The sequence below is a fragment of the Lepisosteus oculatus genome, chromosome 7 (assembly GCF_040954835.1).
Source record: "Lepisosteus oculatus isolate fLepOcu1 chromosome 7, fLepOcu1.hap2, whole genome shotgun sequence".
NCBI lineage: Eukaryota > Metazoa > Chordata > Actinopteri > Semionotiformes > Lepisosteidae > Lepisosteus > Lepisosteus oculatus.
Window position 1 is genome coordinate 1377921 of NC_090702.1, and position 144179 is coordinate 1522099.

Sequence of the window (144179 nt, forward strand, 5' to 3'; positions counted from 1 at the left end):
CCCGCGGCGCCCGCAGGCCGAGAGCTACCGCTGCCTGCTGGGCCCTTCGGGGACGGAGGGCCGGCTCGTGCCGGAGCCCTGTCCCGGGGGCCTGCGCTCGGCGGCTTCCTCCTCCTCCTCCTCCTCCTCCCCCGCCCGCTCGCCCTCCGCGTGGTGGGGCGGGGGCAGGAGCTGTGTGCTGGGGGCCGGGGGGGCCCCCCAGCTGCCCCGCTACTGTGCCCAGGAGCGGGGGGAGGGCAGGGCGGGGGGCAGGGGGCAGCGAGGTGGTGGGGCGGGCGAGAGGCGGGGCGGCTGGGGAGGCACAGCTGTGGGAGGGAGAGAGGGGCGGGGCGGAGGGCGCGCTGTCCCATCATCACTGCCAGAGGAAGAGACAGAAGAATCCGGGCCGGGTGGCCCCCCTCCCCCCTCCTCCTCCTCCTCCTCCCTCCCTTCCCTCTCTCTCCTGGTTTCTGGAGGGTTGAAGGTTGGAGGTCACCCGCAGGTCAGTGACCTTGGGGCGCCCCTTCACCTGGAACCTCCCGTCCCTCTCTCTCTCACAGCCCCCCCTCAGAGCGCAGGCCCAGGAGGCTCAGGCTGGTTGTGACTGAAGGGACCATAGACTTAGATGTGCAGTATACTAGTGGGGGAGAGTGACTGACACACAGACCAGTGCCCTGACTCTATCCCTGACTGACACACAGACTGGTGCCCTGACTCTATCACTGACTGACACACAGACCAGTGCCCTGACTCTATCACTGACTGACACACAGACTGGTGCCCTGACTCTATCACTGACACACAGACTGGTGCCCTGACTCTATCACTGACTGACACACAGACCAGTGCCCTGACTCTATCACTGACTGACACACAGACTGGTGCCCTGACTCTATCACTGACTGACACACAGACTGGTGCCCTGACTCTATCCCTGACTGACACACAGTCCAGTGCCCTGACTCTATCACTGACTGACACACAGACTGGTGCCCTGACTCTATCCACTGACTGACACACAGACTGGTGCCCTGACTCTATCACTGACACACAGACCGGTGCCCTGACTCTATCACTGACTGACACACAGACTGGTGCCCTGACTCTATCACTGACTGACACACCAGACTGGTGCCCTGACTCTATCACTGACTGACACACAGACTGGTGCCCTGACTCTATCACTGACTGACACACAGACTGGTGCCCTGACTCTATCACTGACTGACACACAGACTGGTGCCCTGACTCTATCACTGACACACAGACTGGTGCCCTGACTCTATCACTGACTGACACACAGACCAGTGCCCTGACTCTATCACTGACTGACACACAGACTGGTGCCCTGACTCTGTCACTGACTGACACACAGACTGGTGCCCTGACTCTATCACTGACTGACACACAGACTGGTGCCCTGACTCTATCACTGACTGACACACAGACTGGTGCCCTGACTCTATCACTGACTGACACACAGACTGGTGCCCTGACTCTATCACTGACTGACACACAGACCGGTGCCCTGACTCTATCACTGACTGACACACAGACTGGTGCCCTGACTCTATCACTGACTGACACACAGACTGGTGCCCTGACTCTATCACTGACACACAGACTGGTGCCCTGACTCTATCACTGACACACAGACCGGTGCCCTGACTCTATCACTGACTGACACACAGACTGGTGCCCTGACTCTATCACTGACTGACACACAGACTGGTGCCCTGACTCTATCACTGACTGACACACAGACTGGTGCCCTGACTCTATCACTGACTGACACACAGACTGGTGCCCTGACTCTATCACTGACTGACACACAGACTGGTGCCCTGACTCTATCACTGACACACAGACTGGTGCCCTGACTCTATCACTGACACACAGACTGGTGCCCTGACTCTATCACTGACTGACACACAGACTGGTGCCCTGACTCTATCACTGACTGACACACAGACTGGTGCCCTGACTCTATCACTGACACACAGACTGGTGCCCTGACTCTATCACTGACTGACACACAGACCAGTGCCCTGACTCTATCACTGACTGACACACAGACCAGTGCCCTGACTCTATCACTAACTGACACACAGACTGGTGCCCTGACTCTATCCCTGACTGACACACAGACCAGTGCCCTGACTCTATCCCTGACTGACACACAGACTGGTGCCCTGACTCTATCACTGACTGACACACAGACTGGTGCCCTGACTCTATCCCTGACTGACACACAGACCGGTGCCCTGACTCTATCACTGACTGACACACAGACCGGTGCCCTGACTCTATCACTGACACACAGACTGGTGCCCTGACTCTATCACTGACTGACACACAGACTGGTGCCCTGACTCTATCACTGACTGACACACAGACTGGTGCCCTGACTCTGTCACTGACTGACACACAGACTGGTGCCCTGACTCTATCACTGACTGACACACAGACCAGTGCCCTGACTCTATCACTGACTGACACACAGACTGGTGCCCTGACTCTATCCCTGACTGACACACAGACTGGTGCCCTGACTCTATCACTGACTGACACACAGACCGGTGCCCTGACTCTATCACTGACTGACACACAGACCAGTGCCCTGACTCTATCACTGACTGACACACAGACTGGTGCCCTGACTCTATCACTGACTGACACACAGACTGGTGCCCTGACTCTATCACTGACTGACACACAGACCAGTGCCCTGACTCTATCACTGACTGACACACAGACTGGTGCCCTGACTCTATCCCTGACTGACACACAGACTGGTGCCCTGACTCTATCCCTGACTGACACACAGACCGGTGCCCTGACTCTATCACTGACTGACACACAGACCGGTGCCCTGACTCTATCACTGACACACAGACTGGTGCCCTGACTCTATCACTGACTGACACACAGACTGGTGCCCTGACTCTATCACTGACTGACACACAGACTGGTGCCCTGACTCTGTCACTGACTGACACACAGACTGGTGCCCTGACTCTATCACTGACTGACACACAGACCAGTGCCCTGACTCTATCACTGACTGACACACAGACTGGTGCCCTGACTCTATCCCTGACTGACACACAGACTGGTGCCCTGACTCTATCACTGACTGACACACAGACCGGTGCCCTGACTCTATCACTGACTGACACACAGACCAGTGCCCTGACTCTATCACTGACTGACACACAGACTGGTGCCCTGACTCTATCACTGACTGACACACAGACTGGTGCCCTGACTCTATCACTGACTGACACACAGACCAGTGCCCTGACTCTATCACTGACACACAGACTGGTGCCCTGACTCTATCACTGACTGACACACAGACCAGTGCCCTGACTCTATCACTGACTGACACACAGACTGGTGCCCTGACTCTATCACTGACTGACACACAGACTGGTGCCCTGACTCTATCACTGACACACAGACCAGTGCCCTGACTCTATCACTGACTGACACACAGACTGGTGCCCTGACTCTATCACTGACTGACACACAGACTGGTGCCCTGACTCTATCACTGACTGACACACAGACTGGTGCCCTGACTCTATCACTGACACACAGACTGGTGCCCTGACTCTATCACTGACTGACACACAGACCAGTGCCCTGACTCTATCACTGACTGACACACAGACTGGTGCCCTGACTCTATCACTGACACACAGACTGGTGCCCTGACTCTATCACTGACTGACACACAGACCAGTGCCCTGACTCTATCACTGACTGACACACAGACTGGTGCCCTGACTCTATCACTGACTGACACACAGACTGGTGCCCTGACTCTATCACTGACACACAGACTGGTGCCCTGACTCTATCACTGACTGACACACAGACTGGTGCCCTGACTCTATCACTGACTGACACACAGACCAGTGCCCTGACTCTATCACTGACTGACACACAGACTGGTGCCCTGACTCTATCACTGACTGACACACAGACCGGTGCCCTGACTCTGTCACTGACACACAGACTGGTGCCCTGACTCTGTCACTGACTGACACACAGACCGGTGCCCTGACTCTATCACTGACTGACACACAGACTGGTGCCCTGACTCTATCACTGACTGACACACAGACTGGTGCCCTGACTCTATCACTGACACACAGACTGGTGCCCTGACTCTATCACTGACTGACACACAGACTGGTGCCCTGACTCTATCACTGACTGACACACAGACTGGTGCCCTGACTCTATCACTGACTGACACACAGACTGGTGCCCTGACTCTATCCCTGACTGACACACAGACCGGTGCCCTGACTCTATCACTGACTGACACACAGACTGGTGCCCTGACTCTGTCACTGACTGACACACAGACCGGTGCCCTGACTCTATCACTGACTGACACACAGACCAGTGCCCTGACTCTATCACTGACTGACACACAGACTGGTGCCCTGACTCTGTCACTGACTGACACACAGACCGGTGCCCTGACTCTATCACTGACTGACACACAGACCAGTGCCCTGACTCTATCCCTGACTGACACACAGACTGGTGCCCTGACTCTATCACTGACTGACACACAGACCAGTGCCCTGACTCTATCACTGACTGACACACAGTCCAGTGCCCTGACTCTATCACTGACTGACACACAGACTGGTGCCCTGACTCTGTCACTGACTGACACACAGACCGGTGCCCTGACTCTATCACTGACTGACACACAGTCCAGTGCCCTGACTCTATCACTGACTGACACACAGTCCAGTGCCCTGACTCTATCACTGACTGACACACAGTCCAGTGCCCTGACTCTATCACTGACTGACACACAGACTGGTGCCCTGACTCTGTCACTGACTGACACACAGACCGGTGCCCTGACTCTATCACTGACACACAGACTGGTGCCCTGACTCTATCACTGACTGACACACAGACCGGTGCCCTGACTCTATCACTGACTGACACACAGACCAGTGCCCTGACTCTATCACTGACTGACACACAGACTGGTGCCCTGACTCTATCACTGACTGACACACAGACTGGTGCCCTGACTCTATCACTGACTGACACACAGACTGGTGCCCTGACTCTATCCCTGACTGACACACAGACTGGTGCCCTGACTCTATCACTGACTGACACACAGACCAGTGCCCTGACTCTATCACTGACACACAGACCAGTGCCCTGACTCTATCACTGACTGACACACAGACCAGTGCCCTGACTCTATCACTGACACACAGACTGGTGCCCTGACTCTATCACTGACTGACACACAGACTGGTGCCCTGACTCTGTCACTGACTGACACACAGACCGGTGCCCTGACTCTATCACTGACTGACACACAGACCAGTGCCCTGACTCTATCCCTGACTGACACACAGACTGGTGCCCTGACTCTATCACTGACTGACACACAGACCAGTGCCCTGACTCTATCACTGACTGACACACAGACTGGTGCCCTGACTCTATCACTGACTGACACACAGACTGGTGCCCTGACTCTATCACTGACTGACACACAGACCAGTGCCCTGACTCTATCACTGACACACAGACTGGTGCCCTGACTCTATCACTGACTGACACACAGACCAGTGCCCTGACTCTATCACTGACTGACACACAGACTGGTGCCCTGACTCTATCACTGACTGACACACAGACTGGTGCCCTGACTCTATCACTGACTGACACACAGACTGGTGCCCTGACTCTATCACTGACACACAGACCAGTGCCCTGACTCTATCACTGACTGACACACAGACTGGTGCCCTGACTCTATCACTGACTGACACACAGACCAGTGCCCTGACTCTATCACTGACTGACACACAGACCAGTGCCCTGACTCTATCACTGACTGACATACAGACCAGTGCCCTGACTCTATCACTGACTGACACACAGACTGGTGCCCTGACTCTATCACTGACTGACACACAGACCGGTGCCCTGACTCTGTCACTGACACACAGACTGGTGCCCTGACTCTGTCACTGACTGACACACAGACCAGTGCCCTGACTCTATCACTGACTGACACACAGACTGGTGCCCTGACTCTATCACTGACTGACACACAGACTGGTGCCCTGACTCTATCACTGACTGACACACAGACTGGTGCCCTGACTCTATCACTGACTGACACACAGACTGGTGCCCTGACTCTATCCCTGACTGACACACAGACCAGTGCCCTGACTCTATCACTGACTGACACACAGACTGGTGCCCTGACTCTATCACTGACTGACACACAGACCGGTGCCCTGACTCTATGACACACAGACCGGTGCCCTGACTCTGTCACTGACACACAGACCAGTGCCCTGACTCTATCACTGACTGACACACAGACTGGTGCCCTGACTCTATCACTGACTGACACACAGACTGGTGCCCTGACTCTATCACTGACTGACACACAGACTGGTGCCCTGACTCTATCACTGACTGACACACAGACTGGTGCCCTGACTCTATCACTGACTGACACACAGACCGGTGCCCTGACTCTATCACTGACTGACACACAGACCGGTGCCCTGACTCTATCACTGACACACAGACCAGTGCCCTGACTCTATCACTGACTGACACACAGACTGGTGCCCTGACTCTATCACTGACACACAGACTGGTGCCCTGACTCTATCACTGACACACAGACTGGTGCCCTGACTCTATCACTGACTGACACACAGACTGGTGCCCTGACTCTATCACTGACTGACACACAGACCAGTGCCCTGACTCTATCACTGACACACAGACTGGTGCCCTGACTCTATCACTGACTGACACACAGACCAGTGCCCTGACTCTATCACTGACTGACACACAGACTGGTGCCCTGACTCTATCACTGACTGACACACAGACTGGTGCCCTGACTCTATCACTGACTGACACACAGACCGGTGCCCTGACTCTATCACTGACACACAGACCAGTGCCCTGACTCTATCACTGACTGACACACAGACTGGTGCCCTGACTCTATCACTGACACACAGACTGGTGCCCTGACTCTATCACTGACTGACACACAGACCAGTGCCCTGACTCTATCACTGACTGACACACAGACCAGTGCCCTGACTCTATCACTGACACACAGACTGGTGCCCTGACTCTATCACTGACTGACACACAGACTGGTGCCCTGACTCTATCACTGACTGACACACAGGCTCACTGACTGACAGATCTTTTGCTATCGAGCAGAAAGCAGTCGTGACGATACCGTTAATCGGTGCTCGTCACTCAGTGCTCTGTTCTCTCCCAGTAGGCTGGCAGAGCTGTTCGTCGGCGGTTCTGCTTTGTTACGTTCTTGCACTTTGTTCATTGTTCTTTTAGAAATGTCGAATATTTATACACATACATGCAGTTCGTGTCCTAACAGTAGACTTCCATTCATGTGGCAGTGCGTGTGCGTGGGTTTAGAGACAGTTAGAGGCAGGCTCCACCCTCCTCGGCGACTGGTTTTCGCAGAGTGTGGGGTCTCTGGCAGCCGAGCGGACCTTCGTGAAAGCGCAGTGGAGTTCGGGTTTTTTGCGTCGCTGGTCCTGCCCTGGCCGAGAGCACGTCCATTTCCCGGCGAGGCCCTGCCTCTCTTCTCCTCTCTCCTCTCTCCTCTCTCCTCTCCATCCCATTTTCTCCTCTCCTCTGTCCTGTCTCCTCTCTTCTCCTCTCTCCTCTCCATCCCATTTTCTCCTCTCCTCTGTCCTGTCTCCCCTCTTCTCCTCTCTCCTCTCTCCTCTCCATCCCATTTTCTCCTCTCCTCTGTCCTCTCTCCTCTCTCCTCTGTCCTGTCTCCTCTCTCCTCTCTCCTCTCCATCCCATTTTCTCCTCTCCTCTCTCCTCTCTCCTCTCCATCCCATTTTCTCCTCTCATCTGTCCTGTCTCCTCTCTTCTCAGGACGGGAGAGAGACGGGACAGAGACAGAGGGAGATGGGGGAGAGAGAGAGAGAGGGGGGGGACGAGAGAGTGAGGGGATGGGAGGGAGAGAGAGAGAGAGAGGGAGACGGGAGGGAGAGAGAGACAGCAGCTCTGACAGTGATTGTATCTCTCTCCCCTCCCCACCCCTCTGTCGAGACCGAGCCAGATCGAGCAGGTCTCCGGGCGACGAAGGACTCGCGCTGTTTTAATGTTCGTTCTGTTTCGTTTTTGGTTCTTTGTTTTTTTAAAAACAAACGGTGCTCAATGAAAATCTGTACATATTTATGTTGTGAACGAAAAGATGTATTTATTCAACAGGGATAAACTACCAAGATACGCTGTGCTTGTACTGATAAAAACAAAACCTCTTTACTGTAATTTTCTTAAATGCTAAATTCTTTTTTTAAACATACCCACTCCAGATTCCCTTATAACAGCCTGTGGACAGTGTGTAAACCCACAGACACTCCAGATGTGTCTTTAACACTGTCCACAGGCTGTTATAAGGGACTCTGGAGTGTCTGGGTGTTTACACACTGTCCACAGGCTGTTATAAGGGAATCTGGCGTGTCTGTGTGTTTACACACTGTCCACAGGCTGTTATGAGGGAATCTGGAGTGTCTGTGTGTTTACACACTGTCCACAGGCTGTTACAAGGGAATCTGGAGAGTGTGTCTTTAAACGCTGTTCACAGGCTTAAGATAATATGGAGTATCTCCTCTTGAATCAGCACTCACAAGCTTTTATAAAAGAATCTGGGGCAGATATCTCTTTACACATTTTTCACCAGGTTTTATAGAGAAATATGTTGACTGTTTTTAAGTAGAAGTTAGTGTATCTCTGTTTTTATGTAAACTGAAAAATAAAATGAAATTTGCAACAGTGACACAAGTCCGGTTCCCCTTCTTGGCTGCCAGACCTCTGTGGTGGCGACTGCATGCCAGTGCCTCTCAGTCTCGTGCCTCCTTCCTGCTGTCTCTCCCATCCGACTCCCTCCTTCCTCCCTGCTGGGATCTCCCCGTCCCTCTCCGTCTGTCTCCTGACATCCAGCCCTGTCCTCTCTCCTCTCCCTCTTCGTCCCATTCTCGCCTCCTCTCCTCTCTCTCCTTCGCCCCCTCTCCCTCTCGATCCTGTTTCCCCTCCTCTCCTTCACCTCCTCTCTCCTCTCTTTCCTGACCCCGTTTCTCCTCTCCTCTGTCTTTCTCCTCTCTCCTTCCCCATCTCCTTTCCTCCCCTCCTCTCTCCTCTCCTTCCCCATCGCCCATTTTCTCCTCTCCTCTGTCCTGTCTCCTCTCTTCTCCTCTCTCCTCTCTCCTCTCCATCCCATTTTCTCCTCTCCTCTGTCCTGTCTCCTCTCTCCTCTCCATCCCATTTTCTCCTCTCCTCTGTCCTGTCTCCTCTCTCCTCTCCATCCCATTTTCTCCTCTCCTCTGTCCTGTCTCCTCTCTCCTCTCCATCCCATTTTCTCCTCTCCTCTGTCCTGTCTCCTCTCTTTTCCTCTCTCTCCTCTCCATCCCATTTTCTCCTCTCCATCCCATTTTCTCCTCTCCTCTGTCCTGTCTCCTCTCTTCTCCTCTCTCCTCTCTCCTCTCCCTCCCATTTTCTCCTCTCCTCTGTCCTGTCTCCTCTCTCCTCTCCATCCCATTTTCTCCTCTCCTCTGTCCTGTCTCCTCTCTTCTCCTCTCTCCTCTCTCCTCTCCATCCCATTTTCTCCTCTCCTCTGTCCTGTCTCCTCTCTTCTCCTCTCTCCTCTCTCCTCTCCATCCCATTTTCTCCTCTCTCCTCTCTCCTCTCTCTTCCCCTCCCTGAATCCTATCCTCTTTCCCCTCTCCCGTCTCAGTCTCCCTTTCCCCCCTGGTGCTCCCACACCCTTCTCCGCCCTGACCTCCCTCCCCCTCTCCTCGCACATGACCCAGTTTCCCCAGTCCTCCTCCGGCAGGCGAGGGGTTAAGTCCGAGAAGCCAAGTGGAGCAGCTCCATTCATAATGAGGACACGGGCTGTGCTCTGAGAGACAGAGAGAGAGAGAGAGAAAACTTGGGAGTCTGCAAAAATAAAAATTCTGGAGCGATCGTCTTAATCCCTGAGCAATCTGGAGACGGAGGGGGAGAGAGATTCTCACCGCGGAGCGAAAATAAGATCGAGCAGCCGGGGGGGCTGAGAGAGGGGATACAACACCCCCCCCTCCCCCCCACTGCGAACGGTCAGGAACAAGGTGTCCCTTTCGCGTCGAGTATGTCCCAGAATCCCCGGCCCCAGCTGGGGTTCGCTCCCGGCCCCCGGACCCTGGCCGGCCAGTGGCACTCGTCCGGTTCCTGGACTCTTCAGGAACACGGGGTCTGCCACTCGTCCTGGGGGGCAGCTCTGCGTGGCCCCTGTCCCCCCTCGCCAGCGCCTGCCTGCGTTTGTGCGACCCGCCCGCAGGACCGCAGGTAGCCACAGGGGCGGCGCTGTTGCAAGGCCAGCGGGGGAAGTACTGGCAGACTCTTACTGGCAGTGTCTCCAGTAAGAGTCTGTACAGGTGTGTGTCTGTACAGTGTCTCCAGTAAGAGTCTGTACAGGTGTGTGTGTCTATACAGTGTCTCCAATAAGAGTCTGTACAGGTGTGTGTCTGTACAGTGTCTCCAGTAAGAGTCTGTACAGGTGTGTGTGTCTATACAGTGTCTCCAATAAGAGTCTGTACAGGTGTGTGTCTGTACAGTGTCTCCAGTAAGAGTCTGTACAGGTGTGTGTCTGTACAGTGTCTCCAGTAAGAGTCTGTACAGGTGTGTGTGTCTGTACAGTGTCTCCAGTAAGAGTCTGTACAGGTGTGTGTGTCTATACAGTGTCTCCAGTAAGAGTCTGTACAGGTGTGTGTGTCTATACAGTGTCTCCAGTAAGAGTCTGTACAGGTGTGTGTCTGTACAGTGTCTCCAGTAAGAGTCTGTACAGGTGTGTGTGTCTATACAGTGTCTCCAGTAAGAGTCTGTACAGGTGTGTGTGTCTATACAGTGTCTCCAGTAAGAGTCTGTACAGGTGTGTGTGTCTATACAGTGTCTCCAGTAAGAGTCTGTACAGGTGTGTGTCTGTACAGTGTCTCCAGTAAGAGTCTGTACAGGTGTGTGTCTATACAGTGTCTCCAGTAAGAGTCTGTACAGGTGTGTGTCTGTACAGTGTCTCCAGTAAGAGTCTGTACAGGTGTGTGTCTGTACAGTGTCTCCAGTAAGAGTCTGTACAGGTGTGTGTCTGTACAGTGTCTCCAGTAAGAGTCTGTACAGGTGTGTGTCTGTACAGTGTCTCCAGTAAGAGTCTGTACAGGTGTGTGTGTCTGTACAGTGTCTCCAGTAAGAGTCTGTACAGGTGTGTGTCTGTACAGTGTCTCCAGTAAGAGTCTGTACAGGTGTGTGTCTGTACAGTGTCTCCAGTAAGAGTCTGTACAGGTGTGTGTGTCTGTACAGTGTCTCCAGTAAGAGTCTGTACAGGTGTGTGTGTCTGTACAGTGTCTCCAGTAAGAGTCTGTACAGGTGTGTGTGTCTGTACAGTGTCTCCAGTAAGAGTCTGTACAGGTGTGTGTCTGTACAGTGTCTCCAGTAAGAGTCTGTACAGGTGTGTGTGTCTGTACAGTGTCTCCAGTAAGAGTCTGTACAGGTGTGTGTGTCTGTACAGTGTCTCCAGTAAGAGTCTGTACAGGTGTGTGTGTCTGTACAGTGTCTCCAGTAAGAGTCTGTACAGGTGTGTGTGTCTGTACAGTGTCTCCAGTAAGAGTCTGTACAGGTGTGTGTGTCTGTACAGTGTCTCCAGTAAGAGTCTGTACAGGTGTGTGTCTGTACAGTGTCTCCAGTAAGAGTCTGTACAGGTGTGTGTGTCTGTATAGTGTCTCCAGTAAGAGTCTGTACAGGTGTGTGTCTGTACAGTGTCTCCAGTAAGAGTCTGTACAGGTGTGTGTCTGTACAGTGTCTCCAGTAAGAGTCTGTACAGGTGTGCGTCTATACAGTGTCTCCAGTAAGAGTCTGTACAGGTGTGCGTCTGTACAGTGTCTCCAGTAAGAGTCTGTACAGGTGTGTGTGTCTGTACAGTGTCTCCAGTAAGAGTCTGTACAGGTGTGTGTGTGTCTGTACAGTGTCTCCAGTAAGAGTCTGTACAGGTGTGTGTGTCTGTACAGTGTCTCCAGTAAGAGTCTGTACAGGTGTGTGTGTCTATACAGTGTCTCCAGTAAGGGTCTGTACAGGTGTGTGTCTGTACAGTGTCTCCAGTAAGAGTCTGTACAGGTGTGTGTGTCTGTACAGTGTCTCCAGTAAGGGTCTGTACAGGTGTGTGTCTGTACAGTGTCTCCAGTAAGAGTCTGTACAGGTGTGTGTCTGTACAGTGTCTCCAGTAAGAGTCTGTACAGGTGTGTGTGTCTATACAGTGTCTCCAGTAAGAGTCTGTACAGGTGTGTGTGTCTGTACAGTGTCTCCAGTAAGAGTCTGTACAGGTGTGTGTGTCTATACAGTGTCTCCAGTAAGGGTCTGTACAGGTGTGTGTCTGTACAGTGTCTCCAGTAAGAGTCTGTACAGGTGTGTGTCTGTACAGTGTCTCCAGTAAGAGTCTGTACAGGTGTGTGTCTGTACAGTGTCTCCAGTAAGAGTCTGTACAGGTGTGTGTGTCTATACAGTGTCTCCAGTAAGAGTCTGTACAGGTGTGTGTCTGTTCAGTGTCTCCAGTAAGAGTCTGTACAGGTGTGTGTCTATACAGTGTCTCCAATAAGAGTCTGTACAGGTGTGTGTCTGTACAGCCTCTGTAACAAATTTGTGCTGCCCTCGAGTCTTCTTCAGCCTATCTGTCAAAATCCGTCTCGCACTTCGCAGCCATAAAAGGAAAGTCTTTCACAGCACAGCCTCCCCGCGTCCCTGCCCGACATCAAAGGGAGCGGGAGTGCGAGCAGGAGGGGGGGGTCTGGCTTGTATCTGGGTTAGAAGGGCTCAGAGAGGAGAGAGGGGGGCGGGGCGAGCGGGTGACGCGACGCGGAGGGGGAGGAGCGGGGGGCGGGGCCGGCGGGAGGAAGGGAGTGAGCCAGGCAGCTAGGGATCCAGAGAGAGAGAGCCAGCGATCGGGGAGCTCCGGACGTGCCGAGCGGAGAGGAGCTGACAGCCTGCCCGAGAGAGAGAGAGCGAGGAAGAGCCGGAGCACAGCCCTGCCCTGCCGCGGAGACACGGACAGGTGGGATTCTGCTACGCGGACGAGACGGGCACGGAGCGGGAGAGAGCCGGGATATTCTGCCTCTTCTCCGCTGCCCCGGTTGTCTTTTTTTCCCCCGGAGTGATTTTTTTTCCTCATTCCCCCCCCCACTGCTGGGGGTCTGCTGGTGGCTGAGCTCCTGCTGTGCTCTAAAGACCCCCCGCCGGCGGCCCGTCGCCTGTCTCAGCACTGGGGAAACGCTGGAGCAGATCATTCTACTACACAGTAAGACAGCATCCCTCTATCACAGAGCCCGAGAGAGAGAGAGAGAGGGGGTCGGGGTCGAGGAGAGACGGGGCTTCTGTACCTACTGAGCACAGAGAGAGAGATGTGTTTCTGTATCTACTGAGCACAGAGAGAGAGGAGTGTTTCTGTATCTATTGAGCACAGAGAGAGAGGAGTGTTTCTGTACCTACTGAGCACATAGAGAAGAGTGTTTCTGTACCTACTGAGCACAGAGAGAGGAGTGTTTCTGTACCTACTGAGCACAGAGAGAGAGGAGTGTTTCTGTATCTACTGAGCACAGAGAGAGAGGAGTGTTTCTGTATCTACTGAGCACATAGAGAGGAGTGTTTCTGTACCTACTGAGCACATAGAGAAGAGTGTTTCTGTACCTACTGAGCACAGAGAGAGGAGTGTTTCTGTACCTACTGAGCACAGAGAGAGAGGAGTGTTTCTGTATCTACTGAGCACAGAGAGAGAGGAGTGTTTCTGTATCTACTGAGCACATAGAGAGGAGTGTTTCTGTATCTACTGAGCACAGAGAGAGGAGTGTTTCTGTACCTACTGAGCACAGAGAGAGGAGTGTTTCTGTACCTACTGAGCACAGAGAGAGAGGAGTGTTTCTGTACCTACTGAGCACAGAGAGAGAGGAGTGTTTCTGTATCTACTGAGCACAGAGAGAGAGGAGTGTTTCTGTATCTACTGAGCACAGAGAGAGAGGAGTGTTTCTGTATCTACTGAGCACATAGAGAGGAGTGTTTCTGTACCTACTGAGCACATAGAGAGTAGTGTTTCTGTACCTACTGAGCACATAGAGAAGAGTGTTTCTGTACCTACTGAGCACAGAGAGAGAGGAGTGTTTCTGTACCTACTGAGCACAGAGAGAGAGGAGTGTTTCTGTACCTACTAAGCACAGAGAGAGAGGAGTGTTTCTGTATCTACTGAGCACAGAGAGAGAGGAGTGTTTCTGTATCTACTGAGCACAGAGAGAGAGGAGTGTTTCTGTATCTAGTGAGCACAGAGAGAGGAGTGTTTCTGTACCTACTGAGCACAGAGAGAGAGGAGTGTTTCTGTATCTACTGAGCACAGAGAGAGAGGAGTGTTTCTGTATCTACTGAGCACAGAGAGAGAGGAGTGTTTCTGTATCTACTGAGCACAGAGAGAGAGGAGTGTTTCTGTATCTACTGAGCACAGAGAGAGAGGAGTGTTTCTGTATCTACTGAGCACAGAGAGAGAGGAGTGTTTCTGTATCTACTGAGCACAGAGAGAGAGGAGTGTTTCTGTATCTACTGAGCACTGAGACAGAGGAGTGTTTCTGTATCTACTGAGCACAGAGAGAGAGGAGTGTTTCTGTACCTACTGAGCACAGAGAGAGAGGAGTGTTTCTGTATCTACTGAGCACAGAGAGAGAGGAGTGTTTCTGTATCTACTGAGCACAGAGAGAGAGGAGTGTTTCTGTATCTACATTAAAGACTGATCACAGATGGAGGGATGAGAGAGTTGGAGGAGAGAGAGATGGAGAGAGAGAGGAGTGTTTCTGTATCTACAGTGAAGACTGATCACAGAGAGAGGGATGGAGGGATGAGAGAGAGGGGTGTTTCTGTATCTACAGTGAAGACTGATCACAGAGAGGGATGGAGGGATGAGAGAGAGGAGTGTTTCTGTATCTACAGTGAAGACTGATCACAGAGAGAGGGATGGAGGGATGAGAGAGATGGAGAGAGAGGAGTGTTTCTGTATCTACAGTGAAGACTGAGCACAGAGAGAGGGATGAGAGAGGAGTGTTTCTGTATCTACAGTGAAGACTGATCACAGAGAGAGGGATGGAGGGATGAGAGAGAGGAGTGTTTCTGTATCTACTGATCACAGAGAGAGGGATGGAGAGAGAGAGGTGTGTTTCTGTATCTACAGTGAAGACTGATCACAGAGAGAGGGATGAAGGGATGAGAGAGAGGAGTGTTTCTGTATCTACTGATCACAGAGAGAGGGATGGAGGGATGAGAGAGGAGTGTTTCTGTACCTACTGATCACAGAGAGAGGGATGGAGGGATGAGAGATGGAGAGAGAGAGGAGTGTTTCTGTATCTACAGTGAAGACTGATCACAGAGAGAGGGATGGAGGGATGAGAGAGAGGAGTGTTTCTGTACCTACTGATCACAGAGAGAGGGATGGAGGGATGAGAGAGGAGTGTTTCTGTACCTACTGATCACAGAGAGAGGGATGGAGGGATGAGAGATGGAGAGAGAGAGGAGTGTTTCTGTATCTACAGTGAAGACTGAGCACAGAGAGAGGGATGGAGGGATGAGAGGAGTGTTTCTGTACCTACTGATCACAGAGAGAGGGATGGAGGGATGAGAGAGGAGTGTTTCTGTATCTACAGTGAAGACTGATCACAGAGAGAGGGATGGAGGGATGAGAGAGGAGTGTTTCTGTACCTACTGATCACAGAGAGAGGGATGGAGGGATGAGAGATGGAGAGAGAGAGAGGAGTGTTTCTGTATCTACAGTGAAGACTGAGCACAGAGAGAGGGATGGAGGGATGAGAGAGATGGAGAGAGAGAGAGGAGTGTTTCTGTATCTACAGTAAAGACTGATCACAGAGAGAGGGATGGAGGGATGAGAGGGATGGAGGGATGAGAGAGAGGAGTGTTTCTGTATCTACAGTAAAGACTGATCACAGAGAGAGGGATGGAGGGATGAGAGGGATGGAGGGATGAGAGAGAGGAGTGTTTCTGTATCTACAGTGAAGACTGAGCACAGAGAGAGGGATGGAGGGATGAGAGAGGAGTGTTTCTGTATCTACAGTGAAGACTGATCACAGAGAGAGGGATGGAGGGATGAGAGAGGAGTGTTTCTGTATCTACAGTGAAGACTGAGCACAGAGAGAGGGATGGAGGGATGAGAGAGGAGTGTTTCTGTATCTACTGATCACAGAGAGAGGGATGGAGGGATGAGAGAGGAGTGTTTCTGTACCTACTGATCACAGAGAGAGGGATGGAGGGATGAGAGAGGAGTGTTTCTGTACCTACTGATCACAGAGAGAGGGATGGAGGGATGAGAGATGGAGAGAGAGAGGAGTGTTTCTGTATCTACAGTGAAGACTGATCACAGAGAGAGGGATGGAGGGATGAGAGAGAGGAGTGTTTCTGTACCTACTGATCACAGAGAGAGGGATGGAGGGATGAGAGAGGAGTGTTTCTGTACCTACTGATCACAGAGAGAGGGATGGAGGGATGAGAGATGGAGAGAGAGAGGAGTGTTTCTGTATCTACAGTGAAGACTGAGCACAGAGAGAGGGATGGAGGGATGAGAGGAGTGTTTCTGTACCTACTGATCACAGAGAGAGGGATGGAGGGATGAGAGAGGAGTGTTTCTGTATCTACAGTGAAGACTGATCACAGAGAGAGGGATGGAGGGATGAGAGAGAGGAGTGTTTCTGTATCTACTGATCACAGAGAGAGGGATGGAGAGAGAGAGGTGTGTTTCTGTATCTACAGTGAAGACTGATCACAGAGAGAGGGATGAAGGGATGAGAGAGAGGAGTGTTTCTGTATCTACTGATCACAGAGAGAGGGATGGAGGGATGAGAGAGGAGTGTTTCTGTACCTACTGATCACAGAGAGAGGGATGGAGGGATGAGAGATGGAGAGAGAGAGGAGTGTTTCTGTATCTACAGTGAAGACTGATCACAGAGAGAGGGATGGAGGGATGAGAGAGAGGAGTGTTTCTGTACCTACTGATCACAGAGAGAGGGATGGAGGGATGAGAGAGGAGTGTTTCTGTACCTACTGATCACAGAGAGAGGGATGGAGGGATGAGAGATGGAGAGAGAGAGGAGTGTTTCTGTATCTACAGTGAAGACTGAGCACAGAGAGAGGGATGGAGGGATGAGAGGAGTGTTTCTGTACCTACTGATCACAGAGAGAGGGATGGAGGGATGAGAGAGGAGTGTTTCTGTATCTACAGTGAAGACTGATCACAGAGAGAGGGATGGAGGGATGAGAGAGGAGTGTTTCTGTACCTACTGATCACAGAGAGAGGGATGGAGGGATGAGAGATGGAGAGAGAGAGAGGAGTGTTTCTGTATCTACAGTGAAGACTGAGCACAGAGAGAGGGATGGAGGGATGAGAGAGATGGAGAGAGAGAGAGGAGTGTTTCTGTATCTACAGTAAAGACTGATCACAGAGAGAGGGATGGAGGGATGAGAGGGATGGAGGGATGAGAGAGAGGAGTGTTTCTGTATCTACAGTAAAGACTGATCACAGAGAGAGGGATGGAGGGATGAGAGGGATGGAGGGATGAGAGAGAGGAGTGTTTCTGTATCTACAGTGAAGACTGAGCACAGAGAGAGGGATGGAGGGATGAGAGAGGAGTGTTTCTGTATCTACAGTGAAGACTGATCACAGAGAGAGGGATGGAGGGATGAGAGAGGAGTGTTTCTGTATCTACAGTGAAGACTGAGCACAGAGAGAGGGATGGAGGGATGAGAGAGGAGTGTTTCTGTATCTACTGATCACAGAGAGAGGGATGGAGGGATGAGAGAGGAGTGTTTCTGTACCTACTGATCACAGAGAGAGGGATGGAGGGATGAGAGAGGAGTGTTTCTGTACCTACTGATCACAGAGAGAGGGATGGAGGGATGAGAGATGGAGAGAGAGAGGAGTGTTTCTGTATCTACAGTGAAGACTGATCACAGAGAGAGGGATGGAGGGATGAGAGAGAGGAGTGTTTCTGTACCTACTGATCACAGAGAGAGGGATGGAGGGATGAGAGAGGAGTGTTTCTGTACCTACTGATCACAGAGAGAGGGATGGAGGGATGAGAGATGGAGAGAGAGAGGAGTGTTTCTGTATCTACAGTGAAGACTGAGCACAGAGAGAGGGATGGAGGGATGAGAGGAGTGTTTCTGTACCTACTGATCACAGAGAGAGGGATGGAGGGATGAGAGAGGAGTGTTTCTGTATCTACAGTGAAGACTGATCACAGAGAGAGGGATGGAGGGATGAGAGAGGAGTGTTTCTGTACCTACTGATCACAGAGAGAGGGATGGAGGGATGAGAGATGGAGAGAGAGAGAGGAGTGTTTCTGTATCTACAGTGAAGACTGAGCACAGAGAGAGGGATGGAGGGATGAGAGAGATGGAGAGAGAGAGAGGAGTGTTTCTGTATCTACAGTAAAGACTGATCACAGAGAGAGGGATGGAGGGATGAGAGGGATGGAGGGATGAGAGAGAGGAGTGTTTCTGTATCTACAGTAAAGACTGATCACAGAGAGAGGGATGGAGGGATGAGAGGGATGGAGGGATGAGAGAGAGGAGTGTTTCTGTATCTACAGTGAAGACTGAGCACAGAGAGAGGGATGGAGGGATGAGAGAGGAGTGTTTCTGTATCTACAGTGAAGACTGATCACAGAGAGAGGGATGGAGGGATGAGAGAGGAGTGTTTCTGTATCTACAGTGAAGACTGAGCACAGAGAGAGGGATGGAGGGATGAGAGAGGAGTGTTTCTGTATCTACAGTGAAGACTGAGCACAGAGAGAGGGATGGAGGGATGAGAGAGAGGAGTGTTTCTGTATCTACAGTGAAGACTGAGCACAGAGAGAGGGATGGAGGGATGAGAGAGAGAGGAGTGTTTCTGTATCTACAGTGAAGACTGATCACAGAGAGGGATGGAGGGATGAGAGAGAGAGGAGTGTTTCTGTATCTACAGTGAAGACTGATCACAGAGAGAGGGATGGAGGGATGAGAGAGAGGAGTGTTTCTGTATCTACAGTGAAGACTGATCACAGAGAGAGGGATGGAGGGATGAGAGAGAGAGGAGTGTTTCTGTATCTACAGTGAAGACTGATCACAGAGAGAGGGATGGAGGGATGAGAGAGAGGAGTGTTTCTGTATCTACAGTGAAGACTGATCACAGAGAGAGGGATGGAGGGATGAGAGAGAGGAGTGTTTCTGTATCTACTGATCACAGAGAGAGGGATGGAGAGAGAGAGGTGTGTTTCTGTATCTACAGTGAAGACTGATCACAGAGAGAGGGATGAAGGGATGAGAGAGAGGAGTGTTTCTGTATCTACTGATCACAGAGAGAGGGATGGAGGGATGAGAGAGGAGTGTTTCTGTACCTACTGATCACAGAGAGAGGGATGGAGGGATGAGAGAGGGGTGGAGGGAGGGGTCTGTTTGAAAGTTACTGCACTCCAGTGTCTGAGACTACCTTCCTTTTAACACTGAGTGTGTGTGGGTGGAGGGCTGGGGATGAGCGTTAAACTCACAGTAGTGCTCTGTCAGTTCCTGAGGGTGCTGAGAGACTGGGAGAGAGAGAGGACTGCATGGGAGAGTCACCTTTGTGAGTTCTGTCAGAGAAGACTGTAGTACAGAGTGAGGAGAGAGGGGTTAGGGAGACACAGTGGGGTGTGTGTGGGGTCTGTAGAGGGGTCTCTTGTACAGAGTGAGGAGAGAGAGGGAGACACAGTGGTGTGTGTGGGGTCTGTAGAGGGGTCTCTTGTACAGAGTGAGGAGAGAGAGGGAGACACAGTGGGGTGTGTGGGGTCTGTAGAGGGGTCTCTTGTACAGAGTGAGGAGAGAGAGAGAGGGAGACACAGTGGGGTGTGTGGGGTCTGTAGAGGGGTCTCTTGTACAGAGTGAGGAGAGAGAGAGGGAGACACAGTGGGGTGTGTGTGGGGTCTGTAGAGGGGTCTCTTGTCCAGATTGAGGAGAGAGAGAGGGAGACACAGTGGGGTGTGTGGGGTCTGTAGAGGGGTCTCTTGTACAGAGTGAGGAGAGAGAGGGAGACACAGTGGTGTGTGTGGGGTCTGTAGAGGGTCTCTTGTACAGAGTGAGGAGAGAGAGAGGGAGACACAGTGGTGTGTGTGGGGTCTGTAGAGGGTCTCTTGTACAGAGTGAGGAGAGAGAGAGGGAGACACAGTGGTGTGTGTGGGGTCTGTAGAGGGTCTCTTGTACGGAGTGAGGAGAGAGAGAGGGAGACACAGTGGTGTGTGTGGGGTCTGTAGAGGGGTCTCTTGTACAGAGTGAGGAGAGAGAGGGAGACACAGTGGGGTGTGTGGGGTCTGTAGAGGGGTCTCTTGTACAGAGTGAGGAGAGAGAGAGGGAGACAGTGGTGTGTGTGGGGTCTGTAGAGGGGTCTCTTGTACAGAGTGAGGAGAGAGAGAGGGAGACACAGTGGTGTGTGTGGGGTCTGTAGAGGGGTCTCTTGTACAGAGTGAGGAGAGAGGGAGACACAGTGGTGTGTGTGGGGTCTGTAGAGGGGTCTCTTGTACAGAGTGAGGAGAGAGAGAGGGAGACACAGTGGGTGTGTGTGGGGTCTGTAGAGGGGTCTCTTGTACAGAGTGAGGAGAGAGAGAGGGAGACACAGTGGTGTGTGTGGGGTCTGTAGAGGGTCTCTTGTACAGAGTGAGGAGAGAGAGGGAGACACAGTGGTGTGTGTGGGGTCTGTAGAGGGGTCTCTTGTACAGAGTGAGGAGAGAGAGAGGGAGACACAGTGGGGTGTGTGGGGTCTGTAGAGGGGTCTCTTGTACAGAGTGAGGAGAGAGAGAGGGAGACACAGTGGGGTGTGTGGGGTCTGTAGAGGGGTCTCTTGTCCAGAGTGAGGAGAGAGAGAGGGAGACACAGTGGGGTGTGTGGGGTCTGTAGAGGGGTCTCTTGTACAGAGTGAGGAGAGAGAGGGAGACACAGTGGGGTGTGTGGGGTCTGTAGAGGGGTCTCTTGTACAGAGTGAGGAGAGAGAGAGGGAGACACAGTGGGGTGTGTGTGGGGTCTGTAGAGGGGTCTCTTGTACAGAGTGAGGAGAGAGAGAGGGAGACACAGTGGTGTGTGTGGGGTCTGTAGAGGGGTCTCTTGTACAGAGTGAGGAGAGAGAGAGGGAGACACAGTGGTGTGTGTGGGGTCTGTAGAGGGGTCTCTTGTACAGAGTGAGGAGAGAGAGAGGGAGACACAGTGGGGTGTGTGTGGGGTCTGTAGAGGGGTCTCTTGTACAGAGTGAGGAGAGAGAGAGGGAGACACAGTGGTGTGTGTGGGGTCTGTAGAGGGGTCTCTTGTACAGAGTGAGGAGAGAGAGAGGGAGACACAGTGGTGTGTGTGGGGTCTGTAGAGGGGTCTCTTGTACAGAGTGAGGAGAGAGAGAGGGAGACACAGTGGGGTGTGTGTGTGGGGTCTGTAGAGGGGTCTCTTGTACAGAGTGAGGAGAGAGAGAGGGAGACACAGTGGTGTGTGTGGGGTCTGTAGAGGAGTCTCTTGTACAGAGTGAGGAGAGAGAGGGAGACACAGTGGGGTGTGTGTGTGGGGTCTGTAGAGGGGTCTCTTGTACAGAGTGAGGAGAGAGAGAGGGAGACACAGTGGTGTGTGTGGGGTCTGTAGAGGGGTCTCTTGTACAGAGTGTGGAGAGAGAGAGGGAGACACAGTGGGGTGTGTGGGGTCTGTAGAGGGGTCTCTTGTACAGAGTGAGGAGAGAGAGAGGGAGACACAGTGGTGTGTGTGGGGTCTGTAGAGGGGTCTCTTGTACAGAGTGAGGAGAGAGAGGGAGACACAGTGGTGTGTGTGGGGTCTCTAGAGGGGTCTCTTGTCCAGAGTGAGGAGAGAGAGAGAGGGAGACACAGTGGGGTGTGTGTGTGGGGTCTGTAGAGGGGTCTCTTGTACAGAGTGAGGAGAGAGAGGGAGACACAGTGGTGTGTGTGGGGTCTGTAGAGGGGTCTCTTGTACAGAGTGAGGAGAGAGAGGGAGACACAGTGGTGTGTGTGGGGTCTCTAGAGGGGTCTCTTGTCCAGAGTGAGGAGAGAGAGAGAGGGAGACACAGTGGGGTGTGTGTGTGGGGTCTGTAGAGGGGTCTCTTGTACAGAGTGAGGAGAGAGAGAGGGAGACACAGTGGGTGTGTGTGGGGTCTGTAGAGGGGTCTCTTGTACAGAGTGAGGAGAGAGAGAGGGAGACACAGTGGGGTGTGTGTGGGGTCTGTAGAGGGGTCTCTTGTACAGAGTGAGGAGAGAGAGGGAGACACAGTGGTGTGTGTGGGGTCTGTAGAGGGGTCTCTTGTACAGAGTGAGGAGAGAGAGGGAGACACAGTGGTGTGTGTGGGGTCTGTAGAGGGGTCTCTTGTACAGAGTGAGGAGAGAGAGGGGTTAGGGAGACACAGTGGGGTGTGTGTGGGGTCTGTAGAGGGGTCTCTTGTACAGAGTGAGGAGAGAGAGAGGGAGACACAGTGGGTGTGTGTGGGGTCTGTAGAGGGGTCTCTTGTACAGAGTGAGGAGAGAGAGAGGGAGACACAGTGGTGTGTGTGGGGTCTGTAGAGGGGTCTCTTGTACAGAGTGAGGAGAGAGAGGGAGACACAGTGGGGTGTGTGTGGGGTCTGTAGAGGGGTCTCTTGTACAGAGTGAGGAGAGAGAGAGGGAGACACAGTGGTGTGTGTGGGGTCTGTAGAGGGGTCTCTTGTACAGAGTGAGGAGAGAGAGAGGGAGACACAGTGGGGTGTGTGGGGTCTGTAGAGGGGTCTCTTGTCCAGAGTGAGGAGAGAGAGAGGGAGACACAGTGGGGTGTGTGGGGTCTGTAGAGGGGTCTCTTGTACAGAGTGAGGAGAGAGAGAGGGAGACACAGTGGGGTGTGTGGGGTCTGTAGAGGGGTCTCTTGTACAGAGTGAGGAGAGAGAGGGAGACACAGTGGTGTGTGTGGGGTCTGTAGAGGAGTCTCTTGTCCAGAGTGAGGAAGGAGCAGCCAGAGAGAGGTAAGAAAGAAGAGAGAGAGATTTGAGGTGTAGGGACAGAAGTACTGTGTTAGTGTGTTACTGTCACAGTGCTGGAGAATCTTCTGTAGTATGAGGGAGAGGGCGATAGTAGAGACAGGAGTTGCCATCTACAGTATCTACATAATCTGTCTGTAGTTTCCACAGCTGTCATCTGCGGTCTCCACAGTATCTACAGTTTGAATCTACAGCGACTACAGTTTGTCTGTTGTGTCTACGTTATGTATGTACAATGTCTAAACACAATATCTTCAGTATACAGCATCTCTCTGCAGTCTCTGCTGTGTGAATCTGTAGTATCTAACTACATTATCTACAGTTTCTAAAGTATCTATTTGCAGTGTCAGCAGTTTCTACAGAATCTACTGTGTGTACCTGCAGTGTCTATCCATGTTCTCTAAAACGTCTGTTTACAGTTTCTACAGTGTCTATCTGCAGTTTTTAACAATTGTATCTATAGTTTCTTTACAGTATTTATCTGCGGTGTCTATATTTATATTATATTATAATGATAAATTACCTACAGTGTCCGTCTACAGTAATTCACTTCAATGTCTATGGTGTTTATCTTCAGGGTCTAAACTGTTTACAGTATATGACACGACAGTCTCTATAGCAGCAACAGTGTGACAGACAGACAGGTGTGTAATCTACAGTGAACAGGTGTGAGTGTGACAGACAGGCAGGTGTGTAATCTACAGTGAACAGTGTTGAGTGTGACAGACAGACAGGTGTGTAATCTACAGTGAACAGTGTTGAGTGTGACGGACAGACAGGTGTGTAATCTACAGTGAACAGCAGTGAGTGTGACAGACAGACAGGTGTGTAATCTACAGTGAACAGCAGTGAGTGTGACAGACAGACAGGTGTGTAATTTACAGCGAACAGCAGTGAGTGTGACAGACAGGTGTGTAATCTACAGTGAACAGCAGTGAGTGTGACAGACAGGCAGGTGTGTAATCTACAGTGAACAGGTGTGAGTGTGACAGACAGACAGGTGTGTAATCTACAGTGAACAGTGTTGAGTGTGACAGACAGACAGGTGTGTAATCTACAGTGAACAGGTGTGAGTGTGACAGACAGACAGGTGTGTAATCTACAGCGAACAGCAGTGAGTGTGACAGACAGACAGGTGTGTAATCTACAGTGAACAGCAGTGAGTGTGACAGACGAGTGTCTACAGTATCTACACTGAAGGACAGAGAGTCAGGGATCTGGCAGGGACCTGTAGCTCCTCTCCGTGGGGCTGACCTGGAATTGTCCCATGTGCCTTGTCCTATCAGCGGGACACGTGCCTGAGTCTGTTCGGAGCGCGTGGATACTGTAAATGGGATGGGTTTCATGACCTCATTGTGAGATGGATCTGATCTCACCAGAATCCCAGGGTCCTTCGTCTTCGTTTTGGAGAAGTCTTGCTACAGGTACTGAGACTCCTGCAGAACACTGACCAGTACAGTCAAGAGGACTACTCTCAGTCCCACCATGAGGACGGAGACACGGCTGGAATCCCCGGGTCTGAAAACGGGCGGCTTCCCCTTACACAGAGAGTGGTGGGGGTCTGGAACAACTCCCCTCCCCGCCCCTTAACCCAGGCCACGGGGCTGACACTTCCAGCATCGCGGCTGGCCTCACGAGGAAGTTGAATTCCCAGTGGGAATGTCAGACCGGGAGGTTTCTGGCCCCAAGGGGCAGGCTGGCCCAGAAGTGCCTCTTCCTGCAGTATCTCGGGTGTCTGTGTGGTGGGGGTGCCCCTCTCCCTGCTCGTGTGTACAGAGAGTGGGCAGGTCCAGCGATGGGGGGGGCTGCCATCATGCCTTCAAGTGGCTTGCGGAGAGTCAGAGAGGGACAGGCGGAGAGCATGAGAGAGGGATGGAGGGAGAGGGAAAGAGGGATAGAGGTCTGCATGTGAGAGCCTGCAGGAGAGAGGGATGGAGGGAGAGAGGAGGATGTGAAAGAGGTTCCAGTGTACAAGCCTGCAGGAGAGGAGACTGGGGCCGGTGAGAGAGAGAGAGAGGAGGTGATGGAGGGGCCAATTAGAGAGCCAGAGGAGAAGATGTGTATTGATGGAGAAATGAAGAGGAGCTATAATTAGCAACAGAGGAGAGAAGGAGGAAGAAATATCATCAAGAAAGAAGACAGGAATGTGTGTGAGAAAAGTATAATAATAATAATAATACTGTATAGACACACACCTGTACAGACTCTTACTGGAGACACTGTACAGACACACACACCTGTACAGACTCTTACTGGAGACACTGTATAGACACACACACCTGTACAGACTCTTACTGGAGACACTGTATAGACACACACACACCTGTACAGACTCTTACTGGAGACACTGTATAGACACACACACCTGTACAGACTCTTACAGGAGACACTGTACAGACACACACACACCTGTACAGACTCTTACTGGAGACACTATATAGACACACACCTGTACAGACTCTTACTGGAGACACTGTACAGACACACACACCTGTACAGACTCTTACTGGAGACACTGTACAGACACACACACCTGTACAGACTCTTACTGGAGACACTGTATAGACACACACACCTGTACAGACTCTTACTGGAGACACTGTATAGACACACACACCTGTACAGACTCTTACTGGAGACACTGTACAGACACACACACACCTGTACAGACTCTTACTGGAGACACTGTACAGACACACACACACCTGTACAGACTCTTACTGGAGACACTGTATAGACACACACCTGTACAGACTCTTACTGGAGACACTGTACAGACACACACACCTGTACAGACTCTTACTGGAGACACTGTACAGACACACACACCTGTACAGACTCTTACTGGAGACACTGTATAGACACACACCTGTACAGACTCTTACTGGAGACACTGTATAGACACACACACCTGTACAGACTCTTACTGGAGACACTGTACAGACACACACACCTGTACAGACTCTTACTGGAGACACTGTATAGACACACACCTGTACAGACTCTTACTGGAGACACTGTATAGACACACACACCTGTACAGACTCTTACTGGAGACACTGTACAGACACACACACCTGTACAGACTCTTACTGGAGACACTGTATAGACACACACACACCTGTACAGACTCTTACTGGAGACACTGTATAGACACACACACCTGTACAGACTCTTACTGGAGACACTGTACAGACACACACCTGTACAGACTCTTACTGGAGACACTGTACAGACACACTGACTGAGACACACAGACCCACAGACTGGTCTGTCAGACAAACTGACTGACTGACCAGACCCCTGTCTCTCAGACCTCTCAGACCAGACCTCTGTCTTTTTTTGTGTGTCTCTCAAACACACACAAAAAAAAGTTGTGTTTTTCCAGTGTTTATTGCACTGGCCATCATGCCTCCTTTGGGACACTTTAACACTCCATATTTAGCCTCCCCTCCCCCCCCCCCCCCACCAGCTCGCCTCACCTCTTCCTCTCTCCATTCGCTCATTCTGCCCTTTCTCAGAGCGAGGGATCACAGGAAACGACTGATCTGGGACAGCGCATCCCTGGCGCTGTGGCCTAATTCAGCATCCCTCCCCTCCCCTCTCGCTCCTCCTCCTGTCGGTCTCTCTCCCAGCGCAGGAGCTGCTGGGCTCCTCCGTCTCTGACCACAGCTGACGGGCTGCAATGTCCAGTCCGGTGCGGGGTGTAACAAACGCGTTCCCTGTCTGTTTTAACTGTAGCAACGGGGCTGTTGCAGCAAGAGGGTGAAAGTAGTAAATACAGCCGCAGGAGCTGGAGCTGCAGTAAAGTCAGATACAGCAGCAGGTGTAGAAGTAGGTGCTGCAGTAAAGTCAGATGCAGCAGCAGGTGTAGAAGTAGGTGCTGCAGTAAAGTCAGATGCAGCAGCAGGTGTAGAAGTAGGTGCTGCAGTAAAGTCAGATGCAGCAGCAGGTGTAGAAGTAGGTGCTGCAGTAAAGTCAGATGCAGCAGCAGGTGTAGAAGTAGGTGCTGCAGTAAAGTCAGATACAGCAGCAGGTGTAGAAGTAGGTGCTGCAGTAAAGTCAGATACAGCAGCAGGTGTAGAAGTAGGTGCTGCAGTAAAGTCAGATACAGCAGCAGGTGTAGAAGTAGGTGCTGCAGTAAAGTCAGATACAGCAGCAGGTGTAGAAGTAGGTGCTGCAGTAAAGTCAGATACAGCAGCAGGTGTAGAAGTAGAAGTAGGTGCTGCAGTAAAGTCAGATACAGCAGCAGGTGTAGAAGTAGGTGCTGCAGTAAAGTCAGATGCAGCAGCAGGTGTAGAAGTAGGTGTGGCAGTAAAGTCAGATACAGCAGCAGGTGTAGAAGTAGGTGCTGCAGTAAAGTCAGATACAGCAGCAGGTGTAGAAGTAGGTGCTGCAGTAAAGTCAGATGCAGCAGCAGGTGTAGAAGTAGGTGCTGCAGTAAAGTCAGATGCAGCAGCAGGTGTAGAAGTAGGTGCTGCAGTAAAGTCAGATGCAGCAGCAGGTGTAGAAGTAGGTGCTGCAGTAAAGTCAGATACAGCAGCAGGTGTAGAAGTAGGTGCTGCAGTAAAGTCAGATACAGCAGCAGGTGTAGAAGTAGGTGCTGCAGTAAAGTCAGATGCAGCAGCAGGTGTAGAAGTAGGTGCTGCAGTAAAGTCAGATACAGCAGCAGGTGTAGAAGTAGGTGCTGCAGTAAAGTCAGATGCAGCAGCAGGTGTAGAAGTAGGTGTGGCAGTAAAGTCAGATACAGCAGCAGGTGTAGAAGTAGGTGCTGCAGTAAAGTCAGATGCAGCAGCAGGTGTAGAAGTAGGTGCTGCAGTAAAGTCAGATGCAGCAGCAGGTGTAGAAGTAGGTGCTGCAGTAAAGTCAGATGCAGCAGCAGGTGTAGAAGTAGGTGCTGCAGTAAAGTCAGATGCAGCAGCAGGTGTAGAAGTAGGTGCTGCAGTAAAGTCAGATGCAGCAGCAGGTGTAGAAGTAGGTGCTGCAGTAAAGTCAGATGCAGCAGCAGGTGTAGAAGTAGGTGCTGCAGTAAAGTCAGATGCAGCAGCAGGTGTAGAAGTAGGTGCTGCAGTAAAGTCAGATGCAGCAGCAGGTGTAGAAGTAGGTGCTGCAGTAAAGTCAGATACAGCAGCAGGTGTAGAAGTAGGTGCTGCAGTAAAGTCAGATACAGCAGCAGGTGTAGAAGTAGGTGCTGCAGTAAAGTCAGATACAGCAGCAGGTGTAGAAGTAGGTGCTGCAGTAAAGTCAGATACAGCAGCAGGTGTAGAAGTAGGTGTGGCAGTAAAGTCAGATGCAGCAACAGGTGTAGAAGTAGGTGCTGCAGTAAAGTCAGATACAGCAGCAGGTGTAGAAGTAGGTGCTGCAGTAAAGTCAGATACAGCAGCAGGTGTAGAAGTAGGTGCTGCAGTAAAGTCAGATACAGCAGCAGGTGTAGAAGTAGGTGCTGCAGTAAAGTCAGATACAGCAGCAGGTGTAGAAGTAGGTGCTGCAGTAAAGTCAGATGCAGCAGCAGGTGTAGAAGTAGGTGCTGCAGTAAAGTCAGATGCAGCAGCAGGTGTAGAAGTAGGTGCTGCAGTAAAGTCAGATGCAGCAGCAGGTGTAGAAGTAGGTGCTGCAGTAAAGTCAGATACAGCAGCAGGTGTAGAAGTAGGTGCTGCAGTAAAGTCAGATGCAGCAGCAGGTGTAGAAGTAGGTGCTGCAGTAAAGTCAGATACAGCAGCAGGTGTAGAAGTAGGTGTGGCAGTAAAGTCAGATACAGCAGCAGGTGTAGAAGTAGGTGCTGCAGTAAAGTCAGATACAGCAGCAGGTGTAGAAGTAGGTGCTGCAGTAAAGTCAGATACAGCAGCAGGTGTAGAAGTAGGTGCTGCAGTAAAGTCAGATACAGCAGCAGGTGTAGAAGTAGGTGCTGCAGTAAAGTCAGATACAGCAGCAGGTGTAGAAGTAGGTGTGGCAGTAAAGTCAGATACAGCAGCAGGTGTAGAAGTAGGTGCTGCAGTAAAGTCAGATGCAGCAGCAGGTGTAGAAGTAGGTGCTGCAGTAAAGTCAGATACAGCAGCAGGTGTAGAAGTAGGTGCTGCAGTAAAGTCAGATGCAGCAGCAGGTGTAGAAGTAGGTGCTGCAGTAAAGTCAGATACAGCAGCAGGTGTAGAAGTAGGTGCTGCAGTAAAGTCAGATACAGCAGCAGGTGTAGAAGTAGGTGCTGCAGTAAAGTCAGATACAGCAGCAGGTGTAGAAGTAGGTGCTGCAGTAAAGTCAGATACAGCAGCAGGTGTAGAAGTAGGTGCTGCAGTAAAGTCAGATACAGCAGCAGGTGTAGAAGTAGGTGCTGCAGTAAAGTCAGATGCAGCAGCAGGTGTAGAAGTAGGTGCTGCAGTAAAGTCAGATACAGCAGCAGGTGTAGAAGTAGGTGCTGCAGTAAAGTCAGATACAGCAGCAGGTGTAGAAGTAGGTGCTGCAGTAAAGTCAGATACAGCAGCAGGTGTAGAAGTAGGTGCTGCAGTAAAGTCAGATACAGCAGCAGGTGTAGAAGTAGGTGTGTCAGTAAAGTCAGATACAGCAGCAGGTGTAGAAGTAGGTGCTGCAGTAAAGTCAGATACAGCAGCAGGTGTAGAAGTAAGTGCTGCAGTAAAGTCAGATACAGCAGCAGGTGTAGAAGTAGGTGTGTCAGTAAAGTCAGATACAGCAGCAGGTGTAGAAGTAGGTGTGTCAGTAAAGTCAGATACAGCAGCAGGTGTAGAAGTAGGTGCTGCAGTAAAGTCAGATACAGCAGCAGGTGTAGAAGTAGGTGTGGCAGTAAAGTCAGATACAGCAGCAGGTGTAGAAGTAGGTGCTGCAGTAAAGTCAGATACAGCAGCAGGTGTAGAAGTAGGTGTGGCAGTAAAGTCAGATACAGCAGCAGGTGTAGAAGTAGGTGCTGCAGTAAAGTCAGATACAGCAGCAGGTGTAGAAGTATGTGTGGCAGTAAAGTCAGATACAGCAGCAGGTGTAGAAGTAGGTGTGGCAGTAAAGTCAGATACAGCAGCAGGTGTAGAAGTAGGTGCTGCAGTAAAGTCAGATACAGCAGCAGGTGTAGAAGTAGGTGCTGCAGTAAAGTCAGATACAGCAGCAGGTGTAGAAGTAGGTGCTGCAGTAAAGTCAGATACAGCAGCAGGTGTAGAAGTAGGTGTGGCAGTAAAGTCAGATGCAGCAGCAGGTGTAGAAGTAGGTGTGGCAGTAAAGTCAGATACAGCAGCAGGTGTAGAAGTAGGTGTGGCAGTAAAGTCAGATACAGCAGCAGGTTTAGAAGTAGGTGCTGCAGTAAAGTCAGATACAGCAGCAGGTGTAGAAGTAGGTGTGGCAGTAAAGTCAGATGCAGCAGCAGGTTTAGAAGTAGGTGCTGCAGTAAAGTCAGATGCAGCAGCAGGTGTAGAAGTAGGTGCTGCAGTAAAGTCAGATACAGCAGCAGGTGTAGAAGTAGGTGCTGCAGTAAAGTCAGATACAGCAGCAGGTGTAGAAGTAGGTGCGGCAGTAAAGTCAGATACAGCAGCAGGTGTAGAAGTAGGTGCTGCAGTAAAGTCAGATGCAGCAGCAGGTGTAGAAGTAGGTGCTGCAGTAAAGTCAGATACAGCAGCAGGTGTAGAAGTAGGTGTGGCAGTAAAGTCAGATACAGCAGCAGGTGTAGAAGTAGGTCCTGCAGTAAAGTCAGATACAGCAGTAGGTGTAGAAGTAGGTGCTGCAGTAAAGTCAGATACAGCAGCAGGTGTAGAAGTAGGTCCTGCAGTAAAGTCAGATACAGCAGCAGGTGTAGAAGTAGGTGCTACAGTAAAGTCAGATACAGCAGCAGGTGTAGAAGTAGGTGTGGCAGTAAAGTCAGATACAGCAGCAGGTGTAGAAGTAGGTGCTGCAGTAAAGTCAGATACAGCAGCAGGTGTAGAAGTAGGTGCTGCAGTAAAGTCAGATACAGCAGCAGGTGTAGAAGTAGGTGTGGCAGTAAAGTCAGATACAGCAGCAGGTGTAGAAGTAGGTGCTGCAGTAAAGTCAGATACAGCAGCAGGTGTAGAAGTAGGTGCTGCAGTAAAGTCAGATACAGCAGCAGGTGTAGAAGTAGGTGCTGCAGTAAAGTCAGATACAGCAGCAGGTGTAGAAGTAGGTGCTGCAGTAAAGTCAGATGCAGCAGCAGGTGTAGAAGTAGGTGCTGCAGTAAAGTCAGATACAGCAGCAGGTGTAGAAGTAGGTGCTGCAGTAAAGTCAGATACAGCAGCAGGTGTAGAAGTAGGTGCTGCAGTAAAGTCAGATGCAGCAGCAGGTGTAGAAGTAGGTGCTGCAGTAAAGTCAGATGCAGCAGCAGGTGTAGAAGTAGGTGCTGCAGTAAAGTCAGATACAGCAGCAGGTGTAGAAGTAGGTGCTGCAGTAAAGTCAGATGCAGCAGTAGGTGTAGAAGTAGGTGCTGCAGTAAGGTCAGATACAGCAGCAGGTGTAGAAGTAGGTGCTGCAGTAAAGTCAGATGCAGCAGCAGGTGTAGAAGTAGGTGCTGCAGTAAAGTCAGATGCAGCAGCAGGTGTAGAAGTAGGTGCTGCAGTAAAGTCAGATACAGCAGCAGGTGTAGAAGTAGGTGCTGCAGTAAAGTCAGATACAGCAGCAGGTGTAGAAGTAGGTGCTGCAGTAAAGTCAGATACAGCAGCAGGTGTAGAAGTAGGTGCTGCAGTAAAGTCAGATGCAGCAGCAGGTGTAGAAGTAGGTGCTGCAGTAAAGTCAGATACAGCAGCAGGTGTAGAAGTAGGTGCTGCAGTAAAGTCAGATGCAGCAGCAGGTGTAGAAGTAGGTGCTGCAGTAAAGTCAGATACAGCAGTAGGTGTAGAAGTAGGTGCTGCAGTAAAGTCAGATGCAGCAGCAGGTTTAGAAGTAGGTGCTGCAGTAAAGTCAGATACAGCAGCAGGTGTAGAAGTAGGAGCTGCAGTAAAGTCAGATACAGCAGCAGGTGTAGAAGTAGGTGCTGCAGTAAAGTCAGATGCAGCAGCAGGTGTAGAAGTAGGTGCTGCAGTAAAGTCAGATGCAGCAGCAGGTGTAGAAGTAGGTGCTGCAGTAAAGTCAGATACAGCAGCAGGTGTAGAAGTAGGTGCTGCAGTAAAGTCAGATGCAGCAGCAGGTGTAGAAGTAGGTGTGGCAGTAAAGTCAGATGCAGCAGCAGGTGTAGAAGTAGGTGCTGCAGTAAAGTCAGATACAGCAGCAGGTGTAGAAGTAGGTGCTGCAGTAAAGTCAGATACAGCAGCAGGTGTAGAAGTAGGTGCTGCAGTAAAGTCAGATACAGCAGCAGGTGTAGAAGTAGGTGCTGCAGTAAAGTCAGATACAGCAGCAGGTGTAGAAGTAGGTGCTGCAGTAAAGTCAGATGCAGCAGCAGGTGTAGAAGTAGGTGCTGCAGTAAAGTCAGATGCAGCAGCAGGTGTAGAAGTAGGTGCTGCAGTAAAGTCAGATGCAGCAGCAGGTGTAGAAGTAGGTGCTGCAGTAAAGTCAGATGCAGCAGCAGGTGTAGAAGTAGGTGCTGCAGTAAAGTCAGATACAGCAGCAGGTGTAGAAGTAGGTGCTGCAGTAAAGTCAGATACAGCAGCAGGTGTAGAAGTAGGTGCTGCAGTAAAGTCAGATACAGCAGCAGGTGTAGAAGTAGGTGCTGCAGTAAAGTCAGATACAGCAGCAGGTGTAGACGTAGGTGCTGCAGTAAAGTCAGATACAGCAGCAGGTGTAGAAGTAGGTGCTGCAGTAAAGTCAGATACAGCAGTAGGTGTAGAAGTAGGTGCTGCAGTAAAGTCAGATACAGCAGCAGGTGTAGAAGTAGGTGCTGCAGTAAAGTTAGAGACTTAAGTAGATACGCTGGCTTCTCTCCAGACACAGCTGGGTGAGCTCCTCCAGTCAGGACAGGAGGGGCGTCTTTACACAGAGGGTGGTGGGGGTGGGGAACAAGCTGTTCAGCCATGTTGTTAAAGCCGATACTCTGGCTTCTCTCCAGACACAGCTGGGTGAGCTCCTCCAGTCAGGACAGGGGGCTCTTCTGTACACAGAGGGTGGTGGGAGTGGGGAACAAGCTGCCCAGCCCTGTTGTTGAAGCCACTAAGACACTCTTATCAATTATCTTCCAATTACTAAATGAGCCAGAAGGACCGTGTGGCCTCCTCTCGTCTGAAACTGTTCCTGGGCTCTGATGTGGATCGCGAGGACATTCCCACCTCTTGGGATGTTGGGATCATCCCGAGGTGAGACCCCCCCACGGATTTAATACAGCCTGCCTCCTCCACACACTCCAGCCCCCCGCACCCACAGCAGTACTGAGGCACCAGAGGGAGGACTGAGTCGCTGCTGCCCTGCAGGTGCCCTAGGCTGCCACAGGGGGGCAGCACTGTGCCTGGAGTCACGAGCCCTCAGTCCAACACTGCAGGTGCCCTGGGCTGCCACAGGGGGGCAGCACTGTGCTTGGAGTCACGAGCCCTCAGTCCAACACTGCAGGTGCCCTGGGCTGCCACAGGGGGGCAGCACTGTGCTTGGAGTCACGAGCCCTCAGTCCAACACTGCAGGTGCCCTGGGCTGCCACAGGGGGGCAGCACTGTGCTTGGAGTCACGAGTCCTCAGGAGGACTGACCCACTGCAGCACAGAGCCTGTCCGATCGACTCCCCTCCCTCCTGTGGAATCTCCTGGATTCCCATTAATCCGGGAATCCAGGGAGCGGCCAGCCAACGCACAGAGCCTGTCCCTACATCCCCTCTCCCTCCTGTGGATCCTCGGTCCCCCTGGATGTCCAGTACTCCTTCAGACCAGGTGTGCCTGGTCTCAGGCTGGCTCGTGTCCTGGACGGGGGGGCTTCCCGTGGACAGACGTCCGATGTGGAGCGATAGTGCTGACCGACCTGCATCGCTCATACACCCCCCACCCCCCGAAATTCACCCTCCTGCCCCACACAGATGGGACAGCCCGACAGGGAGAGAGGCGTGATGGAACGCGCCAGCAGAGCGAGGCAGAGGTATTCTCAGAGAGGGATGGAAGGGTTACGCAGGAGAGAGAGAAGGGCGGGGAGGGAGGGAGGGAGAAAATTGGACGCTCCAGTTTCCCAGGAAAGTGGGGCGCAGTGTTCTCTGGATCTATCCCAGCTGAATTTCCAGGGGACTGAAGACTGAAAATATCTTCTCTACACACTGTCCTACATAGAGAGTGAGAGAGAGAGAGGCTAAACCAGAATCACTGCCTGATCAACTGGACACTCCAGTACATGAACACTGCACTGAGAGAGAGAGAGGGGTTAATACAGACACACTGACTGGACACTCCAGTACATTAACACTGCACTGAGAGAGAGAGGGGTTCATACAGACACACTGACTGGACACTCCAGTACATTAACACTGCACTGAGAGAGAGAGGGGTTCATACAGACACACTGACTGGACACTCCAGTACATTAACACTGCACTGAGAGAGAGGGGTTAATACAGACACACTGACTGGACACTCCAGTACATTAACACTGCACTGAGAGAGAGAGGGGTTCATACAGACACACTGACTGGACACTCCAGTACATTAACACTGCACTGAGAGAGAGGGGTTCATACAGACACACTGACAGGACACTCCAGTACATTAACACTGCACTGAGAGAGAGAGAGGGGTTAATACAGACACACTGACTGGACACTCCAGTACATGAACACTGCACTGAGAGAGAGAGAGGGGTTAATACAGACACACTGACTGGACACTCCAGTACATTAACACTGCACTGAGAGAGAGAGGGGTTAATACAGACACACTGACTGGACACTCCAGTACAGTAACACTGCACTGAGAGAGAGAGGGGTTCATACAGACACACTGACTGGACACTCCAGTACATTAACACTGCACTGAGAGAGAGAGGGGTTCATACAGACACACTGACTGGACACTCCAGTACATTAACACTGCACTGAGAGAGAGAGGGGTTCATACAGACACACTGACTGGACACTCCAGTACATTAACACTGCACTGAGAGAGAGAGGGGTTAATACAGACACACTGACTGGACACTCCAGGACTTTAACACTGCACTGAGAGAGAGAGGGGTTCATACAGACACACTGACTGGACACTCCAGTACATTAACACTGCACTGAGAGAGAGAGGGGTTCATACAGACACACTGACTGGACACTCCAGTACATGAACACTGCACTGAGAGAGAGAGGGGTTCATACAGACACACTGACTGGACACTCCAGTACATTAACACTGCACTGAGAGAGAGAGGGGTTCATACAGACACACTGACTGGACACTCCAGTACATTAACACTGCACTGAGAGAGAGAGGGGTTCATACAGACACACTGACTGGACACTCCAGTACATTAACACTGCACTGAGAGAGAGAGGGGTTCATACAGACACACTGACTGGACACTCCAGTACATTAACACTGCACTGAGAGAGAGAGGGGTTCATACAGACACACTGACTGGACACTCCAGTACAATAACACTGCACTGAGAGAGAGGGGTTCATACAGACACACTGACTGGACACTCCAGTACATTAACACTGCACTGAGAGAGAGAGAGAGAGAGAGAGGGGTTCATACAGACACACTGACTGGACACTCCAGTACATTAACACTGAGAGAGAGAGGGGTTCATACAGACACACTGACTGGACACTCCAGTACATTAACACTGCACTGAGAGAGAGGGGGTTCATACAGACACACTGACTGGACACTCCAGTACATTAACACTGCACTGAGAGAGAGGGGGTTCATACAGACACACTGGGTGTTTCGACAGTACATTAATGAGAGAGAGAGGGGAAACTACAATCTTAGAGGTCAAGAAAGTCAAAAAGTGAATAATTGGTTTGGAAGAATGTAAATGAGAAAGAAGTCTCCTTTTTGCATACTGCTGAGTAATCAAGACAGACAACGAGAGGGACGATTTGGAGAACAAAGAGAGTTATCAGACAATCAACTAATACTACAAACACAGTAGAGAAGGACAGACTGAGAGAGATACAGCAGGGAATCCCTGAGTAATAAACACACACAACAGGACAGGAGACACAGTGAGAGAGAGAGAGGAGATCACAGAGAATCCCTCAGTAATAAACACACACAACAGGACAGGAGACACAGTGAGAGAGAGAGAGAGAGAGAGAGAGAGGAGATCACAGAGAATCCCTCAGTAATAAACACACACAAGAGGACAGGAGACACAGTGAGAGAGAGGAGATCACAGAGAATCAGTGTCAGTGTGTGTATTAAACCCCTCTCTCTCTCAGTGTGGTGTAAATATAGTGAATGAAAGACACTGACAGTAAATGTCATGACTACCTGACGTGCCGATGGAACGACACATCAGTGCAGTCAGAACTTCACTGCCTCTCCTCCCCTCCTCACCCCCGCCTCTCCCCTGTCCCTCCCTCTCCCAGCCCCTGACTCTCTCTCTTCTTCCCCGGATGAAGATGAGCAGGGGATTAAATCGAATTGGCAATGGAGAGAGGCCTGATGGGAGATTTGCAGTCAGGAGGGGGAGGCAGAAGCTGGAGTCTCACTGGGGCTTTCGTGAGGCTGGGGGAGGGGGTCTCAGGACGGACAGGGCAAGGAGGACAGTCTTGGGTTAGTTTTCATTTTGTCTTCGTGGGCAGACTGACCCCCTAGAGTGACTGAGCTGAAATGATTCAGGAGCAGACACCTGAGCTCCCAGAGCCCGGACGACGTCTCTCCCACAGCACCCGTGGGAAACCACAGAGTTTTAGTGAGCAGTTTCGGCTGCGCTGGGGTGTCCTTTTCTCCGGGCGTGGCGGTTCTCCTCACTGAGACGCGATCGGAAGTGATCGGCGAGTTGTTGGTGATTTGATTTTCAACACGCCCGAATACGGAGACGCGGTACGTCAGCTCTGGCTTGCCCGAGAGCTCAGCAGGAGTAAAACGGGATTTCTGTTGATGCCCTTTGCCCAGTCCTCTGCTGCCTCGGTTTCTCTCTTCGTGTCTCCTCGTGCGCCACTCTGTGCTGATTCTGATCGCCAAATCCAGAAATACGAAGCCCAGGGCATCTGTAGACAGGGCAGTGGAGCAGAGCTCTACAGCAGATGAGTGCACAACAGAATCTGATCATCAGCCTGTATGACACCATCATCACCCATAACACCATCAGTGTCAGTAACACCATCATCACCAGTAATACCATCATCACCAATAACACCCTCATTGTCAGTAACACCATCTTCACCAATAACACCATCAGTGTCAGTAACACCATCATCACCAGTAACACCATCATCAATAACACCCTCACTGTCTGTAACACCATCATCATCAATAACACCCTCACTGTCTGTAACACCCTCACTGTCAGTAACACCATCATCACTAATAACACCCTCATTGTCAGTAACACCATCATCACCACTAACACCCTCACTGTCTGTAACACCATCATCACCAATAACACCATCATCACCAATAACACCCTCACTGTCAATAACACCCTCACTGTCTGTAACACCATCATCACCAATAACACCATCATCACCAATAACACACTCACTGTCAATAACACCCTCATCACCACTAACACCCTCACTGTCTGTAACACCATCATCACCAATAACACCCTCACTGTCAATAACACCCTCACTGTCAGTAACACCATCATCACTAACACCCTCACTGTCAATAACACCATCACCACCACTAACACCCTCACTGTCAGTAACCCATGACTGTCCATTAACCTCCCAGTATATGTTGGGAGGAAACGAGAGCACCCGGAGCGCACCCATGTGAACACGGGAGGAACGTGCAGACTCCGCACAGACGCCCCCCCCCCAGGGACCGGCGCGCTGGGCCCCAGCGCCGAGAGGCACTGTGCTCATCACTGCCACACCCTCAGCGGGCAGAGAGTGGGGCCGGCTCCTCGCTTCCTGTTTTCGAGCAGCGGTGAGGAAGATGGCACCGAGAGTGAGGGCCGGCAGGGGGCGGCCATGTTCCCTTCCCGCTGGACAGCACGACGGCGTTAATGTGCAGCAGAATTCACCGCTGAACCAGGAAGTGGGATAAGAGATGCCTGACCATCAGTGTTAACCCCCATCTACCTACCCCCTGGTGAACCCTCTCACTCTCTTACCCTCTCTGTTACAGCAAGTGGGTCCTCCTTCTGGCTCCTAACAGTCAGCACAGTGCTGCCCCCCTGTGGCAGCCCAGGGCACCTGCAGTGTTGGACTGAGGGCTCGTGACTCCAAGCACAGTGCTGCCCCCCTGTGGCAGCCCAGGGCACCTGCAGTGTTGGACTGAGGGCTCGTGACTCCAGGCACAGTGCTGCCCCCCTGTGGCAGCCCAGGGCACCTGCAGTGTTGGACTGAGGGCTCGTGACTCCAAGCACAGTGCTGCCCCCCTGTGGCAGCCCAGGGCACCTGCAGGGCAGCAGCGACTCAGTCCTCCCTCTGGTGCCTCAGTGCTGCTGTGGGTGCGGGGGGCTGGAGTGTGTGGGGGAGGCAGGCTGTATTAAATCCGTGTGGAGGGTCTCACCTCGGGATGACCCCAACATCCCAAGAGGTGGGAACGTCCTCGCGATCCACATCAGAGCCCAGGAACAGTTTCAGATGAGAGGAGGCCACACGGTCCTTCTGGCTCATTTAGTAATTGGAAGATAATTGATAAGAGTGTCTTAGTGGCTTCAACCACAGGGCTGGGCAGCTTGTTCCCCACCCCCACCACCCTCTGTGTACAGAACAGCCCCCTGTCCTGACTGGAGGAGCTCACCCAGCTGTGTCTGGAGAGAAGCCAGGGTATCGGCTTCAACCACAGGGCTGGGCAGCCTGTTCCCCACCCCCACCACCCTCTGTGTACAGAAGAGCCTCCTGTCCTGACTGGAGGAGCTCACCCAGCTGTGTCTGGAGAGAAGCCAGGGTATCGGCTTCAACCACAGGGCTGGGCAGCTTGTTCCCCACCCCCACCACCCTCTGTGTACAGAAGTGTCCCTGGTTCTGGGTGCAAAATGCCATGTGATTGGCATGTAGCTGTGCCTTGCTTACTGTACCTTTGACCATTTCTGTCACTCCTGTCTCTCCATCCTCCTCTGCTGTTCTGAGGTTCTTCCTCTTTCTCTCTCTTCTCAGTTCTCTGTTTCCCCTTATGACAGCTGAGGGCTCAGCTAGTCAGTCAAACAGCCAGCCTTTTAATCTCCAAGTCACTCGTCTGGCACACATCTCACCTCTCAGTGCAGTGTTCATGTACTGGAGTGTCCAGTCAGTGTGTCTGTATTAACCCCTCTCTCTCTCAGTGCAGTGTTCATGTACTGGAGTGTCCAGTCAGTGTGTCTGTATGAACCCCTCTCTCTCTCAGTGCAGTGTTAATGTACTGGAGTGTCCAGTCAGTGTGTGTGTATTAACCCCTCTCTCTCTCAGTGCAGTGTTAATGTACTGGAGTGTCCAGTCAGTGTGTGTGTATTAACCCCTCTCTCTCTCAGTGCAGTGTTAATGTACTGGAGTGTCCAGTCAGTGTGTCTGTTTGAACCCCTCTCTCTCTCTCTCAGTGCGGTGTTAATGTACTGGAGTGTCCAGTCAGTGTGTCTGTATGAACCCCCTCTCTCTCAGTGCAGTGTTAATGTACTGGAGTGTCCAGTCAGTGTGTCTGTATGAACCCCTCTCTCTCTCAGTGCAGTGTTCATGTACTGGAGTGTCCAGTCAGTGTGTGTGTATTAACCCCTCTCTCTCTCAGTGCAGTGTTATTGTACTGGAGTGTCCAGTCAGTGTGTCTGTATGAACCCCTCTCTCTCTCAGTGCAGTGTTAATGTACTGGAGTGTCCAGTCAGTGTGTCTGTATGAACCCCTCTCTCTCTCAGTGCAGTGTTCATGTACTGGAGTGTCCAGTCAGTGTGTCTGTATGAACCCCTCTCTCTCTCAGTGCAGTGTTATTGTACTGGAGTGTCCAGTCAGTGTGTGTGTATTAACCCCTCTCTCTCAGTGCAGTGTTAATGTACTGGAGTGTCCAGTCAGTGTGTGTGTATTAACCCCTCTCTCTCTCAGTGCAGTGTTAACGTACTGGAGTGTCCAGTCAGTGTGTCTGTATGAACCCCTCTCTCTCTCAGTGCAGTGTTCATGTACTGGAGTGTCCAGTCAGTGTGTGTGTATTAACCCCTCTCTCTCTCAGTGCAGTGTTAATGTACTGGAGTGTCCAGTCAGTGTGTCTGTATGAACCCCTCTCTCTCTCAGTCAGTGTCTATATTAACTCTGAGTTTTTCTCTCTTTATTTCAGTGTCTCTCTCTCTCCTGGTATGAGGTCAAGGGGGTTGCTGCTGTCGCCGTGCCTGCGGTCGCCATGACGATGCCGCTGAGCCCCCTCTCCAGCGATGAGGAGCAGCAGAGGATGCTGGGAAGTTACCAGGACGACGAAGACGACGACGACGACGACGACGACGGAGAAGGAGAGGAAGGGGAGGAGCTAGAGGAAGGGGTGGGGATCGAGGGCGAAGAGGAGGAAGAGGGGCCGGCGATTGGAGAGGGCGGGGCAGGAGAAGCAGAAGGGGAGGAGTCTGACAGCGAGGAGGAGGGGGAGGAGGAGGAGGGGCCAGCGCCTGGCCAATCGCAAGCCGGGAAGGAGGGGCCGCCGCGCCAATCGGCGAATATGATTGGACGAGCCGGGCCGGGGGCCGGCCGACCCAACAACCCGGGACATTACAACCCCTACTCGAACCCGGGGCCGGGACAGGGCAGCGGCTCCAACCCGTCCACGGGGGCCCGGAGGCTGAGGGACCGCAGCCTGAGCACGGCGCCCCCCCTGGAGGACGCCCACGTCAGCATGATGGTGTTCAGAATCGGGATACCGGACATCAAGCAGACGGTGAGCTGGGGGCCCGATGCGTTTGACCGGTCCGGCTCGTTAGCCAGGTGGGGGGGGGCGCAGGTAGTTAATTACCGGGGTGCGCTGGAGCTTCCGATCTCTCGTCCCGCGCAGAGGCGATTCTCTCGGGCCCTCTGTGTCTAACCAGCTCCGTCCTCCCTCTCCGTGTCCCCGACGTCGTCGATCTGTGGTGGCGTTTGCACCGGAGTGTCCTGCTTCCCTGCCACGGCTTTATCCTAACGAGCTGCGTCCCTGTCCCTGTCCTCTCTCTCTGTATCTATCCTTCTCTCTCCCTCTGTCCCTGTCCTCTCTCTCTATATCTGTCCTTCTCTCTCCCTCTGTCCCTGTCCTCTCTCTCTGTATCTATCCTTCTCTCTCCCTCTGTCCCTGTCCTCTCTCTCCCTCTGTCCCTGTCCTCTCTCTCTGTATCTATCCTTCTCTCTCCCTCTGTCCCTGTCCTCTCTCTCTGTATCTGTCCTGCTCTCTCCCTCTGTCCCTGTCCCTCTCTCTCCCTCTGTCCCTGTCCTCTCTCTCCCTCTTTATCTATCCTTCTCTCTCCCTCTGACCCTGTCCTCTCTCTCTGTATCTATCCTTCTCTCTCCCTCTGTCCCTGTCCTCTCTCTCTGTATCTATCCTTCTCTCTCCCTCTGTCCCTGTCCTCTTTCTCCCTCTGTATCTATCCTTCTCTCTCCCTCTGTCCCTGTCCTCTCTCTCTCTGTATCTATCCTTCTCTCTCCCTCTGACCCTGTCCTCTCTCTCTGTATCTATCCTTCTCTCTCCCTCTGACCCTGTCCTCTCTCTCTGTATCTATCCTTCTCTCTCCCTCTGTCCCTGTCCTCTCTCTCTGTATCTATCCTTCTCTCTCCCTCTGTCCCTGTCCTCTCTCTCCCTCTGTATCTATCCTTCTCTCTCCCTCTGTCCCTGTCCTCTCTCTCTCTGTATCTATCCTTCTCTCTCCCTCTGACCCTGTCCTCTCTCTCTGTATCTATCCTTCTCTCTCCCTCTGTCCCTGTCCTCTCTCTCTGTATCTATCCTTTGGGTTATTCTCTCTTAGTCCTTCACTCTTCCTGTATCCCTCTTTTCTCTCCCTCCCTCTCTCTCAGTATCTAATCCCTGCACATTAAGACTGTTCTACATGTCATCTAATTCGCCCTCAATAAGCACTAATTGCTGTTTAATTGTGTCTTAATGAGATCAGGGAGAATCATGCGACAGACACACAAACCAAGAGAATCAGTGGGAAAAGACCGGAAATTTTCCCTGGCAGAGAGCCTCACCATCTCCCACACTCAATGATTCACACCGACAGACTCACACGGCGCAGACTCACAGCTCACACACACAGTACAGGACAGACACACACAGCTCACACACACAGTACAGGACAGACACTCACAGTACAGACACACAGTTCACACACACACACAGTACAGTACAGACTCACAGCTCACACACACACAGTACAGTACAGACACACAGCTCACACACACACAGTACAGGACAGACACACAGCTCACACACACACAGTACAGGACAGACACACAGCTCACACACACAGTACAGCACAGACTCACAGCTCACACACACTGTACAGGACAGACACTCACAGCACAGACACACTGTACAGGACAGACACTCACAGCACAGACACACAGTTCACACACACACACAGTACAGTACAGACACACAGCTCACACACACACAGTACAGTACAGACACACAGCTAACACACACACAGTACAGTACAGACACACAGCTCACACACACACAGTACAGGACAGACACACACAGCTCACACACACAGTACAGCACAGACTCACAGCTCACACACACTGTACAGTACAGACACACACAGCTCACACACACTGTACAGTACAGACACACACAGCTCACACACACAGTACAGGACAGACACACACAGCTCACACACACAGTACAGTACAGTGAGACAGAGACAGGTACTGAGAGAGGAGAGAGACAGGAGAAAGAGAGACAAGGACAGAGACAGGGGAGGGAGAGTGAGAGAGACAAGGACAGAGGCAGGGACAGAGAGGAGAGAGAAACAGGGGAGAGAGAGACAGGGACAGAGAGAGGCGAGAGAGAGACAGGGACAGAGAGAGGCAAGGGACAGAGAGAGATGGGAGAGAGAGACAGGGACAGAGAGAGGAGAGAGAGACAAGGGACAGAGAGAGACAAGGGACAGAGAGAGATGGGAGAGAGAGACAGGGACAGAGAGAGACAGGGACAGAGAGAGATGGGAGAGAGAGACAGGGACAGAGAGGCGAGAGAGAGAAGCAAGGAGAAAGTCAAGGATTGAGAGAGGCTGGGAGAGAGAAAACAAGTGAGACAAGGGAAGGAAAGACAGAGATCTGGGGGGAGGGGGACTTCTCCCTAAAGACCTCATTAAATACTGCTTAACCCCCCTACTGGTGCCTCAGCATTTACCCTGCAGATCATTTCTGGAGGACAGAGAGGAGAGAGAGAGGGAGAGTAGGAGGGCAGTAACAGAGAGGGATGGATCATTAGCAACACTCTTCAATATTGCATAAATATTTACAGCACGGTATTGGTCTCCCTGGCAAAACTAAAACAGGACTCAACCTGTTTTCCGATGTCAGGAAGCTCGGCACAGTCCGGAGGCGCCTGCGTTTGGGAAACATTGGAGTCTGGGACAGCTCCAACTGGGACACCCCCACTCCACCCCTCCACACCCCCCCCTCCCCAGAGCAGCCCGGAGTGCAGACACCTGCCAAACTGCCCCACAGCCACACAGAACCCCCTCTCCTGCCCCACGGCCATCAGAGCTGAATAATTCAGGCGCTCAGGAGCTCAGGGAGAGACCAGCAGGCTCAGCAACACTCAATAATCAGCACCCATGATGGGTATAGGCTCCCCAGCAGAGAAAGATGAAGAGAGACCCACCATCAATAACCAGCACACACCAGACACACCCACTATCAATAACCAGCACACACCAGACACGCCCACTATCAATAACCAGCACACACCAGACACGCCCACTATCAATAACCAGCACACACCAGACACGCCCGCCATCAATAACCAGCACACACCAGACACGCCCACCATCAATAACCAGCACACACCAGACACGCCCACCATCAATAACCAGCACACACCAGACACGCCCACTATCAATAACCAGCACACACCAGACACGCCCACTATCAATAACCAGCACACACCAGACACGCCCGCCATCAATAACCAGCACACACCAGACACGCCCGCCATCAATAACCAGCACACACCAGACACGCCCACCATCAATAACCAGCACACACCAGACACCCCCACCATCAATAACCAGCACACACCAGACACACCCACTATCAATAACCAGCACACACCAGACACGCCCACCATCAATAACAGCTCACACCAGACACGCCCACCATCAATAACCAGCTCACACCAGACACGCCCGCCATCACTAACCAGCTCACACCAGACACGCCCACCATCAATAACCAGCACACACCAGACACGCCCACCATCAATAACCAGCTCACACCAGACACGCCCACCATCAATAACCAGCTCACACCAGACACGCCCACCATCAATAACCAGCACACACCAGACACGCCCGCCATCAATAACCAGCACACACCAGACACGCCCACCATCAATAACCAGCTCACACCAGACACGCCCACCATCAATAACCAGCTCACACCAGACACGCCCACCATCAATAACCAGCTCACACCAGACACGCCCACCATCAATAACCAGCTCACACCAGACACGCCCGCCATCAATAACCAGCACACACCAGACACGCCCGCCATCAATAACCAGCTCACACCAGACACGCCCACCATTAATAACCAGTACACACCAGACACGCCCACCATCAATAACCAGCACACACCAGACACGCCCACCATCAATAACCAGCACACACCAGACACACCCACTATCAATAACCAGCACACACCAGACACGCCCACCATCAATAACAGCTCACACCAGACACGCCCACCATCAATAACCAGCTCACACCAGACACGCCCGCCATCACTAACCAGCTCACACCAGACACGCCCACCATCAATAACCAGCACACACCAGACACGCCCACCATCAATAACCAGCTCACACCAGACACGCCCACCATCAATAACCAGCTCACACCAGACACGCCCACCATCAATAACCAGCTCACACCAGACACGCCCACCATCAATAACCAGCACACACCAGACACGCCCACCATCAATAACCAGCTCACACCAGACACGCCCGCCATCAATAACCAGCTCACACCAGACACGCCCACCATCAATAACCAGCTCACACCAGACACGCCCACCATCAATAACCAGCTCACACCAGACACGCCCGCCATCAATAACCAGCACACACCAGACACGCCCGCCATCAATAACCAGCTCACACCAGACACGCCCACCATTAATAACCAGTACACACCAGACACGCCCACCATCAATAACCAGCACACACCAGACACACCCACCATCAATAACCAGCACACACCAGACACACCCACTATCAATAACCAGCACACACCAGACACGCCCACCATCAATAACAGCTCACACCAGACACGCCCACCATCAATAACCAGCTCACACCAGACACGCCCGCCATCACTAACCAGCTCACACCAGACACGCCCACCATCAATAACCAGCACACACCAGACACGCCCACCATCAATAACCAGCTCACACCAGACACGCCCACCATCAATAACCAGCTCACACCAGACACGCCCACCATCAATAACCAGCTCACACCAGACACGCCCACCATCAATAACCAGCACACACCAGACACGCCCACCATCAATAACCAGCTCACACCAGACACGCCCGCCATCAATAACCAGCTCACACCAGACACGCCCGCCATCAATAACCAGCTCACACCAGACACGCCCACCATCAATAACCAGCTCACACCAGACACGCCCACCATCAATAACCAGCTCACACCAGACACGCCCGCCATCAATAACCAGCACACACCAGACACGCCCGCCATCAATAACCAGCTCACACCAGACACGCCCACCATTAATAACCAGTACACACCAGACACGCCCACCATCAATAACCAGCTCACACCAGACACACCCACCATCAATAACCAGCACACACCAGACACACCCACTATCAATAACCAGCACACACCAGACACGCCCACCATCAATAACAGCTCACACCAGACACGCCCACCATCAATAACAGCTCACACCAGACACGCCCACCATCAATAACCAGCTCACACCAGACACGCCCACCATCAATAACCAGTACATAAGCACAAGGCAGTGGTACAGTGGTACAGCTTATAGATCGGTGTTGTTTTGTCTGTTGTATTTGATGTATTATCACTATTATCGATCGGTGATATGGATCAGGCCCGTTGTCTGTTGGACAGGCAGTGGTAGTACTATAAATCCAGATTGTTCTGAGTTATTGCTTGGTTCTGTAGTGGAATCTCCTGGGATATGATATATAATTTTAGATATTGTAAGATTACAGTAATTACTCTGCAATCATTTCCCCATAATTATTGTTATTAAAAGACAGATTTCCTCCTCTCATGCTGCTCTCTTCTCCCTGTCTCTCTCTTCACCAGCGATTTTCACACACGTGTGCCATCCCATAATACTTGCTGGTTCTGCCTCCCAGGGCCCTTGCCAGGTGTAACCAAGGCAACCAGCAGCTTGCTTCACTAATGAATGAGTTGCCATGGCAATGAATTGGCTAGACGCACATGCTGAGAGAGAGGGGGGTTAATACACTGACTGCCTACTCCCAATGCAGAAAAAGCACTGTTACTGCTGTGACAGATACTACAGTACTACTGCTGCTCCTACTGTCAGTGCTGTAGTTACTACCACTCTCACTACAGCTAGTAATACTGTTACTGCTGCTGCAATACTACTGCTGCTCCTACTGTCACTGCTGTAGTTACTACCACTCTCACTACAGCTAGTAATACTGTTACTGCTGTTACAATACTACTGCTGCTCCTACTGTCACTGCTGCTGTTACTACCACTCTTACTACAGCTAGTAATACTGTTACTGCTGTTGCAATACTACTGCTGCTCCTACTGTCACTGCTGTAGTTACTACCACTCTTACTACAGCTAGTAATACTGTTACTGCTGCTACAATACTACTGCTGCTCCTACTGTCACTGCTGTAGTTACTACCACTCTTACTACAGCTAGTAATACTGTTACTGCTGCTACAGTACTACTGCTGCTCCTACTGTCACTGCTGCTGTTACTACCACTCTTACTACAGCTAGTAATACTGTTACTGCTGTTACAATACTACTGCTGCTCCTACTGTCACTGCTGCTGTTACTACCACTCTCACTACAGCTAGTAATACTGTTACTGCTGCTACAATACTACTGCTGCTCCTACTGTCACTGCTGCTGTTACTACCACTCTTACTACAGCTAGTAATACTGTTACTGCTGCTGCAATACTACTGCTGCTCCTACTGTCACTGCTGTAGTTACTACCACTCTCACTACAGCTAGTAATACTGTTACTGCTGCTACAATACTACTGCTGCTCCTACTGTCACTGCTGCTGTTACTACCACTCTTACTACAGCTAGTAATACTGTTACTTCTGTTACAATACTACTGCTGCTCCTACTGTCACTGCTGCTGTTAATACCACTCTTACTACAGCTAGTAATACTGTTACTGCTGCTGTTGTAGTTCCTTCACATGAGAAGCTACCTGAATATGATTCAAGATTAATATATCATGAAAAAATAGACTTCAGTATTTCTCATTTAGAATATAAAACAATAATTATAAGTAATGTCTGATCTTGAACTTTGGAGTAGAAAAAAAAGAACTTGTGAAGGTTCCTGTCAAGCAACTCACTTGATCAATTAAGGATTCAGTTAGCTAACGAGCTCAGCTGTGCTGAAAGCACGCATATGAAATATTTCCTGCGCAAGTCCAAGCTAGGACACACCTTGCTGAAGGCTCATGCCATGTCATCCTTCTGAACAGCTGAGAACTGTAGTTTCCAGCCAGTCAGTGTGTCTGTATTAACCCCTCTCTCTCTCAGTGCAGTGTTAATGTACTAAAGTGTCCAGTCAGTGAGTCTGTATGAACCCCTCTCTCTCTCAGTGCAGTGTTAATGTACTGGAGTGTCCAGTCAGTGTGTCTGTATGAACCCCTCTCTCTCTCAGTGCAGTGTTAATGTACTGGAGTGTCCAGTCAGTGTGTCTGTATGAACCCCTCTCTCTCTCAGTGCAGTGTTAATGTCCTGGAGTGTCCAGTCAGTGTGTCTGTATGAACCCCTCTCTCTCTCAGTGCAGTGTTAATGTACTGGAGTGTCCAGTCAGTGTGTGTGTATGAACCCCTCTCTCTCTCAGTGCAGTGTTAATGTACTGGAGTGTCCAGTCAGTGTGTCTGTATTAACCCCTCTCTCTCAGTGCAGTGTTAATGTACTGGAGTGTCCAGTCAGTGTGTGTGTATTAACCCCTCTCTCTCTCAGTGCAGTGTTAATGTACTGGAGTGTCCAGTCAGTGTGTCTGTATTAACCCCTCTCTCTCTCAGTGCAGTGTTAATGTACTGGCGTGTCCAGTCAGTGTGTCTGTATGAACCCCTCTCTCTCTCAGTGCAGTGTTAATGTACTGGAGTGTCCAGTCAGTGTGTCTGTATGAACCCCTCTCTCTCTCAGTGCAGTGTTAATGTACTGGCGTGTCCAGTCAGTGTGTCTGTATGAACCCCTCTCTCTCAGTGCAGTGTTAATGTACTGGAGTGTCCAGTCAGTGTGTCTCTATTAACCCCTCTCTCTCAGTGTAGTGTTCATGTACTGGAGTGTCCAGTCAGTGTGTCTGTATGAACCCCTCTCTCTCTCAGTGCAGTGTTAATGTACTGGAGTGTCCAGTCAGTGTGTCTGTATGAACCCCTCTCTCTCTCAGTGCAGTGTTCATGTACTGGAGTGTCCAGTCAGTGTGTCTGTATGAACCCCTCTCTCTCAGTGCAGTGTTCATGTTCTGGAGTGTCCAGTCAGTGTGTGTATTGACCCCTCTCTCTCTGGGCCTCTGTGTGCAGAAGTGTCTGAGGTTCAATCCTGATGCCACAGTGTGGACAGCGAAGCAGCAGGTGCTCTGCTCGCTGACGGAGAGTCTGAAGGATGTGCTGAACTACGGGCTGTTCCAGCCAGCCACCAACGGCCACGACGCCAAGTTCCTGGAGGAGGAGAGGCTGCTCCGCGACTACCCACAATCCTTTGAGAAAGGCGTGCCGTACTTGGAGGTGAAACATCACGAGAGTGAAACCAGTGTGTGAGAGTGTGTCAGTGTGTCAGAGAGAGTGTGTCTGTCAGTGTGTCAGAGAGAGTGTGTCTGTCAGAGTGTCAGTGTGTCAGTGAGACTGTCTGTCAGTGTGTCAGTGAGACTGTGTCTGTCAGTGTGTCAGTGTGTCAGAGAGAGTGTGTCTGTCAGTGTGTCATTGAGACTGTCTGTCAGTGTGTCAGTGTGTCAGAGAGAGTGTGTCTGTCAGTGTGTCAGAGAGAGTGTGTCTGTCAGAGTGTCAGTGTGTCAGTGAGACTGTGTCTGTCAGTGTGTCAGTGAGACTGTGTCTGTCAGTGTGTCAGAGAGAGTGTTTCTGTCAGTGTGTCAGAGAGAGTGTTTCTGTCAGTGTGTCAGAGAGAGTGTGTCTGTCAGTGTGTCAGAGAGAGTGTGTCTGTCAGTGTGTCAGAGAGAGTGTGTCTGTCAGAGTGTCAGTGTGTCAGACAGAGTGTGTCTGTCAGAGTGTCAGTGTGTCAGACAGAGTGTGTCTGTCAGTGTGTCAGTGAGACTGTGTCTGTCAGAGTGTCAGTGTGTCAGAGAGAGTGTGTCTGTCAGAGTGTCAGTGTGTCAGAGAGAGTGTGTCTGTCAGAGTGTCAGTGTGTCAGAGAGAGTGTGTCTGTCAGTGTGTCAGAGAGAGTGTGTCTGTCAGTGTGTTATTGTGTCAGAGAGAGTGTGTCCGTCAGTGTGTCAGAGAGAGTGTGTCCGTCAGTGTGTCAGAGAGAGTGTGTCTGTCAGAGTGTCAGTGTGTCAGTGAAACTGTGTCTGTCAGTGTCAGTGTGTCAGTGAAACTGTGTCTGTCAGAGTGTTAGTGTGTCATTGAGACTGTGTCTGTCAGAGTGTCAGTGTGTCATTGAGACTGTGTCTGTCAGAGTGTCAGTGTGTCAGAGAGAGTGTGTCTGTCAGTGTGTCAGAGAGAGTGTGTCTGTCAGTGTGTCAGAGAGAGTGTTTCTGTCAGTGTGTCAGAGAGAGTGTGTCTGTCAGTGTGTCAGAGAGAGTGTGTCCGTCAGAGTGTCAGTTAGACTGTCAGTGTCAGTGAGAGTGGAACAGTAAGAGTTAATCTGTGTCAGTGTGTCAGTGTGCGAGTGTGTGTCTGACAGTGTGTGAGTGTGTGTCTGACAGTGTGTCTGTGTTCCATTGTGCGAGTGTGTGTCTGACAGTGTGTCTGTGTTCCAGTGTGCGAGTGTGTGTCTGACAGTGTGTCTGTGTTCCATTGTGCGAGTGTGTGTCTGACAGTGTGTCTGTGTTCCAGTGTGCGAGTGTGTGTCTGACAGTGTGTCTGTGTTCCAGTGTGCGAGTGTGTGTCTGACAGTGTGTCTGTGTTCCATTGTGCGAGTGTGTGTCTGACAGTGTGTCTGTGTTCCAGTGAGCGAGTGTGTGTCTGACAGTGTGTCTGTGTTCCAGTGTGCGAGTGTGTGTCTGACAGTGTGTCTGTGTTCCAGTGTGTGAGTGTGTGTCTGACAGTGTGTCTGTGTTCCAGTGTGTGAGTGTGTCTGACAGTGTGTGAGTGTTCCAGTGTGCGAGTGTGTGTCTGACAGTGTGTGAGTGTTCCAGTGTGCGAGTGTGTGTCTGACAGTGTGTGAGTGTTCCAGTGTGTGAGTGTATGTCTGAGTGTGTCTGTGTTCCAGTGTGCGAGTGTGTGTCTGACAGTGTGTCTGTGTTCCAGTGTGTTAGTGTGTGTCTGACAGTGTGTCTGTGTTCCAGTGTGTGAGTGTGTGTCTGACAGTGTGTGAGTGTGTGTCTGAGTGTGTCTGTGTTCCAGTGTGTGAGTGTGTGTCTGACAGTGTGTCTGTGTTCCAGTGTGTGAGTGTGTGTCTGACAGTGTGTCTGTGTTCCAGTGTGTGAGTGTGTGTCTGACAGTGTGTCTGTGTTCCAGTGTGTGAGTGTGTCTGACAGTGTGTCTGTGTTCCAGTGTGTGAGTGTGTCTGACAGTGTGTCTGTGTTCCAGTGTGTGAGTGTGTGGGTGTTTATATTCTTGAAGTTTTATTCATCTGTTTTTCACACAGTTCCGGTACAAGACCCGGGTCTATAAACAGACCAACCTGGATGAGAAACAACTGGCTAAACTTCATACTAAGGTACTGTACAAACACACTGTCTCCCACACACTCTGTCTGTCTCCCCCAGACCAGCCTGACCCCCTGTCTGTCTCCCCCAGGCCAGCCTGACCCCCTGTCTGTCTCCCCCAGGCCAGCCTGACCCCCTGTCTGTCTCCCCCAGGCCAGCCTGAAGAAGTTCATCGACTACGTCCAGAGCAGCACGACAGAGAAGATGGCCAAGTTCCTGGACAAGGGGCTCGACCCCAACTACCACGACAACGACAGTGGAGGTAGGGGACCCCTCCCCCCGCAGCTGCAGCGGCGCCGTCAGCGCAGCGGTCTAGGGGAGCAGGGGGGGGCCGTGAGTCTGCGTTAACCGCCCCCTCCCTCCCTCCCTCCCTCCCTCTCTCCCTCTGCCCCGCAGAGACGCCCCTCTCTCTGGCGGTGCAGTCCGACCTGGGGGTGGATGGCATCCGGGTGCTGTGTTTGGGAGGGGCCCACATTGACTTCCGGTCCCGGGACGGCCTGACGCCCCTCCACAAGGCCGCCCGGGCCCACAACCACGCCGCCCTGCTGGTAACGACGGCGCTACTGCGGGGGCATGATTCGCGTCTCAGTCTCCCCTTACTGACCCCTCTCTCAGTTCAGGGTGCTTCATTGGCCCAATGAGTAACATCAGTGTTGCCAAAGCAAAACAAATACGATTAACATAGAACAGAAATCTACAGACATTTACAATAAAGACTCAATCCTGATGCATTTACATATAAACATATGGAGCATTACTGAGAGACAGGGTCACTGTCTGTTCCTCAGGCTGGGACAGGAGATCACACACTGTATTATTATTATTGAGAGACAGGCTCACTGTCTGTTCCTCAGGCTGGGACAGGAGATCACACACTGTATTATTATTACTGAGAGACAGGCTCACTGTCTGTTCCTCAGGCTGGGACAGGAGATCACACACTGTATTATTATTACTGAGAGACAGGCTCACTGTCTGTTCCTCAGGCTGGGACAGGAGATCACACACTGTATTATTATTACTGAGAGACAGGCTCACTGTCTGTTCCTCAGGCTGGGACAGGAGATCACACACTGTATTATTATTATTGAGAGACAGGCTCACTGTCTGTTCCTCAGGCTGGGAGAGGAGATCACACACTGTATTATTATTATTGAGAGACAGGCTCACTGTCTGTTCCTCAGGCTGGGACAGGAGATCACACACTGTATTATTATTATTGAGAGACAGGCTCACTGTCTGTTCCTCAGGCTGGGACAGGAGATCACACACTATTATTATTATTGAGAGACAGGCTCACTGTCTGTTCCTCAGGCTGTGACAGGAGATCACACACTGTATTATTATTACTGAGAGACAGGCTCACTGTCTGTTCCTCAGGCTGGGACAGGAGATCACACACTGTATTATTATTATTGAGAGACAGGCTCACTGTCTGTTCCTCAGGCTGGGACAGGAGATCACACACTGTATTATTATTATTGAGAGACGGGCTCACTGTCTGTTCCTCGGGCTGGGACAGGAGATCACACACTGTATTATTATTACTGAGAGACAGGCTCACTGTCTGTTCCTCAGGCTGGGACAGGAGATCACACAGTATTATTATTACTGAGAGACAGGCTCACTGTCTGTTCCTCAGGCTGGGACAGGAGATCACACACTGTATTATTATTGAGAGACAGGCTCACTGTCTGTTCCTCGGGCTGGGACAGGAGATCACACACTGTATTATTATTATTATTATTATTATTATTATTATTATTGAGAGACAGGCTCACTGTCTGTTCCTCAGTCTGGGACAGGAGATCACACACTGTATTATTATTATTGAGAGACAGGCTCACTGTCTGTTCCTCAGGCTGGGACAGGAGATCACACACTGTATTATTATTATTGAGAGACAGGCTCACTGTCTGTTCCTCGGGCTGGGACAGGAGATCACACACTGTATTATTATTATTATTATTATTATTATTATTGAGAGACAGACTCACTGTCTGTTCCTCAGCCTGGGACAGGAGATCACACACTGTATTATTATTATTGAGAGACAGGCTCACTGTCTGTTCCTCAGGCTGGGACAGGAGATCACACACTGTATTATTATTATTGAGAGACAGGCTCACTGTCTGTTCCTCAGGCTGGGACAGGAGATCACACACTGTATTATTATTACTGAGAGACAGGCTCACTGTCTGTTCCTCAGGCTGAGACAGGAGATCACACACTGTATTATTATTATTGAGAGACAGGCTCACTGTCTGTTCCTCGGGCTGGGACAGGAGATCACACACTGTATTATTATTATTGAGAGACAGGCTCACTGTCTGTTCCTCAGGCTGGGACAGGAGATCACACACTGTATTATTATTATTGAGAGACAGACTCACTGTCTGTTCCTCAGGCTGGGACAGGAGATCACACATTGTATTATTATTATTGAGAGACAGGCTCACTGTCTGTTCCTCAGGCTGGGACAGGAGATCACACACTGTATTATTATTATTGAGTGACAGGCTCACTGTCTGTTCCTCAGGTTGGGACAGGAGATCACACACTGTATTATTATTATTGAGAGACAGGCTCACTGTCTGTTCCTCGGGCTGGGACAGGAGATCACACACTGTATTATTATTATTGAGAGACAGGCTCACTGTCTGTTCCTCAGGCTGGGACAGGAGGTCACACACTGTATTATTATTATTGAGAGACAGGCTCACTGTCTGTTCCTCAGGTTGGGACAGGAGATCACACACTGTATTATTATTATTGAGAGACAGGCTCACTGTCTGTTCCTCAGGTTGGGACAGGAGATCACACACTGTATTATTATTATTGAGAGACAGGCTCACTGTCTGTTCCTCAGGCTAGGACAGGAGATCACACACCTCTCTCCTCACCCGTCTCCCCTCTCTCCCCTCTCCTCTCAGGCCCTGCTGGACCTGGGTGCCTCTCCGAACTACAAGGACCGCAGGGGTCTGACTCCTCTGTACCACTCCGCCATGCTGGGTGGGGACACGTCCTGCTGCGAGTCTCTGCTGTTCCATCGGGCCGCCATCGGGATCATGGACGAGAACGGCTGGGAGGAGGTTCACCAGGTACCGTCTCCCCTTCCCACAATTCCTTTCGCCAGGTTCTGCTGTCCAGCACATGTTTGGCACCCAAGATCAGCTACTCTTTTCCCCAGTGTCTGTGCTCTGCCTCCCTTTGTGTGTCTGTGCTCTTCTTTCTGTGTCTGGGCTCTCTCTCTCTCTGTGTGTCTGTGCTCTCTCTCTCTGTGTGTCTGTGCTCTCTCTCTCTGTGTGTGTCTGTACTCTGTCTCTCTGTGTGTCTGTACTCTGTGTCTGTACTCTGTCTCTCTGTGTGTCTGTACTCTCTCTCTCTGTGTGTCTGTACTCTGTGTCTGTACTCTCTCTCTCTGTGTGTCTGTACTCTGTGTCTGGGCTCTCTCTCTGTGTCTGTGCTCTGTCTCTCTGTGTGTCTGTACTCTGTGTCTGGGCTCTCTCTCTCTGTGTGTCTGTACTCTGTGTCTGGGCTCTCTCTCTGTGTCTGTACTTTGTCTCTCTGTGTGTCTGTGCTCTCTCTCTCTGTGTATCTGTACTTTGTGTCTGTGCTCTGTCTGTACTGTGTGTCTGTACACTGTCTCTCTCTCTCTGTGTTTGTGCTCTGTGTCTGTACACTATCTCTCTCTGTGTCTGTGCTCTGTCTCTGTGTCTGTACTGTGTTTTTGTACACTGTCTCTGTGCTCTGTGTCTGTATGTCTGTGCTCTATGTATCTGTACACTATCTCTCTGTGTGCTCTGTGCTCTGTGCTCTGTGCCCTGTGCTCTGTGTCTGTATGTCTGTGCTCTATATATCTGTACACTATCTCTCTCTGTGCTCTGTGCTCTGTGTCTGTATGTCTGTGCTCTATGTATCTGTACACTATCTCTCTCTGTGCTCTGTGCTCTGCGCTCTGTGCTCTGCGCTCTGTGCTCTGCGCTCTGTGCTCTGTGCTCTGTGTATCTGTACACTATCTCGCTCTGTGCTCTGTGCTCTGTGCTCTGTGCTCTGTGCTCTGTGCTCTGTGCTCTGCGTGTCTGCGTGTCTGCGCTCTCTTTTCCCTCTGCCCTGCTGCCAATGTGTTTGAGACTGTCTTTCAGTTCTCTCACTCCTCAGTCCTCCATCTCTCTATCACACTCTCACTCTCGTCCCTGCCTGTCTCTTCACTGCTGTCTCCTCACCCTCCTCTCTCTCAGTGGATCGGGTGTGAAGAAGAGTCCGGGATGCAGTAGACACACCAGGTACTCATCCTGCCATCTGTCCACCCTTCCATCTCTCCATTCTCCCCATCTCTCCATCACAGCATCGCACTGTCACGCCCCACCTCTTTCAGGTAAAAGACCGAGCACAGAGTACATTGTCTGAGACACAGGATAGCCTGTCTGTCTGATGTTCTTATTGAATTACTGGAGTGTCCAGTAAGTGTGTCTGTATGAACCCCTCTCTCTCTCAGTGCAGTGTTCATGTACTGGAGTGTCCAGTCAGTGTGTCTGTATGAACCCCTCTCTCTCTCAGTGCAGTGTTAATGTACTGGAGTGTCCAGTAAGTGTGTCTGTATGAACCCCTCTCTCTCTCAGTGCAGTGTTCATGTACTGGAGTGTCCAGTCAGTGTGTCTGTATTAACCCCTCTCTCTCTCAGTGCAGTGTTAATGTACTGGAGTGTCCAGTCAGTGTGTCTGTATGAACCCCTCTCTCTCTCAGTGCATTGTTAATGTACTGGAGTGTCCAGTCAGTGTGTCTGTATTAACCCCTCTCTCTCTCAGTGCAGTGTTAATGTACTGGAGTGTCCAGTCAGTGTCTGTATGAACCCCTCTCTCTCTCAGTGCAGTGTTCATGTACTGGAGTGTCCAGTCAGTGTGTCTGTATGAACCCCTCTCTCTCTCAGTGCAGTGTTCATGTACTGGAGTGTCCAGTCAGTGTGTCTGTATGAACCCCTCTCTCTCTCAGTGCAGTGTTAATGTACTGGAGTGTCCAGTCAGTGTGTCTGTATGAACCCCTCTCTCTCTCAGTGCAGTGTTAATGTACTGGAGTGTCCAGTCAGTGTGTGTGTATTAACCCCTCTCTCTCTCAGTGCAGTGTTAATGTACTGGAGTGTCCAGTCAGTGTGTCTGTATGAACCCCTCTCTCTCTTTCAGTGCAGTGTTAATGTACTGGAGTGTCCAGTCAGTGTGTGTATTAACCCCTCTCTCTCTCTCAGGCCTGTCAGAATGGACATGCTCAGCATCTGGAACACCTGCTCTTCTACGGCGCCGACTCCAGCTCCCAGAATGCCTCGGGTAACACAGCGCTACACATCTGCGCCCTTTACAACAAGGTCAGTGCTGCTACTGCCCTGGTTGCCTGCTGTCTCGGGGGACGCCCCAGTGACCCCCGGGCCCAGGTGCCAGACGTCTCGGCGCTCGGCCGGGGGGAGAGTTCAGTCTCGCATTGGTGTGAGCGGTGGGATCTGGTAACGGGACAGGGTCGGCGGCCTCAGTAGGGGCCCCCACCCTGCAGTCCATGTGGGTCCTCATGCCCCAGTATAGTGACGGGGACACTAGACTGTAAACAGGCGCCGTCCTACAGATGAGACGTCAAACCGAGGTCCTGACTCTCTGTGGTCATGAACAATCCCAGGGCGTCTCTCGACAAGAGTAGGGGTGTTACCCCAGTGTCCTGGCCAAATTCCCCCCCTGGCCTTTACCCCTCATGGCCTCCTAATAACCCCCCTCTCTGAACTGGCTCCATCCCTCTGCTCTCCTCCCACTGAGAGCTGGTGTGTGTGAGAGGACTGGAGCATCATCCAGGTGGGGCTGCACACTGGTGGGGGTGGAGGGGATCCCCCTGACCTGGGAAGAGCTCTGGGTGGAGGGTCCAGACAGGGGCTGTAGAAGTGTGAGGGATTATTATTAATTATTAGTCTTCCTGCTCTACTTCTTCTACACAGTTGAAGGTGTTTAACCCAACACCACAGCGGCCTCTAGTGGTGGCTTGGTGGTTACTGCACGTTTTTCGTATTGCCGTCTCCCCCAGTCCAGCACTACCTTCTCCTGCTTCGAGGCCGCTCTTCATACTGCGAGCAGTTCCAGTCTTGGCCAGTAGAGGTCGCCAAAGCCATGTCGTTTTTTTTTAAAGGCACGGCGTGCTACTTTCTGCCTTTCGGCAGGCCACCTGATCCCTGGCGACCTCGTTACAGCGAGACATAAAGCCAGTGCAGAAGGACCATTTGCAACACAGCAGGAGCACTCATTAAAAAAATGAATACGAGGCAGGTACATGCCATCAGCGCAGTGTTGATGGAGGAATTGAACCAGTCGTCCGGATGGGGCTGTGGGAATGAAGAGGGCTTTCAGGATCCTGGGACCCGACTGGAACCTGACTGGAACCCGACCCGAGGACGATCTGGGCAGTGAAGCTGCCCCTGAGGTGCCTGGACTGGCTTGTGCTCAGGGGGGGTCAGTCCTCTGGAGGGGGCAGCTGGACTCTAACCTGTGAATGAATACTGTGACTCCTGTCCTCCTGACAGGAGACCTGCGCCCGGATCCTGCTGTACCGGGGAGCCAATAAGGACCTGAAGAACAATCACGGGCAGACTCCTTTCCAGGTGTGTGAGCGAGTGTGTGAGCGAGTGTGTGAGCGAGTGTGTGAGCGAGTGTGTGAGCGAGTGTGTGAGCGAGTGTGTGAGAGTGCGTGTGAGAGTGCGTGTGAGAGTGCGTGTGAGAGTGCGTGTGAGAGTGCGTGTGAGCGAGTGTAAGTGTGAGTGTAAGCGAGTGTGCATGCGAGTGTGCATGCGAGTGTGCATGCGAGTGTGCATGCGAGTGTGCATGCGAGTGTGCATGCGAGAGTGCGTGAGTGAGCGAGTGTAAGCGAGGGTGCGTGTGAGTGCGAGAGTGAGTGCAAGAGTGTGCGTGTGAGTGTTCGTGAGCGAGTGCGAGTGTGTCTGTGTGAGTAAGTGTGAGTAAGTGTGAGTAAGTGTGAGTAAGTGTGAGTGTGCGAGGGTGCGTGTGAGTGCGAGAGTGCGTGAGTGAGTGTGTGTAAGTGTGAGTGAGCGAGTGTGCGAGGGTGCGTGTGAGTGCAAGAGTATGTGTGAGCGAGTGTGCGAGAGTGAGTGTGAGCGAGTGTGTGTGTCTGTGTGAGTGTAAGCGAGTGTGCATGCGAGAGTGCGTGAGTAAGTGTGCGAGAGTGCGAGAGTGCGAGAGTGCGAGAGTGCGAGAGTGCGTGTGCGAGAGTGCGAGAGTGCGAGTGTGCGAGAGTGTGAGAGTGCGAGAGTGAGCGAGGGTGTGTGTGAGTGAGCGAGTGTGCGAGGGTGTGTGTGAGTGAGTGTGAGCGAGTGTGAGTGTGTCTGTGTGAGTAAGTGTGAGTGAGCGAGTGTAAGCGAGGGTGCGTGTGAGCGAGAGAGTGCGTGTGAGAGAGTGTGAGTGAGCGTGTGAGTGAATGCGAGTGTGCGAGAGTGTGTAAGTGTGTATATGTATGACTGTGATTGTGTATTTTCACTGCAGAGTGCTGGTGGGTTTTTACTGGTATGAATACAGAGTCTTCTTATGATGGTATGCAAGTGTGTGCTTTATCCTGTGCTCAATGTGCAATAGCGCCCCCTACAGGTGCAGTGTTTTCAGAGTGAACAATTTGAGTCCTCAGTCAGATTGTCAGAGGGATCAACTGTGTTAACTGCTGATTGCCAAGTATGGGAGTAAGGGAGTAAATAAATACTTGGAATAAATACAGGGAAAGGTTGCTGTCTGAAGGAGCTCTGTTCCATCCACCCTGATTTAGCTGAGTGTGTGTCTTATGGCATGTTAGTGAAATCTGCTTCTTAGTGTGTTACAGTGAGGGTCAGTCAGAATGTGTGTGTGTTACAGTCTCTGGAGTGTGAGGTCAGTGTATGTTAGTGTGGGTGTGTTACAGAGGGTGTGTATTTCAGGTCGCTGTGATATCTGGACACTTTGAGCTGGGAGAGATCATTAAGAACCACCATGATTCAGATGTAGGTAAGTCCTGCTTCCACAACAGTCTGTGTGCTTGAACTGTATAAACTGTAATAAATTATAGTGTCCCGTCAGTGTGTCTGTATTAACCCCTCTCTCTCTCAGTGCAGTGTTCATGTACTGGAGTGTCCAGTCAGTGTGTCTGTATTAACCCCTCTCTCTCAGTGCAGTGTTAATGTACTGGAGTGTCCAGTCAGTGTGTGTGTATTAACCCCTCTCTCTCTCAGTGCAGTGTTAATGTACTGGAGTGTCCAGTCAGTGTGTCTGTATTAACCCCTCTGTCTCTCAGTGCAGTGTTAATGTACTGGAGTGTCCAGTCAGTGTGTCTGTATGAACCCCTCTCTCTCTCAGTGCAGTGTTCATGTACTGGAGTGTCCAGTAAGTGTGTCTGTATTAACCCCTCTCTCTCTCAGTGCAGTGTTAATGTAATAGAGTGTCCAGTCAGTGTGTCTGTATTAACCCCTCTCTCTCTCAGTGCAGTGTTAATGTACTGGAGTGTCCAGTCAGTGTGTCTGTATGAACCCCTCTCTCTCTCAGTGCAGTGTTAATGTACTGGAGTGTCCAGTCAGTGTGTCTGTATGAACCCCTCTCTCTCTCAGTGCAGTGTTAATGTACTGGAGTGTCCAGTCAGTGTGTGTGTATTAACCCCTCTCTCTCTCAGTGCAGTGTTCATGTACTGGAGTGTCCCGTCAGTGTGTCTGTATTAACCCCTCTCTCTCTCAGTGCAGTGTTCATGTACTGGAGTGTCCAGTCAGTGTGTCTGTATTAACCCCTCTCTCTCAGTGCAGTGTTAATGTACTGGAGTGTCCAGTCAGTGTGTCTGTATTAACCCCTCTGTCTCTCAGTGCAGTGTTAATGTACTGGAGTGTCCAGTCAGTGTGTCTGTATGAACCCCTCTCTCTCTCAGTGCAGTGTTCATGTACTGGAGTGTCCAGTAAGTGTGTCTGTATTAACCCCTCTCTCTCTCAGTGCAGTGTTAATGTAATAGAGTGTCCAGTCAGTGTGTCTGTATGAACCCCTCTCTCTCTCAGTGCAGTGTTCATGTACTGGAGTGTCCAGTAAGTGTGTCTGTATTAACCCCTCTCTCTCTCAGTGCAGTGTTAATGTAATAGAGTGTCCAGTCAGTGTGTCTGTATTAACCCCTCTCTCTCTCAGTGCAGTGTTAATGTACTGGAGTGTCCAGTCAGTGTGTCTGTATGAACCCCTCTCTCTCTCAGTGCAGTGTTAATGTACTGGAGTGTCCAGTCAGTGTGTCTGTATGAACCCCTCTCTCTCTCAGTGCAGTGTTAATGTACTGGAGTGTCCAGTCAGTGTGTCTGTATTAACCCCTCTCTCTCTCAGTGCAGTGTTCATGTACTGGAGTGTCCAGTCAGTGTGTCTGTATTAACCCCTCTCTCTCAGTGCAGTGTTAATGTACTGGAGTGTCCAGTCAGTGTGTCTGTATTAACCCCTCTGTCTCTCAGTGCAGTGTTAATGTACTGGAGTGTCCAGTCAGTGTGTCTGTATTAACCCCTCTGTCTCTCAGTGCAGTGTTAATGTACTGGAGTGTCCAGTCAGTGTGTCTGTATGAACCCCTCTCTCTCTCAGTGCAGTGTTCATGTACTGGAGTGTCCAGTAAGTGTGTCTGTATTAACCCCTCTCTCTCTCAGTGCAGTGTTAATGTAATAGAGTGTCCAGTCAGTGTGTCTGTATGAACCCCTCTCTCTCTCAGTGCAGTGTTCATGTACTGGAGTGTCCAGTAAGTGTGTCTGTATTAACCCCTCTCTCTCTCAGTGCAGTGTTAATGTAATAGAGTGTCCAGTCAGTGTGTCTGTATTAACCCCTCTCTCTCTCAGTGCAGTGTTAATGTACTGGAGTGTCCAGTCAGTGTGTCTGTATGAACCCCTCTCTCTCTCAGTGCAGTGTTAATGTACTGGAGTGTCCAGTCAGTGTGTCTGTATGAACCCCTCTCTCTCTCAGTGCAGTGTTAATGTACTGGAGTGTCCAGTCAGTGTGTCTGTATTAACCCCTCTCTCTTTGTGTTCAGTGCCCTTTCTGGAGTCCCCCAAGTATGTCCCCCAGAGACGAGAGAGCGCCCGGACTCTCACTCTCCCCCACCCTCTTCTGCGGGCCAACAGTGACAACAGCATGATGGTGCCTGATTGGATGATCATGCCTGGGCCCCCATCTGGGTCCAACATAGTGTCTGTGCAGGTAATTCAATTTTCCTCTTTCTACTGACCTGAAAATGTCTGCTTCTACACTTAGATATCTGTGTCCTGCCTGTACACTCTCAGTGTACTGTCACTGACTCTATATTAAGAATACACGGTCACTGATGCTATACTGGCTCTGTACTAAGTGTACACTGTCCCTGTCTCAATACTGACTCTATACTCTCAGAGTACTGTCCCTGTCTCTATACTGACTTTACACTCTCAGTGTACTGTCACTGTCTCTATACTGACTATTCTCTCAGAGTACTGTTACTGTCTCTGCACTGACTCTATACTCTCAGTGTACTGTCACTGTCCTTATACTGACTCTATTCTCTCAGTGTACTGTCACTGTCTCTATACTGACTATTCTCTCAGTGTACTGTCACTGTCTCTATACTGACTATTCTCTCAGAGTACTGTTACTGTCTCTGTACTGACTCTACACTCTTTAGTGTACTGTTACTGTCTCTACACTGACTCTGTACTCTCAGTGTACTGTCACTGTCTCTGTACTGACTCTATACTCTCAGTGTACTGTCACTGTCTCTATACTGACTATTCTCTCAGTGTACTGTCACTGTCTCTATACTGACTATTCTCTTAGAGTACTGTTACTGTCTCTGTACTGACTCTACACTCTTTAGTGTACTGTTACTGTCTCTACACTGACTCTATACTCTTAGTGTACTGTTACTGTCTCTACACTGACTCTATACTCTTAGTGTACTGTTACTGTCTCTACACTGACTCTATACTCTTAGTGTACTGTTACTGTCTCTGCACTGACTCTATACTCTGTGTACTGTTACTGTCTCTACACTGACTCTATACTCTTAGTGTACTGTTACTGTCTCTGCACTGACTCTATACTCTGTGTACTGTTACTGTCTCTGCACTCTTTCGGCTGGTGCTCTTGTGTGGAGTTGCCCTTTGACCCAGGAAGTGAAGAGCGTCTGCCCCTCTCGTCCTTTTCAGGGGTACAAGCCCCCAGGGACGCTGCGCAGCTCCAGCAGTCCCAGGGGGGCGCGGAACCGCTCTCCGTCCCGAGGAAGAGGGGTCCCAGAGGAGGCCCGGAAACAGCCACGGGGCCGGCAGGGGTGAGTGGGTCATGGGCCCCATCTGATTCAGACACCCCGCAGACACTGCTTCCTGCTGGCGTTCCAGTAGGACGGGCTGCAGTACAGTGCTTTAAACACTAGGGGGCAGCAGAGTGATATTGTACATGTGATATCGCAGACTACACTGTACTGTAATAATACTGTGCTATATTACATTCTAGTTCGCCTTTCTGTCTACCATATACTGCATTGTGGACAGCTTATACAGGACACTGCACTGTAGTACCTGCTGTAATATCCTAGTATACTACATCGACTTCACTGTTCTGTGCTCTGTACTCTACAAAGTGCTGTAAGAGAGTCAGGCCCTCCGAGAGGTCAGGTGAGGCCCTCCGAGAGGTCAGGTGAGGCCCCCCTCACTGTCTGGGGAGAGGGGTAGGAAAAGAGTGTCCTGTAAAGAACGGCATGATGGGAAGGCGGAGGCGGGCGTTTTCGGGAAAAGCTCCTGAGGAAGGGTGCAGGAGATTCGGCACGGAAGAGGGGGAGTTCGCAGTCTGACTCCAGGGGGAGAACCGCAGGCGGAGGGTTCCGGTGGAGGGCCACGCCCCCCTGTCGGAGCGCCGGAATGTGGCGCAGCGACGCTGTGGGACAGCGCCGCGCTCCGTGGGGGCTCGCAGGGGGGGGGGCGGTCCGCCTGAACCCAGTGCCTCAGCGGGGTAGGCCGGCGGGGCAGATCGAGGGCGGCGCTGGTGACGTAGACCCGGCCGGACGGACAGCGGGCCGTGCTCACGGGGGGCAGGACACTGCACAGCAAGGCCTCGGAGGACAGAGAGAGACCGAGGAGCTGACAGGGAGACAGTGGGGACAGACGAGGTTGTAGAGAGACAGGCGGGGAGACAGCGGAGACAGACAGAGGGACAGAGAGACAGTGGGGACAGACGAGGTTGTAGAGAGACAGGCGGGGAGACAGTGGAGGCAGACAGGGAGAAAGTAAAGACAGACAGAGGGACAGAGAGACAGTGGAGAGAGACGATGTTGTAGAGAGACAGACAGGGGGACAGAGAGACAGTGGAGACAGACAAAGTTGTAGAGAGACAGACAGAGGGACAGAGAGACAGTGGAGACAGACAAAGTTGTAGAGAGACGGACAGAGAGACAGGGAGACAGACAGAGAGACAGTGGAGAGAGACAATGTTGTAGAGAGACAGACAGGGAGACACTGGAGACAGACAGAGAGACAGTGGAGACAGACAAAGTTGTAGAGAGACAGACAGAGGGACAGAGAGACAGTGGAGAGAGACGATGTTGTAGAGAGACAGACAGGGAGACACTGGAGACAGACAGGGAGACAGTGGAGACAGACAAAGTTGTAGAGAGACAGACAGAGGGACAGAGAGACAGTGGAGAGAGACGATGTTGTAGAGAGACAGACAGGGAGACACTGGAGACAGACAGAGGGACAGAGAGACAGTGGAGACAGACAAAGTTGTAGAGAGACGGGCGAGAGAGACAGGGAGACGGACGATGTTGTAGAGAGACAGACAGAGAGACAGGGAGACGGAGGGCTTGTGGACACTCCCTGCGTCAGGAGACGGAGGGGGGAGCGAGGGGCGGAGGGATGAGCCGGGCCGACTTCCCGATTGAAACTTCCTTAATTAAAAGGCCGCGGCCACTCATCCCTGGAACTGCCAGATGTCCGTTTCCGTGGCGACCCTCATCGCGCGCCGCTCTCCCCCGCCGACGGTTGCCATGGCGAAGACCCACCCACCCCAGGATCTCACAGCAACCGCCTCTCCCCTAACGACGCCCCCCCCCCCCCCCCCTTTCCTGCCCCATGGGCCCTCCCACGGCGCCGTCGGCACGGATACCGTTGTCATGGAAACAGCTGAACTCCGAACTCCACCCCCGGCTCCAAATGCCAGCACAGCATTTACTGGGATCGGGTCTCTTCTTCAGTTCAGATCCTGCTGGGATCCAATCCAGTGCGAAAGAAGGGACCTTCAGTAATCAGATCTCGTCCGACAGTGGATTCTTCTAGGACCCTGTGTAATCCCTCTTCAGGATCTGCAGTGAACAGGCCAGAGAGATTCAGAGCAGGATCCACAGCAAAAACACCCACTGCTAGCAAAGATTGTGCTGTGAAAAAAACCTGATCCCAGAGCAGGATCGGCTGAGACCCAGTGTCTCTCCGGTATGGGATCTACTGGGATCGAGCCCAGTAGAATAGAGCTCAGGGAACAGAGGAGTCCGATCACTTTACCTGCACAGGGGCTCCACGGGCTTCTTCTGACCCCTTCCCAGGGTTCACAGGGAGACCAGCTCACGCTCACCGGGATCGACCGAAGGATCACATCTGATTCCGGGGGCCGGATCTACCGGGATCAAGCCTGATCCCCGCTCGGGATTGTCGGGGGGTGCAAGACCCAGTCCGGGCGAGAGATCCGCGAGGGCTCACGCTGCGGCCGGCGCTGGACCTAGAGCGTTCGGCTCGGATCCAGTTACCGGATCTACGGCGAAGGGATCCCTTTTGCCCAGCGGGCTGTCCCAGTGCGGAATCTAATGTCCAGTCTCGCCCCAGTACAGGATCTACAGCCCGGGATCCGCAGGAAGTAACAGCTGTCCCGGGGGGGACCGGTCACCGAGCGCCCAGCCCTGCGGGTGCGTCCAGGGGGACTGGACAGGGGACCCCCTGACCCCCCTGACCCTGCCCCTCGGAGTGATCCGGCGCTGGGGCTTCCTCCCGACGGAGACGGCTTGTCCCGGGACAGGGGGGGGGGGGGCGGTCCCGGTCCCCACCGGCCCTTCCCCGGACACCGGGATCGGGGGGGTCCCACCGCTGTGGGGTTGCGGCCCGCCGGGCGAGAAGGGGGCTGGCTGCCCCAGAACGGGGAACCCCGGGGAAGGGCCGGGAGAGGGGCTGCCTGTTCTGGGGCTCGGGATCGGAGGGGGGGACCCCCCGAGCTCCAGCCGCGGGACGCGGGGGAACAGTTTTCCGCCGAGCTGGAGGGGATCCCTTTTCCAGCGGGATTCAGCCGGCCCGGGACCCTGGCACCCCCGATACCGCCTCCTTGGCCGGGGGGGAGGGCGGCACGCGCGCGCAGGGAAGCCCCCTGAAACAGAGGTGCCCCCGGAGACCGGAGACGGGGGGGGCAGATCTCCAGCCTCACGGGCTCCCCTCGGCCGGGGACCCAGAGTGACAGCGGCGCCCCAGCAGCAGCTCCTGGCGGGGATAGGAAGTCCCAGTCCAGTCCCAGCATGATCCCAGCGTGATCCCAGTCGCTCCCCGAATAGACACCGTGACCGCGCGCTGCTCCTCCAGGCCTGCAGGAGACTCCATCGTTGACAGCCTTGATACGATGAGAAACAGCGCCCCCCTCGCATTGCGCAGGACCAGCGGTAGAACTGCAGATACAGGAGGACAGATGTACAGCAGCATCACAACAAACACCACTGCTGCTACTACTACTAATAATACAGCATTACAAAGCACACAGATCACCGGACGCGCAGTTTCACAATTAAAGCATAACAGTAAAAATACAATACAGTTTGTCCTGCTTGTGGGGAATTAGTACAGCCAGTCAGTGTGTCTGTATGAACCCCTCTCTCTCTCAGTGCAGTGTTCATGTACTGGAGTGTCCAGTCAGTGTGTCTGTATGAACCCCTCTCTCTCTCAGTGCAGTGTTAATGTACTGGAGTGTCCAGTCAGTGTGTCTGTATTAACCCCTCTCTCTCTCTCAGTGCAGTGTTAATGTACTGGAGTGTCCAGTCAGTGTGTCTGTATGAACCCCTCTCTCTCTCAGTGCAGTGTTAATGTACTGGAGTGTCCAGTCAGTGTGTCTGTATTAACCCCTCTCTCTCTCTCAGTGCAGTGTTAATGTACTGGAGTGTCCAGTCAGTGTGTCTGTATGAACCCCCCTCTCTCTCTCAGTGCAGTGTTAATGTACTGGAGTGTCCAGTCAGTGTGTCTGTATTAACCCCTCTCTCTCTCTTTTAGTGCAGTGTTAATGTACTGGAGTGTCCAGTCAGTGTGTCTGTATTAACCCCTCTCTCTCTCAGTGCAGTGTTCATGTACTGGAGTGTCCAGTCAGTGTGTCTGTATTAACCCCTCTCTCTCTCAGTGCAGTGTTAATGTACTGGAGTGTCCAGTCAGTGTGTGTGTATTAACCCCTCTCTCTCTCAGTGCAGTGTTAATGTACTGGAGTGTCCAGTCAGTGTGTCTGTATTAACCCCCCTCTCTCTCTCAGTGCAGTGTTAATGTACTGGAGTGTCCAGTCAGTGTGTCTGTATTAACCCCTCTCTCTCTCTTACAGGGCAGTATCAGGAGGAGGGGGACGCCGGCGTCTTTACAGCGCTGTTCCTGGCCGAGTCTTCATGGCAGTTCGGTCTCACCAGGCCCAGGGGGACAGAGAAATCAGCCTGAGTAAAGGAGACAAGGTCAAAGGTCAGAGAGAAATGAGGAGGCTGTGAAGGGGACTGTGGAGGGTGTCTGTATTAACCCCTCTCTCTCTCACTGCAGTGTTAATGTACTGTAGTATCCAGTTTGTGTGTCTGTATTAACCCCTCTCACTCTCGGTGCAGTGTTAATGTACTGGAGTGTCCAGTCAGTGTGTCTGTATTAACCCCTCTCTCTCTCTCAGTGCAGTGTTCATGTACTGGAGTGTCCAGTCAGTGTGTCTGTATGAACCCCTCTCTCTCTCAGTGCAGTGTTAATGTACTGGAGTGTCCAGTCAGTGTGTCTGTATGAACCCCTCTCTCTCTCAGTGCAGTGTTAATGTACTGGAGTGTCCAGTCAGTGTGTGTGTATTAACTCCCCTCTCTCTCAGTGCAGTGTTAATGTACTGGAGTGTCCAGTCAGTGTGTCTGTATGAACCCCTCTCTCTCTCAGTGCAGTGTTAATGTACTGGAGTGTCCAGTCAGTGTGTCTGTATGAACCCCTCTCTCTCTCAGTGCAGTGTTAATGTACTGGAGTGTCCAGTCAGTGTGTCTGTATGAACCCCTCTCTCTCTCTCAGTGCAGTGTTAATGTACTGGAGTGTCCAGTCAGTGTGTGTGTATTAACCCCTCTCTCTTCCTCTCTCTGCCTCTCTAGTGCTCAGTGTGGGGGAGGGAGGTTTCTGGGAGGGCACAGTGAAGGGGCGGACTGGCTGGTTCCCCTCGGACTGTGTGGAGGAGGTGGCTGTCAGGAGCCATGACACTCGGACAGGTAAGGAATGGACAGACACACCGAGGGACAGAGGGGTGGGGTAACGGGCCCAGTGACTGGCTGGTTGACGCAACGCTGGGTGACACAGTCTGGAATGGGGGCGCTTGGGGAGAGACCCGGGGAGAGACAGACAGGAACACGTGGCGTTTGTGCGCAGATACAGGTCATGTAGACAGGCTATGAGTTCAGTCACTGCACGTCGCTCCCCTCTTGTGGTTCGTTGGTGAAACTGCATCCTTGCGATACTCGGAGCCTTCTGTCTGGATTCCTTCTCATTTGAGTTTTTGAACCTCTGATGAACATTTGAGTGGAATTTCCCTCTCGGGCTCCTGCTGCCCCCCCAGAACTCCCACTTAACCCCCCCCTCCTGATCACAAGCCCCAGCCACAGGCGGTGTCTCTGTCCCCTTGACCCTGGCCCCAGGGGTCTGGAGGTGTCCTGGGTCAGGAAGCCAGTGTCTGTAGTCCTGCTTCTGGAACAGTGGGGAAACTCCTGCCTCGAACGAAGCGTTCTGGATCCCCCGAGGAGAGGCTCCGGGTCTCTGGAACCCTGACAGGACATCTCGGAAAATATGGAAAAAATAGACCCTGGGACCAAAACTGGGACACAAGGCTCCGGAATTCTGAAAGGCAAATCCTGGAACTACAACATAAGACTCTGGGACTCTGTTGTGATAATACAGGAACTATAACATGAGACTCTGGAGCTCTGCTGGGCAAATCCTGAAACTAGGACATGAGACTCTGGAGCTCTGAATGGCAAAATCTTGATCCACGACACAAGACTCTGGAGCTCTGTAGTGATAATTCAGGAACTACGACACAAGACTCTGGAGCTCCGTTGTGATAATTCAGGAACTACTGTACGACACGAGACTCTGGAGCTCTGTAGTGATAATTCAGGAACTACGACACGAGACTCTGGAGCTCTGTAGTGATAATTCGGGAACTACGACACCAGACTCTGGAGCTCTGTTGTGATAATTCAGTAACTACGACACGAGACTCTGGAGCTCTGCTGGGGAAAATTCAGGAACTACGACACGAGACTCTGGAGCTCTGCTGGGGAAAATTCAGGAACTTCGACATGAGACTCTGGAGCTCTGTAGTGATAATTCGGGAACTACGACACGAGACTCTGGAGCTCTGTAGTGATAATTCGGGAACTACGACACCAGACTCTGGAGCTCTGCTGGGGAAAATTCAGGAACTACGACACGAGACTCTGGAGCTCTGCTGGGGAAAATTCAGGAACTACGACACGAGACTCTGGAGCTCTGTTGTGATAATTCAGTAACTACGACACGAGACTCTGGAGGTCTGTAGTGATAATTCGGGAACTACGACACGAGACTCTGGAGCTCTGTTGTGATAATTCAGTAACTACGACACGAGACTCTGGAGGTCTGTAGTGATAATTCGGGAACTACGACACGAGACTCTGGAGCTCTGCTGGGGAAAATTCAGGAACTACGACACGAGACTCTGGAGCTCTGCTGGGGAAAATTCAGGAACTACGACACGAGACTCTGGAGCTCTGTTGTGATAATTCAGTAACTACGACACGAGACTCTGGAGCTCTGTAGTGATAATTCGGGAACTACGACACCAGACTCTGGAGCTCTGCTGGGGAAAATTCAGGAACTACGACACGAGACTCTGGAGCTCTGTTGTGATAATTCAGGAACTACGACACGAGACTCTGGAGCTCTGTTGTGATAATTCAGTAACTACGACACGAGACTCTGGAGCTCTGTAGTGATAATTCGGGAACTACGACACCAGACTCTGGAGCTCTGTTGTGATAATTCAGTAACTACGACACGAGACTCTGGAGCTCTGCTGGGGAAAATTCAGGAACTACGACACGAGACTCTGGAGCTCTGCTGGGGAAAATTCAGGAACTTCGACATGAGACTCTGGAGCTCTGTAGTGATAATTCGGGAACTACGACACGAGACTCTGGAGCTCTGTAGTGATAATTCGGGAACTACGACACCAGACTCTGGAGCTCTGCTGGGGAAAATTCAGGAACTACGACACGAGACTCTGGAGCTCTGCTGGGGAAAATTCAGGAACTACGACACGAGACTCTGGAGCTCTGTTGTGATAATTCAGGATCTACGACACAAGACTCTGGAGCTCTGCTGGGGAAAATTCAGGAACTTCGACACAAGCCCTTGCAGCCCTAGTAGTGGTTTTGGAACCGAAGACCCTGCAGCTCCAGCCTGACGAAGGGGGTCTCCGGATTCCTGGCGGGACCCTCTGGAACCTCGGGAGATCCGGGGATCCTCATCCATCCTTGGAATAAAAAGTCTGGTCCGGTTGAACCTGGGAGGGAAGGCTCTGGGCGTCGTGCGGACAGCGGATTGGCCGCGGGTCCCTCCGGCCCCGGGCTGTGGCGCGGGTGAGACGCGGGCCGGACCGGGCCCTGACGCCCTGTGCCCTGTGTGTTTCAGAGAGCCGTAGTGAGAAGGCCAAGCGCCTGTTCCGCCACTACACTGTGGGCTCCTACGACAGCTTCGACGCACCCAGGTAGGTCCTCCCGCCGGCCCGTCGATCGTATTGATCGCCCGTGTCAGCCAGTCGATCGGTTCCTATTGATCGCCGTGTCCGTGTCAGCCACTCGATCGGCTCCTATTGATCGCCCGTATCCGTGTCAGCCAGTCGATCGGCTCCTATTGATCGCCTGTATCCGTGTCAGCCAGTCGATCGGCTCCTATTGATCGCCTGTATCCGTGTCAGCCAGTCGATCGGCTCCTACTGATCGCCCGTGTCAGCCAGTCGATCGGCTCGTATTGATCGCCCGTGTCCGTGTCAGCCAGTCGATCGGCTTGTATTGATCGCCCGTGTCCGTGTCAGCCAGTCGATCGGCTCCTATTGATCGCCCGTTTCTGTTTCAGCCAGTCGATCGATTCCTATTGATTGCCCGTATCCGTGTCAGCCAGTCGATCGGCTCGTACAATAGCGGATCGATTGATCATCGTTCTCCTCTCCCCCCTTGTGTTTTTCTGTTGCTTTGCCTTCTTGTGTTTGAACCTGTGATGATGATGGAGTGCCGTCAGGAAGAGAGGGGTTAGCTGAAGTTAATTTAAATCACAGAAATCTATCGATCTGATAACGATGAAGAGTGCGTGGGAAGTTATTAGTGATCTGGACTGAGACTCTTCACAGAAATCTATCGATCTGATAACGATGAAGAGTGCGTGGGAAGTTATTAGTGATCTGGACTGAGACTCTTCACAGAAATCTATCGATCTGATAACGATGGAGTTGTTATGTGCAGTTGTGAGTGATCTGGACTGATTTTCTTACCAGAGTCTATAGATCTGATAATGATGGAGAATTTGTGTGAAACTATGAGGGATCTGGGCTGAGATTGTTTTACAGAAATCTATAGATCCGATAATGATGAAGAGTTTGTGTGCAGTTGTGAGTGATCTGGACTGAGTTTCTTACCAGAGTCTATAGATCTGATAACGATGTTTTTTTTTATGTGCAACTATGAGTGATCTGGACTGAGCTTCTTACCAGAGTCTGTAGATCTGATAACGATGGAGAGTTCTTCTGAGGTTAAGGGCGATCTGGGCTGAACAGCCTCACAGTGTGTTCCACACATCTGATGATGATGATGATGATGATGACGGCTGTGGGAACTCACCTCCCTGTCCTCCCCCTCCTCTCCCGTGCTCTCCTCCCTCCCCCCACGGATAATCCATCTGCATGCGCTGCGCCAGGGGGCGGACAGTGAAGGTCACTCGTGCGGAGATGAATGGACAGGGAGAGAGACCGCCTGGCCCAGTCTGGGTGCTGACCCTCCTCGGGTGGGACAGCACAGAGCTGCTTCTCTCAGCTCCTGGGTCCCGGGTTCGATTCTGGCCCGGCGGACCTTCTGTGTGGAGCCTGCACGTTCCTGCCCGCCAGTGTGTGTGTGTGTGTGTGTGTGTGTGTGTGTGTGGTGGTGGTTTACTCCAAGGGCCTCTACCTGGAGCCCCGGTTCGGGTTTAAGAGCTAGAGGGCAGGTCAGCACCGGTCAGCACCGGTCAGCACCGGTCAGCACCGGTCAGCACCGGTCAGCTGCGTGGCCCCCTCGGCCACCCAGACCACAGCTCGGGGACGGACTCCTCCTGCACTGGAGACCGATACGACAGACAGACAGACTGGCTGACCCGCAGGAGCACAGTGGGCCGGCTGGCTTTGGTGTTAGCCTGAGTTACTGTTCGTCTTTCTCCGGCTTTCATCTGTCCCTCTGTCCCTCTGTCCCTCTCTCTATCTCTCTATCTCTCTGTCCCTCTGTCCCTCTGTCCCTCTATCTCTCTATCTCTCTATCTCTCTGTCCCTCTGTCCCTCTGTCCCTCTCTCTGTCCCTCTCTCTGTCCCTCTCTCTGTCCCTCTCTCTATCCCTCTGTCCCTCTGTCCCTCTGTCCCTCTGTCCCTCTGTCCCTCTGTCCCTCTGTCCCGCTGTCCGGTTTTCCCTGGACTGCACCTCTTCCTGGTCCCCTGTCAATCCTCTCTCTCCCTGCCTCCCTCTCCCTCTCTCACTCTCTCACACACACACACACACACACACACACACTAAACGACACGGCAGTGTTACATGGCATGCTGAGCACAAGGAAGAGGAGAGCGAGTGAGGAGAGAGGGAGGGAGAGAGGGAGAGAGAGGGACTGTGGGAGCGGAGAGACGACACTGGGGATCCGGAGACGCCAGTAACGCCAGAGAGAGAGAGAGAAGCCAGCAGACACCAGCACACTGACACAGTGAAAGCCGCGCTCTCTGACGGAAATGATGTGAGTGCTTAACTATCGCTCTCTCTCTCTCTCTTCCTCTCCCCCTCCCTGGTCTGTCTCCATATCTCCCAGTGCCTCTCCCTCTCTCTCTCTCTGGCTCCGAGTGTGCGTGTGTGCGCGTGTGAGCATTGCTGCCTTCATTCATTACTGAGCTCTGTTTACAGACACTGAGAGGAGGGCTGTGATTGTGTGTGTGTGTGAGGAGGAGGGCTGTGTGTGTGTGTGTGAGGAGGAGGGCTGTGTGTGTGTGAGGAGGAGGGCTGTGTGTGTGTGAGGAGGAGGGCTGTGTGTGTGTGAGGAGGAGGGCTGTGTGTGTGTGAGGAGGAGGAGGAGGAGGAGGGTTGTGTGTGTGAGGAGGAGGAGGGTTGTGTGTGAGAGGAGGAGGAGGAGGAGGAGGAGGGCTGTGTGTGTGTGAGGAGGAGGGCTGTGTGTGTGTGAGGAGGAGGGCTGTGTGTGTGTGAGGAGGAGGAGGGCTGTGTGTGTGTGAGGAGGAGGAGGGCTGTGTGTGTGTGTGAGAGGAGGAGGGCTGTGTGTGTGTGTGAGAGGAGGAGGGCTGTGTGTGTGTGTGAGAGGAGGAGGGCTGTGTGTGTGTGTGAGAGGAGGAGGGCTGTGTGTGTCTGAGGAGGAGGAGGGCTGTGTGTGTGTGTGTGAGGAGGAGGGCTGTGTGTGTGTGAGGAGGAGGGCTGTGTGTGTGTGAGATGGGGGTATGTTTGTGTGAGGTGGGGGTGGGTGTGAGGAGGAGGGGATGGATATGTGTGAGGAGGGGTGTGTGTGTGAGGAGGAGGAGGGTGTGTGTGTGTGTGAGGAGGAGGAGGGTTGTGTGTGAGGAGGAGGAGGAGGGCTGTGTGTGTGTGAGGAGGAGGGCTGTGTGTGTGAGAGAGGGGGGTATGTTTGTGTGAGGTGGGGGTGGGTGTGAGGAGGAGGGGATGGATATGTGTGAGGAGGGGTGTGTGTGAGGAGGAGGAGGGTGTGTGTGTGAGGAGGAGGAGGGGGTGTGCGTCAGGAGGGGTGTGTGTGAGGAGGGGGGTGTGTGTGTGTGAGGTGGGGGTGGGTGTGAGGAGGAGGGGATGGATATGTGTGAGGAGGGGTGTGTGTGTGAGGAGGAGGAGGGTGTGTGTGTGAGGAGGAGGAGGGGGTGTGCGTGAGGAGGGGTGTGTGTGAGGAGGAGGAGGGGGTGTGTGTGAGGAGGAGGAGGAGGGTGTGTGTGTGAGGAGGGGTGTGTGTGTGAGGAGAAGGGGGTTTGGTATGAGGAGGGGTGTGTGTGAGGAGGGGTGTGTGTGGGTGTGTGTGAGGAGGGGTGTGTGTGTGAGGAGTAGGGGGGTGTGTATGAGGAGGGGTGTGTGTGGGTGTGTGTGAGGAGGGGTGTGTGTGTGGGGGGGTGTGAGGAAGGGTATTTGTGTGTGTGTGAGGAGAGAGAAGATCTTTCTTCCTGGTTTGGACTGCTTTTCCTCTAGACAAAACTGCCACTATTTCCTAAGTTACTAACATGTCTTGATGAAGAAGAGGCTTGAGCACTCTTGACTCCCTACAGCTGCTCTCAATCCACCTGGTGCAGACGATTCTCTCTCCTCCCCCTGATCTGTGTGCAGTGAGGCTGCTGGTGCAGAATGATCACTGCGCGTCTCCCAGGTGGGGCTGCTGGTGCAGAATGATCACTGCGCGTCTCCCAGGTGGGGCTGCTGGTGCAGAATGATCACTGTGTGTCTCCCAGGTGGGGTTACTGGTGCAGAATGATCGCTGTGCGTCTCCCAGTGGGGCGACCGGTGCAGAATGATCGCTGTGCGTCTCCCATGTGGGGCTGCTGGTGCAGAATGATCACTGTGTGTCTCCCAGGTGGGGTTACAGGTGCAGAATGATCACTGTGTGTCTCCAGGTGGAGTTACTGGTGCAGAATGATCACTGTGCGTCTCCCAGGTGGGGTTACTGGTGTAGAATGATCACTGTGCGTCTCCCAGGTGGGGCTGCTGGTGCAGAATGATCACTGTGTGTCTCCCAGGTGGGGTTACTGGTGTAGAATGATCACTGTGTGTCTCCCAGGTGGGGTTACTGGTGCAGAATAATCACTGTGTGTCTCCCAGGTGGGGTTACTGGTGCAGAATGATCACTGTGTGTCTCCCAGGTGGGGCTGCTGGTGCAGAATTATGGCTGTGTGTCTCCCAGGTGGGGCTGCTCTTCAGTGGGTGACGAAATTAGCCCCCTCCTGTATGTTAAGTAAGGGTGTGTGTGAGTGAGGATGTCACATACTGGGGGCCAGTATCTGTGTGTTTGTATTGAACTGGACTAGAACATCTCAGACCGCCCAGCATGGCCGTAGTGACTCAGATGCCTTCATGAAAATAAGAATACATGTGTGAAAACCACATAGTGCTCCGGTATGAATTCTCAGTTAGTAAAAACTGAGATTCCTCAGTCCCATCATTATCCTCGGCCAGATATAAATATGAGTGTAGATGTTGCGTGTGCTGGGACCTCTGGTGGCTGGGAATGAGGCGCTCTGGGCTGGACAGAATGGCAGAGCACGTGTTGAGCACGTGTTGAGCACGTGTTGAGCACGTGTTGAGCACGTGTTGAGCACGTCTTGTGATGGGGTCTTGACTGCAGTTCCCAACCGAGCTGCTCTGTGCTCCACTGGTCTGTTGATGATGGGAAAACCGCATTTAAACGTACAAATCAATCGGTTTGAGATTCTGTGAGGTGTTCTAGAGGTCATGTGGCGGAGGAGTGCTGACCTGAATTTATCTAGAACTTTTTACAGCAGTCTAGACCCTGCTTGTTTCAGTGTTCTAGACCCTGCTGGATGGTGTAGTTATATAGTAATGACCTGGAGTGAACCTGCTACCGTGTTCTAGACCCTGCTGAATGGGGTGGTTATATAGTAATGACCTGGAGTGAACTTGCTGCAGTGTTCTAGACCCTGCTGAATGGGGTAGTTATATTGTACTGACCTGGAGTGAACTTGCTGCAGTGTTCTAGACCCTGCTGAATGGGGTAGTTACATTGTACTGACCTGGAGTGATCTTGCTGCAGTGTTCTAGACCCTGCTGAATGGGGTAGTTATATTGTACTGACCTGGAGTGAACTTGCTGCAGTGTTCTAGACCCCCTGTTGAATGGGGTTGAATGGCCTGGAGTGAACTTGCTGCTGAATGGGGTAGTTATATAGTAATGGCCAGGAGTGAACTTGCTACCATGTTCTAGACCCTGCTGAATGGGGTGGTTATATTGTACTGACCTGGAGTGAACTTGCTGCCGTGTTCTAGACCCTGCTGAATGGGGTAGTTATATAGTAATGACCTGGAGTGAACTTGCTACCATGTTCTAGACCCTGCTGAATGGGGTAGTTATATAGTAATGGCCAGGAGTGAACTTGCTACCATGTTCTAGACCCTGCTGAATGGGGTGGTTATATTGTACTGACCTGGAGTGAACTTGCTGCCGTGTTCTAGACCCTGCTGAATGGGGTAGTTATATAGTAATGGCCTGGAGTGAACTTGCTACCGTGTTCTAGACCCTGCTGAATGGGGTAGTTATATAGTAATGGCCAGGAGTGAACTTGCTGCAGTGTTCTAGACCCTGCTGAATGGGGTAGTTATATAGTAATGGCCTGGAGTGAACTTGCTGCAGTGTTCTAGACCCCCCTGTTGAATGGGGTAGTTATATTGTACTGACCTGGAGTGAACTTGCTACCATGTTCTAGACCCTGCTGAATGGGGTGGTTATATTGTACTGACCTGGAGTGAACTTGCTGCAGTGTTCTAGACCCTGGTGAATGGTGTAGTTATATAGTACTGACCTGGAGTGAACTTGCTGCAGTGTTCTAGACCCTGCTGAATGGTGTAGTTATATAGTACTGACCTGGAGTGAACTTGCTGCAGTGTTCTAGACCCCTGCTGAATGGGGTAGTTATAAAGTAATGACCTGGAGTGAACTTGCTGCAGTGTTCTAGACCCCTGCTGAATGGGGTTGTTATAAAGTAATGATCTGGAGTGAACTTGCTACCATGTTCTAGACCCTGCTGAATGGGATGGTTATATTGTACTGACCTGGAGTGAACTTGCTGCAGTGTTCTAGACCCTGCTGAATGGGGTAGTTATATAGTAATGACCTGGAGTGAACTTGCTGCAGTGTTCTAGACCCTGCTGAATGGGGGTAGTTATATTGTACTGACCTGGAGTGAACTTGCTGCAGTGTTCTAGACCCTGCTGAATGGGGTAGTTATATTGTACTGACCTGGAGTGAACTTGCTGCAGTGTTCTAGACCCTGCTGAATGGGGTAGTTATATTGTACTGACCTGGAGTGAACTTGCTGCAGTGTTCTAGACCCTGCTGAATGGGGTAGTTATATAGTAATGGCCAGGAGTGAACTTGCTACCATGTTCTAGACCCTGCTGAATGGGGTGGTTATATTGTACTGACCTGGAGTGAACTTGCTGCCGTGTTCTAGACCTGCTGAATGGGGTAGTTATATTGTACTGACCTGGAGTGAACTTGCTGCAGTGTTCTAGACCCTGCTGAATGGGGTAGTTATATTGTACTGACCTGGAGTGAACTTGCTGCAGTGTTCTAGACCCTGCTGAATGGGGTAGTTATATTGTACTGACCTGGAGTGAACTTGCTGCAGTGTTCTAGACCCTGCTGAATGGTGTAGTTATATAGTACTGACCTGGAGTGAACTTGCTGCAGTGTTCTAGACCCCTGCTGAATGGGGTAGTTATATAGTAATGACCTGGAGTGAACTTGCTGCAGTGTTCTAGACCCTGCTGAATGGGAGTAGTTACAGTATTTCAGAATGATGTGCAGGGAACGTTTTACAGTAGTCTAGTCTCTGCTGAGTACAGAAGTTGTTGATGACCTGGAGAGAACATTTGACAATAGTCTGGATGCAGATGGGTACAGATGACATTCATTTTGAAGTCAGTTGGAGATAATGTTCACAGGGAGATGTGGATGGAAGAGACTGAATTTCTCTACGTTTATGCTACCGGATGTGTAGTCACTCTGTAGGTGATCCCTGCCGGGGTGTCTTGAGAGAGCAGGGGGCACTGGATGGGCACTGGGTTTCTTTACAGATCTCTCCCCTTCTCCTCTCTCCCCCTCTCTCTCTACCCCCTCTCTCTCTACCCCTCTCTCTCTACCCTCTCTCTTCTACCCTCTCTCTCTTCTACCCCTCTCTCTCCTACCCCTCTCTCTCCTACCCCTCTCCTCTCTCCCCTCTCCTCTCCCCTCTCTCTCCCCTCTCTCCCCTTTCTCTCTCCCCTCTCTCTCCCCTCTCTGTCTCTTTCCCCTCTCTGTCTCTCTCCTCTCTCCCTCTCTCTCCTCTCTCTGTCTCTCCCCTTTCTCTCCCCTCTCTCTCCCCTTTCTCTCTCCCCTCTCTCTCCCCTCTCTCTCCCCTTTCTCTCCCCTCTCTCTCCCCTTTCTCTCCCCTCTCTCTCCCCTCTCTCTCCCCTCTCTCTCTCTCCCCTCTCCTCTCCCTCTCTCTCTCTCTCCCTCTCTCTCTCTCCCCTTTCTCTCTCTCCCCTCTCTCTCCCTCTCTCTCTCTCCCCTCTCTCTCCCCTCTCTCTCTCTCTCCTCTCTCTCTCCTCTCTCTCTCCTCTCTCTCTCCCCCCTCTCTCCTCCTCTCTCTCCTCTCTCCCCTCTCTCTCCCGTCTCTCTCCCGTCTCTCTCCCCTCTCTCTCTCCCCTCTCTGTCTCTCTCCTCTCTCTCTCTCCTCTCTCCCCTCTCTCTCTCCCCTCTCTGTCTCTCTCCCCTCTCTCTCTCTCCTCTCTCTCTGTCTCTCTCCCCTCCCCCTCCCTCCTCCTCCTCCGTCTCCCTCTCTCTCCTCTCTGCTCCTCCGCCTGCCTGTCGCAGTCCCAGCGCCTCTCTCTCTCTCTCTCTCTCGCTCGCTCGCTCGCTCGTGCGGCTCTTTTCCTCCCGAGTAGGATGGGGGTCCACTCCGCAGGCCCCCCGTCTCGCTCTGCCTCCTGCCTGCCGGCGCCTCGTCTCTCTCCTGCCTCGGCTCTCTCTGCTGCTCTCGGGTGCCCCGCGTTCGCTCGGCCGCCGCTGTCGCCGCCGCCGCCGCCGTCGCCGGGGTGGGGGTCCACCCTGGGGGGTGGGGGGGGCCGCCCATGGCGGGGGTTGCCGCGGCGATGGGAGGAGGAGGAGGAGGAGGAGAGGGGGGGGGCGAGCTGGCTCTCTCCTCCAGCTGGCCTTCACTAGGCCCCCGGAACCGGAGCATCTGGTTCATCTACAGGTACCTCCGGCAGGGGGAGGAGAGGTGTGTGTGTGTGTGTGTGAGGGGGGGAGGGGCTCTGGATCTGTGTGTCTCTGGATCTCTGTGTCTCTGGATCTGTGTTTGTGTGTTGTGTGTGTCTCTGGATCTGTGTGTCTCTGGATCTGTGTTTGTGTATTGTGTGTGTCTCTGGATCTGTGTTTGTGTGTTGTGTGTGTCTCTGGATCTCTGTGTCTCTGGATCTGTGTTTGTGTGTTGTGTGTGTCTCTGGATCTCTGTGTTTGTGTGTTGTGTCTCTGGATCTGTGTGTCTCTGGATCTCTGTGTTTGTGTGTTGTGTGTGTCTCTGGATCTGTGTGTCTCTGGATCTCTGTGTTTGTGTGTTGTGTGTGTCTCTGGATCTGTGTGTCTCTGGATCTCTGTGTTTGTGTGTGTCTCTGGATCTCTGTGTTTGTGTGTTGTGTGTGTCTCTGGGTCTGTGCGTGTGTGGGGCTCTGGGTCTGTGCGTGTGTGTGTCTCTGGATGAGACAGTGTGTAAGTGAAGTGAGTGTTTTGTCGTTTTGTCTCAGCACTTATTGGTAGTGAGTCCAGATCTCCTATCCAGCCCAGGTAGAAGTCCCGGAGTCTGTGTGTGTCCGTGGGTGCGTGTGTGTTTGTCGCAGCAGATACAGGTAGCAGCAGACTTGTAGCTATGAGATAGTGTTTGTTTGTCTGCGTAGGTAGAGGCCTGCTTGTGTGTTCAGGCAGACGAGCAGCAGGGACTGTGACGGGCCTGGTCTCTGCACAGTCACTGGGCTTCACGCTACGTGTGTGTCTGGCACTGGAGCACAATGTGGATTTCACAAATGAGAACAATGTGGCGTGTGTGTGTGTATACAGTTTGTGTGTGTACTGCGTGTTGGTGTGTGTGAATATACTGCCTGTGTGTGGGTGTGTGTGTATATATACTGCCTGTTGGTGGGTGTGTGTGTATACTGCCTGTTGGTGTGTGTGTGTATACTGCCTGTTGGAGTGTGTGTATATATTGCCTGTTGGTGTGTGTGTGTGTATATATTGCCTGTTGGTGTGTGTGTGTATATATACTGCCTGTTGATGGGTGTGTGTATATACATTACTACCTGTTGGTGTGTGTGTGTATATACTGCCTGTTGATGGGTGTGTGTATATACAGTACTACCTGTTGGTGTGTGTGTGTATATACTGCCTGTTGATTGGTGTGTGTGTATATATTGCCTGTTGGTGTGTGTGTATACTGCCTGTGGGTGTGTGTGTATACTGCCTGTGGGTGTGTGTTTATACTGCCTGTTGGTGTGTGTGTATACTGCCTGTTGATGGATGTGTGTGTGTATATATTGCCTGTTGATGGATGTGTGTGTAAACTGCCTGTTGGTGTGTGTGTTTATACTGCCTGTTGGTGTGTGTGTGTTTATACTGCCTGTTGGTGTGTGTGTTTATACTGCCTGTTGGTGTGTGTGTGTATACTGCCTGTTGGTGTGTGTGTGTATACTACCTGTTGATGGATGTGTGTGTGTGTGTACTGCCTGTTGATGGGTGTGTGTATATATACTGCCTGTTGATGGGTGTGTGTATATACTGCCTGTTGGTGTGTGCGTGTGTGTATATATACTACCTGTTGGTGTGTGTGTGTGTGTGTGTGTGTGTACTGCCTGTTGGTGTGTGTGTACAGTATACTGCCTGTTGATTGGTGTGTGTGTATACTAACTGTTGATGGGTGTGTATATACTACCTGTTGGTGTGTGCGTGTGTGTATATATACTGCCTGTTGATTGGTGTGTGTGTATACTACCTGTTGGTGTGTGTGTATATACTACCTGTTGGTGTGTATGTGTATACTGCCTTTTGATGGGTGTGTGTATATACTGCCTGTGTGTGTCTATATGTGTGTATATATACTGCCTGTGTGTGTCTGTAAGTGCGTACATACTGCCTTTATGTGTTTATATGTGTGTATACACTGCCTGTGTGTGTCTTTATGTGTGTATACACTGCCTGTGTGTGTCTAGATGTGTGACAGGAGGGGGACGAGGCTCTGCTTTGAGGGCGAGCACTGGTGTGTGAGGCTCTGGCCTGCTGGCTCCCTGCTCAGCTGTGTCCAGCTGCTGCCGGGCAGGTGAGGGCACAGGTGTGGAGAAGAAACGCCTGCGTGCGGAAACTGTAGAGCTGGTCCCATCTCGAGATCGCTGGGGCAGTCATACCCACACCTGTAGGCCACGGTTTCCCTCCATGGGAGCAGGGGTAGAAGGAGCTTGGTGTGTGTGTGTTCCTCTGATCATCTCTCATCTGTGTGTGTGTGTGTGTGTGTGTGTGTGTTGTGGTAGGAGGCTGTGCAGGAGAAGATGCTCAGAAGAATATGTTTCGGAGGCTGTGTCCGGGGGCTGAGGCGCGCGCTTGGTGAAAAGCAGGGAAAGACAGATGGAGGCCTGTGTGTAGCGCACGAGTGTGTATCTCAGGTTGTGCACCAGGGAATTCCTGCGTGTTCTCTCCGTGGGTCTGGATCGGTACGATTCGCAGTGTGTGTGTGTGTGTGTGTGTGTGTGTTGGAACTGAGCTTTTCCTGGCTGCGCTGTTCGTACGCTGGTGCAGTTACCTCGTCTCTTGCCTTTTCCGTGTTCCAGTCCGGAGCGGAGACACAGACAGACTCCTGATCAGCCGACACAGTCCCAGTGACTGGAGCGCTGTGGGACTCAGGGAGTGCTTTCGAATGGCACATCGATTTCAGCCGACCGTCTGACACACTCATTAACTAACACACTGACAGTCTGACATGCTGACTGACACAGTGACAGTCAGACACGCTGACCAGCTGACACGCTGACTAACACACTGACCCTGACGGTCTGACACGCTGACTACCACACTGACTGTCTGACACACTGACTAGCTGACACGCTGACTAACACACTGACCCCGACGGTCTGACATGCTGACTACCACACTGACACACTGACTGTCTGACACACTGACTAGCTGACACGCTGACTAACACACTGACCCTGACGGTCTGACATGCTGACCAACACACTGACCCTGACGGTCTGACATGCTGACCAACACACTGACACACTGACACACTGACTGTCTGACACACTGACTAGCTGACACGCTGACTAACACACTGACCCCGACGGTCTGACATGCTGACTACCACACTGACACACTGACTGTCTGACACACTGACTAGCTGACACGCTGACTAACACACTGACCCTGACGGTCTGACATGCTGACCAACACACTGACCCTGACGGTCTGACATGCTGACCAACACACTGACACACTGACACACTGACTGTCTGACACACTGACTAGCTGACACGCTGACTAACACACTGACCCCGACGGTCTGACATGCTGACTACCACACTGACACACTGACTGTCTGACACACTGACTAGCTGACACGCTGACTAACACACTGACCCTGACGGTCTGACATGCTGACCAACACACTGACCCTGACGGTCTGACATGCTGACCAACACACTGACACACTGACACACTGACTGTCTGACACACTGACTAGCTGACACGCTGACTAACACACTGACCCCGACGGTCTGACATGCTGACTACCACACTGACACACTGACTGTCTGACACACTGACTAGCTGACACGCTGACTAACACACTGACCCTGACGGTCTGACATGCTGACTACCACACTGACACACTGACTGTCTGACACACTGACTAGCTGACACGCTGACTCTCTGAAACACTGATTGACTGACGCTCTGAATTTCTGTCATGCTGTCTGTCAGATACACGCTCACTTTCTGACATACCAGCAGTCTGACGCACTGTTTGTCTGTCCCTGACTGTAACACAACGACTGGCTCAGGCACCTGTTGACACACTTACTGACTGTCTGACACACTGCAGCACAAAACCGAACTGACATATTGACTGATATACCAGCTGGCTCATTAAGGCCCGGGCTGAGTGACGCTGTGTGTCTCGGAATTTGAAAGGCAAATTGACAGGAACACAAAAAAAAAAGACAGTCGGGCGGCAACAGGGACAGCCTTTACTTAGGGTCCTAACAGCCTGTGTGTTCTTTTGTGTCCCTTAGTGATTACATCATCAAAGAGAAGACGGTGCTGCTACAGAAGAAAGACAACGAGGGGTTCGGCTTCGTCTTGAGAGGGGCCAAAGGTCAGAGGTCGCCTCGAATACCCCCCCCCAGATACACTCCTTTGTTTTGATCGCTTTGGAAGACGACGTTTAGAGTAGACAGGTGCAGGTGTCGCAAGATGCAGGACAGGGATGTAAAGTTGGAAGCAGTGGGCTGTTTATACTGTCTCATCATCGGGAAGCACTACCGAGCGAACGTCAGAATAACACCTTCGAAAGTGCAGGATTGAAATCACAGCGCTTTCAAGTTGTATACAACGCACTAGAAGGACCTAGTTTAGTGTACTGGGTGCAGTCAAGGTCACCTTCTCATTGACACACTTTGTGCTGCTCTGGAATCAGTCCGGAGAAAAGCACCCAGTTAGGAGAATCTAGGAAGGGCAGCTGTATGAACCCCTCTCTCTCTCTCTCAGTGCAGTGTTCATGTACTGGAGTGTCCAGTCAGTGTGTCTGTATGAACCCCTCTCTCTCTCAGTGCAGTGTTAATGTACTGGAGTGTCCAGTCAGTGTGTCTGTATGAACCCCTCTCTCTCTCAGTGCAGTGTTAATGTACTGGAGTGTCCAGTCAGTGTGTCTGTATTAACCCCTTTCTCTCAGTGCAGTGTTAATGTACTGGAGTGTCCAGTCAGTGTGTGTATGAACCCCTCTCTCTCAGTGCAGTGTTCATGTACTGGAGTGTCCAGTCAGTGTGTCTGTATGAACCCCTCTCTCTCTCAGTGCAGTGTTAATGTACTGGAGTGTCCAGTCAGTGTGTCTGTATGAACCCCTCTCTCTCTCTCAGTGCAGTGTTAATGTACTGGAGTGTCCAGTCAGTGTGTCTGTATTAACCCCTTTCTCTCAGTGCAGTGTTAATGTACTGGAGTGTCCAGTCAGTGTGTGTATGAACCCCTCTCTCTCTCAGTGCAGTGTTCATGTACTGGAGTGTCCAGTCAGTGTGTCTGTATGAACCCCTCTCTCTCTCTCTCTCTCTCTCTCTCTCTCTCTCTCTCTCTCTCTCTCTCTCTCAGTGCAGTGTTAATGTACTGGAGTGTCCAGTCAGTGTGTCTGTATGAACCCCTCTCTCTCTCAGTGCAGTGTTAATGTACTGGAGTGTCCAGTCAGTGTGTCTGTATGAACCCCTCTCTCTCTCAGTGCAGTGTTAATGTACTGGAGTGTCCAGTCAGTGTGTCTGTATTGACCCCTCTCTCTCTCTGTAGCTCAGACCCCTATAGAAGAATTCACTCCCACTCCAGCCTTTCCTGCTCTACAGTACCTGGAGTCTGTGGATGAGGGGGGTGTGGCCTGGAGAGCCGGCCTGCGGATGGGAGACTTTCTGATTGAGGTCAGCCGGAGCTCAGCTAGACCGGCCTCAGCGCTCACTGTTTTTACTCAGTGGTGGTCTTGCTGTGTCAGTGGAACTGCAGTCTTGATGAGCTGTGCCTGGAAGTCCTCTGTGCTGTTCCCTGACCTGCTCTCTCGGTCTGTCTGCGCTAACGCCCCCCGTCTGTGTCTGCCAGGTCAACGGTCAGAATGTGGTCAAGGTGGGCCACAGGCAGGTGGTCAACATGATCCGTCAGGGGGGCAACAGCCTCATGGTGAAAGTCGTCATGGTGACCCGCAACCCAGAGATGGAGGAGGCATCCAGGAAGAAAGGTCAGTAGATCAGGAGACAAACAAGGACAAACACAAGAAGGAATGGTGTTAAGGAGAGCTGTCCTGTACAGTCTGGTGCTGAAACACTAGAGAGAGCTGTCCTGTACAGAGCAGTGCTGAAACACTAGAGAGAGCTGTCCTGTACAGACTGGTGCTGAAACACTAGAGAGAGCTGTCCTGTACAGTCTGGTGCTGAAACACCAGAGAGAGCTGTCCTGTACAGTCTGGTGCTGAAACACTAGAGAGAGCTGTCCTGTACAGACTGGTGCTGAAACACTAGAGGGAGCTGTCCTGTACAGTCTGGTGCTGAAACACTAGAGAGAGCTGTCCTGTACAGAGCAGTGCTGAAACACTAGAGAGAGCTGTCCTGTACAGACTGGTGCTGAAACACTAGAGGGAGCTGTCCTGTACAGTCTGGTGCTGAAACACTAGAGAGAGCTGTCCTGTACAGTCTGGTGCTGAAACACTAGAGAGAGCTGTCCTGTACAGACTGGTGCTGAAACACTAGAGGGAGCTGTCCTGTACAGACTGGTGCTGAAACACTAGAGAGAGCTGTCCTGTACAGAGCAGTGCTGAAACACTAGAGAGAGCTGTCCTGTACAGTCTGGTGCTGAAACACTAGAGGGAGCTGTCCTGTACAGACTGGTGCTGAAACACTAGAGGGAGCTGTCCTGTACAGACTGGTGCTGAAACACTAGAGAGAGCTGTCCTGTACAGTCTGGTGCTGAAACACTAGAGAGAGCTGTCCTGTACAGTCTGGTGCTGAAACACTAGAGAGAGCTGTCCTGTACAGACTGGTGCTGAAACACTAGAGGGAGCTGTCCTGTACAGACTGGTGCTGAAACACTAGAGAGAGCTGTCCTGTACAGAGCAGTGCTGAAACACTAGAGAGAGCTGTCCTGTACAGTCTGGTGCTGAAACACTAGAGGGAGCTGTCCTGTACAGTCTGGTGCTGAAACACTAGAGGGAGCTGTCCTGTACAGAGCAGTGCTGAAACACTAGAGAGAGCTGTCCTGTACAGAGCAGTGCTGAAACACTAGAGGGAGCTGTCCTGTACAGTCTGGTGCTGAAACACTAGAGAGAGCTGTCCTGTACAGAGCAGTGCTGAAACACTAGAGGGAGATGTCCTGTACTGAGTGGGAGATGTGTCATCATTAGAGATGCTGGTCATGTGTTTCTGTTTCTGAGGTCTTTCTCATCTTCTGTCTGCTGTCCTGCCAGTCCCCCAGCAGAGTAAGAGGCTGACCCCCCCAGCCATCGCCCTGCGCTCCAAGTCCATGACCTCAGAGCTGGAGGAGATGGGTAAGAGAGGGGGTGTGAACCACAGGAAGGTCTGCTGGGGGGGGCAGGGGAAGAGGAGGAGGGAGAGGGCGTGAGGGGAACAGAGGGAGGGGGGGCGGGTCTGTGGGTCACACTGGTGCCCTGGAACGGAGAGGGGAGGAGAGTGAGACGCAGGAGAACAGAGGGGAATGGAAGAGTGAGACGCAGGAGGTGGGAGTGAGCAGCAGAGTGAGACACAGGAGACAGGGTGTGAGCAGGAGAGTGAGAGAGAGAGTGAGGCGCAAGAAACGGGGAGTGAGCAGGAGAATGAGAGAGAGTGGGGTGCAGGAAACAGGGAGTGAGCAGGAGAGTGAGAGGGAGTGAGGCGCGGGAGAGTGAGAGGGAGTGAGACACAGGAGACAGGGCGTGAGCAGGAGAGTGAGAGGGAGTGAGACGCAGGAGACAAGGTGTGAGCAGGAGAGTGAGGGAGAGTGAGACGCAGGAGAGTGAGGGGGAGTGAGACACAGGAGACAAGATGTGTGCAGGAGAGTGAGAGGGAGTGAGCCGCAGGAGAGTGAGGGGGAGTGAGACACGGGAGACAAGATGTGTGCAGGAGAGTGAGAGGGAGTGAGCCGCAGGAGAGTGAGGGGGAGTGAGACACGGGAGACAAGATGTGTGCAGGAGAGTGAGAGGGAGTGAGGCGCAGGAGAGTGAGAGGGAGTGAGACACAGGAGAGTGAGAGGGAGTGAGCCGCAGGAGAGTGAGGGGGAGTGAGACACGGGAGACAAGATGCGTGCAGGAGAGTGAGAGGGAGTGAGCCGCAGGAGAGTGAGGGGGAGTGAGACACGGGAGACAAGATGTGTGCAGGAGAGTGAGAGGGAGTGAGGCGCAGGAGAGTGAGAGGGAGTGAGACACAGGAGACAGGACGTGAGCAGGAGAGTGAGGGGGAGTGAGACGCAAGAGAGTGAGAGGGAGTGAGACACAGGAGACAGGACGTGAGCAGGAGAGTGAGGGGGAGTGAGACGCAGGAGAGTGAGAGGGAGTGAGGCGCAGGAGAGTGAGAGGGATTTAGGCGCGGGAGACAGGGTGTGAGCAGGAGAGTGAGGGGGAGTGAGCCGCAGGAGAGTGAGGGGGGGTGAGACACGGGAGACAAGATGTGTGCAGGAGAGTGAGAGGGAGTGAGGCACAGGAGAGTGAGAGGGACTTAGGCGCGGGAGACAGGGTGTGAGCAGGAGAGTGAGGGGGAGTGAGACACGGGAGACAAGATGTGTGCAGGAGAGTGAGAGGGGGTGAGGCGCAGGAGAGTGAGAGGGAGTGAGACACAGGAGAGTGAGGGGGAGTGAGACACAGGAGACAGGACGTGAGCAGGAGAGTGAGGGGGAGTGAGACGCAGGAGAGTGAGAGGGAGTGAGACACAGGAGAGTGAGGGGGAGTGAGACACAGGAGACAGGACGTGAGCAGGAGAGTGAGGGGGAGTGAGACGCAGGAGAGTGAGAGGGAGTGAGGCGCAGGAGAGTGAGAGGGATTTAGGCGCGGGAGACAGGGTGTGAGCAGGAGAGTGGGGGGGAGTGAGCCGCAGGAGAGTGAGAGGGAGTGAGGCGCAGGAGAGTGAGTGGGATTTAGGCGCGGGAGACAGGGTGTGAGCAGGAGAGTGAGGGGGAGTGAGACACGGGAGACAAGATGTGTGCAGGAGAGTGAGAGGGAGTGAGGCGCAGGAGAGTGAGAGGGAGTGAGACACAGGAGAGTGAGGGGGAGTGAGACACAGGAGACAGGACGTGAGCAGGAGAGTGAGGGGGAGTGAGACGCAGGAGAGTGAGAGGGAGTGAGGCGCAGGAGAGTGAGTGGGATTTAGGCGCGGGAGACAGGGTGTGAGCAGGAGAGTGAGGGGGAGTGAGGCGCAGGAGAGGGCGAGAGACTGTAGGCCAGTGTTGACCGCTTCCTTTGACACGGCTGATGTCTGGTTTCTCTCTGCCACACGGTGTCTTCAGAGCCGACACTACACTGCCACCTCCAGCACCCCCATGCCAGGTAACCCCGAAATACAGCGCCCCCCTCTCTAACCCTCCTCCCTCTCCCTCCCCCCCCCAGCTCCTGCGTTTACCTCCCCCCGGCCGACACACGGCATGACACACACCTCCTCGACCTGCCCTCCCGGACACACCCACACACCCCCCAGGCTCCCCTGCGCCCCTTCACTGCCCCCTGTGGACCCCAGCAGCCACAACACCCCTCACGCCCCCCTTAGCCTCTGACACTCTGCAGTAGACTCCTGAAGGCGCGCCTGAACCTCTGTCACCCCACTGTACCCCCCGAGCCTCCTGTGGACCCTGAAACAGGGGCTGTCTGTTTCTAGACAGCCGGGGCGACTCCCTCCCCCTGTAGACTCGGGATCGACTGCGGACACTGCCCCGCCCCCCTGTTTCACCCAGTCTGCGCCTCTCCCCTGGACACCGCCGGCCTGCACGGGTCTGTACACTCAAACACTGTACCGCCAGTCTAGCGCTGCGTTGTCAGTCTCTGTGTAGATCAACACTGTGCACCCCCGCCAGCTCCTGCAGAGCCAGAGCACATGGTACTGTGTACTGCACTGGAATACTGGAATACTGTACGATCCTCCTAAAATACTCCTATAATACACTAGTGAGAACCTGAGAACTCCTATAATACACTATTGATGCCCTGAGAACTCCTATAATACTCCTATAATACACTATTGATGCCCTGAGAACTCCTATAATACTCTATTGAGAACCTGAGAACTCCTATAATACTCCTATAATACACTATTGATGCCCTGAGAACTCCTATAATACTCCTATAATACACTATTGATGCCCTGAGAACTCCTATAATACTCTATTGAGAACCTGAGAACTCCTATAATACTCCTATAATACACTATTGAGAACCTGAGAACTCCTATTATACTCCTATAATACACTATTGATGCCCTGAGAACTCCTATAATACTCCTATAATACACTATTGATGCCCTGAGAACTCCTATAATACTCCTATAATACACTATTGATGACCTGAGAACACCTATAATACTCCTGTAATACACTATTGAGAACCTGAGAACTCCTATAATACTCCTATAATACACTATTGAGAACCTGAGAACTCCTATAATACACTATTGAGAACCTGAGAACTCCTATAATACACTATTGAGGACCTGAGAACTCCTATAATACTCCTATAATACACTGTTGATGCCCTGAGAACTCCTATAATACTCCTATAATACACTATTGATGACCTGAGAACTCCTATAATACTCCTATAATACACTATTGATGCCCTGAGAACTCATATTATACTCCTATAATACACTATTGATGCCCTGAGAACTCCTATAATACTCCTATAATACACTATTGATGACCTGAGAACACCTATAATACTCCTGTAATACACTATTGAGAACCTGAGAACTCCTATAATACTCCTATAATACACTATTGAGAACCTGAGAACTCCTATAATACACTATTGAGAACCTGAGAACTCCTATAATACACTATTGAGGACCTGAGAACTCCTATAATACTCCTATAATACACTGTTGATGCCCTGAGAACTCCTATAATACTCCTATAATACACTATTGATGACCTGAGAACTCCTATAATACTCCTATAATACACTATTGATGCCCTGAGAACTCATATTATACTCCTATAATACACTATTGATGCCCTGAGAACTCCTATGATACTCCTATAATACACTATTGATGCCCTGAGAACTCCTATAATACACTATTGATGACCTGAGAACTCCTATAATACACTATTGATGCCCTGAGAACTCCTATAATACTCTATTGAGAACCTGAGAACTCCTATAATACTCCTATAATACACTATTGATGACCTGAGAACTCCTATAATACACTATTGATGACCTGAGTACTCCTATAATACTCCTATAATACACTATTGATGCCCTGAGAACTCCTATAATACTCTATTGAGAACCTGAGAACTCCTATAATACTCCTATAATACACTATTGATGACCTGAGAACTCCTATAATACTCCTATAATACACTATTGATGACCTGAGAACTCCTATAATACACTATTGATGACCTGAAAACTCCTATAATACTCCTATAATACACTATTGAGAACCTGAGAACTCCTATAATACACTATTGAGAACCTGAGAACTCCTATAATACACTATTGATGCCCTGAGAAGTCCTATAATACTCCTATAATACAGTATTGAGAACCTGAGAACTTCTATAATACTCCTATAATACACTATTGATGACCTGAGAACTCCTATAATACACTATTGATGACCTGAGAACTCCTATAATACTCCTATAATACACTATTGAGAACCTGAGAACTTCTATAATACTCCTATAATACACTATTGATGACCTGAGAACTCCTATAATACTCCTATAATACACTATTGATGACCTGAGAACTCCTACAATACTCCTATAATACACTATTGATGCCCTGAGAACTCCTATAATACTCTATTGAGAACCTGAGAACTCCTATAATACTCCTACTGTATAATACACTATTGAGAACCTGAGAACTCCTATAATACATTATTGATGACCTGAGAACTCCTATAATACTCCTATAATACACTATTGATGACCTGAGAACTCCTATAACACTCCTATAATACACTATTGATGCCCTGAGAGCTCCTATACCCCCCTGTACAGCACAGTGTGTCCTAGACCCTTCTCTTCCAGAGTTTTACAGGGCTCACTCACTGCGTGCCCACAGACTCCTGTAGGGCTGCCCTGCTGTAACGTCTGCACACCTGTCTGTAGAGCGTGCTGGGCTGTTACGCCCTGAGGCCTCAGGGCACACGCTCCAGGGCGTCACGCACGGGGGGGGGCTAAAGACCGGGGCTGTGAGCAGCTGGGGGTCCCTCTGCAGCCCCCGAGCGGGGGACCGGCTCCCCTTTCCCAGAATTCCCGCTGTCCCGTGCCGTAGAGACCCGACCAGCGGTTCTCGTCCGCAGACGTCCGCCAATCACAGCCGCGGTTTTACACACAGGCTCGTTTCATGGAGGTGTGTGTAGGAGAACACACACACCCAACATGCACACAGACACACACAACATGCACACAGACACTTACAGATGCACACACAACATACACACAGATACACACAACGTGCACACAGATACACACACAACGTGCACACAGATACACACAACATGCACACAAACACACATAGATACACACAACATGCACGCAGACACACACAATATGCACACAGACACACACAGATACACACACAACATGCACACAGACACTTACAGATACACACACAACATGCACACAGACACACACAGATACACACACAACATGCACACACAGATACACACACAACATGCATGCAGACACACATGGATACACACAACATGCACACAGACACACACAGATACAAACACAACATGCACGCAGACACACACAACATGCACAGAGACACACACAACATGCACACAGACACACACAGATACACATACAACATGCACACAGACACAACATGCACACAGACACACAGATACACACACATGCTCACAGACACACAAAGATACACAAATGACATGCATGCAGACACACACAATTACACACACAACATGTATACAGACACACAGATACACAAACAACATGCACACAGACACACAAACATGTACACAGACACACACTGCACACCCGCACACATACACACAAACGCAGACACACACATGCACACAGTGGAGATGGGCCAGTGATGTGTGTGTGTGCGGGGGTAAAATGGAGAAACTGCCCCAGACAGGCTCGTGTCTGTCCATGCGAGGTGTGGTCCCTGCAGGGTACCCTCTATAAGATCACACACCCCGACACAGGACAAGACCGACTGGAGAGGTCAGAGATACACACACTCTCTCCAGCACAAGGTACTAACCCCCTAACACAACTCCTCTGTCCCACCCTCTCTTACTGCTGACTGGACTGGGAACAGTGGAGAAAGGTAAGATTGATTCAGTGCATTTCACTCTCTCTCTCGCTGTCTGACACTCATCTGTCTCTGTCTCTCAATCTGTCTCTCTGTCTCACTATCTGTATGTCTCAATCTGACTGTCTCTTTGTTTCTTCAAACTACCTGTCTTTGTGTCTGTTCATCAGTATGTACATGTACAGTGTGTGTGTATTACTGTACATAAACCTACAGTACATGTACAGTGTGTGTGTATTACTGTATATTCACCTACAGTACATGTACAGTGTGTATTACTGTATATTCACCTACAGTACATGTACAGATGTATTACTGTATATTCACCTACAGTACATGTACAGTGTGTGTGTATTACTGTATATTCACCTACAGTACATGTACAGTGTGTATTACTGTATATTCACCTACAGTACATGTACAGATGTATTACTGTATATTCACCTACAGTACATGTACAGTGTGTGTGTGTATTACTGTATATTCACCTACAGTACAGTACATGTACAGATGTATTCACACCCCTGGTGGAACAGGAACAGGAAGTCCTGCAGGCTGGACAGGAACAGGAGAGCGATGATGAAACAGAGGCTCCTCTGGGGGGCGGGGGGGGGCTGGTGACCTGGTCCTGCGCGGTGGACTGAGGCTGTCCTCCCCAGTGTCCGCTGGGACGGAGGGGTCTGGATCGCGGCGGTGCCGGAATGGCCACCTTCCCCCAGGACCGGGCAGAGGACGCCGGCGATCCCGGCACACGCTGGGGTTCGTGCTGTTCCAGCTCCCTCTTCGCCAGTCGCCTCCCGGCTTTCCCTCCTCCGTGTGCCCTGGGCCCTGTGCCTGCAGGAAATCCGTCCCGGAGGAAGATTCCCGTATCCCCGGGATCCCGCTGCCCCCGGAGAGCTCTCTGACCCCGGACCGTGGAGATGAGCCACAAGGCAGTGGGTGTGCCACCCGTGTGTCACCTCCTTTTGCACCCCCGGGGAAACAAGAGTTCCTTCCTTTAGTTCCTCTTACACGTCGTGAGAGGAGGATGTGATTGCCGATTTGTGTCTTTGGGTTCGTGGTGAAAGGAATACTTCGAATACTTCGAGGTTTATACTGTACTTATAGAGTATATTAGGCCACTAACTCTTCTCATTGACTTTATTGAAAACGCTCTGTTTTCTTTCTTTTCAGCTGCTTCTCCTTGGAAGAAAAAAACAGGTAATTCATTCATTCTTTAGCTTCACAGTCCAGGTGTGTGTCTGTACAGTGTCTCCAGTAAGAGTCTGTACAGGTGTGTGTGTCTGTACAGTGTCTCCAGTAAGAGTCTGTACAGGTGTGTGTCTGTACAGTGTCTCCAGTAAGAGTCTGTACAGGTGTGTGTCTGTACAGTGTCTCTAGTAAGAGTCTGTACAGGTGTGTGTGTCTATACAGTGTCTCCAGTAAGAGTCTGTACAGGTGTGTGTCTATACAGTGTCTCCAGTAAGAGTCTGTAGAGGTGTGTGTCTGTACAGTGTCTCCAGTAAGAGTCTGTACAGGTGTGTGTGTCTGTACAGTGTCTCCAGTAAGAGTCTGTACAGGTGTGTGTGTCTATACAGTGTCTCCAGTAAGAGTCTGTACAGGTGTGTGTGTCTATACAGTGTCTCCAGTAAGAGTCTGTACAGGTGTGCGTCTGTACAGTGTCTCCAGTAAGAGTCTGTACAGGTGTGTGCCTATACAGTGTCTCCAGTAAGAGTCTGTACAGGGGTGTGTGTCTATACAGTGTCTCCAGTAAGAGTCTGTACAGGGGTGTGTGTCTATACAGTGTCTCCAGTAAGAGTCTGTACAGGTGTGTGTGTCTATACAGTGTCTCCAGTAAGAGTCTGTACAGGTGTGTGTCTGTACAGTGTCTCCAGTAAGAGTCTGTACAGGTGTGTGTGTCTGTACAGTGTCTCCAGTAAGAGTCTGTACAGGTGTGTGTCTGTACAGTGTCTCCAGTAAGAGCCTGTACAGGGGTGTGTGTCTATACAGTGTCTCCAGTAAGAGTCTGTACAGGTGTGTGTGTCTATACAGTGTCTCCAGTAAGAGTCTGTACAGGTGTGTGTGTCTGTACAGTGTCTCCAGTAAGAGCCTGTACAGGGGTGTGTGTCTATACAGTGTCTCCAGTAAGAGTCTGTACAGGTGTGTGTCTATACAGTGTCTCCAGTAAGAGTCTGTACAGGGGTGTGTGTCTATACAGTGTCTCCAATAGGAGTCTGTACAGTTATTTATACTACCATTGTTGACTGCAGAGTAAATAAAGTATTTATTATTTTACAGAGTATGACTCTACTCAGGTGACAGAGAAGAAGAGGACAGTCTATCAGATGGCCTTGAGTAAGACCTAATATTTATATCACTCTGTCTCTCTCAATGCAGTGTTAATGTACTGGAGTGTCCAGTCAGTGTGTCTGTATGAACCCCTCTCTCTCTCAGTGCAGTGTTCATGTACTGGAGTGTCCAGTCAGTGTGTCTGTATTAACCCCCCCTCTCTCTCTCAGTGCAGTGTTAATGTACTGGAGTGTCCAGTCAGTGTGTCTGTATGAACCCCTCTCTCTCTCAGTGCAGTGTTAATGTACTGGAGTGTCCAGTCAGTGTGTGTGTATTAACCCCTCTCTCTCTCAGTGCAGTGTTAATGTACTGGAGTGTCCAGTCAGTGTGTCTGTATGAACCCCTCTCTCTCTCAGTGCAGTGTTAATGTACTGGAGTGTCCAGTCAGTGTGTCTGTATGAACCCCTCTCTCTCTCAGTGCAGTGTTAATGTACTGGAGTGTCCAGTCAGTGTGTCTGTATGAACTCCTCTCTCTCTCAGTGCAGTGTTAATGTACTGGAGTGTATTAATACCTTTTTCTTTCTCTCTCAGACAAACTGGACGAGATCTTAGCTGCTGCGCAGCAAACAATCAGCACTAACGAGGGCCCGGGGTCACGGGGTCACGGAGGAGGGGGCAAACGAGATCGGACTCCGGGCCGGGGCTTTTACGCTAACGAGGTAACGAGGTACCGCTGACCTCCCTGCTGCGTTTCACACCATGGGCCGAATTTCAAACTGAACGAGGTGAAACCGACGATCAGGCCTTTCAATTACTCGCCAATTTCACAGCGCCCTTCAGTGAACGTACAGGGACCTGCGAGGGTCCGACAGGTCCAGTCAGAAGAATTAACCGTGGCGCTGTTGATTCAATAATTGGACCGGGTCTGTGAGTCAGACCTCAGGTGTAACGCACCTGATACTGGAGACACCAGGCCGAGCAGGAGCTGACACTCCCCCGGACAAGGCACAGCTGGGTGAGCTGCTCCAGTCAGGACAGGAGGGGCTTCTGTACACAGAGGGTGGTGGGGGTGGGGAACAGGCTGCCCAGCCCTGTGGTTGAAGCCGATACCCTGGCTTCTCTCCAGACACAGCTGGGTGAGCTGCTCCAGTCAGGACAGGAGGGGATTCTGTACACCGAGGGTGGTGGGGGTGGGGAACAAGCTGCCCAGCCCTGTGGTTGAAGCTGATACCCCTGGCTTCTCCCCAGACACAGCTGGGTGAGCTGCTCCAGTCAGGACAGGAGGGGATTCAGAGCAGGAGAGAAACAGAGTGGTCTGGGGAGAGTCCGAGCTGGACGACGCAGCTCTGGACAGAGACCCCCGAAGGTGGGCACTGCTCACTGGCTCGGCAGCGGGGGGGGCAATGGACCAGGGGCTCATTAACCCCCCCCCAGTGTTTAATTAAGTGAAGGGGAGCTGCTGGGAGGAGGTGTGTGTGTGGGGAGGGGGGGTGCGCTCGTGCTCGTGCACGTTTTTCTCATGGTGCGTCTCTTTTCCCCCGGTCCCTTGCAGCCCAGCTACGACCAGCCGGGGCTGGGGATGATGTCATCGGGGTCAGGGGTCAGCTACGAGCGCCCTTCCTTCCTGTCCGGCCACGCCCCTCAGCACGGTATGATGCTGCGCCAGAAGTCCATCGGTGAGGCTGTCTGTCTCTCTGTCTGCCTGTCTGTCTGTCTGCTTGTACGGCGTCTGTCTGCGCTGTGTGACGCCGAGTCTGTCCAGCTGCTCGGCGCCGTCTGTCCAGGCTCGGTCTGTCCAGCTGCTCGGCGCCGTCTGTCCCAGCTCGGTCTGTCCAGCTGCAGTCCGTCAGCTCATTAAAGACCTGTCTATTTGTCTGTCCGTCCATCAGTGTAACTGTCACTGTTAGTCAAACTGTGTCCAAGACAGACAGACCGGACAGTGTCTGGAGACAGACAGCACTAGAGAGAGCTTCAGCAGACAGACAGGTAGACAGACAGACAGGACAGTGTCTGGAGACAGACAGCTTTAGAGAGAGCTTCAGCAGACAGACAGGTATACAGACAGGACAGTTTAACCCTCTCTCTCTCTCAGTGCAGTGTTAATTTACTGGAGTGTCCAGTCAGTGTGTGTGTATGAACCCCTCTCTCTCTCAGTGCAGTGTTAATGTACTGGAGTGTCCAGTCAGTGTGTCTGTATTAACCCCTCTCTCTCTCAGTGCAGTGTTACTGTACTGGAGTGTCCAGTCAGTGTGTGTGTATGAACCCCTCTCTCTCTCAGTGCAGTGTTAATGTACTGGAGTGTCCAGTCAGTGTGTCTGTATGAACCCCTCTCTCTCTCAGTGCAGTGTTAATGTACTGGAGTGTCCAGTCAGTGTGTGTGTATTAACCCCTCTCTCTCAGTGCAGTGTTCATGTACTGGAGTGTCCAGTCAGTGTGTCTGTATGAACCCCTCTCTCTCTCAGTGCAGTGTTAATGTACTGGAGTGTCCAGTCAGTGTGTCTGTATGAACCCCTCTCTCTCTCAGTGCAGTGTTAATGTACTGGAGTGTCCAGTCAGTGTGTCTGTATGAACCCCTCTCTCTCTCAGTGCAGTGTTAATGTACTGGAGTGTCCAGTCAGTGTGTCTGTATGAACCCCTCTCTCTCTCTCTCTCTCTCTCTCTCTCTCTCTCTCTCTCTCTCTCTCAGGTGTCCCAGAGGAAGAGAAACAGTACCTCCACCCTCCAGCCATGAAGTTCTCCCGCAGTCTGTCCGTCCCGGGACCCGAGGAAATACCCCCTCCGCCGACGACCGCCCCTCCGGAGCCCCCCTTCTCCTCCGGGCCCCCGACCGGCTGGGGCGGCGGCGGCGCGAAGGTCCAGCAGCAGCCCCCACTGTCCACCTCCTCGTCCTCCGCCCACTACCAGATCTACCCCCCCCAGGGGTTCCACTACCCCGCGGGCCGGGCCGGCGAGCACCCGCCCTCCTCCGCCTCCGCCGGCGCCGCCCCCCCCTCCTCCTCCTCCTCCTCGCACGGCCACGCCCACGGCCACGCCCACGCCCCGCCCGCGGGCCGCCTGCCCCAGTCGGCCTCCTCCTCCTCCTCCTCCCGGGCGGGGGGGAAGGCGGGGGGCGGGGACTCGGCCGCCGGGGGCGGGGCCAAGCAGGCCGGCCTGAGGCGGGGCCACAGCCACGCGGGCGCCGCCCTCCTGGGGACGGGGGCCGGCGGGTCGGGCTCGGGCCCTCAGCAGCAGCAGCAGCAGCAGCAGCCTGTGTCCAGGCTGGACAGGACCGGCCCGGGTGGGCCCAAGCCGGGGGGCCTGGCCGGCCGCAGGACCAAGGGGCCGCTGGTCAAGCAGTCCAAGGTGGAGGAGCCCGGGAGGCAGGGCCCGGGGAAGGCCCCGCTGGAGAAGAGCTCCATCCCCATCCCCACCATCATCGTCAAGGCGCCCTCCACCAGCAGCAGCGGGCGCAGCAGTCAGGGCAGCAGCGTGGAGGCCGAGCCGCCGCCCGTCGCCGCCGCCAAGGGCGGGGCCTCCGCCCCTCGCCCCGCCCCCTCCGTCGCGGCCCCGCCCCCGCCCCCGCCGGCCCCGCCCCCCTCCCCCCTGCCGCCCCTGCGGCCCCAGGAGAGCCTGGACTTCACCAGCCAGTTCGGCGCCGCGATCGTGGGCGCGGCCCGCCGGGACCGGGAGCGCTTCCAGGAGGCCCGGCGCAAGTCCGCCTCCTTCTTCCTGTCGGCCGAGGAGGAGGGGGGCGGGGCCCGGCCGGCGGCGGCGGGCCCCGCCCCCGCCCAGGCCCCGCCCCCGGCGGCCCAGGCCCCGCCCCCCCGGCTGCGCCCCTCCAAGTCCATCGACGAGGGCATGTTCTCGGGCGACACCTTCATCCACCACGCGCGCAGCATGCCGCCCGCCTTCGGGCTGCCCGAGTACTCCGCCCGGCGGGAGGCCGCCGCCGCCGCCGACTCCCAGCCGCGCTCGGTGCCCGCCGACTTCTACGGCTCCACCTTCATCCACCCGCTGACCGGCAAGGTGCTGGACCCTTCCTCGCCCCTGGGCCTGGCGCTGGCCGCCCGCGAGAGGGCCCTGAAGGACGACGGGCGCCTGCGCCGGGCCGGCGCCGAGCACCACCACTTCGGGCGCCAGTTCTCCGCCGCCGCCGCCTCCGCCCCGCCGCCCCCCGGGCCCGCCTCCCTCCTGCCCCTCCCCTCCCTGCCCTCCTCCTCCTCCTCTGCCTCCTCCTCCTCCTCCTCCTCCTCCTACCTGGTGACCTCGCCCGCGCTGGCCGCCGCCACCACCCCCACGCCCGGCCGGCCGCCGTCGCCGAGGGTGTCCCGCGGCTGGGAGGACAGCGGGGAGCGGGAGGGGGGAGGAGGAGGAGGAGGAGGAGGAGGAGGAGGGAGGGAAGGGCGCGAGCTGAGGGTGCGCTTCTCGGAGGACAAGACCGTGCACGGGCCCCACTACCAGAGCCAGGCCTACGCCCACCCGCTGCGGGACCGCGAGCCGGACCGGGAGAGGGAGAGGGAGAGGGAGCGCTACGCCCGGAAGCAGGAAGCCGGGGCGCCCCTCCACGCCCCGCCGCACCCCTCTTCCTCGCAGCCCCGGCGGCCCTCGTTCCTGCGCATGGAGAGCGCCGCGGACGCCCCGCCCCCGCCCCGGCCCGGCCCCGCCCCAGGCCACGCCCCCGGCCCCGCCCCCGCCGGGGGGCTGGCCCTGATGGTGCTGCCCCCGCCGGCGCCCTCGGTGGACGCGGAGGACGAGTTCGTCTTCGCCGACCCCCTGCCGCCGCCGCTGGAGTTCGCCAACAGCTTCGACCGCGGCCCCGGCCCCCCGCCGCCGCCGCCGCCCCCCCCGCCCCTGCCCCCCCCGCCCCTGCCCTCCCCGCAGGCGGGCGACTCCACCACCTCCAGCCTGACGTCCTACGACAGCGAGGTGGCCACCCTGACGCAGGCCGCCCTCTCGCCCTCCTCCTCCTCCTCCTCCGCGCCCCACCCGCCGCCCCCGCCCCCCTCGCCCTCCGCGGCCTCGCTGCAGCCCTCCTCCTCGGCCCCCGCCCGCCCCCCGGTGTCGCCCCCGCCGCCCGCCGCCCTCTACCAGCACCACCAGCACCACCAGCAGCGCCCCTTCCCCTTCCCACACCACCTCTACAACGACGCCCACGCCCTGCCTCCCCAGCATGCCCCTCTGCCCCCCTCCTCGCCCGCTGCCCCCGCCGCGCCCCTCCCCCAGCTGCCCCTCTCCCCCGCCGCCCCCCAGCCCGGGTTCCGGGGCCCGCCCGGCGCCGGCAACGCCACCCCGGGGGCCGCCGCCGCATCCGCCGCCGCCGCCGCGGCAACCACCCCGAACCTGGGCGCCGCGGCCATCACCACCACCACCACCACCACCGTCGTCACCCACACGGCCACGACGACGGCCGCCGCCGCCTCCTCCTCCTCCTCGGGGGTAGGGCCGGAGAGGAAGAAGCCGGGGGGCGGGGAGTCGCAGGAGACGGTGGTGGACTCGGGCATCGAGGAGCTGGACAGCCGGAGCGGCAGTGACCACCACCTGGACAGCATCCTGGGCCCGAGCCGGGGCGGGGAGCTGCTGGACTCCTACATGGCCTACCTGGACGGCCAGTCCTTCGAGATGCCCAACGCCGCCGCCGCCGCCGCCGCCGGGCCCCCCGCCCCGTACCCCAAAACCCTGCAGCAGCAGCAGCAGCAGCAGCAGCAGCCGAGGTACGGCAGGGAGGGGCGCCCCGCCCCTGGGGTCCACCGGCAGGCCGGCGCCGCCCTGCCCTCGCACCCCCAGTCGGTGGCGGGGGGCGCCCCCTCCTCCCCTTACCTGCCCCGCCGCCTGCCTCCCAGAGCCCGGGACGAGGAGGAGGAGGAGGAGGAGGAGGAGGAAGACGACGAGGAGGACGACGACGACGACGAGGAGGAGGAGGAGGAAGGGGAGGGCGGAGAAGTGAACGGCCGGGACTATCTGGGGGAGCGGGAGAGGGGGGGCCACGCCCCGGCGGGGTCCCTGGGGCGCCCCGCTTCTCTGTTCTATGCGGACCGGACCCGCACCCCGAGCCTGCAGAAGACGGGCTGGGGAGACGAAGGGATCGGCGCCGAAGAGGACGGAGGAGGAGGAGGAGGAGGGGCCTTCCTGAACGGCCGCAAGCAGTCGCCCTCGCCGCTGGCCAGCATGAAGGCCAGCATCATCAACGAGCTGAGCTCCAAACTCCAGCAGATGAGTGGAAAGGGCGTGGAGGGCTGGGGTGGACAGCGATCTCTGACCCGCCACAGGTACTGACCGCAGAGTGTGTGTGTGTGTGTGTGTGTGTGTGTGACTGATCTCTGACCGCAGAGTGTGTGTGTGTGTGACTCTGATCTCTGACCCGCCACAGGTGCTGACCGCGGAGCGAGTGTGTGTGTGTGACTCTGATAATACTCTGTAATACTGTGTGTGTAACACTGGTACTGACTACAGTGAGTGTAATACTGTGTGTAACACTGGTACTGACTACAGTGAGTGTAATACTGTGTGTGAGACACTGGTACTGACTACAGTGAGTGTAATACTGGGTGTGACACTGGTACTGACTACAGTGAGTGTAATACTGGGTGTGACACTGGTACTGACTACAGTGAGTGTAATACTGGGTGTGACACTGGTACTGACTACAGTGAGTGTAAAACTGGGTGTGAGACACTGATACTGACTACAGTGAGTGTAATACTGTGTGTAACACTGGTACTGACTACAGTGAGTGTAATACTGTGTGTAACACTGGTACTGACTACAGTGAGTGTAATACTGTGTGTGTAACACTGGTACTGACTACAGTGAGTGTAATACTGTGTGTGTAACACTGGTACTGACTACAGTGAGTGTAATACTGTGTGTGTAACACTGGTACTGACTACAGTGAGTGTAATACTGGGTGTGTAACACTGGTACTGACTACAGTGAGTGTAATACTGGGTGTGAGACACTGGTACTGACTACAGTGAGTGTAATACTGTGTGTAACACTGGTACTGACTACAGTGAGTGTAATACTGTGTGTAACACTGGTACTGACTACAGTGAGTGTAATACTGTGTGTGAGACACTGGTACTGACTACAGCTGTGTAATACTGTGTGTGAGACACTGGTACTGACTACAGTGAGTGTAATACTGTGTGTGTAACACTGGTACTGACTACAGTGAGTGTAATACTGTGTGTAACACTGGTACTGACTACAGTGAGTGTAATACTGGGTGTGAGACACTGGTACTGACTACAGCTGTGTAATACTGTGTGTGAGACACTGGTACTGACTACAGTGAGTGTAATACTGTGTGTGTAACACTGGTACTGACTACAGTGAGTGTAATACTGTGTGTGAGACACTGGTACTGACTACAGCTGTGTAATACTGTGTGTAACACTGGTACTGACTACAGTGAGTGTAATACTGTGTGTGAGACACTGGTACTGACTACAGTGAGTGTAATACTGGGTGTGAGACACTGGTACTGACTACAGCTGTGTAATACTGTGTGTAACACTGGTACTGACTACAGTGAGTGTAATACTGTGTGTGAGACACTGGTACTGACTACAGTGAGTGTAATACTGGGTGTGAGACACTGGTACTGACTACAGCTGTGTAATACTGTGTGTAACACTGGTACTGACTACAGTGAGTGTAATACTGTGTGTAACACTGGTACTGACTACAGTGAGTGTAATACTGGGTGTGACACTGGTACTGACTACAGTGGGTGTTATACCGCGTGTGAGACACTGGTACTGACTACAGTGAGTGTAATACTGTGTGTGTAACACTGGTACTGACTACAGTGAGTGTAATACTGTGTGTGTAACACTGGTACTGACTACAGTGAGTGTAATACTGTGTGTAACACTGGTACTGACTACAGTGAGTGTAATACTGGGTGTGACACTGGTACTGACTACAGCTGTGTAATACTGTGTGTGTAACACTGGTACTGACTACAGTGAGTGTAATACTGTGTGTGTAACACTGGTACTGACTACAGTGAGTGTAATACTGTGTGTGAGACACTGGTACTGACTACAGTGAGTGTTATACCGTGTGTGAGACACTGGTACTGACTACAGTGAGTGTAATACTGTGTGTAACACTGGTACTGACTACAGTGAGTGTAATACTGGGTGTGAGACACTGGTACTGACTACAGCTGTGTAATACTGTGTGTAACACTGGTACTGACTACAGTGAGTGTAATACTGTGTGTGAGACACTGGTACTGACTACAGTGAGTGTAATACTGGGTGTGAGACACTGGTACTGACTACAGCTGTGTAATACTGTGTGTAACACTGGTACTGACTACAGTGAGTGTAATACTGTGTGTGTAACACTGGTACTGACTACAGTGAGTGTAATACTGGGTGTGACACTGGTACTGACTACAGTGAGTGTAATACTGTGTGTAACACTGGTACTGACTACAGTGAGTGTAATACTGTGTGTAACACTGGTACTGACTACAGTGAGTGTAATACTGGGTGTGACACTGGTACTGACTACAGCTGTGTAATACTGTGTGTGTAACACTGGTACTGACTACAGTGAGTGTAATACTGTGTGTGAGACACTGGTACTGACTACAGTGAGTGTAATACTGTGTGTGTAACACTGGTACTGACTACAGTGAGTGTAATACTGTGTGTGTAACACTGGTACTGACTACAGTGAGTGTAATACTGTGTGTAACACTGGTACTGACTACAGTGAGTGTAATACTGTGTGTAACACTGGTACTGACTACAGTGAGTGTAATACTGTGTGTGTAACACTGGTACTGACTACAGTGAGTGTAATACTGTGTGTGTAACACTGATACTGACTACAGTGAGTGTAATACTGTGTGTGAGACACTGGTACTGACTACAGTGAGTGTAATACTGTGTGTGTAACACTGGTACTGACTACAGTGAGTGTAATACTGTGTGTGTAACACTGGTACTGACTACAGTGAGTGTAATACTGGGTGTGTAACACTGGTACTGACTACAGTGAGTGTAATACTGTGTGTGTAACACTGGTACTGACTACAGTGAGTGTAATACTGTGTGTGAGACACTGGTACTGACTACAGTGAGTGTAATACTGTGTGTAACACTGGTACTGACTACAGTGGGTGTAATACTGTGTGTGTAACACTGGTACTGACTACAGTGAGTGTAATACTGTGTGTGTAACACTGGTACTGACTACAGTGAGTGTAATACTGTGTGTGAGACACTGGTACTGACTACAGTGAGTGTAATACTGTGTGTGAGACACTGGTACTGACTACAGTGAGTGTAATACTGTGTGTAACACTGGTACTGACTACAGTGAGTGTAATACTGTGTGTGTAACACTGGTACTGACTACAGTGAGTGTAATACTGTGTGTGTAACACTGGTACTGACTACAGTGAGTGTAATACTGGGTGTGTAACACTGGTACTGACTACAGTGAGTGTAATACTGTGTGTGTAACACTGGTACTGACTACAGTGAGTGTAATACTGTGTGTGAGACACTGGTACTGACTACAGTGAGTGTAATACTGTGTGTAACACTGGTACTGACTACAGTGAGTGTAATACTGTGTGTGAGACACTGGTACTGACTACAGTGAGTGTAATACTGTGTGTGTAACACTGGTACTGACTACAGTGAGTGTAATACTGTGTGTGTAACACTGGTACTGACTACAGTGAGTGTAATACTGTGTGTGAGACACTGGTACTGACTACAGTGAGTGTAATACTGTGTGTAACACTGGTACTGACTACAGTGAGTGTAATACTGTGTGTGTAACACTGGTACTGACTACAGTGAGTAATACTGTTTGTGTAACACTGGTACTGACTACAGTGGGTGTAATACTGTGTGTAACACTGGTACTGACTACAGTGAGTGTAATACTGTGTGTGTAACACTGATACTGACTACAGTGAGTGTAATACTGTGTGTAACACTGGTACTGACTACAGTGAGTGTAATACTGTGTGTGTAACACTGGTTCTGACTACAGTGAGTGTAATACTGTGTGTAACACTGGTACTGACTACAGTGAGTGTAATACTGTGTGTAACACTGGTACTGACTACAGTGAGTGTAATACTGGGTGTGACACTGGTACTGACTACAGTGAGTGTAATACTGTGTGTGTGACACTGGTACTGACTACAGTGAGTGTAATACTGTGTGTGAGACACTGGTACTGACTACAGTGAGTGTAATACTGTGTGTGAGACACTGGTACTGACTACAGTGAGTGTAATACTGTGTGTGTAACACTGGTACTGACTACAGTGAGTGTAATACTGTGTGTGAGACACTGGTACTGACTACAGTGAGTGTAATACTGTGTGTGTAACACTGGTACTGACTACAGTGAGTGTAATACTGTGTGTAACACTGGTACTGACTACAGTGAGTGTAATACTGTGTGTGTGACACTGGTACTGACTACAGTGAGTGTAATACTGTGTGTGAGACACTGGTACTGACTACAGTGAGTGTAATACTGTGTGTAACACTGGTACTGACTACAGTGAGTGTAATACTGTGTGTGAGACACTGGTACTGACTACAGTGAGTGTAATACTGTGTGTAACACTGGTACTGACTACAGTGAGTGTAATACTGTGTGTAACACTGGTACTGACTACAGTGAGTGTAATACTGTGTGTGTAACACTGGTACTGACTACAGTGAGTGTAATACTGTGTGTGTAACACTGGTACTGACTACAGTGATTGTAATACTGTGTGTAACACTGGTACTGACTACAGTGAGTGTAATACTGTGTGTGAAACACTGGTTCTGACTACAGTGAGTGTAATACTGTGTGTGTAACACTGGTACTGACTACAGTGAGTGTAATACTGTGTGTAACACTGGTACTGACTACAGTGAGTGTAATACTGTGTGTGTAACACTGGTACTGACTACAGTGAGTGTAATACTGTGTGTGTAACACTGGTACTGACTACAGTGAGTGTAATACTGTGTGTGTAACACTGGTACTGACTACAGTGATTGTAATACTGTGTGTAACACTGGTACTGACTACAGTGATTGTAATACTGTGTGTAACACTGGTACTGACTACAGTGAGTGTAATACTGTGTGTGTAACACTGGTACTGACTACAGTGAGTGTAATACTGTGTGTGTAACACTGGTACTGACTACAGTGAGTGTAATACTGTGTGTGTAACACTGGTACTGACTACAGTGAGTGTAATACTGTGTGTGAGACACTGGTACTGACTACAGTGAGTGTAATACTGTGTGTGAGACACTGGTACTGACTACAGTGAGTGTAATACTGTGTGTAACACTGGTACTGACTACAGTGAGTGTAATACTGTGTGTGTAACACTGGTACTGACTACAGTGAGTAATACTGTTTGTGTAACACTGGTACTGACTACAGTGGGTGTAATACTGTGTGTAACACTGGTACTGACTACAGTGAGTGTAATACTGTGTGTGTAACACTGATACTGACTACAGTGAGTGTAATACTGTGTGTGTAACACTGATACTGACTACAGTGAGTGTAATACTGTGTGTAACACTGGTACTGACTACAGTGAGTGTAATACTGTGTGTGTAACACTGGTTCTGACTACAGTGAGTGTAATACTGTGTGTAACACTGGTACTGACTACAGTGAGTGTAATACTGTGTGTAACACTGGTACTGACTACAGTGAGTGTAATACTGGGTGTGACACTGGTACTGACTACAGTGAGTGTAATACTGTGTGTGTGACACTGGTACTGACTACAGTGAGTGTAATACTGTGTGTGAGACACTGGTACTGACTACAGTGAGTGTAATACTGTGTGTGAGACACTGGTACTGACTACAGTGAGTGTAATACTGTGTGTGTAACACTGGTACTGACTACAGTGAGTGTAATACTGTGTGTGAGACACTGGTACTGACTACAGTGAGTGTAATACTGTGTGTGTAACACTGGTACTGACTACAGTGAGTGTAATACTGTGTGTAACACTGGTACTGACTACAGTGAGTGTAATACTGTGTGTGTGACACTGGTACTGACTACAGTGAGTGTAATACTGTGTGTGAGACACTGGTACTGACTACAGTGAGTGTAATACTGTGTGTAACACTGGTACTGACTACAGTGAGTGTAATACTGTGTGTGAGACACTGGTACTGACTACAGTGAGTGTAATACTGTGTGTAACACTGGTACTGACTACAGTGAGTGTAATACTGTGTGTAACACTGGTACTGACTACAGTGAGTGTAATACTGTGTGTGTAACACTGGTACTGACTACAGTGAGTGTAATACTGTGTGTGTAACACTGGTACTGACTACAGTGATTGTAATACTGTGTGTAACACTGGTACTGACTACAGTGAGTGTAATACTGTGTGTGAAACACTGGTTCTGACTACAGTGAGTGTAATACTGTGTGTGTAACACTGGTACTGACTACAGTGAGTGTAATACTGTGTGTAACACTGGTACTGACTACAGTGAGTGTAATACTGTGTGTGTAACACTGGTACTGACTACAGTGAGTGTAATACTGTGTGTGTAACACTGGTACTGACTACAGTGAGTGTAATACTGTGTGTGTAACACTGGTACTGACTACAGTGATTGTAATACTGTGTGTAACACTGGTACTGACTACAGTGATTGTAATACTGTGTGTAACACTGGTACTGACTACAGTGAGTGTAATACTGTGTGTGTAACACTGGTACTGACTACAGTGAGTGTAATACTGTGTGTGTAACACTGGTACTGACTACAGTGATTGTAATACTGTGTGTAACACTGGTACTGACTACAGTGATTGTAATACTGTGTGTAACACTGGTACTGACTACAGTGAGTGTAATACTGTGTGTAACACTGGTACTGACTACAGTGAGTGTAATACTGTGTGTAACACTGGTACTGACTACAGTGAGTGTAATACTGTGTGTGAGACACTGGTACTGACTACAGTGAGTGTAATACTGTGTGTGAAACACTGGTTCTGACTACAGTGAGTGTAATACTGTGTGTAACACTGGTACTGACTACAGTGAGTGTAATACTGGGTGTGACACTGGTACTGACTACAGTGGGTGTTATACCGTGTGTGAGACACTGGTACTGACTACAGTGAGTGTAATACTGTGTGTGTAACACTGGTACTGACTACAGTGAGTGTAATACTGTGTGTGAGACACTGGTACTGACTACAGCTGTGTAATACTGTGTGTGTAACACTGGTACTGACTACAGTGAGTGTAATACTGTGTGTGTAACACTGGTAGACTACAGTGAGTGTAATACTGTGTGTAACACTGGTACTGACTACAGTGAGTAATACTGTGTGTGTAACACTGGTACTGACTACAGTGAGTGTAATACTGTGTGTGTAACACTGGTACTGACTACAGTGAGTGTAATACTGTGTGTAACACTGGTAGACTACAGTGAGTGTAATACTGTGTGTAACACTGGTACTGACTACAGTGAGTGTAATACTGTGTGTGTAACACTGGTACTGACTACAGTGAGTGTAATACTGTGTGTAACACTGGTACTGACTACAGTGAGTGTAATACTGTGTGTGTAACACTGGTACTGACTACAGTGATTGTAATACTGTGTGTAACACTGGTACTGACTACAGTGAGTGTAATACTGTGTGTGTAACACTGATACTGACTACAGTGAGTGTAATACTGTGTGTGTAACACTGGTACTGACTACAGTGATTGTAATACTGTGTGTAACACTGGTACTGACTACAGTGAGTAATACTGTGTGTGTAACACTAGTAGACTACAGTCAGTGTAATACTGTGTGTAACACTGGTACTGACTACAGTGAGTGTAATACTGTGTGTGAGACACTGATACTGACTACAGTGAATGTAAAACTGTGTGTGTGACACTGTGTGTGCAATAGTGTGTGTGGCACTGTTTGTCTGTGTGACTCTATGTCTTACAGACATTGTCACTTAGGTACTCACTGTATAATATTGTGGGTGTGATAGTGTGTGTGTGATACAGTGTGTATGTGTGTGTGTGTTTGTGTGTGTGACACTGTGTGTCTTAGAGACTCTCTCCCTCAGGTACTCTGTGTGCATGCTACTGTGTGTATGTGTAATAGTGAGGGTGATACTGTGTGCGTGACTCTGTGTGTCTCACACAGACTCTCTCTCTCTCAGGTACTCTGTGTGACACTATTGTGTGTGTGACTCCGTGTGTCTCACACAGACTCTCTCTCTCTCAGGTACTCTGTGTGACACTATTGTGTGTGTGTGTGACTCTGTGTGTCTCACACAGACTCTCTCTCCCTCAGGTACTCTGTGTGACAATATTGTGTGTGTGTGACTGTGTGTGTCTCACACAGACTCTCTCTCTCTCAGGTACTCTGTGTGACAATATTGTGTGTGTGTGACTCTGTGTGTCTCACACAGACTCTCTCTCTCAGGTACTCTGTGTGACACTATTGTGTGTGTGTGACTCTGTGTGTCTCACACAGACTCTCTCTCCCTCAGGTACTCTGTGTGACAATATTGTGTGTGTGTGACTGTGTGTGTCTCACACAGACTCTCTCTCTCTCAGGTACTCTGTGTGACAATATTGTGTGTGTGTGACTCTGTGTGTCTCACACAGACTCTCTCTCAGGTACTCTGTGTGACACTATTGTGTGTGTGTGACTCTGTGTGTCTCACACAGACTCTCTCTCTCTCAGGTACTCTGTGTGACACTATTGTGTGTGTGTGACTCTGTGTGTCTCACACAGACTCTCTCTCAGGTACTCTGTGTGACACTATTGTGTGTGTGTGTGACTGTGTGTCTCACACAGACTCTCTCTCTCTCAGGTACTCTGTGTGACACTATTGTTTGTGTGACTCTGTGTGTCTCACGCAGACTCTCTCTCCCTCAGGTACTCTGTGTGACAATATTGTGTGTGTGTGACTCTGTGTGTCTCACACAGACTCTCTCTCTCTCAGGTACTCTGTGTGACAATATTGTGTGTGTGTGACTCTGTGTGTCTCACACAGACTCTCTCTCAGGTACTCTGTGTGACACTATTGTGTGTGTGTGACTGTGTGTCTCACACAGACTCTCTCTCTCTCAGGTACTCTGTGTGACACTATTGTGTGTGTGTGACTCTGTGTGTCTCACACAGACTCTCTCTCTCTCTCAGGTACTCTGTGTGACACTATTGTGTGTGTGACTCTGTGTGTCTCACACAGACTCTCTCTCTCTCAGGTACTCTGTGTGACACTATTGTGTGTGTGTGACTCTGTGTGTCTCACACAGACTCTCTCTCCCTCAGGTACTCTGTGTGACAATATTGTGTGTGTGTGACTCTGTGTGTCTCACACAGACTCTCTCTCAGGTACTCTGTGTGACACTATTGTGTGTGTGTGACTCTGTGTGTCTCACATAGACTCTCTCTCTCTCAGGTACTCTGTGTGACACTATTGTGTGTGTGTGTGACTCTGTGTGTCTCACACAGACTCTCTCTCTCTCAGGTACTCTGTGTGACACTATTGTGTGTGTGTGACTCTGTGTGTCTCACACAGACTCCCTCTCTCTCAGGTACTCTGTGTGACACTATTGTGTGTGTGTGTGACTCTGTGTGTCTCACACAGACTCCCTCTCTCTCAGGTACTCTGTGTGACACTATTGTTTGTGTGACTCTGTGTGTCTCACGCAGACTCTCTCTCCCTCAGGTACTCTGTGTGACAATATTGTGTGTGTGTGACTGTGTGTCTCACACAGACTCTCTCTCTCTCAGGTACTCTGTGTGACACTATTGTTTGTGTGACTCTGTGTGTCTCACGCAGACTCTCTCTCCCTCAGGTACTCTGTGTGACAATATTGTGTGTGTGTGACTCTGTGTGTCTCACACAGACTCTCTCTCAGGTACTCTGTGTGACACTATTGTGTGTGTGTGACTCTGTGTCTCACACAGACTCTCTCTCTCTCAGGTACTCTGTGTGACACTATTGTGTGTGTGTGACTCTGTGTGTCTCACACAGACTCTCTCTCTCTCAGGTACTCTGTGTGACACTATTGTGTGTGTGTGACTCTGTGTGTCTCACACAGACTCTCTCTCTCAGGTACTCTGTGTGACACTATTGTGTGTGTGTGACTCTGTGTGTCTCACACAGACTCTCTCTCTCTCAGGTACTCTGTGTGACACTATTGTGTGTGTGACTCTGTGTGTCTCACACAGACTCTCTCTCTCTCAGGTACTCTGTGTGACACTATTGTGTGTGTGTGACTCTGTGTGTCTCACACAGACTCTCTCTCTCTCAGGTACTCTGTGTGACACTATTGTGTGTGTGTGTGACTCTGTGTGTCTCACACAGACTCTCTCTCTCTCAGGTACTCTGTGTGACACTATTGTGTGTGACTCTGTGTGTCTCACACAGACTCTCTCTCTCTCAGGTACTCTGTGTGACACTATTGTGTGTGTGTGACTCTGTGTGTCTCACAGACTCTCTCTCTCAGGTACTCTGTGTGACAATATTGTGTGTGTGTGACTCTGTGTGTCTCACACAGACTCTCTCTCTCTCAGGTACTCTGTGTGACAATATTGTGTGTGTGTGTGACTCTGTGTGTCTCACACAGACTCTCTCTCTCTCAGGTACTCTGTGTGACACTATTGTGTGTGTGTGACTCTGTGTGTCTCACACAGACTCTCTCTCTCTCAGGTACTCTGTGTGACACTATTGTGTGTGTGTGACTGTGTGTCTCACACAGACTCTCTCTCTCTCAGGTACTCTGTGTGACACTATTGTGTGTGTGTGTGACTCTGTGTGTCTCACACAGACTCTCTCTCTCTCAGGTACTCTGTGTGACACTATTGTGTGTGTGTGACTCTGTGTGTCTCACACAGACTCTCTCTCTCAGGTACTCTGTGTGACACTATTGTGTGTGTGTGACTCTGTGTGTCTCACACAGACTCTCTCTCAGGTACTCTGTGTGACACTATTGTGTGTGTGTGTGACTCTGTGTGTCTCACACAGACTCTCTCTCTCTCAGGTACTCTGTGTGACACTATTGTGTGTGTGTGTGACTCTGTGTGTCTCACACAGACTCTCTCTCTCTCAGGTACTCTGTGTGACACTATTGTGTGTGTGTGACTCTGTGTGTCTCACACAGACTCTCTCTCTCTCAGGTACTCTGTGTGACACTATTGTGTGTGTGTGACTCTGTGTGTCTCACACAGACTCTCTCTCTCTCAGGTACTCTGTGTGACACTATTGTGTGTGTGTGTGACTCTGTGTGTCTCACACAGACTCTCTCTCTCTCAGGTACTCTGAAGACTCCACCTCTGCCCTCAGCCCCCCCCACAACCGCTCCCCCTCCCCCCAGCCCCCCCCTCACCTCTACCCCAGCTGGGGGCGGTCGCCGTCTCCCCAGCTGCCCCAGTTGCCCCAGCTGCCCCAGCAGCCCTCGCCCCTGCCCCAGGGGCAGCAGCTGCACCAGCCCCAGCCGCCCCCCGGGCAGCACCAGCCCCCCGCGCCCCAGCAGCCCTCGCCCCTGCCCCTCTCGCCCCTCTCCCCCTCCTACCCCTCCTACCCCGCCCCCGCCTCCTCCCCGAAACACAGGCACCACCCCCACTACCCCGCGCGCAGCAAGGCGCTGGAGTTCCCCTTCCTGCAGCGGGAGCGGGGGGGCTCGTCCGCGGAGCGGCCCCCGGGCCCCCACCGCCGCCGGGCCCCCAGCCCCCTCATCTCCCCCTCCGAGCGCCCCAAGCTCAGCCCCCCCACGCGCCCCTCCTCCCTGCCCCTGCTGCCCTCCTCCGCCCCCCTGTACGGCAGCCTGTACGAGCTGCGGGGCTCCGTGACGCCCCCCTCGCCGGCCAACCCCCTGGGGGACCCCTACTTCTCCCCCTCGCCCCCCCTCTTCGCCCCCTCCGGTGCCCCGCCGCCGCCCTCCGGCGCGCTGGTGGTGTCCCGCTCGCTCTCCCCCACCCACTTCCTGTCGGGGTCCTCCTCCCCGCCTCTGCAGGCCCCGCCCCCCGCCTGCCTCAGCTACCCCCACCTGCCCCCCGCGCCCCCCCCCGGCAAGCCCTTCGCCTCCAAGCCCCTGCCCTACTGGACCAAGTTCGACGTGGCCGACTGGCTGGCCTACCTGAACCTGGGCGAGCACCGCGAGCGCTTCCTGGACAACGAGATCGACGGCACCCACCTGCCCTCCCTCACCAAGGAGGACTACCTGGACCTGGGCGTCACCCGGGTCGGGCACCGCATGAACATCGAGCGCGCGCTGAAGCGCGTCATGGAGAGGTGAGCGCGGCGGGGGGGCGGGGCCGGTCTCAGACAGGGGCGGGGCTGGCTTCAGGCGGGGGAGGAGCAAGTGTCAGTCGGGGGCGGGGCTGGCGTCAGATGGGGGGCGGGACTGGTGTCAGTCGTGGGCGGGGCTGGCGTCAGATGGGGGAGGAGCAAGTATCAGTGGGGGGCGGGACTGGTGTCAGTCGGGGGCGGGGCTGGCGTCAGATGGGGGAGGGGCCAGTGTCCGTCGGGGGCGGGGCCAGTGTCAGCTGGAGACAGAACACTCTTTAAGCAGGCGATGAGGGGGGTGGGTCCGGTCAGTTGGGGGGCGTGGTCATGTTAGCCGGGGGTGGGGCGGGTCAGTTGGGGGCGTGGTCATGTTAGCCGGGGGGCGGGGGCCCGGGTTGTGGCAGGAAACGCTGCCTCTTTCTCACCCCGAAGAATAAAAACAAGCTTTGAAGATGAAAACATGTCGGGGAGGGCCGGGCAGATGCAGGACAGCAGGGGATGAGTTCCCCCTCTCTCTCTCTCTCCCCCCCCCCCCAGGCTCTCCGGCCCCTTCCCGGTCTCCGCCCTGTCCCCGCGGGAGGGCCGGGCCGAACGGCGGAGAGACGAAGGCACCCGCACCTGAGGAGGAGGAAGAGGAGGGAGCAGGAGGAGGAGGAGGAGGAGGAGGAGGGAGTCTCCCCAGACTCCGCATCCGAGGTTGTCCCGAGGAGAGACGGCTACGCTGCACCACCCGGCGGGAGAGGAGAGGGGACACCGACCGGGGAGGCACTGCGGACAGAGACACAGACACCCCGACAATCAGGCACACGAGCACCCCGAGAGGCAGACAGGCAGGCAGACAGACAGGCAGGCGGCTCCCTGCTGCGCCAGGGTGGTGGAGGCGGGGCGTCAGCCTGTGTGCCAGAATTCCTGACTTTCCGTGCCAAAGCAAAGGGCTACAAGACACACACACACGCGCACGCACACGCACACGCACACGCGAGGCGGACGGGAGCAGGGGATCGTGACGGCGTCTCGGGATGCGTTCGGACGCGCAGGGTCCGCTGGACCGGGTTCTGAAGCGGGTGTTGGAGCCCAGAATCTGTACGGCGGGAATCCCGGTGAGCAGGGATCTGTACCCCAGATAAAATCACCCCGAGATCCTGCAGAACTGGGGCTCTGAGGGACTGGACTGAGCCCGTTACTGTCCTCATGAGCCCAGAGTCACCGTGACCTCTAACTAACCCCTGAGTGAGCCCCCTGAGGGACTGGACTGAGCCCGTTACTGTCCTCATGAGCCCAGAGTCGCCGTGACCTCTAACCCCTGAGTGAAGACCCCCAGAGCCCCCTGAGGGACTGGACTGAGCCCGTTACTGTCCTCATGAGCCCAGAGTCACCGTGACCTCTAACCCCTGAGTGAGCCCCCTGAGGGACTGGACTGAGCCCCTTACTGTCCTCATGAGCCCAGAGTCGCCGTGACCTCTAACTAACCCCTGAGTGAGCCCCCTGAGGGACTGGACTGAGCCCGTTACTGTCCTCATGAGCCCAGAGTCGCCGTGACCTCTAACCCCTGAGTGAGCCCCCTGAGGGACTGGACTGAGCCCCTTACTGTCCTCATGAGCCCAGAGTCGCCGTGACCTCTAACCCCTGAGTGAAGACCCCCAGAGCCCCCTGAGGGACTGGACTGAGCCCGTTACTGTCCTCATGAGCCCAGAGTCACCGTGACCTCTAACCCCTGAGTGAGCCCCCTGAGGGACTGGACTGAGCCCCTTACTGTCCTCATGAGCCCAGAGTCGCCGTGACCTCTAACCCCTGAGTGAAGACCCCCAGAGCCCCCTGAGGGACTGGACTGAGCCCGTTACTGTCCTCATGAGCCCAGAGTCACCGTGACCTCTAACCCCTGAGTGAAGACCCCCAGAGCCCCCTGAGGGACTGGACTGAGCCCCTTACTGTCCTCATGAGCCCAGAGTCGCCGTGACCTCTAACCCCTGAGTGAGCCCCCTGAGGGACTGGACTGAGCCCCTTACTGTCCTCATGAGCCCAGAGTCGCCGTGACCTCTAACCCCTGAGTGAAGACCCCCAGGGCCCCCTGAGGGACTGGACTGAGCCCCTTACTGTCCTCATGAGCCCAGAGTCGCCATGACCTCTAACCCCTGACTGAGCCCCCTGAGGGACTGGACTGAGCCCGTTACTGTCCTCATGAGCCCAGAGTCGCCGTGACCTCTAACCCCTGAGTGAAGACCCCCAGGGCCCCCTGAGGGACTGGACTGAGCCCCTTACTGTCCTCATGAGCCCAGAGTCGCCATGACCTCTAACCCCTGACTGAGCCCCCTGAGGGACTGGACTGAGCCCGTTACTGTCCTCATGAGCCCAGAGTCGCCGTGACCTCTAACCCCTGAGTGAAGACCCCCAGGGCCCCCTGAGGGACTGGACTGAGCCCGTCACTGTCCTCATGAGCCCAGAGTCGCCGTGACCTCTGACCCCAGGATTGTGGGGGCCGCGGGCGAGCTGGAGAGGGGGGGCTCTGCTCTGGAGAGTGGAGGCTGGCAGGAGCGTCTGTCTCTGTGTGCGCCTGTGGTGCAGGCGGGGCCCCAGACCCCCCGGGGGCACAAGCACAATCCGCTCACGTCTCCGCCTGCCTGTCTCCCTGTCTCCCTGTCTCCCTGTCTCTCTGTCTCTCCACGGACACTGGCTGGGCCCACACGTCCCCATCCGCTGGGCTGCACAGCTGGGGGTCAGGGCACGGGACACGCACCTGCGTGCAGCGACACACACACACACACACATATACTGTACACACATACACACTCTCACAAACAGACTCACGCACACACTCACACACACACGTACACATACACGCACACACATACACACTCTCACAAACAGACTCACACACAGACTTACGCACACTCTCACAAACATGTACACATACACGCACACACACACATATACACATACACACTCTCACAAACAGACTCACACACAGACTTACACTCACACACACAGGTACACACACATTCACACTCTCACAAACAGACTCACACACACACACACATGCACACACACGCACACCGACACACCAACACACTCACGCACCCGCACACCCACACATGCCCGCACACACGCACGCCCACACATACACACACGCACACTGACACACACATGCACCAACACACACACACACACACTCACACTCACGCACACACACACACACTCACGCACTCACACTCACACACTCACACACACACACTCACACACTCACACACTCACACACACTCACACACTCACACACACACACACACACACACACACACACACACAGAGCTGTGTCTTGCCTGAAGAGAGAGAAGAGGCACCAAAACCAAACGGGAACGAGGAAGACCAGGAAAGCGCCGAGGCCCCCCGCCGCCGGAGACTCCCTCTCCCGCAGACCCCCCCCGGGCCGCTACAGCGAAGGAGAGATTCTATATTTATAAAACACAGAAATCCTCCGCACTGCTGCCGGACACTGGGGGGGGAGAGGAGGAGGAGGAGGAGGGGGGGGCAGATCCTCTTCGGTGTTTCCGGGAAACCCCCGTCGCCATAGCAAGACCCTTGGGCGACGGCAGCCGGTCACCGCGGCAACGCTCCCGGGCGGACATCGAGCCCGCACCCCCTCGTTAGCGGAGGAGAGGGGGGGGTGTGCGCGCTCACGGACGAGAAGCAAGAGCCCCCGCACCCCGGATTTTGGGGGTGGGGCAGGGGGTAGATCACAACGGGTGCCCAGATCGGGGAGGAAGGAGGGGGTTTTGTGTGTCGGGGGGAGAGAAGTCAGACCCCCCCCCCTCCCCGTCCCCCTCCCACCACCACTCCCTCCCGCAAGAAACCCCCCCGGAGACGCAACGACTTTCGAACTCTACGGCTTCGATCTTCAGACCACTGAGACCACCGCCACAGACGAGTCTTCGCCGAGTGAGGCTGGGGGGGGGGGGACAGGACCGACCTTCCCCAGAACCTCTCCGACCCCCCGGACCCCGCCGAAGACGGGATGGCGCGGACGACAGGAAGGAAGGAGGGAAGAGACGAGAGGAACGGAGACTAATTATCTGCATCGTCATTAACCAAGGGTTGTTATAATCAAACCGGTTTTTAAACTTTACATGGGTCAGGTGTTACTGCTATCGTTTTCAAATTATAGTTATGATGGTGATGATGATGGTGATTATTATTATTATTATTCCTTAAGCTGCAGTTCCCTCGCTGTGCCTGCGCAGAGTGAGGGGGCGCTGTTTCTCAATCGACTGTCATTGCTGCAGTTCCCCCTCTGTGCCTGTACTGGACTGAGGGGGCGCTGTTTCTCAGTCGCTTGTCATTATTCCTGTCAGTATTTATAGTGAGCTGCAGTTCCCCCCCTGTGCCTGTACTGGACTGAGGGGGCGCTGTTTCTCAGTCGCTTGTCATTATTCCTGTCAGTATTTATGGTGAGCTGCAGTTCCCCCCCTGTGCCTGTACTGTACTGAGGGGGCGCTGTTTCTCACTCTAATGTCATTGTTACCGTCAGTATTTATAGTGAGCTGCAGTTCCCCCCCTGTGCCTGTACTGGACTGAGGGGGCGCTGTTTCTCAGTCGCTTGTCATTATTCCTGTCAGTATTTATGGTGAGCTGCAGTTCCCCCTCTGTGCCTGTACTGTCTGAGGGGGCGCTGTTTCTCAGTCGCTTGTCATTATTCCTGTCAGTATTTATAGTGAGCTGCAGTTCCCCCTCTGTGCCTGTACTGTCTGAGGGGGCGCTGTTTCTCAATCGCTTGTCATTATTCCTGTCAGTATTTATAGTGAGCTGCAGTTCCCCCCCTGTGCCTGTACTGTCTGAGGGGGCGCTGTTTCTCAGTCGCTTGTCATTGTTACCGTCAGTATTTATAGTGAGCTGCAGTTCCCCCCCTGTGCCTGTACTGTCTGAGGGGGCGCTGTTCCTCACTTCAGTACTATTTCTTCAGAGTGCCGCACTTGTCCCAAAGTGTCCCCCCGTTGTCCCCCCGGGAGCGAGCAGGCGTATTTTCTCGCTGGCTCACGGACCTGCTCGCCAAACGGAGAGAAGAAAAACGAGCTCGGCGCAGGGCCCCTCCAGGCGAGTCACGCGCCGACTGAGGAGGAGGGCCGGCTGGGGATGTTTGGATCGCCCGGGATCACGCGGTGCTTCAGACTGACGAACAACAGGGGTGTCAGGTTATGATACGACCCCCCCAGGGAGGACACGGAGCACAGCAAGAGTTCCATCCTGCTATCGGACATCTGTTCCCACCGCGATTATCGGGATCTTAATGATCCGGGGAGTGATTCCAGGGGAGTTCCTTTAATGTTCAGTCCCTTTGTTCCACCCCCCCCACACACACACACCTTCCTATTTCCAGTTCTTGCTTTCCAGTGGGGACCTGCCCCCCAACAGTGGTGACCCCCTGATCCTCTGTCTCACCTCAGCTCTGCCACGCGGCCCTCAGACCCCTGGACCCTCGCTGCTCCTTGAGAGCCTGAGATACTGAACCAAAAGGCAAATTAAAATGACATTTGTGCCCCTGTACGCGGAGGGGCAGTTGACTGGCATATCTCCCCTGGAGGGTACAGCGCCCTCCCCTTCCTCTGGGTGGGGACTTGAACCCGCAGCCCCTTTGGTGACAAGTCCAGAGCCCTAGAGCCCTGGACACGCCTCCACACTGCCACTGGTGTAGCCAGCAAGGAGTCCCTCTCTGGGGAAAGAAAGGACAGGGGACCTCCTGTCTCCTCTCCTGAGGCTGACGAAGAGCGCGATTCGAAAAATCCAGCTGTCTGTCTTGACCCTCTGAGCAGGCCGGGCTACCAGAGTCCTGGGTCTTGTCTGATCCGGTCGGGCGCTGGGAAAAACCGTCTGATATATATGTCACCCCGAGCTCCAGCGTACCCCAGCGCTGTGAGACTGTGGGGTTCATACACACACACCGAGCTCCACCGTACCCCAGCGCTGTGCCACTGGGGGGTTCATCCATACACCCCGAGCTCCTCTGTACCCCAGCGCTGTGAGACTGTGGGGTTCATCCACACACCCCGAGCTCCACCGTACCCCAGCGCTGTGAGACTGTGGGGTTCATCCATACACCTCGAGCTCCTCTGTACCCCAGCGCTGTGAGACTGGGGGGTTCATCCACACACCCTGAGCTCCACCGTACCCCAGCGCTGTGCCACTGTGGGGTTCATCCACACACCTCGAGCTCCTCTGCACCCCAGCGCTGTGCCAATGTGGGGTTCATACAGTCACCCCGAGCTCCTCTGTACCCCAGCGCTGTGACACTGTGGGGTTCATCCACACACCCCGAGCTCCTCTGTACCCCAGCACTGTGACACTGGGGGGTTCATCCACACACCCTGAGCTCCACCGTACCCCAGCGCTGTGCCACTGTGGGGTTCATACACACACCCCGAGCTCCTCTGTACCCCAGCGCTGTGAGACTGTGGGGTTCATACACTCACCCCGAGCTCCTCTGTACCCCAGCGCTGTGCCACTGTGGGGTTCATACACACACCCCGAGCTCCTCTGTACCCCAGCGTTGTGCCACTGTGGGGTTCATACACTCACCCCGAGCTCCTCTGTACCCCAGCGCTGTGACACTGTGGGGTTCATCCACACACCCCGAGCTCCTCTGTACCCCAGCGCTGTGACACTGGGGGGTTCATCCACACACCCCGAGCTCCACCGTACCCCAGCGCTGTGCCACTGTGGGGTTCATACACTCACCCCGAGCTCCTCTGTACCCCAGCGCTGTGCCACTGTGGGGTTCATACACACACCCCGAGCTCCTCTGTACCCCAGCGCTGTGCCACTGTGGGGGTTCATACACTCACCCCGAGCTCCACCGTACCCCAGCAGTGCGACACTGGGGGCTTGAGGAGAAACACCACTGAAGACTCCAGTGCCGCTACTGGGGGGGGAGGAGTGGAGCGGTCAGGGCTGAGAGGCCGTGGTCTCAGAGTGTACAGTAACTTCTGTTGGACGTCCCAAACTCCATGAGCTGGTCAGTCCGGTCAGTCTGCGTCTGTCCACTGTCCTGGGCATCACCCCGTTGCAGCTGCTGGACGAAAAGGGCTTCGCTACTCCTCGTGAACTTTCACTTTTTACTGCCTTTCGGCAACAGGATCTCCTTCACTTACACAGAGTCTGACTGACCACTGACCCACTGACTGACCTACAGGCACACCAATTAACAAACTGACTGACCACTGACCCACTGACTGACCTACAGGCACACTAATTGACAAACTGACTGACCACTGACCCACTGACTGACCTACAGGCACACCAATTAACAAACTGACCGACCACTGACCCACTGACTGACCTACAGACACACCAATTGACAAACTGACTGACCACTGACCCACTGACTGACCTACAGACACACTAATTAACAAACTGACTGACCTACAGGCACACTAATTGACAAACTGACTGACCTACAGACACACTAATTGACAAACTGACTGACTACTGACCCACTGACTGACCTACAGGCACACTTATTGACAAACTGACTGACCACTGACCCACTGACTGACCTACAGACACACCAATTGACAAACTGACTGACCACTGACCCACTGACTGACCTACAGACACACTAATTGACAAACTGACTGACCACTGACCCACTGACTGACCTACAGACACACTAATTGACAAACTGACTGACCACTGACCCACTGACTGACCTACAGACACACTAATTGACAAACTGACTGACCACTGACCCACTGACTGACCTACAGACACACTAATTGACAAACTGACTGACCACTGACCCACTGACTGACCTACAGACACACTAATTGACAAACTGACTGACTACTGACCCACTGACTGACCTACAGACACACCAATTGACAAACTGACTGACCACTGACCCACTGACTGACCTACAGACACACTAATTGACAAACTGACTGACCACTGACCCACTGACTGACCTACAGACACACTAATTGACAAACTGACTGACCACTGGCAGACCTACTGACTGATTGACACTAACTGACCACTTACACACTGACTGACCGACCCACTAACGCACTGACTGACCACCGACACACTGGCCTACTAACAAACAGACTGACCACTGACACAAACGTACGCACTGATTGACACACACACACACAGACGCACTGACTGCTCGACTCACTGACTCACGGTCACTAACTACACACTGATGGACGGACACACTCGCTAGCACTGAGACCGACCGACGGTCAGGCTCACACACTGACACCTGAACTCACGCTGTCTGGTTGGCTAACATCCTGCTAGTGCTCTCTGTGTTCTGAAGGCTCTGGAAGACGTTTTCACAGTAATCTGCCTATTCAAGTGTGTGTGTGCATTTAAAGCTTAATAATAATAATAATAATAATGGGAGGAGATATAACATTTTTCAAAGTTCTAATGAATCTCTGTCTTCCAAATGATGTTTAAAATGAGATAAAAACATTTTTGTTTATTTACACATCTAGCTTCTACAATCGCTATGCCTTTCCCACTATTATCTCCTCTCTCTCTCACTGTGTCTCCTGTCCTGTTGTGTGTGTTTATCACTGAGGGATTCTCCGTGATCTCCTCTCTCTCACTGTCTCCTGTCCTGCTGTGTGTGTTACTGAGAGATTTAGTGACTCTCACTATATATTTTAAAAAACAAACACAAGAACAGGAGACAAATAGAGAGGAAAACAGTGGGAAGGGCAGATCTTATAGAAACTAGCACTTTGTTTCCTTTAACAATACTTTACAATTATTAAAAGACAAGAACATATTAAATTTCATTTAAAATACTACATATATATGAATAAAATGTTTTAAGAGATGAAGAGATTGATGATTAAATATTCTAATTATAATAAAGACGATACTGAAATAAAGATACATTCTGGATAAGAAACCATCTGTGTGTGTCTTATCTACTTGCTCTGTCTCTTTCCCTAGCTATTTCAATACTGAGAGCAGACTCTTACTGGAGACACTATAGACACACACCTGTACAGACTCTTACTGGAGACACTGTACAGACACACACACCTGTACAGACTCTTACTGGAGACACTGTACAGACACACACCTGTACAGACTCTTACTGGAGACACTGTATAGACACACACACCTGTACAGACTCTTACTGGAGACACTGTACAGACACACACCTGTACAGACTCTTACTGGAGACACTGTAGAGACACACACCTGTACAGACTCTTACTGGAGACACTGTACAGACACACACACCTGTACAGACTCTTACTGGAGACACTGTACAGACACACACCTGTACAGACTCTTACTGGAGACACTGTACAGACACACACACCTGTACAGACTCTTACTGGAGACACTGTACAGACACACACCTGTACAGACTCTTACTGGAGACACTGTAGAGACACACACCTGTACAGACTCTTACTGGAGACACTGTACAGACACACACACCTGTACAGACTCTTACTGGAGACACTGTACAGACACACACACCTGTACAGACTCTTACTGGAGACACTGTACAGACACACACACCTGTACAGACTCTTACTGGAGACACTGTACAGACACACACCTGTACAGACTCTTACTGGAGACACTGTATAGACACACACCTGTACAGACTCTTACTGGAGACACTGTATAGACACACACCTGTACAGACTCTTACTGGAGACACTGTACAGACACACACACCTGTACAGACTCTTACTGGAGACACTGTACAGACACACACCTGTACAGACTCTTACTGGAGACACTGTACAGACACACACACCTGTACAGACTCTTACTGGAGACACTGTACAGACACACACCTGTACAGACTCTTACTGGAGACACTGTAGAGACACACACCTGTACAGACTCTTACTGGAGACACTGTACAGACACACACACCTGTACAGACTCTTACTGGAGACACTGTATAGACACACACACCTGTACAGACTCTTACTGGAGACACTGTACAGACACACACACCTGTACAGACTCTTACTGGAGACACTGTACAGACACACACCTGTACAGACTCTTACTGGAGACACTGTATAGACACACACCTGTACAGACTCTTACTGGAGACACTGTATAGACACACACCTGTACAGACTCTTACTGGAGACACTGTATAGACACACACACCTGTACAGACTCTTACTGGAGACACTGTATAGACACACACCTGTACAGACTCTTACTGGAGACACTGTACAGACACACACCTGTACAGACTCTTACTGGAGACACTGTATAGACACACACACCTGTACAGACTCTTACTGGAGACACTGTACAGACACACACCTGTACAGACTCTTACTGGAGACACTGTATAGACACACACCTGTACAGACTCTTACTGGAGACACTGTACAGACACACACCTGTACAGACTCTTACTGGAGACACTGTACAGACACACACCTGTACAGACTCTTACTGGAGACACTATAGACACACACCTGTACAGACTCTTACTGGAGACACTGTACAGACACACATCTGTACAGACTCTTACTGGAGACACTGTACAGACACACACCTGTACAGACTCTTACTGGAGACACTATAGACACACACCTGTACAGACTCTTACTGGAGACACTGTACAGACACACACCTGTACAGACTCTTACTGGAGACACTGTACAGACACACACCTGTACAGACTCTTACTGGAGACACTATAGACACACATCTGTACAGACTCTTACTGGAGACACTGTACAGACACACACCTGTACAGACTCTTACTGGAGACACTGTACAGACACACACCTGTACAGACTCTTACTGGAGACACTGTATAGACACACACCTGTACAGACTCTTACTGGAGACACTGTAGAGACACACACCTGTACAGACTCTTACTGGAGACACTGTATAGACACACACCTGTACAGACTCTTACTGGAGACACTGTATAGACACACACACCTGTACAGACTCTTACTGGAGACACTGTACAGACACACACCTGTACAGACTCTTACTGGAGACACTGTACAGACACACACCTGTACAGACTCTTACTGGAGACACTGTATAGACACACACCTGTACAGACTCTTACTGGAGACACTGTATAGACACACACACCTGTACAGACTCTTACTGGAGACACTGTATAGACACACACACCTGTACAGACTCTTACTGGAGACACTGTATAGACACACACCTGTACAGACTCTTACTGGAGACACTGTATAGACACACACACCTGTACAGACTCTTACTGGAGACACTGTATAGACACACACACCTGTACAGACTCTTACTGGAGACACTGTATAGACACACACCTGTACAGACTCTTACTGGAGACACTGTACAGACACACAGCTGTACAGACTCTTACTGGAGACACAGTACAGACACACAGCTGTACAGACTCTTACTGGAGACACTGTATAGACACACACACACCTGTACAGACTCTTACTGGAGACACTGTATAGACACACACCTGTACAGACTCTTACTGGAGACACTGTATAGACACACACACCTGTACAGACTCGACATTGTATAGACACACTTTAGCCAGTGTTTATCAATCCTGAGTCTGGGCCCTTAATCACTGTTGCTAATTAGTTTCTATAACCAATTTCATTGTTTTGACTTTTTTCTGCACCCAGACTTTGGTTTCAAATGTACCCAGCTTAAGGGACTGTGTATCATTTACATTTATTACAGACTGGACAGCCCAGAGCTCAGGTCTCAGAGCTGTATCTTACACTCAAACACGGAGTTTCTCCTCAAGTGCAACTGGTCAGATTTCAGCACAGATGCAGCACGTAAACACACACAGATATACCAACTCTGATCTCATAGACCTTCACACACAAAATTACACAGACACAGCATGATCACGCACATACAGACACACTCGGACCTCTCAGACCCTCAGACACAAAATTACACACACAGACACACTCTGAACTCTCTGACCCACACACACAAAATTACACACACAGACACACTCTGAACTCTCTGACCCACACACACAAAATTACACACACAGACACACTCTGAACTCTCAGACCCTCAGACACAAAATTACACACACACACTCTGAACTCTCAGACCCTCAGACACAAAATTACACACACACACTCTGAACTCTCTGACCCACACACACAAAATTTCACACACAGACACACTCTGAACTCTCTGACCCACACACACAAAATTTCACACACAGACACACTCTGAACTCTCTGACCCACACACACAAAATTACACACACAGACACACTCTGAACTCTCTGACCCACACACACAGCATAATCACACACATGCACAAACTCACATGCACACACGTACAGACACGCTCTGAACTCTCAGACCCTCACACACAAAATTACACACACAGACACATGCACATACTCACACATACAGACGCACTCTGATCTCATAGACGCTCACACACACACACTTACACACAGCTCCAAACCCCAGGATATATTAAGATGTTGCACAAACCACGGTGATCTATTTAAGAGCTGTAAAAAAAAATCACGAATCGGCTCCAATCGGACACTTAAAAGTCGGGTTTTCTGCAGCTCCTACCGCGGCCCTTCTAATCGGAGGAAGCGGTATTTGCCGGGGAGGGGATAAATGCGCGGTCGCCTCTATTCGTGCCTTTACGGTAGCGGCGCTTTCCAATATGGCCGCGCCCGTGGAGTCCCCACGCCATGTCGGCGGGCCCGTCCCCTCCAGAAGCTTCTACCGCTCTCCGCCCGTATAAACACGCCGCGAGAGGGGAGGCCTGTGCTGGAAACCCCGTCGTGCCCTGATCTCGGGAATATCCGCCCCCACGGCGTCGGGCCTCGCTGTTGGTAGTGGTGTCGCCAGAGGGGGGTCGTCCGGACGCGAAAACAGCCGGGCGTCGGCTGCACCGAGGAGGGACCTCGTGACGGGACCGGCCTGGACTGCGGTGCCGAGGGTCCAGGTGAGCGAGCATCTTGTGTTTGTTTTTTAAAATATATAGTGAGAGTCACTAAATCTCTCAGTAACACACACAGCAGGACAGGAGACACAGTGAGAGAGAGGAGATCACGGAGAGTCCCTCAGTGATAAACACACACAACAGGACAGGAGACACAGTGAGAGAGAGGAGATCACGGAGAGTCCCTCAGTGATAAACACACACAACAGGACAGGAGACACAGTGAGAGAGAGGAGATCACAGGGAGCCCCTCAGTCATAAACACACACAGCAGGACAGGAGACACAGTGAGAGAGAGGAGATCACAGAGAATCCCTCAGTAATAAACACACACAACAGGACAGGAGACACAGTGAGAGAGAGGAGATCACAGAGAGTCCCTCAGTGATAAACACACACAGCAGGACAGGAGACACAGTGAGAGAGAGGAGATAATAGTGGGAAAGGCACAGCCATGACTCCCCCCGGGGCTGTGCCGCGGTGGGGCAGATCGTCTCCGGTCCCGGTCCCGGACGGTGTGTGTTTTCTGTGGCTGTGGGAACTCTGGAGGGAGGGGAGGGGAGGGGGTGGGAGCGGGTTCAAGTCTCGGCCGGGGTGAAGCCCGGTCCAGCGGGGCCTCTGACCCACGATCACGCCGCCGGCCCGGCCCAGCGGGGCCTCTGACCCACGATCGCGCCGCCCGGCCCGATCCAGCGGGGCCTCTGACCCACGATCGCGCCACCCGGTCGAGAGCGGAGCCGCATTTCGAGCAGAACGCGGGGGCTGAGATCGGGGGACCCTCGGCTCAGGGAAGACCTCCCCTCCTCTTCGTTCGGTTCTGCGCCCCTGCTAGCGTGCCGGGGTACCCCGATACCACTGCCTCTTCTGCAGCTTGATGCAGTGTCGGGACGGGGGGAGGAGTCTCAGTACCGACCGAATGAAATCGGCCGAACCGATCTTAATATCACCCTGCAGCTCCCAGCTGACACAGCCCACTGGAGCCCAGCAGGGGGGAGCCTGGCCAGTACCTGGAGGGGAGACTCCTGGGAAAGCTGAGGCTGCTGCTGGGAGAGGTGTGAGTGGGGCCAGCAGGGGGCGCTCACCCTGCGGTCTGTGTGGGTCCTCATGCCCCAGTATAGTGACGGGGACACTAGACTGTAAACAGGCGCCGTCCTTCAGATGAGACGTCAAACCGAGGTCCTGACTCTCTGTGGTCATTAACAATCCCGGGGTGTCTCTCGACAAGAGTAGGGGTGTTACCCCAGTGTCCTGGCCAAATTCCCCCCCCTGGCCTTTACCCCTCATGGCCTCCTAATAACCCCCCTCTCTGAACTGGCTCCATCCCTCTGCTCTCCTCCCCACTGAGAGCTGGTGTGTGTGAGAGGACTGGAGCATCATCCAGGTGGGGCTGCACACTGGTGGGGGTAGTGGGATTCCCCCTGACCTGGGAAGAGCTCTGGGTGGAGGGTCCAGACAGGGGCTGTACAAGTGTGAGGGATTATTATTATTAATGACTCTTTCTGCCTCTAAAAAAATCTCAAACTTCTGATGCCTCAGAGGTGATGTGCGTCTCTGTGCCTTGTGGCTCCCTGTTCTTCATGTTTCATAAGTTGGTCTTATCGCGTTTCATGATCTCTCCAATTCAAATCGACATTCAAATCACCTGGGAATGACTGTCGTTCTACTGCCAAAACAAATACCAGCACGCTCTCTCAGTGCAGTGTTAATGTACTGGAGTGTCCAGTCAGTGTGTCTGTATTAACCCCTCTCTCTCTCAGTGCAGTGTTAATGTACTGGAGTGTCCAGTCAGTGTGTCTGTATGAACCCCTCTCTCTCTCAGTGCAGCGTTAATGTACTGGAGTGTCCAGTCAGTGTGTGTGTATGAACCCCTCTCTCTCTCAGTGCAGTGTTAATGTACTGGAGTGTCCAGTCAGTGTGTCTGTATGAACCCCTCTCTCTCTCAGTGCAGTGTTAATGTACTGGAGTGTCCAGTCAGTGTGTCTGTATGAACCCCTCTCTCTCTCAGTGCAGTGTTAATGTACTGGAGTGTCCAGTCAGTGTGTCTGTATTAACCCCTCTCTCTCTCAGTGCAGTGTTAATGTACTGGAGTGTCCAGTCAGTGTGTCTGTATTAACCCCTCTCTCTCTCAGTGCAGTGTTAATGTACTGGAGTGTCCAGTCAGTGTGTCTGTATGAACCCCTCTCTCTCTCAGTGCAGTGTTAATGTACTGGAGTGTCCAGTCTGTGTGTCTGTATTAACCCCTCTCTCTCTCTCTCTCTCATTAGGCAGTATGGCCGAGGGCAGAGGCAACAGGCCCAACCCACAGAACCTTCAAGGCCTCCTGCGGTTGGCTGTGGAGGCTGGCTCCGCCTCCGATGAGCCCGCCCCCACGGAGCCCATGTCCGAGGAGGTAACTGCCCAAGGGGCGCCGAGCTCGAGTCCGCCCGCCCGCCCGCGCCGGTCAGTCTGTGACCGCGGCGCCCTCGAGGCCGGAGCTGCGGACAAGCGTCGGAGTTTTCCTCTGCAGTGTGTCTGCGTGACTCTTCCCCGTGGGCATGGAGACAGACAGGCCTGATTATGTCCATGTAATAAATATAATAGGGATATATAATAAGAAATACATAGATATTATATATATGTATGATAATAAATTACATAGGAATAAGTATATATATTAACAGGCTCGATTATATTGATCCCTCATGTAATATATATAATAGGAATATATCATTGTTATATAATAAATGCAGAAATATATCAGACCATATTATATATAACCGTATTCAAGAAAGTATAATATGGGTATATAATAATTATTTACTAATAAGTATATGCTTTATATATAGTAGGCCCTATTATATTTAAATCCAAAGTATATTTACATCTAGAACATGTATTATATATTAGTTATGTCGTATTTTATGTATGTTATTTCTTCTATATATCCCTATAATGTTTCTCTCTAGTATATGATTATTATTCCTGTTGTTATTATTTATATCCTCCAAAATGCAGAAGTGTCTGGGGTGTGTTACTGTGATGAGTCTGTATCTGGGCGTCTCGGTTTGTGCCAGTCCAGCCCCTGCAGCTCCCAGCTCACACACCCCACTGGAGCCCAGCAGGCGGGACCCTGGCCAGTACCTGGAGGGGAGACTCCTGGGAAAGCTGAGGCTGCTGCTGGGAGAGGTGTGAGTGGGGCCAGGAGGGGGCGCTCACCCTGCGGTCTGTGTGGGTCCTCATGCCCCAGTATAGTGACGGGGACACTAGACTGTAAACAGGCGCCGTCCTTCGGATGAGACGTCAAACCGAGGTCCTGACTCTCTGTGGTCATTAACAATCCCGGGGTGTCTCTCGACAAGAGTAGGGGTGTTACCCCAGTGTCCTGGCCAAATTCCCCCTCTGGCCTTTACCCCTCATGGCCTCCTAATAACCCCCCTCTCTGAACTGGCTCCATCCCTCTGCTCTCCTCCCACTGAGAGCTGGTGTGTGTGAGAGGACTGGAGCATCATCCAGGTGGGGCTGCACACTGGTGGGGGTAGTGGGGTTCCCCCTGACCTGGGAAGAGCTCTGGGTGGAGGGTCCAGACAGGGGCTGTAGAGGTGTGAGGGGTTATTGACATCCTCATGTACGTCACTTAGCAGAGCTGTCTGACTGAATGAGATCGGGGAGAAAGTGATGGTTCATCTTGCTGTCGGCTTCGCGAGAGTTCGACTCCTTGTCCGGGCCACCCTGGACGTTGGGGGTAACGGCTGACACGTGTGCTGTCAGCTCTGCCTCGGTGTCGGGGTGGTCTTAGCGGGGCTCGACGGGCTCTGATCTGCGTAGGCGGGGCCTGGTGGGATACGTGCCCCCCCCCCCAACCCACACGCCCTCCTGAACTCCGGCTCTGCGCCCCTGTCTGTGTCCCAGAGGAAGGCCTGGCTGCGGGAGGCGCTGGCGGAGGCCTGCAGGGGGCAGCTGGACGAGGTGGAGCAGATGAGGCGGTGCCTGGACGTCCTGCGCAGGCCCGAGCGCGGCGAGGAGGAGGAGGGGGAGGAGGAGGAGGAGGGGGGCGCCGCGGAGTCGGCCCTGGACCTGCTGTCCGAGCTGTGCGAGAATCTGGACAACGCCCGGGGTGAGGCCCCTCTCCCTCTTTCTTTATCCCTCTTCCCCCTCTCCCTCCCTCCCTCTCTCTCTCTCTCTCTTTCCCCCTATCAATCAATTCAATTCAGTTCAATTCAAGGTGCTTTATGAGCATGACCGCTGGGTACAATCAGTGTTGCCAAAGCAAATAAAAATAATAAAATTAACATAGAACAAAACAAAAAATAGAAGTAAAATAAAATCTACAGACATCTCTCCCTCTATCACCCCTCTCTCACACTCACTCACACTCCCTCTCTCACACTCACTCACACTCCCTCTCTCACACTCACTCACACTCCCTCTCTCACACTCACTCACTCCCTCTCTCACACTCATTCACTCTCTCTCACTCACTCTCTCTCACTCACTCTCTCTCACTCACACTCTCTCACTCACACTCTCTCACTCACACTCTCTCACTCTCTCACTCACACTCACACTCACACTCTCTCTCTCCCTCTCTCTCTGTCTCTCTCTCTCAATTCAATTCAGTTCAATTCCAGGTGCTTTATTAGCATGACCGATGGGTACAATCAGTGTTGCCAAAGCAAATACAAATAATAAAATTAACATGCAACAAAAAATAGAAGTAAAATAAAACCTACAGACATGTTACAGACATTTACAACAGAGACATATTATAAAATATATCTATCTCTATCCCTCTCTCTCCCTCTCCCCCTATCTCTCTCCCCCTCCTCACACCCCTCCCTCTCCCCCGCAGACCTGATGACCCTGGGGGGCCTGCAGCTCTGCGTGGCCCAGCGCCTGCGCGACGCGGCCCCCGGTGTGCGCTGGCGGGCCGCCCAGCTGCTGGCCGTCTGCTGCCAGAACCACCCGGAGGTGCAGTTCCACGCCCTGTCCCTGGGGGCGCTGTCCCCGCTGCTGGCGCTGGTGGATGCCGACCCCTGCCCCACGGTCAGGGTGAAGGCGCTGTACGCGGTTTCCTGTGAGTCTCACGGCGCTGTGCTGGGGGGGGGCGGTCCTTGGGAGGGGAGCTGTGCTGGAGGGGGGGCTGTGCTGGAGGGGGGGCTGTGCTGTGCTGTGGGGGGGACTGTACTGGAGGGGGGCTGGGCTGTGGAGGGACTGTGCTGGAGGGGGGCTGGGCTGTGGAGGGACTGTGCTGGAGGGGGGCTGGGGTGTGGAGGGGAGGGGCTGGGCTGGGGGGGGGGCTGTGCTGTGGAGGGGAGGGGCTGGGCTGGAGGGGGGGCTGTGCTGTGGAGGGGAGGGGCTGGGCTGGAGGGGGGGCTGTGCTGTGGAGGGGAGCTCTACTGGAGGGGGACTGTTCTGTGGGGGATTGTGCTGAGGAGCTGTGCTGTGCTGGGTTTGAGACGCCCGTCTGTCCCTCAGGTCTGGTGCGCGAGCAGGAAGCGGCGCTGCGGGAGTTCCTGTCACATGACGGGTTCTCCGTGCTGATGCGGGGGATGCAGTCGGACCACGAGAAGCTGCGAGTCAAGTCGGCCTTCCTGCTGCAGAGCCTGCTGGCCTCCCACGCCGAGCACAGAGGTACAGGGACGGGCAGAGGGGGGCAGAGGGGTACAGGGACAGGCAGGGACGGGCAGAGGGGTACAGGGGGAAACGGGGTGGGCAGATGTGACGATGGCTGACGTCAGTGTGGACTGACTGGGGCTGTTTTTGATTCCGGGTCGCAGGGCCACTTAAGTCCCAGCAAGCAATGGGAGCAAGGCAGGGTACACCCTGGACAGGACACCAGTCCATCACAGGACACACACACACCCACACCAGGGCCAATCCATCACAGGACACACACACACACACACACACTCACGCCAGGGCCAGTCCAACACAGGACAGACACACACATAGACACTCACACCAGAGCCAGTCCATCACAGGACACACTTACTCATATCTAGAGCCAGTTTTCCCAGAACCCAATTAACCCACCAGCATGTCTCTGGACTGTGGGAAGAACATTCAGCACCCTGAGGAAACCCACACAAATGCAAGACGAACATGCAAACTCCCCACAGACAGCGTTTTGGGGCTTTCTCAAGCTCTTACGATCCCAGGTGCACTTTCTGTAGAAACTGGATTTAATCCATCCTACCCTGTTTTTGTAGATAGCTAGGTAAGACTTTATTGATCCCGAAGGGGAATGGAGGTGTGACCGCAGCCCAGCCCAAGCCAAGATAAGTACAGCAATACGAAATAAAATCAATAGAGTTGGGTGTGTGCAAAATATGCTCATAGTCACTGTAAAACAATCCAGTATGTGCAAAAGTGCACACAGGTATAATCAGATTGAGTGTCCAACGAGTAGATCAGTGCACCATGCTGTCCACAGACGAGCAGATGAAGGTCTATCGGTCCTCGTCTTGGGCTGTCCGGTTCTGAAACAGGTTCGCTGTGGCGCACTAACGCGAAGTCTGCGTTTTCCGTTCCAGATACCCTGGTCTCCATGGGGATGGTGCAGCAGCTGGTGTCTCTCCTCCGGTGTCCCCCCAGCCCCTTTCACGAGCACGTGCTGGGCGCCCTCTGCTGGTGAGACAGGCAGCTGCGTCCCCCAGCGAAGCCTGGCGGCCGATCTCATTCCTGTTATAATAATAATAATTGCTTACACTTATATAGCGCTTTTCTGGACACTCCACTCAAAGCGCTTTACAGGTAATGGGGATCCCCTCCACCCCCACCAGTGTGCAGCCCCACCTGGATGATGCTCCAGTCCTCTCCCACACACCAGCTCTCAGTGGGGAGGAGAGCAGAGGGATGGAGCCAGTTCAGAGAGGGGGGTTATTAGGAGGCCATGAGGGGTAAAGGCCAGGGGGGGAATTTGGCCAGGACACTGGGGTAACACCCCTACTCTTGTCGAGAGACACCCCGGGATTGTTAATGACCACAGAGAGTCAGGACCTCGGTTTTACGTCTCGTCCGAAGGACGGTGCCTGTTTACAGTCTAGTGTCCCCGTCACTATACTGGGGCATGAGGACCCACACAGACCGCAGGGTGAGAGCGCCCCCTGCTGGCCCCACTAACACCTCTTCCAGCAGCAACCTTAGTTTTTCCCAGGAGGTCTCCCATCCAGGTACTGACCAGGCTCACACCTGCTGGGCTCCAGTGGGCTGCCAGTTGTGAGTTACAGGGTGACATGGCTGCTGGCTCCCACTGGCCCCACTGTTGCGTTAATGTGGGGAACGGCGGCGCTGTTCCTGTATTTCGGGGGTCGGAAAGAATCGGCATCGGTGATGAGCGCATTTCAGACCACAATGGCGGTAAAGTGTTATGGGGAGCGTTCTGGCGCACAATGGCTGCCGTCGCATCCTCCAGGGGGGGCTGCACCCTGGTGGGGGTGGAGGGGATCCCCATTACCTGTAAAGCGCTTTGAGTGGAGTGTCCAATTATTAATCACACAGTGACTGTTAAAACAGTTTCCACCACAGAAATAGAGGAAATACCCAGGTCTACGGGGCGCCGTGTTCTGCGCTTCAGAACGAGCCAACACAATGTCCGAGATGAACGACTCAAGAGAAGGTGTCCATGGGAATCGCAGCCAAGGGACCACAGAAGTGCCCGAGGTGGCGGTGTGTGGCGTCGTGAAGAAATTAGTGCGTGCACATCTGTAGGGGAACAGGGGAGGTGTGCTCTGTCCAATAGTCATCCGATACAGTCACTGCCTCACAGCCTGACGCCCTCTGGAATGAGGCTGCAACTTCTGCCAATGGGAGCAAAAAAGCTCCCATTGGCCACAGAGCAGCAGATGAGCCCTTTTTCCACAGGCGTCTCGCCGACGTGCCACAGACTTATTTTTTTTTGCTTTTTAAAAGGCGAAACGGTTTGTCGTTCCCGGTAGCAACACGTGCCCCGAGTGGGACGAAGAAGCTCAAGCGTGACATCATCTGGAAATGGGCCCGCGCTCTGTCTTTTGTGTCGTGGTTTCAGTGAGGGAATTGCAAGCCTGGTAAAGGGGTGGCATTGCAGTGTGTGTCTGCTGAGTCCCTCTCCCCTCTCTCTTTCAGTCTGGTGTGTGATTTTCCGCGCGGAGTGACCGAGTGTCGGGACCCCGCCCTGGGCCTGGAGGAACTGCTCAAGGAGCGGACAAGAGAGCTGAAAGGCAGAGAGGAGTGTCAGGTACATCTGTCTGTATTAATCCCCCTCTCTCTCTCAGTGCAGTGTTACTGTACTGGAGTGTCCAGTCAGTGTGTGTATTAACCCCTCTCTCTCTCAGTGCAGTGTTAATGTACTGGAGTGTCCAGTCAGTGTGTCTGTATGAACCCCTCTCTCTCTCAGTGCAGTGTTAATGTACTGGAGTGTCCAGTCAGTGTGTGTGTATTAACCCCTCTCTCTCTCAGTGCAGTGTTAATGTACTGGAGTGTCCAGTCAGTGTGTCTGTATGAACCCCTCTCTCTCTCAGTGCAGTGTTAATGTACTGGAGTGTCCAGTCAGTGTGTGTGTATGAACCCCTCTCTCTCTCAGTGCAGTGTTAATGTACTGGAGTGTCCAGTCAGGGTGTCTGTATTAACCCCCCTCTCTCTCAGTGCGCATGTATTAAACCCCCTCTCTCTCAGTGCAGTGTTAATGTACTGGAGTGTCCAGTCAGTGTGTCTGTATGAACCCCTCTCTCTCTCAGTGCAGTGTTAATGTACTGGAGTGTCCAGTCAGTGTGTCTGTATGAACCCCTCTCTCTCTCAGTGCAGTGTTAATGTACTGTAGTGTCCAGTCAGTGTGTCTGTATGAACCCCTCTCTCTCTCAGTGCAGTGTTCATGTACTGGAGTGTCCAGTCAGTGTGTCTGTATGAACCCCTCTCTCTCTCAGTGCAGTGTTAATGTACTGGAGTGTCCAGTCAGTGTGTCTGTATTAACCCCTCTCTCTCTCAGTGCAGTGTTAATGTACTGGAGTGTCCAGTCAGTGTGTGTGTATTAACCCCCCTCTCTCTCTCAGTGCAGTGTTACTGTACTGGAGTGTCCAGTCAGTGTGCCTGTATTAACCCCTCTCTCTCTCAGTGCAGTGTTAATGTACTGGAGTGTCCAGTCAGTGTGTCTGTATGAACCCCTCTCTCTCTCAGTGCAGTGTTAATGTACTGGAGTGTCCAGTCAGTGTGTCTGTATTAACCCCTCTCTCTCTCAGTGCAGTGTTAATGTACTGGAGTGTCCAGTCAGTGTGTCTGTTAACCCCCCTCTCTCTCTCTTGCAGGAGGAGCTGGAGTTCTGTGAGCGATTGCTTGTGTCTTGTTTCCGCTCCCTGCCCCCTGAAGACAATGGAATGGACCGCTGAGTCACCTCCGATGGGCCAGATTACGTCCCCCTGCCCATCCTACTCCTGACCAGGGACGCGTTTCCTTAAAATTGTGACTGGGGTGAAATTTTGCTCTTGTACTGTCTGCCGAGTCTGTAAGTTGCGTCTCTGTCTGCACCTCTAATGGAGAGACCAGTGTCGACTGTCTGTCCTTCAGCTGGACAGGGTGGTTCACCTCTCATCCAGGACTGGGCAGGACAGGGACACAGGTTTATGCAGGGAAAGGTCCGCCAGGTGCCCAAATAACACTTCAAACACACTTGTTTGGGTTGTTTATCTGCTTTATTGTAATCTCCTGCGTGAAGATCTGCCTCTCACACTAGACTCTGCCCGTCTGGAGTGTCCTGGGCGCCGTTCCAGATGTCGGTGCTGCTCCATCAGTCTTTCGGCCCGCCCCTGCAGAAAAGTGTGTTGCTGTTTGTTTGTTTTTTTTAGAAAAACCCTCTTTGCTCGCCAGTTCTCCCAACAGCTGATGCTTCAGTGTTGATACCCCCACCCCCCCCAGTCCTGAAACGCTATGTGCTCTTTTCTTCCGCGTGTAATAAACATTGTTTCCTCAGCTGGACCGATGTCATCGCTGGTGTCTTTTTTTTTTTTAAGCGCTGATTAACAAGTTGGTCCAGGGGGTTAGGAGCTCAGATTCTGTTAGAGCTTCGTTAGGGTGTGGTGACCGACTCCGCCCGAGCCCCTCCTGCGGGCGTCTGTCTGCAGCGCCAGTGAGCCGCTGTGCTCCTGCGCGGGTGACAGGCGCTGTGGGTGGGGCGGGATGCCAGGAGGTGACAGCGCTCTGTCCACCAGCACAGAGGAAGCCTGCGCTCTCGTTATCCAAGTGGTTTTGTTTTTGTTTGTTTTGTAGTTGCTGTTCATTACGGGGGTCTTCAGGAAGAGGAAAACGATTCCTTAGCGCGGCGGTTCTCGAGCTTTTTTTGGCGGCTCGGCCAGGTCCTCCCGGTAACCTCCCAACGATGAGCGTAGGCACAGACCGCTAAGAAAGGGGTGTTTTTTTGCCTGCCTGTATGCGCCGTCTTGTAGCGGAATCCAAAAACGAATCGCTACCCTTTGAAGTTTTAAATTAAAAAAAAAAAGTACGAAGGCTCCAAATTAAAAACGCATCGCCTTACTCGGTGAATCTTCCACCGGCCCCGATGCAAAGCGCTCTGCTGTCAGACACTGGCAGGGATTCACTTTTCGGATACTTTCAGGACGTTGCTCCCCTTTCAGCGGACAGGCAACTCTCTCTCTCCCTATTCAAATTCTCGTTTGTGTTTGACCTGCTGGCGGCACACTTTCCTCTGTCTCCCTCTGGCCCCTGCTTTCACTGGGGAGCCCCGAGCCCTGCTGGGGGAGTTTGGGGAGGTGGGGGGGGGGGGTGTGGGCGTAGTCTGGGGGAGGCCGGCTGGATTGCGCAATAGGAGTACCGCGCTCCTCCTCGTCGCCTTTCCTGCTCACAGCTCCTGCAGGACGGTCTGTTCCTTCAGCCCGTCCCAGTCTGACGTCGCCTGGAGCACTGGGCACGATGTCTCGTTCAAACCGGGGGGCAGAGTCTCCGGCCGTGACTGGTCGGCCACGGCTGTACTGGTATCCCCGTTGTCCGTGAGGGGGTGTCCCGGGTGCGAGCCTCCGGCCCCCTCCAGAAGGCCAGCCCCCCTGGGCCGCAGGGTGATCGCGTTCTTGTGGTTTTACTTCTGGTCCGGTTTCCCGCAGAGCACTGGTCGCACTGCAGCCCAGCAGCAGCAGGGGGGCTCTCCGTTTCTCCGGGGGGGGGACAAACAAACACCCCAAGACCGCAACAGGGGGCACCCCACAAATCGCTGACTCCACCAGCTTGTCAGCCAATCCATTGCGGGAATCTCTTGTCCAGATCCCAGCTTACCTGGCTTCTGCTGTTTCCTCTCTCCTTGCGTGACAGTTGGATACTCCTCTCTCTCTCTCTCTCTCTCTCTCTCTCTCTCTCTCGCCCTCTCTCTCGCCCCCTGGTCCGTGACAGACAGCTCTGCTCACCCCCACACCTCTAGTGTGTGACTCATACAGAGACAGTACAGTGTGTGCAAATGACCAGACGGGGAGAAAGGGAGTGACAGGGAGGAGTGACACATGCAAAGTGCTCTAATCCTCAGCACTGTGCTGATTTGCACACTGTTACTCAGCAGGTGGAAGTCTGGCCTCCCAAAGGTGAGAATAAGAACTAAAACTGAGCGTGAGAGAGAGAGGGGTTCATACAGACACACTGACTGGACACTCCAGTACATTAACACTGCACTGAGAGAGAGAGGGGTTCATACAGACACACTGACTGGACACTCCAGTACATGAACACTGCACTGAGAGAGAGAGGGGTTAATACAGACACACTGACTGGACACTCCAGTACATTAACACTGCACTGAGAGACAGAGGGGTTCATACAGACACACTGACTGGACACTCCAGTACATTAACACTGCACTGAGAGAGAGAGGGGTTCATACAGACACACTGACTGGACACTCCAGTACATTAACACTGCACTGAGAGACAGAGGGGTTCATACAGACACACTGACTGGACACTCCAGTACATTAACACTGCACTGAGAGAGAGAGGGGTTCATACAGACACTGACTGGACACTCCAGTACATTAACACTGCACTGAGAGAGAGGGGTTCATACAGACACACTGACTGGACACTCCAGTACATTAACACTGCACTGAGAGAGAGGGGGGTTCATACACACACACTGACTGGACACTCCAGTACATTAACACTGCACTGAGAGAGAGGGGTTCATACAGACACACTGACTGGACACTCCAGTACATTATCACTGCACTGAGAGAGAGAGGGGTTCATACAGACACACTGACTGGACACTCCAGTACATTAACACTGCACTGAGAGAGAGAGAGAGGGGTTAATACAGACACACTGACTGGACACTCCAGTACATTAACACTGCACTGAGAGACAGAGGGGTTCATACAGACACACTGACTGGACACTCCAGTACATTAACACTGCACTGAGAGAGAGAGGGGTTCATACAGACACACTGACTGGACACTCCAGTACATTAACACTGCACTGAGAGACAGAGGGGTTCATACAGACACACTGACTGGACACTCCAGTACATTAACACTGCACTGAGAGAGAGAGGGGTTCATACAGACACTGACTGGACACTCCAGTACATTAACACTGCACTGAGAGAGAGGGGTTCATACAGACACACTGACTGGACACTCCAGTACATTAACACTGCACTGAGAGAGAGGGGGGTTCATACACACACACTGACTGGACACTCCAGTACATTAACACTGCACTGAGAGAGAGGGGTTCATACAGACACACTGACTGGACACTCCAGTACATTATCACTGCACTGAGAGAGAGAGGGGTTCATACAGACACACTGACTGGACACTCCAGTACATTAACACTGCACTGAGAGAGAGAGAGAGGGGTTAATACAGACACACTGACTGGACACTCCAGTACATTAACACTGCACTGAGAGAGAGAGAGGGGTTCATACAGACACACTGACTGGACACTCCAGTACATGAACACTGCACTGAGAGAGAGAGGGGTTCATACAGACACACTGACTGGACACTCCAGTACATTAACACTGCACTGAGAGAGAGAGGGGTTCATACAGACACACTGACTGGACACTCCAGTACATTAACACTGCACTGAGAGAGAGAGGGGTTAATACACACACACTGACTGGACACTCCAGTACATGAACACTGCACTGAGAGAGAAGGGGGTTAATACACACACTGACTGGACACTCCAGTACATGAACACTGCACTGAGAGAGAGAGGGGTTAATACAGACACACTGACTGGACACTCCAGTACATGAACACTGCACTGAGAGAGAAGGGGGTTAATACACACACTGACTGGACACTCCAGTACATTATCACTGCACTGAGAGAGAGAGGGGTTCATACAGACACACTGACTGGACACTCCAGTACATTAACACTGCACTGAGAGAGAGAGAGGGGTTCATACAGACACACTGACTGGACACTCCAGTACATTAACACTGAGAGAGAGAGGGGTTCATACACACACACTGACTGGACACTCCAGTACATGAACACTGCACTGAGAGAGAGACGAAAACGGGTTAATACACACACACTACAGTACCCTGTCTCAGTTTTGATCTATACTCCTCTACCTCCCCATCTCCATTTCTCTGTATCTCTTTACCCCCCCTGTTCCATCCTATACCCATCGCTCTGTGCCAGGGGATGTAAAGCGCATTTAGTCAAATTTGGGTGTTGCCTCCCCTCAGTCTGAATGCGTAAAGAGCAGCTGACTAAGCTTCCCAGGGGCTGCTTGAGATGAAACACTGACAGGCAAATTGCTCCCCGAAACACACAGACTCTCACACAGACACGCACCCTGAGACACTGAGACACAAGGACACGCACCCTGAGACACAAGGACACGCACACTGAGACACAAGGACACGCACACTGAGACACAAGGACATGCACCCTGAGATACAAGGACACACACACTGAGACACAAGGACACGCACCCTGAGATACTGAGACACGAGGACACCCACACTGAGATACTGAGACACAAGGACACAATGACATGCACCATGAGATACAAGGACACACACACTGAGACACAAGGACACGCACCCTGAGATACTGAGACACGAGGACACCCACACTGAGATACTGAGACACAAGGACACAAGGACATGCACCATGAGATACAAGGACACACACACTGAGACACAAGGACATGCACCCTGAGATACAAGGACACACACACTGAGACACAAGGACACGCACCCTGAGATACTGAGACACGAGGACACCCACACTGAGATACTGAGACACAAGGACACAAGGACATGCACCATGAGATACAAGGACACACACACTGAGACACAAGGACATGCACCCTGAGACACAAGGACACGCACCCTGAGATACTGAGACACGAGGACACCCACACTGAGATACTGAGACACAAGGACACAAGGACATGCACCATGAGATACAAGGACACACACACTGAGACACAAGGACACAAGGACATGCACCATGAGATACAAGGACACACACACTGAGACACAAGGACATGCACCCTGAGATACAAGGACACACACACTGAGACACAAGGACACGCACCCTGAGATACTGAGACACGAGGACACCCACACTGAGATACTGAGACACAAGGACACAAGGACACACACACTGAGACACAAGGACATGCACCCTGAGATACAAGGACACACACACTGAGACACAAGGACACGCACCCTGAGACACTGAGACACAAGGACACTCACACTGAGACAAAGAACACGCACCCTGAGACACTGAGACACAAGGACATGCACCCCGAGACACTGAGACAGAAGGACATGCACCCCGAGACACTGAGACAGAAGGACATGCACCCCGAGAGACAGACATACGGCTGTGCGCAGTGACACGTGCACAGGTAGACGCACGCACCTCCCTCCGAGACACAGATGCACACCGAGAGACGCAACATAGAGACTCAGAGGTCTCTGTACTTCTCTCAGCGACTCTACACCACAGAGTCATGCTCTCCATATGTCTCCCATCTGTCCCCTCTGACTGGGAGCCCACACCATCTCCTGCAATGACATGCTACTGGGGCTGGAATTGTACTACTGGTGGCCACGCGTAGATAATCCTTACAATTTTAACTCTATGCCACACACGTGAATAGATTGAGGGCTTTCTCAATTTCTTTAGTAACACAGAGAGCTGTTACTGTACATAACACTAGATCTATTCACCTGAGCTGTTAACAGGCACAGAAAAACATTTGATTATATTCAAAACCTAAAACATCTGAAAAGTGCAAAACTGTCTCAAGTAGCAAATGTATATTTTTCTGTTCGTGTGAGCTGCTGAAATTTCTGAAGTTGTTCCTGCTTTCGGAAGAGCAAGACCCACAAAACATCTTATAAACTGCATCTATAATCAATCTGACGGGTGTCTCCCCTTATATGAGGGGAAAAAATAAAATATCTTCAGGACACGGGTCCATAGCAACAATGTGTAGCACATTGTGAAACAGTGTTTCGCTGCTATCAGAAGAATTGTGCTCCCTACGTACTCCATCCTCTAGAAACATTACATATCTCGCACCTGTTAGGAAAAAGGTTGGTCTTAGAAACTCCAGTTACGCTGTCACACTACAGACTGACCATATGGATACGCTAACACACTGCAGAATGACCATATGGATACGCTAACAAACTGCAGAATGGCCATATGGCCACACTGACACAGTGCAGATTGGCCAAGGGTGATGCAGACTCCGGGGTGACCATATGGCCACACTGACACACTGCAGATTGGCCAAGGGTGATGCAGACTCCGGGGTGATCATATGGCCACACTGACACACTGCAGATTGGCCAAGGGTGACGCAGACTCTGGGGTGACCATATGGCCGCGCTGACACAGTGCAGATTGGCCAAGGCTGACGCAGACTCTGGGGTGACCATATGGCCACACTGACACACTGCAGATTGGCCAAGGGTGACACAGACTCTGGGGTGACCACACGGCTGCGCTGACACACTGCAGATTGGCCAAGGGTGACACAGACTCTGGGGTGACCACACGGCTGCGCTGACACACTGCAAGGTGACTGTGGCTACACTGGGACAGCTTAGCACACTGCAAGTTGACAATACAGCCGCACCGACTCAATTTGCGGTGCCCATATTACCACACTGACCCACTGTAGGGTGACCATGTGGCTATGCTGACCCACTGTAGGGTGACCATGTGGCTACAGTGACAGACTGACACAATTTCAAGTGAGCACTTGACCAGACCCAGACCCCGAGTTTGTGGCCAAATAATCTTATTTCGGAGGTGCCCGCTCCAAGCAGCGACGGCCACCCTAAACGTGTGCCAACCACCGAACTCACGTGATTCAGGGGGACGATGCTGCTGTCTGCCCCCGTAGGGAAGAAGGACCCCCCGACAGATCTGTACCGCTCGGCAGAGACGCCGTCTTCCACAGTAACTTGGAGGAGACGAAAACGAACACAGCGTCTCGGCTGTGGAGCCGTCTTCGGGCGTCATCGCCCCAGGAAGGGTCCCCAGGCGAACTGCTGCGTTTCTTCTCTCATCGTTTCAGCCCTGGAATCAGCCTTCCCTTGCTCCCTCACCGCCTCCGCCTGCCGACACAGAGAGAGAGAGAGAGGGTGATGACGGGTGGGGTCTGGCGCTCTGGGCACAGGCCCGATGAAGTGGCCAGTGGCCAGTGGCCGTGGGAGGTCAGCCTCGAGCAGCGGCAGCGGTCGGCGGGAGGCCAGCGGGTGCCGGCCCCTGGCGTCTGCCCTTCGCGGACGTTTAGTCGGGTTCATCGACCCCCCCACCCCCACCCCAGAGACGGAGAGAGCAGGGCCTGCCGCTACCAGGGAAGGGTGTTCGGGGCCGGCCTGCGTCACCCCCTCCCCCACCCCGGTCATACTGTCCATCCCGCCCGCCCGCCCGCTCGTCGTGGTCAACACCGTTTCCGAGACGTCCGCCTTCACCTCGCCACCCCCCCTTTCCTTCTTCTCCGTCTTCTCCCCCGTCCTCGCTCCCCTCCTGCTCTGCCTCTGCGGTCCTCCCGGTCCGGGCCTCTCGGCCCCCTTTGCGCGGGACTCTTTCTGGAAAGTTCTTCCTCTCCCGCCTGCTGTCCCGTTCTCCGTTCCCCTCCCCCCAACCCCACTTTTCTGTCCCCCTTCACCCTTTTCGAGGTCCCCCTCCCTCCTTGCTCACTTTGCCGCCTCTCCTCCTGCCCTCCCCCCCCCGTTCGCCCTTCTCTGTCTCGTTTTTCGAGTCCTGTTTTTTTCATTCGCCTTCTCCTCCGGGCAGGCTTCTCGATTTCTGTTTCTGTGTGCCGCACACACCTAGCAACCCCCACCACACCCCCCCACACCCCACGCCCAAAGCCACACCCTCCTCCTCCGACTCCCTCCCCCCCTCCCTCCCTCACACCTCTTCAAAAGCAGCAGGGGGACAGGCTGGGGTGCCCACTGCCCCTTAGAGGAGAGACGGAGCGAGACAGAGCCCATCGGCCGACGCGGACCCAGAGCAGCAGAGCCATCAGAAGACTCTTCGACCGGGCAGGGGAAACCGATCAGCGCCGATACCCTCTCTGTCGGGCTCGGGCCAGAGGGGAGAGATGGGGTGCCCTCGTTTCTTCCTCCTTATGTTTGTCCTCATGGACGCGGTGAGAACTCCCACCGCGCTGGTTGTGAGAGGTAAGGCTTCCCGACGCTCATTTCCAGCTCCGAGCCCACCCAAACGCCGCCTTCCCAGCAGCCTCTTCCTCTCCTCCGCTGTCCGGACGGACGGGGGGGGATCCCGGTTTTCGAGTCGCAGACGAGCTCCTCTTGTTTCTTTACGGGACTGTGCAATCCTGATGTGACAGCCAGGCAGGATGTCATCCTGGGTTAACCGAGTCTTCAAGACGTGCGGCGAAAGGCGCTATAGGCCATAAAATCATCATTATTATTATTATTATTATTATTCATTGTTATGCGTGTTGTGTCTGAGCAAAATTTCAGCCCTGACATCAAATAACATTCAACTTATGATGGATTCTATTTGTTTTAGCTTTGTTCAAACTCTCTGCTAAGAGCTGGATTGAACCGCAGAGCAGTGATTCAAGTGGGTTCTCGTCTCTAGTACACCAATGTGTGACCTTCCCCTCTAGCTGGGCTTCCAGGCTGGTTCCTGGGACATGCAGAGAGCCTGCTTCACCAGGCGCATGTGCTGGACGGGAAAATGAATTGAAAATCCACTTCCTTTTCAAACAGGGGGACTCAAACACTGACTTAAGACACCCAGGGCGATAAAAAGATCTTTCACTACGGATTCTTTTAACTGTTTAAAGTGTGTAATATAGGATAGCAAAACAAGCAAAATCGTGGTTAAAAACTTAGAAAAGGGCAGGAAATCTAGGTAAGGTCATGGTAAAAGAATAGTAAAGCCCATTGAGATCCATGAACAAAACACAATGTAATGTTGTAAAGCACAGTAAGATCATGGTAAAAGCACAGTGAGATAACCGAGTGTTAAAGGTGAGATCGCAGGGTTAAAATGAATGGTAAGATCACTGTGCATAGTGCAATATCAGTGTTCATGGTGTTATCTCACTGTTAATGTGTCATCTTGGTGTTCATGATGAGATCACAGTGTTAACGCTGATATCTCACCGTTAGTAGTGCAATGTCAGTGTTCATGGTAAAATCACAGTTTTAATGGCAATATCTTACTGTCAATAGTGCGATCACAATAGTGTGGAGATCACAGTGTTAATGGTGGTATCTTGGTGTTAATAGTGCATTCTTAGTGTTTGTGGTAAAATCACAGTGTTACTGACAATATCTCAGATAACTTAATAGTGGAACCTCAGTGGTCACAGTAAGATCAC

At 52.4% G+C, this 144179-nt stretch overlaps 2 protein-coding genes and 2 long non-coding RNA genes across 4 annotated transcripts in view; 2 read left to right on the forward strand and 2 right to left on the reverse strand.

Moving 5' to 3' along the window:
- The first annotated feature begins 12966 nt into the window (after positions 1–12966).
- shank1 (SH3 and multiple ankyrin repeat domains 1) lies at positions 12967–116578 on the forward strand. Its single transcript, XM_069191960.1, has 27 exons — positions 12967–13378; positions 40365–40949; positions 49046–49249; positions 51288–51359; positions 51502–51610; positions 51745–51896; positions 54282–54449; positions 56591–56707; positions 57899–57976; positions 59294–59360; positions 61384–61550; positions 62531–62652; positions 66927–67057; positions 67705–67818; positions 70277–70352; positions 82908–82990; positions 84166–84290; positions 84466–84601; positions 85823–85903; positions 91865–91873; positions 93032–93058; positions 94136–94192; positions 94718–94845; positions 95679–95802; positions 96813–100371; positions 111433–112410; positions 112942–116578. The coding sequence occupies exons 2-27, from the start codon at positions 40428–40430 to the stop codon at positions 113024–113026; spliced, it is 7491 nt and encodes a 2496-aa protein (XP_069048061.1). The 5' UTR covers positions 12967–13378; positions 40365–40427; the 3' UTR covers positions 113027–116578.
- Positions 116579–119706: 3128 nt separating this feature from the next.
- LOC138240745 (uncharacterized) lies at positions 119707–120395 on the reverse strand. The gene is made up of 3 exons (XR_011189989.1): positions 119924–120395; positions 119809–119840; positions 119707–119776 (listed from the first exon to the last, which is right to left on the reverse strand). It is a non-coding gene; the product is annotated as an uncharacterized lncRNA (long non-coding RNA).
- Positions 120396–125052: 4657 nt separating this feature from the next.
- On the forward strand, positions 125053–135288 carry hspbp1 (HSPA (heat shock 70kDa) binding protein, cytoplasmic cochaperone 1). The gene is made up of 8 exons (XM_069191916.1): positions 125053–125367; positions 127629–127753; positions 129253–129457; positions 130193–130417; positions 130819–130974; positions 131877–131973; positions 133447–133558; positions 134622–135288. The coding sequence occupies exons 2-8, from the start codon at positions 127634–127636 to the stop codon at positions 134700–134702; spliced, it is 996 nt and encodes a 331-aa protein (XP_069048017.1). The 5' UTR covers positions 125053–125367; positions 127629–127633; the 3' UTR covers positions 134703–135288.
- A 3559-nt stretch (positions 135289–138847) lies between these two features.
- Positions 138848–144179, reverse strand: part of LOC138240746 (uncharacterized) — a 33892-nt gene continuing 28560 nt past the window's right edge. The window contains exons 2-3 of the long non-coding RNA XR_011189990.1: positions 142739–143230; positions 138848–141930 (exon numbers count right to left, since the gene is read on the reverse strand). This is a non-coding gene — a long non-coding RNA (uncharacterized lncRNA). The remainder of the gene's footprint in view (positions 141931–142738; positions 143231–144179) is intronic.

Bases quoted from the DNA above. Each gene is read 5' to 3' on its own strand.
- shank1 (XM_069191960.1), top strand. From the start codon at position 40,428: ATGACGATGCCGCTGAGCCCCCTCTCCAGCGATGAGGAGCAGCAGAGG. The intron at 51,897-54,281 runs GTAACGACGGCG...CTCTCCTCTCAG, and splicing joins ACAACCACGCCGCCCTGCTG to GCCCTGCTGGACCTGGGTGC. The intron at 94,846-95,678 runs GTAACGAGGTAC...GGTCCCTTGCAG, and splicing joins GGGGCTTTTACGCTAACGAG to CCCAGCTACGACCAGCCGGG.
- hspbp1 (XM_069191916.1), top strand. From the start codon at position 127,634: ATGGCCGAGGGCAGAGGCAACAGGCCCAACCCACAGAACCTTCAAGGC. The intron at 130,418-130,818 runs GTGAGTCTCACG...TCTGTCCCTCAG, and splicing joins GGCGCTGTACGCGGTTTCCT to GTCTGGTGCGCGAGCAGGAA. The intron at 130,975-131,876 runs GTACAGGGACGG...TTTCCGTTCCAG, and splicing joins CTCCCACGCCGAGCACAGAG to ATACCCTGGTCTCCATGGGG.